General features: G+C 45.0%; 3 protein-coding genes across 4 annotated transcripts in view; 1 reads left to right on the top strand and 2 right to left on the bottom strand.

Annotated features, from left to right (window-relative positions):
• Window positions 1-64,779: 64,779 nt before the first annotated feature.
• On the bottom strand, window positions 64,780-74,368 carry LOC140723726 (uncharacterized). Of its 2 annotated transcripts, XM_073038274.1 has the most exons (3): window positions 74,179-74,368; window positions 73,424-73,590; window positions 64,780-67,985 (listed from the first exon to the last, which is right to left on the bottom strand). In XM_073038274.1, the coding sequence occupies exon 3, from the start codon at window positions 67,495-67,497 to the stop codon at window positions 65,536-65,538; it is 1,962 nt and encodes a 653-aa protein (XP_072894375.1). In that variant the 5' UTR covers window positions 67,498-67,985; window positions 73,424-73,590; window positions 74,179-74,368; the 3' UTR covers window positions 64,780-65,535. The 2 variants fall into 2 exon arrangements, with proteins under 2 accessions (XP_072894375.1, XP_072894376.1); XM_073038275.1 differs by lacking the exons at window positions 73,424-73,590; window positions 74,179-74,368 and adding an exon at window positions 69,721-69,739.
• A 13,558-nt stretch (window positions 74,369-87,926) lies between these two features.
• On the top strand, window positions 87,927-120,206 carry LOC140723723 (uncharacterized). Its single transcript, XM_073038271.1, has 2 exons — window positions 87,927-89,022; window positions 119,219-120,206. The coding sequence occupies exons 1-2, from the start codon at window positions 88,084-88,086 to the stop codon at window positions 120,002-120,004; spliced, it is 1,725 nt and encodes a 574-aa protein (XP_072894372.1). The 5' UTR covers window positions 87,927-88,083; the 3' UTR covers window positions 120,005-120,206.
• Window positions 120,207-134,498: 14,292 nt separating this feature from the next.
• LOC140723725 (NACHT, LRR and PYD domains-containing protein 12-like) overlaps window positions 134,499-144,179 on the bottom strand; it is an 18,156-nt gene continuing 8,475 nt past the window's right edge. Inside the window, exons 7-9 of the mRNA XM_073038273.1 lie at window positions 136,616-137,530; window positions 134,754-134,898; window positions 134,499-134,586 (exon numbers count right to left, since the gene is read on the bottom strand). Coding sequence (XP_072894374.1) covers window positions 134,499-134,586; window positions 134,754-134,898; window positions 136,616-137,530 — 1,148 coding nt within the window. The remainder of the gene's footprint in view (window positions 134,587-134,753; window positions 134,899-136,615; window positions 137,531-144,179) is intronic.

Below are 144,179 nucleotides of genomic sequence, written 5' to 3'. Positions count from 1 at the left end.
AGTGGTTGTAGACAGGTTATATTCTGCATGGAGGTTGGTCACCATTGGGGTGCCTTAGGGATCTGTTCTGCGACCTTTACTCTTCGTGATTTTTATAAATAACCTGGATGAGGAAGAAGATAGGTGAGTTAGTAAGTTTGCTGATGACACAAATGTTGGAGGTGTTGTGGATAGTGTGCAGGGCTGTCGGAGGTTACTGCGGAACATTAATAGGATGCAAAACAGGGCCGAGAAGTGGCAGATGGAGTTCAACCTAGATAAGTGTGAAGTGGTTCATTTTAGTAGGTCAAATATAATGGCAGAATATAGTATTAATGATACGACGTTTGGCAGTGTGGAGGATCAGAAGGATCTTGGGGCCGAGTCCATAGGACGCCCAAAACAGGTTGACTCTGTGGTTAAGAAGGCGTATGGAGAATTGGCCTTCATCAATCGTGGAATATAATTTAGAAGCCGAGCGAAATTATGCAGCTATATAGGACTCTGGTCAGATCGCACTAGGAGTGCTATGCTCAGTTTTGTTCACCTCACGACAGGAGGGATGTGGTAGACATAGAAAGGGTGCAGAGGAGATTTACAAGGACGTTGCCTGGATTGGGGAGCATGCCTTATGAAATAGGTTGAGTGAACTCGGCGTTTTCTCCTTAGTGCGAAGGAGGATGAGAGGTGACCTGATACAGGTGTACAAGATGATGAGACATTGATCGTGAGGTTAGTCACAGGCTCTAACTCTGTAATTCAATATTGTTCTCCTTGCATACAGTATGTACTGACAACATATTCCGCCGTAGACTTTCCCGTCGCCTTCGGATGTTTGATTTACTGGTCACTAAAGATCTTTTCTAAAAACGCTCAAAACACTGTATTTCTATCCCTACTTGAAAATCATCTGACAGCATTCACACCCCATCACCGTACAAAAATGCACACATTTATACCATATGTGAAGCGTAAGCGAACTGCAATATCCATGTGGCTCACCTGCTTGGAATGGAACTCTCATACTCCGCCACTCCTGAGCACCCGAACACCGACATGTTCGCAGGAAAACTATAGGAATTGTGGTATGTGGTGAGTGAGGGCTGTGTTGGGGTGGGTGAGGTGGATTTTCATTGTATATCGAAAGCCGCTTCTACAATGCCGGTAATCGACTGGCCCGTTTCAAGACAGCAGTAGTTTGTTTTTTTTATTTTCATCGGTTGCCTTGTGTGTCAGGGTATCGGTGTCCGGTTTTAGATAGTTCAAGTGTATGTGAACTGCACATGCAGAAGGCTGGACCTCTTTTTCTTTTTCCTCTAGGGTCTTCTCTCCAAGCTGAGCTCGCGAACAGTGCTGTAGAACCATTGGGACCGTGTGCCCACACGCACTCTTAGCAAGGTATATTTTGTGGAATGTTTAGATTTGCAGCCTGTGTAACTAGGGGACTTCGGTATTTGGTGGAATATTTAATTGTTTATAAACAATGAATAATATGCTTATTCGTAATCAATGACTTCTGTCTCACGCACCAAACCCCTGAGCTTGCTTCCACGTTAGATACCGTTAATTCTATAACGATTATATGCAGAAAATCTGAAAACATAAACACAAAATCCTTGCCAAAGCAGACTGCAACAGAGAATTTGTGATTGAGCGGCTGATATAGATTCTTAAGCGCAATGGGTTTTCACTTCCGTACCATCTGTCTACTGTTTGTGTAACTGATACAATCTTGCTGAGATTCTAACAGCTGCCGTGACCTCTCTCTTCACCCGCCGTGATCATTGGAATTATGATCATGAATTAATATGCTGCAGTGAGAATCGCAGTGAAAAGTCTGCCACCTACTCTACTGAATTGTGGAATCCATCACTCTCACTAAAACAGATTACTCTGGAAACAGCCTTCTACGTTACAAATAGGAAGGAATTGTCTCAATCATAAACGATTAGGGATTACATTTTATTTACTGAACCTCCCATTTAGTGTGAACACATACATAACCCCATTCTTCAGCTCCTCCCTGAATTTCCTCTGTGTCAGGCCATAGATACACGTGTTGGTGCAGGTACTGAGGAACTCCAACATATACCCAAGCTGCTGTAGGATGTAGACCGGTGAGCTGTAATATCTGTCTGTGTAGGTATAATTTACAGCCTGCCATTTCATTGTGTGTATGGCATTGGGTGTCCACAGTAAAATGAAATTGGCTGACAGAGCGAACAACAAAATCATTGACTTCCTCCTGTTCTCCACCTCTGGATCCTTCTTATTCACATTACTTTTGAGGAGGTCCCGGCGAACTCGATTAGCAGATAATATGTTTCGAACAGTTAAAGTATTAAGCAGCAGAATTAAGCAGATGGGTAGGACCGGAGTCACAATACCGTCAAGTACCTGGTAGGCTCTCCAGAAAGGTGATGTAAAATATTCAGGAGCGGCGTCGCATCGCCTTGGGTCCACGGCAAAGTAAAATGGAATAGCCCTCGCACAGCTTCCTGCACTCACTGCAGTCACCACCACAGTCGCTGTTCTTTCGGTGCAATATCGCTGCCGCAGGCTTTGCCAGCAGATCGCGACATAGCGATCGAATGTGAAAACAACCGTGAGCCAAACGGAACAGTCCGAAGTTGCGAGCCGCAGAACAAAAATCACAGAACAGACCGGTGTTACGAACAGGAAATCAGCGAACAAATAGATAAAATTAATTTGAAGCATTATGACAGCGATGAAAACGACGATTAGATCTGCTGCCGCCATGGCCATAAGGTAGCGAGTGATGCATTTAGAGAGACCACAGTTTCCGCGGAAAAGGATCATCATCGCCGTTAAATTAACTGAAATAAATGATAAACAAATCTGGGGTTACTTTCCAACGGACGGAGATTGATCACGTATAATAATATATAATTGACCGGTTGGGCGCATGCCTGGAGCTGACATTTTTTTTCCTGATTGCCCCTGCGTTCAGCGTAGATTCTAAAGTTTAATGAATTTGATGAATTACAAGTAACGTAAATTGAAATGTTTTTTTTTTTAAACACATTTCATATTATTTGAGATTGTTATATTGTTTAAATTAACTGACCTCAGTTGAGTCTCATTTACAAGAAATGTATTTAATACCTGTTTCTGGAAAACATCATGAAGGTGCAGGGTCTGGTGAGAGATCTCAGGGTAATGTGGAAGAAAGAGACATGTCAGCCAACCTTCATGGATATTCGCGGAAAGAGTGTTACATCACCGTTGTTAAAGCAAGTTGTTTCTCTTTGATTGCTATGTCCTGAAGAATGTAAATAGTGAAAGGGGTCATCTCGCGGGACGCGAGAAGCAGAAAGAGCAGGAAGAAGAAAATCAGAAGATCAGAGGAGCGTTCATGGGATTGATAAGTCAACGATAAATCAGTTAGAAATTAAAAGTAATACCCAACCATAAAGGTCGTTACACTCAATAATCTTTCAGATTACAAAACTGGAAAATGGAAACAAAGCACAAAGAACGGGTGATGAAGGTACTGAGACTAATCATATGCTGTAGGCGCCAAGGTACAAATCTCACACTGGCATGCACTGAGTCAGTTGTGGGGAAACGGCGGCAAACACTCATTAGAACACTAACCTGTTATAATTTTTAGACACATAAATATTTGAGAGACATAACTACGGAGATTTAAAAGAGAGAAGCAAATCGAATATAAATTTAGAGACAATTAATATACTACATCACAAGTGGTACTTCTCAAGGTCACACAGAAGAAATGTTCTTAATAGTTGTTTCACGAAAACATTGTTACGTAACTGACGGGAATGCGAATCTTTGGCAAAATATCATGCCAGTTTGTAAGTCGGCGTATATTTGCAAGTTGCCTGTGATTATGATGCAAAATAATGGACTTCGGGTCATTATTCTTCTCCGAGCACAACACATACATGCGTGAACACAGTTCAGTTATAGTCTCCCCAGACGGGAATGAGAAAAAAAAAGCATGAACTCTATTGAGAATGAGATTGGAAAAGATGGCAATAGTATTTAGTTTAATCAAGCGATGCGGTGCCAGGAATCGAGAGGCTGCATTCTCCCTGCCCCTTCAGCCAAACTTCAAGATATAATGAGCATAAACTTTCTGGAACTCCCCGAAATCAGAGTATAATCATCAGTTGGCAGGTTTCAAATGCCAAACCGCGAACTTCTCTGCACCGATTGGACCAGATTTCCTATAACAGGCGATATCGTCACTTTGAAATCTGATCGATTTATGCTTTCTGCTCAATCAAGTGTTCTCTGTATTCGGATAAAAAATACCATTATCTGATAACGTTTATAAGACTTAAATTAATGGAACGGCATTGAAAATTATTCCATTACGATTATATAAGTAGCATAGTTTTCTTCACAATTCACGGTTCTGAAATATTACAATAAAGTGAATATCTGACAAAAACATGCTACGAGCATTGATGTCGAATACTTAATACACGGGACGAGCCACGCAAAGAGCAACCAGGTTCGTTATTTTACCGGGGACCCCGACAGCCGCAAGTACAGGATAGTAAATTCGCACGATGATGAAAATTGCAGGATATCTCATTTTCTGTCTTTGACTGTGATCAGATGTTTGCCGTGTTCCAACGACGCAGGTTCTCTATTTGAATGAGTTGTTACACAAAGCAATGAACGCTCGTTAAGCCAATTTATATCCTCCTGAGGTTCTTCGCAAATGACTGAATGAACAATTGTTGTCGATATATTTTTTCATTGTGAGATTGAGTAAGAAATTTTAACTCTTCAAAAACGTTACAAAAATGCAATACTTGCTTCTGAAAAAAAAAACATATTGATATTACACTTCCCGTTTTGGGACAAAAAATTGAACTGTTTGAACAAATTATTCACCCCGATTATTTTATTTTTGAAGAAACCGCATTGCATTTAATTAACCAATAATTTGGACATTGGTGATATTAGATTAACGGAGGTTGTTCTGTTTAATATTGTAGGCTAATTGTCGGATAGGAATTCCTGGTGGTGGTTGTGGTGGGTGCTGGCTGTCGGCAGTTCTGCCGCCATTTCTGCTGTGGGTAATCAATATGATAACACAATTTGCACTTTTTGACCTTGTAAAAATAATCGCTTAAAAATGTATTTTATCGTGGTGTCTACTTCTTATCCGAATTGCATGTTATCACAGACGCTGCTGGATCATGTTATCATGGACGAAAATATACCTGTAGAAGTTCTATCTGACTTATGTAATTATTTGGTCTGCTATTCATCTCCCTTGATCTGTCCTAGGTAGCGTTAATCTTATTGTTTTCGAGTGTAAATGGTGTTTCCTAAATTTAGTAATTTCAGTTCTAATTTTTCTTTGTAAATTTTCCCCAGATAGCTTTCGAATAAAGGTATAATGCCAGAAGCATATGTTAATATTGGTAGCGAATGTATCTATTGCATTTCTTAAATGTTTACTATTGAGTGTTGTTTGGCAGATTTTCTTAAGACTTGAAGTAATTTATTTCGAAAGGACTAGTGTTACCAGACTTTGATCTATTTTCTTAAACTGCTTATGTCCCATATACTTCTGTATTCATCCACATTTATTGAGTACTGTTGCTCTGTTTAATATGTTATTAACTCTATATTATTGCACTATTTTTGTTTAATGTTCTATCCTTATCTAGTCCACAGTTAAACTTTATATCTTTTACAAATAATTCCACTAGTTGAATTAATTCCTTGCTCTGGGTACAATTGCAGATTTAAGTTAATACAGCATGACTATATTATGGTGTTGTATTGAAATGCACAAAGAAAGGTAGACGGCCACGAGGAGCAATTAGAGATTGTTCGGTATGGACTTCTGGTCATCCCTGAGTTGCGGCTGAAAAAAAAGCCAAGTTGGGACCTTAACATCATGGGTTATATTTTTTATCGAAAGGACAGACAGAAATGCAGAGGTGCGGGTAGTGTGCATGGAAAGAGATGGAATGACTTCATAGCGAGACGTGATATTGGAACAGAGAATGTTGAATCTTTATGCATATAATTACGAAACTGCAAGCGTTAAAAAAACATTATGGGAATCATATGTAGGCCTCCAAATAGTAGCCAAGATGGTGGGTTGAGATTACAAAAGGATCTGGAAAAGGCAAATATTAAACATATTGTCAAAATTGTAATGGGGGACTTTGTCATGCAAGGGAATTTGGAAAATGAGGTGTTGTCCTATTGCCAGTGGGGGAATTTGTTGAATGCCTACGAGATGGCTGTTTCGAGCAGCTTGTACTTGAAAGGATATCCTAGATGTGGTGTTGTGTAATGAAGCATATTTTATTAGAAAGCTTAATTTGAAGAAAAGTTAAGGAGGCAGTGATTATAATATGATTGAATTCATACTGCAGTTTGATAGGGAGATGCATAAGTTACTTGTATTAGCATCAAAATGGAATAAACTGAATTACTGAGGCATGAGCGTAGAGCTTAAGGAGCTGGGTAGCAAGAGGATTCTGGCGGCGATGAGGGAAAGTCTACCCAAGATTACGTATAGGTAATAACTCAGACCTTATTAGGTAGCTTAATCTTATTGAACCCCTCGAATAGAGTGATCATAACTTCATTCTGCAAATTGAGAGGGAGAAGCATAAGTCTCATAAATCAATATTGCAAAGGAACTGAGGGAGTTACAGAGGCATGAGATAGGAGCTAGTCCAGGTCGATTGTGTGACGATGCTGGCAAGGATGAAGGCATGCACAGAGGTCGCTGAAGTTTCTGGAAATAGTTCACAAGAAGCAGGATAGATACACAGTACAGTAGGAGAATTTTTCAACTGGCAAGATTAAGCAACAGTGGCTGTCAAGAAAAGATAAGGAATGCATAAATCGAAGGGAAATGCATATAAGGTTCGCACTAAATTGCGACAAATGTGGCAGATGGGGTTCAACCCAAATAACTGTCAGGTGGTTCATTCGTAATTCAAATACGTTGGCAGAATATAGTATTAATAGTAATACTTCTGGTGGATCAGAGGGATCCTGGGGTTCGAGTACATTGGGCCACAAAGCTGCTGCGCAGTTTGACTGTGTGGTGAATAAGACATATCGTGTCTTAGTCTTCATCAACCGTGGGACTGAGTTTAATTGCCGAGAGGTAATGTTACAGCCACATAGGACACTGGTCATACCCCACTTGGTGTACTGTACTCAGTTAAGGGCGCCTCATTACAGGGTGGAGGTGAAAACTATAGAAAGGGCGTAGAGGAGATTTACAAGGATGTTCCCACGATTGGGGTGCATGACTTATGAGAATTGGCTGAGTCAAATGGGCCTTTTCTCATTGGAGCAACGGAGGACGCGGGGGTCACCTGATAGAGGTGTATAACATGATGAGAGGCATTGATCGTGTGGATATTCAGAGGCTTTTCCCCAGGGCTGAAATGGCTAATACGAGATGGCACCGTTTTAAGGTGCTTGGAAGTAGATACAGAGGAGATGTCAAGGGTAAGTTTTTTTTTTACGTAGAGAGTGATGAGTGCGTGGAATGGGCTATCGTCGACAGTGCTGCAGACGGATTCGATAGGGTGTTGAAAGAGACTCCTGGATAGTGGTTTGAAAAGTGTTTTCTGCGTTAGGATTTTCGTTACTTATACTGAATATTGTACCCAAATTCCAAATAGAAACACGTCACCATGGACACAGTAGGAACAGACATAGTCGACCATGTTCATACAAACCTGATCTTGGCCTTTCTGACCACATCTTCACAATGTTAATTTAACCATACTAACCCCTGCTGAAAATACTGAAAACGGTCAATAGGACGATATCTGTACTGGTTAATGGGGCAATCGCTATGCTTCAGTATTATCCTGAATTGACTATTTGAACTATTTGTTCAAACGGATGGAACAAACCGGGAAGACACAGACGTCGACGGATATGCCTCATTTGTCGCTGGCTATATCAATGCTTGTGTAGACAACCACGAGTGAACTGTTGGTGCCTCATGAACAATCTTCTTATATCCCAATCCACTATCAATGCTAACAGGAAATTTGAAAAGGAAATGGATACCCGGGCAAGTAAAAAGGGCCAGAACATAGTAATTTGTACGATAGCATGGATAGATTGAAAAGTCTGTAGTTTAATGCTCGGAATAATATTGGTAAAAGAATGAAAATTGGAAAATGGATCAAGACATCGAAATATGATTTTGTGGCCGTAACAGAGGGAGGTTACTGGGGTTGTCTGCCTTACTGATCAGGGTCAACACACCTACTCTCAGAGGGGGCATTATGATGCCTCGGACACTCCGTTGATAATCTAAAGAATGGTGCAGTCACTCTGGTCGTATTTTACTACAATCACCCAACATACAGTGGGACATTAAGGAAAACCTAGTCAGGCAGATTAAGGAGAAGTGGAAAGGCAATAGGGTTTTTGACATGGGGGCCTTCAGCTTTCCTAATTAAAACTGGGCGTTCTGATTGATGGTGTCTTAGCTGGGGAGGAGTCTTGTAGCACATCCAGGCGAGTTTCTTAAATAATATATAGATAATCCAAGAAGAGGAGGGTCTGTACTGGATCTGGAATTAGTGAATGACTCTGGGATAGTGACTGGCCGTTCAGTGGGTGAGCAGTTAGGGAATAGTGGTCAGAGTACCTGACGTTCAAATATTTGTAAGATAGCTATATAATGTACATACCTTATGGTTGAGTATTAAATTAGAGCAGCACAAATTACGAGAGCATTGGGCAGGAAATAGGAAAAAGCAAACTCCCGGCCCATCCGCCCGGAGCCTTAATAGGTAAAGAGTTCCTTATGTTCTCACCTATGATCGCATTGATATACTCATTCAAAACATCATTTTCTGCATTTTTCTCCATTTTAAGGGGATCCCAACACATTACACATACTCTCCCTTCACTTCAGAGGAAAGAGATCTTCCAAAAAATCATTGTGATTTGTAATATATTCAAATATCCTTAATAATATCCAGATGGGTGGGACAGCAATTATGCAGTCAAACTTGGTGGTGTTGTGGTTAGGTTAGATGAATAGCAATGAAAACAGTGGACTTTGTAGGCGAATAGATGGCAGATGGAGTTTTATCCGGTAAAATTTTAATTGTTGCACCTTGGTCGGACAAATGTACAGTGCTCGCACACTGTTACGGCAAGAATTGAATTGGCTTTTTTACTTAAATTCTTCGAGTACATGAGGAGTAATAATCTTTACGATAAGTCTCCGTTCAAATGTGCAATGAGCAATTATAGTAATTTATAATAATTATGATGTAAAACAGCTTAGTTAATATAACATACAATTACTGTTGCGTCAGCATGAATTAATCAGTCTGATGGCCTGGTGGAAGAAGCTCTCCCGAAGCCTATTGGTCCTGGCCTTTAAGCTGTCGTACCGTTTCTAGGATGGTAGCAGCTGGAACAGTTTGTGGATGGGCTGACTCGGGTCTCCACTGATCCTTCGGGCGCTTTTTACACTCCTGTCTCTGTAAATATCCTGAAAATTGGGAAATTCACATTTACAAATGCGCTGGGTTGCACAAACGACTCTCTGCAGAGTCCTGAGGGAAGAACAGTTTCCATATCATGCAGTGATGCAGCCAGTCAGTCTCCTCTCAATTGTGTTCATATAGAAAGTTCTTTGAATTTGGAGCCCATACCAAACTTCTTCAAACGTCTGACGTGAAAGAGTCATTGGTGTGCTTTTCTCACCACGCCGCCGGTTAGTACGTCCACGTGAGATCCTCGGTGATGATTCTACCGAGGAACCTAAAGCTGTTCACCCTCTCATGCACAGATCCATTGGTGTCAATAGTGATTAGCCTGTCTCCATTTCCATTGTAGTCCACAACCAGCTCCTTTGATTTCGCGACGTTCAGGGAGAGCTTGTCTTTTTTTTTTTTTTGACACCACTGTGGCAGGGCCATGACTTCCTCTCTGTGGTCTGCCCCATTATTATTTGAGATTATCCCAATCAATGAAGTATTTAATGAAATTTAATTAACAGAATGGAGCGATGGGTGCCGGCACAATTTTGGATATAGTGAAAGAAATGGAGGGGACTTAGTACACAGCCCTGATGGGCAACTGTATTGAGGGTGAGAGCGGAAGAGGTAAGGGAGCGCACACTTACCACCTGCCGGAGATCTGACAGGAAGTCCTGGATCCAGCTACATAAGGCAGGGTAAAGGTCGACGTCTCTGAGCTTCTTGTCGAGAGCGGAGGGAATTATGGTGACTGTAGTCCAGGAACAGCATTCTCTCATAAGCATCCCTCGTCGTTGGGTAGCGCTGTAGCTATTGCGTCGTCTGTCGTTCAGTTGTGTTGGTAGCCGGATTGTAGGAGGGCCAGTGTGGTTGGTATCGTGCTGCAGATGTGATCCTTGACCAGCGTCTCAAAGCTATTTCAAAGCATATTGCCGCGAGTGCGACAGGACGCCAGTCTTTCAGACATGTTACTTTTCTCTTTTTAGGTACAGGAACAATGGTGGATATTTTGAAGTGGAGGGTATTCTCCACTGGGAGCGGGAGAGATTGAAACAGTCTCTAAACACAGGTGCCAGTTGTGCGGCGCACATCTTGGGGTGCCGTACTTAAAATCCTGAAGAGTGTTGATTAACACAGCGATCTTGGGGTCCATGCCATTAGTTGCCTTAAAGCGGCTGTGCAGTTACAGAGCGGCGACGAAGGGAAATGACATGCTTCAGTCTATTTGTCGAGGCACTGAGTTCAACTTTCTGTAAGTTATTATGAAACTTTATTAAACCCGAGTGTGGTCACATTCATTTACGGTCACCCCATTATAAAACGGATGTCCGGGATTTCGAGAGTGTGCAGAAGAGCTTTTGAGGATGCTACCAGAATTAGATCGTTTGTACTGAAACGAGAGGTTGGAAGCTGTTGTTTTTTATTTCCCGTTGGAGATATATTTATATGAGTTATAAATTTTACTCACAGAGAGTATTGCTTTTTCTCAAGGTTGAAATGTTGTGCACGAAAGGGCATGAAGTTAAGACGAGTAGGGATAATTTTAATGGAGATCTGAGTGGCCGGGTTTTTACAGGGAGGTTGTTAGGTGCCTGGACTGAGATCCACGCAAAACACTTAGCATATAGGTTATTTTCATTTTCTATTGGAGACTCTGCCGTTGGGCTACCGCAAGGAGCTGATGTATGTGTTTCTTTTCTTCCATTGGGTGTTAATAATCACTTTCTATCAATATCCAGATCTGTATATTTTGAATCAGTTTTTTTAGCAGCTACCTTACTCAAATATTATATACAAGGCATCTCACAAGAGATGCGTATGTGTATCTTGGAACGAAACTGACAATATTATTGTACTTTTTGGTTCGGGATTATAACCTAATGCAACATGAAATATATAGCATAAATAGAGAATGACTTGCAACATCTATTCCTCTGGACCTTAATACCTCTGCTTCGACCCCGGCAGTCCAATACAAATTAGAATGCCGTGCAACATTACCCAACATCTAATCCTTCAGGACTTTAAGACCCTTGCTTGGACCCCGGCAATTCTATTCAAATAAAATGAAATCAACCCATACAAAGAAATAGCTCAACCAGGCATATGTAGTTGAAGACGCTGAGCGACAATGTCAAACAATCGATGGCGCAGTATCGTGGCAGTGAGTAGACCAATGTGATACAGCCCGTCATTCCAATGCTGGAACACAGGAAGGCAGCACTGACGAGCAAAGCCAGCGCTCAGCCGAGCTCAGTCACGCTGTAGCGGTTCCGCGTCGTACTCCATGTCTGCACCAACAGGCAAGCTGGGATTATAAGCCTGGTTCACCCTTCATCTGAGGCTACACTGCTCCCATATTGACTGGCACGGTGGAGGTTTTAGGGGGCCTTCGGAACCTGCGTCAGGAGAAAGGGGAAAGGCTTTTTCAGTATCTTGTCCGGGTAGAGAGAAGGCTAAATTGTTTGAGGCGACGGGGGGTCATTTCGTGCATTGAGCAGAATCGGATAAGGATAGACCAGGTATCCCAGGGCGCCCCAAGGCACGATGTCATTGCTTTGAGTCTCCGGAAGACCAATAGAACGCGTTCCACCCCCCACCCCCATCCTTCGTTCAGTTGTACACAGAGGTGAGGGAGCAGGAGGAGGCACAGGAGTCAGAGGGCTCCGTTAGTACGATGTCGTCTTGTAGTGAAGTTACCAGGGCCAGCTCCAAGCCGGAGATAGTAAAAGGGGCCAAAGCAGGTGGGGTCCCTCCGCGTGAGGGGCTAGCAGAGAGGGACCCTCCCGAAGGGACGGACTGCACAACGGAGCGAAGTGTGTGCTATAACTGTGGGGAAGAGGTGCACTTCAGGCGGGAATGCTGACGGCAGGGAACCTCCCGGAGATCGAGCTCACGGGTGTCTCAAGTGGAAGAGGGGTCGGGAAACCTAGAGGAGACCCAGTGAGGAAAAGGCCTGGAGTTTCTGGGTAAACACGTTCCCAGCAATTTGCTACGGCATGCCCGAGAGGAAAAGACCCTATCACAGAAGGATTGGTGTGACCCAGTCTAGCGTCTTGATACGGATTGAGGGAAAAGAAGCAAAGGCCATACTCGACACTGGGTCGCAGGTCACGTTACTGTACCGATCGTTCTACGATCAGTATTTGCAGTATTTGCCCTTGACACCATTCAGCGCACTGGAAATTTGGGTATCAGCACTGGTGACGACTCGTCCGACGGTTACTTGTCAGTGCAGCTGGAGTTCTTTGAGTGTCTGCGGCCCATGAGCCCGTGGTGCTGGTTTGCCCGGACCCAGAGGAGACGGGGGGGGGGGGGGGTGTCAATTCTGGTGAGGAGACTGATGCATAGACTCCTTGGGGCCTGCAAGGAGAAGGAGAGTAAGGTATTTTTTGCGCACCTTGTGTTTCAAGCTGCTTTTAAGGAATTGTGTGGCCGTACTGAGCAGGATACGGAATATGAAAGAGGAACTCTGTGATGTGCGCAGTCGAAGCTCCGGACGCTATGACCCGGTAAAGTAGCGAGAGGAACCAGATTCTCCGGAGTGCCTGAGGGCGAAGCCCTTTTAGTGGACACCCCGGAAGATCTCGACGGGGAATGGAGATTCCCGGCTGAGGTGTTGGTGGGACCCGCGTTGCAGAAGCCCTCGGTGGTACAGGCACGCAGGATGGTAGTTATCGTCAGGATCACCACGAAAAGGGGCTTCACTTTTAAGCAAGGGATGCCCCTGGGGCATTTAATCCCGGTGACGGCAGCATTTGTGTAAGTTGAAGGGAGCTGGGATCATCACGGAGTCCCGAAGCCCTTTTGCGTCACCAATAGTCGTGGCCCGGAAGAAAAATCGGAAGATTCGCATGTGTGTGGACTATAGGACCCTGAACAGGCGCTGGCCTGTCTGAGTCGGGCGAACTGGTTTAGCGTGCTGGATTTGAGGAGTGGATTTTACCAGATCCCGATGAGTGAGGCCGATAAGGAGAAGACGGCAATCACATGCCCTCTGGGATTTTTTCAGTTCGAAAGGAATATCGGGCATATCGGGGCATATCGGGGAACCCCACCACCTTTCCGAAGGTCATGGAGAAGACCATGGGGGATATGAACTTACTTGAAGTACTGGTATACTTGCATGACCTGATAGTGTTTGGATCCACCTTGGAAAAGCGCGAAGCGGCGGTAATGAATGTACTAAACCGTCTGAAAAATAAAGGGTTAAAACGTTCTCTGGACAAGTCCCAGTTCTGCCAGACGTCTGCTAGCTATGTTGTATACATAATCTCACGGATTGGGGTAGCTACAGACCCGGCTAAGATAGAAGCCGTGACGACTGGCCGAGGCCTCAGTCGGTGAGCGATCTACGCTCCTTCTTGGGGTTCTGTGGATATTGCCGAAGATTCGTGAAGGGCTACGCCATGGTGAGTCATTCCTTGAACGCAGCTCCTGCGTGGCTACCCTCCTCTGGGACAGAAAGGGAAAGAGAGGAGAGGACAGAAATTTGGAGTGTATTTGAACGGGTCGGAGCCCTTCGGACAGAATTACAATGACGAATGTGACGAGACTTTTCAGTCGCTGATGTTGACTCTGGCCCCGGTGTTGGGTTTTGCAGACCACCGATTACTCTACGTGCTACACACAGATGCCAACCCTCAGGGGTTGGGAGCCGTCCGGTATCAGCATCAGGGCACCGGAATGAAGCCGGTAGCGTTTGTCAGAAGGATTTTGTCACCCTCCGAGAGGAACTATCCCACCCACATGTTGGAGTTTCTGGCGTTTAAATGGGCGGCGGTTGATAAGCTGAGTGACTATCTCTACGGGGCCAAGTCTGAGGTGCAGACGGAAGACGACAACCCACTAACCTACATCCTGACCTCGGTAAAACTGCACGCCACCGGTTATTGGTGAGTGGCCGCCCCGTCTGTATAAGATTTTAGCCTGAAGAACCAGCTGGGGAGCCGGAATGTCGATGCGGACGCTCTGTCCCGACCGAAGCATGAGGACCTGGAGAGGGACGACGAGTGGGAGAGCGGTCCTGCATCTGGGGTGAAAGCCACGTGTCACTTTGCTTTCATCGTACAGGCTGAGGAAAAGGAGAGGCCGGGTCGTGCAGTGGACCCATTCGGTGCGTCCATTGACGCCGTACCCTTGATTTATTGTGACATGACTGCTCTGAGAAGCCGCAGCTGCCAGAGTTAAGTCCTGGGGAAGTGGCAGATGCTCTGCGAGATGGCCCTGGCATTGTTACTATTTGGAAAGCAGTGGAGAAGGGAGACGTGGCCTGGGTGGAGAAGAAACAACACGGCTCAGTGTCTCTGTTACTGAGAGAATGGCCTCGGTTGAGGTTGAAGAACTACACGTCTTACCGGGTAACGTCACCCCCGGACCGCCCTCGGCGTGGGCAGCTGGTCCTGTCTGAGAACTGTCGGAGGATTGTGACGAAGTCGCTGCATGATGACTCTGGACACCTGGGGGTGGAGAAGACCTACGGGTTGCTCAAGGAACGGTTTTATTGCCCCAGAATGAAGTCGGGGGTCGACGAGTACTGCAAGTTCTGCATACGTTGCAAACGCCGGAAGACACTACCTGTGCAGCTGCTCCTTTGTCGCACTTGCAGAGTGCAGGGCCGTTGGATTTGGTGTGTATGAACCATTACAACAGGTATGCTCAAGCGTTCCCCACCAAGGATCAGAGAACGACTACAGCGGCAAGATGTATTTTGGGAGAAGTATTTCGTGCATTATGGCCTCCCCCGACGGATACATAATGATCAGGGACGGGACTTCGAGAGTAAGCTCATCTATGAGTTTCTGGATATGCTGGGAATTGAGAAATCGAGGACAACCCCGTATCATCCACAGGGCGACCCCCAGCCAGACAGGTTTAATCGGACCCTGCAAGAAATGCTCGGGACTCTGGAAATCAGAAAAAAAGAGTCAATGGAGTCAACAGATTGAACATCTGGATCACTGCTACAACTGTTTAAGCAATGACGACCTATTATCTGACGTTCGGGCGCGAGGCAAGGTTGCCCATTTACCTCTGTTTCGGGACGGACGCGGATGAAGTATCGCCGCAGTTTTACTTGAAGTATGTGTCTGATATGAAGAAGGAGCTGCAAAGGGCTTATGAGCTGGCTGGGGAGGCGGCCGCCAAACAGAATCGGGGAAATAAGAAGAGGTATGACCAGAAAGTGAAGTTCTCCCAGCTCCTGCTGGGAGACCGAGTCCTCGTAAGGAATCTGTGATTGCTTGGGAAGCACAAACCGGCTGATCGCAGCTCGTTCACGCCTATGTGGTGGAGCGTCAGTTACCGAATTTACCAGTATTCCGAGTGCGGCCCAGGATGGGTAAGGGCCCGTCAAGATTCTCCACCGGAATCGTTTGTTGCCTCTGGGGCAAAATGTACAAGTACAGCGGGAGCCCGAAGTGCCGGCTGAACCTCATACCAGGACTTTGCGTCCACGCAAGGCGGAGGAAGAGCCCACACCGGGAGCCCAGCCTCTGCAAGGGATACTGAATCGGAGGATGATTGGTACATGCCGCCGTTCGCTGATGCCGTCGTGGTGGTCCTTGCCCCACTGGGTTAGACGGGGTAGGAGGACGAGTGATGGGCTGTCGGGTGTACCACAGGGTGTTGGTGGGGAGGATGTGGGCCCGAGCACGAGATAGAGGGTTTCGAGGTGCAGAGGTGTTTGGGTGACCACTCGGAGCAGTGTTCGCTTCATAGTTTCCATGAGTCTTCAGTAGTGTCCGAGGTGGAGGAGTTAGAAGAGGGAATGCGCCGGTCTCAGTGAAGTAGCTGCCGCCCAGATTGGTTGGCCTATGTAGCCCCCGGGGAAAAGGGTGTGATCACCACTGTTTGGGGGAGTTATGTCACTGCTTTCTGCACTTGGGTGGGTCTTTGTGTTTTGCAGGAGGGTTGGAAAATTATCTGAGCGTCATGAGGGCATGACTACATTTGGTGGGGGGGGGGCGTGTTGGTAGGACTCTCAGTATGAGTAAGAGTGGTGTTAACTGTTCAGGCTAAGAAAATGGCTTCTCTGTATTGTTATAATGAATGGCTTTTCTGTAATGTTATTTAATGCTGTAATGGGTTTCGATGTCTGGTGTGTTTGGGTTATGACTACCGATAAGGGGGAAACTAATCAATGGAGAATTTTTATGCTATATTGTATGTCTAAGCTGATTGGAGGTCCCGGTCTTTATCGGGAGGAGAGCGAGGAGGACGGAACTGTGTGGAATAATCAATAAATATTGAGAACATGAAATGAACAGTCCTTGACAGTGAGTCCATAGGTTGAGGGAACAGTTCAATGATCGGGAGAGTGAAGTTTAGTTAACTAATACTCCTGAATTTGGTCGTGTGGGTCTTGAGAATCTTGCACCTTCTTCCTGATGGCAAATCGAGCAGAAAACTTGGCCGAGGTGGCTACAGTCCTTTGATTGTAATGGCATTCACATGCTGGACCTGAATAGACCCCTCAAATGATAACACCGAGAACCTAAAGGGGCTGTCACTCTCCAGTTCCAATCCCCGGATGAAGACTGGCTCACGGACCTCCCGTTCTCTCCTCCTGAAGTCAATAAACAGCTGCTTGATCTTTCTGACATTGAGTGAACAGCTGTTTTAGTACCACCAACCAGACAGAATGTAAGTATCCCTACGAGAAGCTGATTCGTCACCACCGCTGATCAGGTCTAAGACAGTGAATAGTAAACAAAGTTTGATCTGTTTATAATGACGGTGTTTGCCCATGGATAATAGACAGTTAAGAACTGATGGGGAGGTGTAGCAACTTCCTCAGTTGTGGAGGACGAAAACAGCAAATATTTTATTACGAAACAAAATAATCTAACAACACGAAAAATTAAAACAAAGTTCCCGAGTGAATGGGAAAAAAAGCTAAAAACAGCTTCAATTTCAAGTGATTAATTAACTAGAGATTTTGTTTTGTAAACAAATCTATTTGACATAAGACAATATTTTATGCAGGTATTAATAGTGCTGTGCAGTGCAGAGACGAGTCTACAAAATCAGTTATCCCTGAGGTTATCAAAGTTAATTTTAAAATAAAACATCGATTTGACGACGACTGTCAAAGCACCGTGGAATAATAAATTGGATCATATCGCATTGCATCTTCGGGGTATAATTTTACCAGCAGGGATGTTTTTCTTATTAAAATCCATTCCCTATGTGTCACGTCGTTGAGAGCCAAAGTTATAAATGTGACAATTGACTCACTGGTGAAATAATCATATTTATTCCATTTATTTATAGTGTTTAGTCTTCCAAAGTGTGAATTCTATCTGTCTAGATATGTGGGTTTACGGAATGCTGAAGAATATAATTACTTATCTGGAATATTTCCAACTTCAAACAGGATCCAGTGATGGTATATCTGTTATTTACATAGCAATCCATTCAATGTCAGCACATATGTCATCCCATTTTTCAGCTCCTCTCTGAACTTCCTCTGCGTCAGCCCATAGATGCAAGTATTGGTGCAGGTACTCAGACATATTAGCATAGCACCACATTCTTGAAAGATGTATATCGGTGTATTCAAATATTTGTCTGTGAAGGAATAATTCACCGCTTGCCAGTTCATAGAGTGTATGATATAGGGCATCCACAGTAAAACGAAATTACCTGACAGAGCGAACAGCAAAATAATCGACTTCCTCCGGCTCTCTACCTCAGGGTCTTTTTGATTTTCAGTGTTGCTCCGGAGTCCCTTACGGACTCTGTTTGCCGCTATAATGTGCCTCGCTGTTAAAGCGTTGAATAGAAGGATTAAACAAATTGGTAATAAGGGTGTTTTGATGCTTTCAAACAACTCGTAGGCCTCCCATGCTGATGAAGTGAAGTATTCAGGTATGGGGACGCAACGCCAAGGTACATTGTTAATTATTACATGAGGCTCTACGACAAAGTACAACGGGATACATATCACAAAACCCACAACTCCCACTGTTGCTGTAACTACGGTCGCCACTCTCTCTGTACAATATCGTTTCCGAAGATTTTGACAGCAAATCGCAATGTAGCGATCGAATGTGAAAGCAACTGTTAGCCAGACAGAGCAATCCAAGCTTGCAGCTTTAAGCACAAGCGTCAGAGCGCAAACCGGAGTAATGTGCAAGAAGTTGGCGAACGAGTACAGATTATTAATATTCTGCCCAACAACTGTAATGACAACCACAATGAGATCGGCCGCAGCCATTCCCACCAGGTAGCGAGTGATACATTTGGAGAGTCCACATTTTCCGCGGGACAGGATCACAATCGCCGTTAAATTCACTGCAATATAAAGAGAAAGCAGGGATGAACTTTAGAGAAATTTAAACAAATCCTTTCCACCAGATTGACAAATGAGAAAGATGCTGATTCCACTGCTCACACGCTAATACCCGTCTCGTCACCTGCTTCACCCGCATACTTGCGCTTAAGAAGACAGGATGTGAATAACTGACTTAACGAATGCTTCCTAACGTGGAGATGTAATGAACGGAAAGGAATCTGCCATGGTGGATTGGCCTGCCGAAAATATTGCAGACGTCTGAATAGAAATAGAGAAAATAGATGCAAAAAACCCCACAACTTTTCCTGAGAAAGATGGGGCAACAAATGGTTAATGTTTCAAGTCAATAAATCGTTCAGCAAAATTGGAAATGAAGTGAAACATGCTGTTTTTGTGTTGCAGCGGGATTGGGATGAGATAGAGAATAGAAATTGACCGTGTTCGCCACCGTGATTCCTACGGTGCAGTAACAGTAAGCGGTTGTGTCTGGTGTATACAATGGACTGTCAATTTGATCCTCTGAGCAAGTTGCTTTGATCTCAATAGGTTAAGATACTGTGAGCACAAAATTAAAAAAAAAGAGAGACTGCAAGAGCTGCCAACCCACCTGCTGTTCAGTTTGTGCTGATAGATAAACAAACAAAGGACGAGTTCAGTATTAGATGTGAACGGGCTGCAGTAGGACGGAGAGGTGCGGTACAGGCGGGAGTGCAAGATACCCGAAATTAGAGATTTGGTATTCATTCTTGAAGGCTGATGTATTTCTGGTGTAGAAGAGGTGTTGTCGTTCAGGTTTTTGCTCAGCTTCGTTCAAAAGGGTCAGGGCACCACAGACTGAGATTATCAGAAATGGAATGGGACCGAAAATAACACCGGAAAGGTTATTACTATCCAGCTTCCTCTCGAAACGCTCAACCAGTGTTCTTTGGTTACTACTCTGCAGCGAGTTGTCTCATTCTCCATCTGATCGCAATGACCCGTCATCTGTCCGTGACACTCACTCAGTCATGCCCTCCCGTCTGACAGGGGCAGATGATGCAGCTCTGTATTTGACAGTCCTTATATTCATCTAACAGTGCTCTCGCTCTCTAACTACAGTGCGCTTGATGTTATTAAATAAAATCAGAGTTACCCTCTCTCTCGAAAACACGATGAACACAATCCTTAGTAGCCTCACATACAGTCGGCGTGGTGTTTCCAAATGCGGATACAAAATAAACTTGCATCTCTGGGAAGCAAGTTTCTCGATTGACCAGTGCCGATGAAGAGATTACGATCCCAAACGCTATGACTGCTTTTCTTTTCACAGAAGCTGTGTACTCTGCTTTCTCCTCCTAAATCATTTGTTCCTTCAATTGTTCTCCCTCTTCAATGTGTTTGCATTCGCACTGTTCTGATTGTCCTTTATAAAGCCACGGAGTATCTCTGAACACTCTGATCACCCAACATGAGAACCAAGGTTGATTGGTCGCATTTTCCTGCTTGTGGAAGACTTCCACTCCAAACAACCTTTTTACTGCGGCTTTTCAATGAAGCGGAACGATCCTGTTTCGTGCCCAGCGCAGTCCTCATCTCAGTTGTTTCATCATAAACAGAGCAGAGACCCGGAATGTATCTGACCAATGGACACATCGACCGTGTGACCACATTGAGTTAGCTTGGAAGAAAAGTGCCAATGCCAGAGAAATTTAGTTCGCTTTTATGTAGTTGCCTGACAGCGATGAAATTCGTTGTGCTGTGAATGATATATCCTGTCCTCCGCAATTCACTGCAAATCAGTTTGGAAGAGCTACTGCGGCTCTCAATGAAGGATTTGTCCCTATAAGAACTATTGTTTCCATGTAAATGTGGACTTTGGCAGAGGAAATTCATCCCAATAATTCCACGATTTATTTAGCAATCGAACAAAGTAAATAAATAAACTAACACATAAATAAATGAATAAATAAATCGGCATTACCACCAACTAAAATGGTGAAATTGGTGACTAGACAGCAGCCAGGTCAGTTTGCTGTCAGGGTCACAAGCAACAGGAAGACGAAACCACTCAAATAACAGTCGATGTAGTGACCTACCCGGAATGCCGGCCGCTGCAAGGATCGGATAATAGATGCGAGCTACCTCGTAAATAGTTGCATATGCCATCTTCTGTAGGAGGCTGCGAACAGTTGGTCAAATTTGTTCCAACTGTCCTGCGTACTGGCAAAGTACTTATGCAGCTTTTATATAGCAGAACGGAGATCCACTGGGACAATCCGGGGAGCGACTCATTACTCCAATCAGACACAGCCCACTGAACAAACACAATTAACTGTTTTTGTTCGTTGTGCCATTGTGAAATACATGTTATTGCTCAATAAGAATGGGCAATTCTTTGTGAAACTTGTTCAATGTCCGGGTTGCAAGGTTTGTCCGAGACACGAGGTTTCTGTTGCTTGAATAAAGCTTTTCTGTTCATCAATGTTACTTGGAATTCGCCCCATGTGAAACTTAATCATTATAGCAGAGCAGCACGTGGACTTGTAAAAATGAGAGAACGGCTTTAAATTAGAATCTAATCGCTTCACGCGACGGACTCGCTTCACGGGCTATTTCATTTCTGAATGTCATCACCGCGGATGTTGTGTAATTTGGAAACATTAATGCACAAAACACAATAATAATCATTCAGAAACTTGACAATTACCAGATGCTTCACAGACAATTACTTCAAAAGAACAACACAAAGGATGTGTGGATTAGTACGAAAACGATCGCAGTGTACAAAAATACCAGAGAACAGGTGATTGAACGGGGGCCGGGACAGGGCCAACGGATTGATTTTTTTTTTTAACAGGTTTGATGAGGAGGCTTCAGTTCACCCTGTACAATCTATCCGGATCCTCAGCTCATGCCTCGTCCTCCGTCTCTCTCCAAGGACACCGCACAACCAAAGTCCTCAGACACATGGACTGTCAGAGCTAAACAGGTAGGGAGAGAGAACAGCAGGCTTCACCCAACCAAGGGGAATGGCATGGATGGCATCAGCCCAAGGACACGCGATGTGCGCGCTGCGCAGCTCGGTGCCGTCTTTCAATACATCTTTGATCAGAGCCTCAGTCTGGATAGGGTGCTTGTGCTATGGAAAACACTTTACCGAGTTGCAGAACCCAAGAATACATGTACTACCAGGCCCAGGGACTGCGGACCAGTGGCGCCGATTTTACATGTTATGAAATCATTAGAGAGACTGCCTCTGACACACCTCCAGATCATTACAAATCCATCAATGCACCGCTTACACTTTGCCTCCTAAACACATATTGGAATCGAGTACGCCATTATTTTTCTGCTTCAACGGGGTTACACCTATCTGGACGAGCTAGGCAGCACGATCAGAATCATGTTCGTTGATTTCTGCAGTGTTTTACCACCATACGGGCTGCATTTATCGGGAGTAAGCTCACGGAGATACAGGTGGATACTTCACCATTTTCCTGGATTACTGACTACCGGTCCAGGTGGCTACAGTATATTTAATTCCAGAGCTGAGTATCAGTTACTGTGTTACAGCACAGGGGCACTGCCCAGTCCACCTTCCGGTTCACCGTCTAAATCGGACTTCCAGATATAGCTTGAAGTACTGTTACCTGCAGATTCAGCCGTTGTGGATTGTATCAGATCGGATCCGGTAGCTGAATAAAGACGAGAGGCGGACAACTTTGCATAATGGGCCGAAGAACATGCTGCTCAATATCACGTAGAAAATAAAAGTTGGTGTTGGACACCCTGCATTCCCATCCCCTTCAAGGGAGCAGATGTGGAAATACTTCCGGACTTCTAGTGCCAGGGGGCTCAACTCGACAATTAACGGGACTAAAAAGACAGAACCGCTGTACGAGAATGGATAGGGGCAGAGCCGGCTGTATGTCCTGAGGAGGCTCCAGTCATTCAACGTCCGCAGTACTGCGCTGCAGATGCTCTGCGACTCAGTGCTGGCCAGTATCCTATTCCACGCTGCAGTGTGCTGTGGCGAAAGGGTAAGAGCAGCTGACGACAGGTGATTAAAAAAATCGTAAGGAAGATTGTTTCTGATAAGGGTATGGAACTGGTTTCTCTTGCGGTTGTGTTTGAGCCGTGGAATCTGCAGAAGCAACGGAACAATACGTACAATTACTCACAACCCCTCCCTGACATGCTTGACAAATAGAGGAGCACCTTTGGTAGCAGACTGGGTTCATCGAGCTGCACACTGAACGTCTCAGGAAATCCTTTCTCCATGTGGCTATACGAATCTATAATTCCTCCCTCTTAACTATGAAAGTTTCTGATTTCATTGCAGATCGGTAGTTTGCACAATTAATTTTTACTGTACATATTTTAAATTATATCTCTCTGACTGAGCGACCTTGCAACAATAATTAATTTCGGGATAAATTAAGTCTTATGTTATCTTGTCTTATTTAATCTTATGCTCATATTCTCTCTTATACTAACTAACTGCTGAATAGAAATGTATTCGTGTCACTGCTGTTATCCGAACGTCATGTATTAGATAATCCTGGACACTCTATTGAAGAGATGGTCATGTATATTTCAATCATCAGTCGATGTTTGAAATATTTGGGAAAAAAAATATGTATCGACGGTTTTACATATTCTACTGGAATAGACAAAAGAAAATTACCCTTTATGCCACTTTTTGCTCCCCTTTTATTTCTCTCCGTTAATAAAGCCACCTGCATCAGAAAGGTGAAGTTCTTTCTACGGATGCTGTTCGAATTTGCAACAATTTATGCTTTAATCCAAGAGAGGTTGTTCGCTGAAAGTGTGTGATTTAACAATTCTATTGAAGGGCGAGGATCATCAGGAGTGATCTCCACCTAAGAAATTTATGGCAAAGCGCCACTGAACTGAGACTCACCAATCTATGGCTTCCGGGATTTTGCGACAGGAGTGACCTGTACAAAAAGGATAGATTGCTCTTGAATCCCATATCCTGGCAGGGAGGTTCCCTAGGGCTACTGGGAGAGAGTTTAAACTAGAATTATTGAGGGGTGGGAACCGAACAGAAGAGACTGCGGAAGAGGTGGTTAGCTCACAAATAGAGAAAGCTTTGAGACAGTGTGTGAGGGAGGATACGCAGGTGAAAGAGAAGGGACGTGCTGTCACCGACGGTTTGAGACTTGTTTATTTTAACGCAAGAGTATCGTGAACAAAGCGGATGAGCTTAGAGCGTGGCTCAGTAATTGGAACTACGATGTGGTGGCCATTACAGAGTCTTCGCTGGCTCAGGAACAGGAATGCATACTTCAAATGCCAGGTTTTAGATGTTTCAGAAAAAATATTGAGGGATGAAAAAGTATGTGAGGGCGTGGGACTGTTGATCAGAGATAGCGTCACGGCTGCGGAAAAGGTGGACGTCATGGTGGGATTGTCTACGGAGTCTCTGTGGGTGAAGATTAGAAACAGGACGGGGTCAATAAATCTACTGTGTGTTTTTTTTTTATTATATAGGCCGGCCAATAGTAACAAAGACATTGAGGAGCAGATGGGGGAAACAGATCCTAGAAAGGTGGAATAATAACAGAGTTGTCGTGGTGGTAGATTTTTATTTCACAAATATCGATTGGCATCTCCCTAGAACAAGGATTTTAGATGTGGTGGAGTTTGTTAGGTGTGTTCAGGAAGGTGTCTTGACACAATATGCAGATAAGCCTACAAGAAAAGAGACTGTAATTGATTTGATATTGCGAAATGTACCTGGTCAGGTATCAGATCTCTCAGTGGGAGAGCATTTTGAAGATAATGATCATAATTCTATCTCCTTTACAATAGAATTGGAGAGAGATAGGAACAGATAAGTTAGAAAAGCGTTTAAGTGGAGTAAGAGGAATTATAAGGCTATCAGGCATGAACGTGGAAGCTTAAATTGGGAACAGATGTTCTCAGGGAAACACGGAAGCTACGTGGCAAATATTCAGGGGATATTTGTGTGGAGTTCTGCATAGGTACGTTCAAATGAGAGATGGAAGGAATGGCTGGTTACAGGAACTGTGGTGTACAAAGGCTGTAGTAAATCTAGTCAAAAAGAATAGAAAAGCTTACCAAAGGTTCAGAGAGCTAGGTAATGCTAGAGATCTAGAAGATTATAAGGCTAACAGGAAGGCGGTTAAGAAGGAAATAAGGAGAGACAGAAGGGGTCATGAGAAGGCCTTGGCGGGCAGGATTAAGGGAAACCCCAAGGCATTCTACAAGTATGTGAACAGCAAGAGGATACGACGTAAAGAGTAGGCCTTATCAAGTGTGACAGAGGTAAAGTGCGTGTGGAACCGGAGGAAATAGCAGAGTTACTTAATGAATACTTGCAAGCGGACTGAAAAGCTTGAGCATTTCGATATTAAGGAAGAGGATATCTGGAGTTTCTGGAATGCGTCAAGTTGGATAAGTCTCTGGGACCGGATGAGCTGTACCCCAGGTTACTCTGGAAGGCGAGGGATGAGATTGAATAGCCTCTGGCGATAATCCTTGCATTATCAATGCAGAGGTTCCGGTGGATTGGAGGGTTGCGGATGTTGTTCCGGTATTCAAGAAAGGGAGTAGAGAGAGCCAAGGAAATTATAGACCAGTGAGTTTTACTTCGGTGGTTGGTGAGTTGATGTAGAAGATCTCGAGTGGCAGGATTTATGAACATTTGGAGAGGTATAATATAATTAGGAATAGCCAGCATGGATTTGTCAAGGGCTGGTTGTGCCTTCCGAGCCGGATTGAATTTTTTGAAGATGTGAATAAACACATTGATTAAGAGCAGTAGATGTAGTGTGTACGGATTTCAGCGAGGCTTTTGATGAGGTACCCCATGCAAGGTTTATTGATAAAGTAAGGAACCATGGGATCCAAGGAGACATTGTTTTGTAGATCCGGAACTGGCTTGCCCACGGAAGGCAAAGAATGTATTTAGATGGGTCATATTCTGCATGGATTTCGGTGACTAGTGGTGATCCTTTGTGATCTGTTCTGGTACTCTTACCTTTCGTGATTTTCATAACTGACCTGGATGAGGAAGTGGAGGAATGTGTTCGTAAGTCTGCTGATGCCAAAAATGTTGGGGGTTTTGCGGATACTGTAGAGGGCTGTCAGAGGTTGCAAGGGACATTGATGGGATGCAAAACTGGGCAGTGAACTGGCAGTTGGAGTTCAACCCAGAAAAGTGTGAAGTGGTTCATTTTATTAGGTCAAATATGATGGCAGAATATGGTTTTAATGATAAGACTCTTGGCAATGTGGAGGATCAGAGGGATCTTACTGTCCGAGTCCATAGGACGCACAAAGCAGCTGCGCAGGTTGACTCTGTGGTTAAGAAGGCATACGGTGTATTGGCCTTCATCAATCTTGGAATTGAATTTAGGAGCCGAGAGGTAATTTTGGAGCTCCAGAGGACCCTATTCAAACCCCAGCTGGAGTAATGTGCTTAGTTCTGATCAGCTCACTACAGGAAGGATGCGGAAACTATAGAAAGGGTGAAGAGGATATTTACAAGGACGTTGCCTGAATTGGGGAGTATGCCTTATGAAAAGAGTTTGAGTGAACTCGGCCTTTTCTTCTTGAAGTGACGGAGGACGAGAGGTGACCAGGTAGAGGTGTATAAGATGATGAGAGGCATTGATTGTCTTGATAGTCAGAGGCTTTTTCCCAGGGCTGGAATGACTGCCACAAGGGGGAACAGGTTTCAGTAACTTGGTATTAGGTGCAGAGGAGATGTTTTACGCAGAGAGTGGTAAGTGCGTGGAATGGGTTGCTGGCAAAGGCGGTGGGGGAGGATATGATAGGGTCTTTGAAAAGACTTGTGGATAGATGCATGGGACTTACCCTAGTTATTTCGAAGGTAGGGTCATGTTTTTCTATTTGAGGCTACTGATTGCAGTAAATGTATCTGTGGCCTGCCCCGCTTTAGTGGGTTATTGAAGAATATATAGCTGGTCTTTTGTTGACATGAATTATGCTATTGAATGATTTGTGTTCACCTCAGATAGAACAGTCTGCCATGTAGTTCCTGCAGACTCTGCAGTCTCGATGCATTGAGATTGCAGTCTCAAACAGACATATGAAACAGGTGAGTTTAAATATACTGCAATCCCAATCTAAACGACTTGCCTATCTTCCCCTGAAGTACAGAATGTGCAAGAGAGTCATGCTCAAACTCTGTAACTTAATATACTTCTCATTGCATGCAGCATGTGCTGACAGCATATTCCGCCAAAGAGTTCCTCGTCGCCTTTGGATGTTCGAATATTGGGCACTAAAGAGAGTTAAAAAAACGCTCAATATTTCTATCCCTAATTGAAAATCAGGTGAAAACATTGACACCCAACCCATTACCATACGGAAATTCACACGATTATACCATATTCGTGGACATGAAACGCGTCGGCATAAGCGAACTGTAATGGCCATGCCGCTCACCCGCCTCAAAAACAAGAGGAACGGAACCCTCATACTTCACTACTCCTGAGCTCCCCAGCACAGACATATTCCCAGGAAAACTATAGGGTCTGTGGTCAGTGGCGGGGGAGGGCAGGTGTTGTAGCGTGGAGTTTCACTATATAGCGAAAGCCGCTTCTAAGGTGAAGGTAATCTACTGGTCCGTTTCATGTCTACAGTAGTTTTTTTATTCCCCCATCGGTTGCCTTGTGTGCCTCGGTACCGGTGTCCGGTTTCAGGTATTTCAAGGGTATGTAAACAGCACGTGTGGAAGGCTGGGCTTCTCTTTCTTTTGCCTCCAGGCTGTTCTCTCCAAGCTGAGTTCGTGAACAGGGCTGAAGAACCACCGGGACCGTGTGCCCACGTGCACTCTTAGCAAAGCATCTGTTTGTCGAATACTTCGATTTGCGGTCTGTGTAACTCGGGGACTTCGATATTTGATGGAATATTTCACTGTCTATAAACAAATTATTAATATGCTTATTCGTAATTAATATCTTCTATCTCACTCACCAAACCCCTGCGCTTGCTTTTAGGTTAGACACCGTTATTTCTATAACGATTATATAAAGAAAATCTGAAAACATAAACACAAAATCCTTGCCAACACAGACTGAAACAGCTAATTTGTGATTGAGCGGCTGTTACAGTTTCTTAAGCGTATTTGGTTTTCGCTTTCTTACAATTTGTCTACTGTATGTTTACTGTTTGTAAAACTGTAACAGTCTTGCTGAGATTCTAACAACGGTGTGGTCTATTTCTTCACCCCCAGTGATCATTGAAGTTATAATCATGAATTAATGTTTCTGCAGTGCGAATCGTAGTGAAAAGTCAGCCACCTACTTAAATACTTGCTGTGAATTTAACGCAGAGATTGATAGGTATTTGTAGCCAGACATCACAAGATATGGTGAGAAGGCGGGGGAGTGGGTCTAAATGGGAGAATGGATCATCTCATGATAAAATGGCGGAGCACACTCGATGGGCCGAATAGCCGACTTCTGCTATTTTGTCTTATTGTCTTATACTGTACTGAACCGTGGAATCCATCAATCTGATTAAAACTAATCAGTAAAACAGAATATTCTGTTTAAAAAAAAACATCCTCCTTCGTTTAAAATAAGAAGGAGTTATCTCAATCATCAATGATTGGGGTTTACATTTTATTTACTGAACCTCCCATTTAGTGTAAAGACATATTTAACCCATTGTTCAGCTTCTCACTAATTGTTAGTCCATAGATACACGTGTTGGTGCAGATACTGATGAACTCCAACATGTACCCAAGCTACTGTAGGATGTAGACTGGTGAGCTGTAATATCTGTCTGTCTGTGTAGGACTAATTTACAGCCTCCCATTTCACTGTGTGTATGACATTGGGTGTCCAAAGTAAAATGAAATTGGTTGATAGAGCGAACGACAAAATCATTGGCTTTCTTATTCTCATTACTCTTGAGGAGTTCCCGACGAACTCGATTAGCAGCTAACATGCTTCGAACAGTTAATGGATTAAGCAGCAGAATTAAGCAGATGGGTAAGACCGGAGGCACAATGCCGTCAAGTACCTGGTAGGCTCTCCAAAAAGGTGACGTAAAATGTTCAGCAGCTGCGACGCATCGCCATGGGTCCACGGCAAATTAGAATGGACCAGCCCTCGCACAGCTTCTTGCACTCACTGCCGTCACCACCACAGTCGCTATTCTTTCGGTGCAATATCAAGTCCGCAGGTTTTGCCAGCAGATGGCGACGTAGCGATCGAAAGTGAAAACAACTCTGAGCCAAACGGAACAGTCCGACATTGCAAGCCGTAGAAGAAGAATCACAAAACGGACCGGAGTTATGAACAGGAAATCAGAGAACAAATAGATAAAATTAATTTGAAGCATTATAACAGCGATGAAAACGACGACTGGATCAGCTGCGGCCACGGCCTGAAGGTAGCGAGTGATGTGAGACAAATGGAAACAAAGCACAAAGAACGGGTGACGAAGGTCATGAGCCGTATCTTATGCGATAGGCGCGAAAGTATTAATTTCACCATGGGATGCACAGTCAGTGGTGGGGAAATGGTGGCAGACACTGATTAGAGCACTAACCTATTCTACTTTTTATAGAAACATATAAGTAATTGAGAGACAAAACTACGGAGATTTAAAAGAGAGAAACAAGTTAGCTATAAATTAAGAAACAAAAAAAATGCACGTTGATTACTCTATCACAAGTGGCAGTTGTCAAGGCAGAACAGAAGAAATAATCTTAATAGTAGTTTCACGATAACTTTGTTACGTATCTGACGGGAATTCAGAATCTGAATCAGAATGAAGTAAATTATCACCAGCATGTGACGAGAATCTTTGGCAAAATGTCGTGGCAGTTTATAAGTCGCCGTACAGCTGCATGGTGCCTGTGGTGCATAATTCCTAAGAGTTACACAACACATTTATGTGTAAGTACAGTTCAATTATAGTCTCCCCAAACTGGAATGAGAGGAAACCATGAACACTATTTGCCGTGAGATTGGAAAAGCTTGCAATATAATTGAACTTAATTAACTGCTGCCAGGAATCGACGCATTCCCTTCTTCATGCCCCTTCGGCCAACCTTCAAGGAGATTGGGTATTTAAGTAACATAGTTTTTTTTCACAAATCAGTTTTCAAATATTACAACGGAGTGAATATCTGAACAAAACATACGATGAGCATACGAAGTCGAAAGATTAATACATGGGCCGAGCTACGCAAACATCAGCCAGGTTCATTACTTTTCAAGGGAAAGCGACAACCACAAGTACAGGGTAGTAAATTCAGAAGATGAGGAAAATTGCTGGATATCCCATTTTCTACCTGTAACTGTGACCAGTTTGCTAGCGTGTTCCAGCGACACAGGTTCTCTATTTGAAGGACTTCTTAAACAAAGGAACGAACGCTCTTTAAACCAATTAGTGTCCTCGAGATCACAACCCACTGAAATAACATCTGGTGTGGATATATTTGTCATTGTGACATTAAGTAAAACATTTTAACTCCTCAAGGGATGTTACAGTCTATTTAATACTAGGATATGTAAAAGAAATCAAGAGGACATTACACTTCCTATTTTGGGACAAAATGCTTGAACTATTTGAATAAATTATTCACTCCAATTGTTTTATTTTTGAACAAACCATATCACATTTAATCAAACAATATTTGGGACATTGCTGGTATTACATAAACGGAGATTATTCTGCTTAATATTGTAGGCTAATTGTGGGATAAATCTTCTTGGTGGCGGGTTGGTGTGGGTGGTCGACGGTGTGGGTGCAGATTGTTAGCAGTTATGCCACTGTTTCTGCTCTGGATATACGATATCACAATTTGCATATTTTGACAGGTGTCATCGCTGTAAAACATTGTATTTGATCGCGGTGTCTACTTCTTATACGAATAGTTTATGCTCGCAGACGGTGCTAGGTTAAGTTTCCATTGACGAAGACATATCTGTAGAAGTTTTTATCTGATTTGTGTACTCTTTTTTTGGTCTGTAATTTATCTTCATTTTCCTACCATTAATCTAAGTACATTCGACAGAAAACAGTGTTTTGAAAATTCAGCAATTTCGGTTCTAATTTTACCTTGAACATTTTTTCCCCAGATCGCTTTCAAATAAAGATATTATGCCAAAAGAATACATAAATATTGGTAGCGAATGTATTTCGTCGTGGCTCTTTCCTTCGAGGTGAAGAATGACGGACTTCGCTCCGTTGATCTATTCATGGGCTCTCAACCGGCTTACGAGTGCTATCTTGGTTTTGAAAGTAAGCAAGTGTTCACCGCTTTGGTGCCGGTTCTTGACAAGGAGCTTCCAGCCATCAGATTGCCTGCTCCCGTCACTCTCGCCCGATCGCTGAAAGACTTGAAGAAGTGGGCCACAGAGCGAGGACGCCTCAGCTTGTATTTGTTTAATGTGTACTTGATGTTGCACTCCAAGAAGCACACGATTTTCGAGCTGATGGATTTGTTGCAGCTTTTATCCGTCTTCACAGCCGTTGAGCTTGAAGTACCTTCGTCCGCCTGTTCCACTGTTGAGGTCTTGGTTGGATTGTTCTTTGTGAGGGAACTCACTCTCGACCTTACCGCCATGGGTGTCCCGATGAGGAGCATGGCTCCAGACGGCATCGCTTTCGGGATCTCAGGACCACACAAGTTTCTCCACCACGACAAAATGACAATCCACGGAGAATGTATTTATTGCCTTCTTTCAATGTTTACTCTTGAGCTCTGTTTGGCAGATTTTCTTAGGACTTGAAGTGATTTATTTCGAAAGGATGCCGTTACCAGTCTATTACCTATTTTCTTCCCTTATTAATGTACCAAATACATCTATATTCAACCAATGGTATTGAATACAATTGCTCTGCTTAATATTTTATTAACTCTATTCCACCTTTGTATTTGTTTAATATTCTGCCCTTATCAAGTCTACAGCTAAACTTTATATCTTCCGCAAATAGCTCCACTCGTTGAATTAACTGCTTGCTCTGGGTACAAATGTAGCATTTAATTGTGCCACTGACGCAAAATTCAAAGTGGTGAAGAACGGATGACTGTATTGTGGTACCGTATTGAGTTGCACGGAGCAAGGCAGATGAACACAAAGCACAATTCGAGATTGTTCGGTATGACGTTTTGGGCTACACTGAGTCGCGGCCGAAAGAAGGCCATACCTGGGACTTTAACTTCAAAGTTTGTACTTTGTATCGTAAGGACAGACACAAATATACAAGCAGACCGTATAGGTCTGATGAAAAGAGATGAAAATACTTCTTTAGTGGGGCGTGATATTGAGTCAGACAATTTCAAATCTTTGTGGGTATTGTTGAGAAACTGAAGCGCTAAAAACATAACATAATGGGCATCTTCATGGCCTCCCGGTAGTAGCCAAGTTGTGGGTTAAGATTGCAAAGTCAGCTAGAAAAGAAATGTAATAAAAGTATTGTCACAATGGTAATGGGGGACTTCAATCTGCAAGGGAATTGGGAAAGTTAGGTTTTATCTGACTGGCAGAAAGGGCGCTTTTTGAAAGCCTACGACCCGGCATTTTCGAGCAACTTGTCCTTGAACCTACTGAGGGAAGGGCGACCTGAGATTAGGATTGGGTATTAGGGATCTTATTAGGGAGCTCAATGTAAAACAAAACAATAAAAAAAAACACTAGGATCATAATGCGATTGAATTCATGAATTTCAGATGAAGAAGCGTAAATCTCCTACATCAATATCGCAATGGAATATAGAGGATTACAGAGACATGATAAAGGACTTTGTCCAGGTTGATTGTGTGACGATACTGACAAGGATGAAGGCATGCACAGTGGTGGCTGAAGTTTTTTTGGTAATATACAACACAGATTAAGAATTTCTCAGCAGCAGGATTAGGCAACAGTGGTTGACAAGAAAAGTTAAGGAGTGCAGAAATCCAAGGCAAAGGCATATAAGGTAGAGAAATGAGTGGCAATGTGGATCGTTGGGAATATTTTAAACTCTAGCAAAAGGTAACTACAAAAGCCATATGATGGGAAAAGATGACATATGAGGGGAAACTAGCCAATAATATGAAGTAGGAACCGGAAAATGTTTTTTTCTGTTATATAAAGAGTAAAAGTGTGAGATCTGATATTGGACAAGCCAGAAAATTGATACTGCTGAGGTAATAATTTGGGACAAAGAATGAGGAATTTAATGACTTGAATGGGGAATTTGCATCAGTCTTCACTGTGGAAGGCACCGTTAGTTTCAGGGAACTGGTTCCATTGATATTACAAAGGACATATTCCAAGGCAAACTCAAAGGTCTCAAGGTGGATAAGTCAGTTGTAACAGATCGACTTCATCCCAGAGTCCTGATAGAGGTTGCTGAAGAGATGGTGATTGCATTAGTCATGGTCTTTCAGGAATCACTTCATTCTGGCATGATCTAAGAGGACTGGACGATTGCAAAATTCACTACACACTTCAGGACGGGAGCATGGCACAAGGCGCAGGGAAGGAAATTGTTGGTCAGTTAGCTAAAGCTTAGTGGATGGGTAAGTGTTGGAGTCGCTTATTCAGAATGAGGTTTCGGGGCACTTGGAGACTCAATCCTAGGAGAGTGTAACGTGAAGCAGTTTCCACAGACAGCCGGGGAAGTGGATTTTGACTGACTCTGGTGGTGGGTCTTTCTTTTTGTTTGTGGGGAGAGGAAGACAGAAGGCGTGGAAAGAACCGGTCGTTGGATTCGATCCAATGGAGGACAGCGATTCCCTGCTCGAAGAAGCAGGTCTGGCAACTGAACCGGCTAAGTCAAAGTTATGGTAGTTTGGTGATGTTCTCGGGAGTGAGGAATATCAGACCTGGACAGAGCAGACCTCTCAGATACTGGATGAGTGGCTCTGCTCTGATAATCTGAAAATCCAGTGACTGGTAGAGAGTCAAAGCATGTCCGTGTGCTGAACAAGTGAGGTCCTGAAAGGCAGACAACTCTTTATCTACTTCCACAGCCTACCGAGAGGCGCTAGAGAGTGACGGTTCTCTGGCATAACAGGAAGGACAATGGAGTTTATGACTGGGAGTAGGAGCATGTTTTAGCGGATGGAGTGGAAAGTTTCTCCCTATAGTTCGGCAGGAGAGACGGCCGCTTTGTTTGCGGTGTAGATGGGCCATCCAAACGACTGAAGTGAATCAGTTAACGATAGACTTAGTGGTAAATGGCGCACAGTCACAGGTAATAATCGCCTTCGGCCCCATAGACGGGGATTTTACAGGAGTTCATGGCAGATTTTAGAGCTGAGGTATCTCGTTTGTTATTGGAGGGCGCTGTCACAAAGCATGACAAATCCTTTAAGGAGCTGACCCCACTGATTGGACGCACTAAATACGGGGCCGCTATCGAATGAGGTGCCTTGGAATTGGAAACGTCCGGTATAGTCTGTTCCATCTGTGGTGAGGAGAGACACTTCAGCCGGGAGTGTGTAGGACGTGGAAACAGTCGTAAGGTGAGCACACAGTTATTTAAATGGACGGGAAAGTCGTGAAATTTCGGATAGACCCAGTGAGGGAATGGCCTGGATTCTGGTGGAGTACATGTGACTTTTCGTGACTGCTTCGTAGAGCCAAACTGCGGACTACCCCTTCCGAACGATGGAATTTATGCCAACTTGTTAGGTTACAGTTCGTCGAGGCCCAAACTGCGGAAATTCTCAGCTGCAAAGTCAAACAAGGTGACAGTGATTGCTAAGAACACCTCGGAGAAGTACCCAGTTGTTCGGTAAGACAAGAAGCAATCTCCTGGAAATATAAATCTGAAAGCCAAGCCATTCAAATTCAATGACTCACCGGTTCCTGGAGGTTGGAAGAGAGGATTGAAAAGGAAAATGTTGAAGTTTTAGAGTGTTTTGTTTTATACTGACGGGTTTATATGGGCTGTCCCAAGAATACTCGCCACACCATCCGAGTGACAGTGCCAGAGAAAGGTCTCGGCGACTAGCAGCCGACTAGATAAATGAATATCGGCAGCATCTGCGGAAAATGGGATTATGGGACTATCACTGGGTCCAGCAGTCCCTCTGCGTTACTTGTTCTGGTCGTGAGGGCGAAGGATGGGATGGTACGACTGTATTTTCAGAATCGGACGGTAGACCAACGCACAAGTGTATCGTCAACCGGGAATTCACTGGCCTGTCTGAGTGGAGCGAAGGTGTTCAGTGTATTGTTTCTAAGGATTGGGTATTATCAGATATCCATGAGTGAGGCTGCCAAGGAGAGGACAGCATTCATATCTCGACTTGTTTAGTTTGAAAGTGTGCCGCAAGAGTATATCAAGTTGCCCGGATATTTTGCAGCGTGTCATCGGGAAAACTGCTGGAGACATTAACTTGCTTGGGGTATTGCTGTACCTAAATGATGTCATTGTGTTCGGGTCCACACTGGAAGAGCAAAGGCGAGGCTACTGAAAGCTGAAGTGTTAAAACGGTACACGCGTCAGTTCGACAAAAAGTATGTCCACTATATTTGACATATGGTTTCACGGGTTGGAGTTGTAACGGATCCCTCAACCGATCGAAATAGTGACCACATGACAAAGGCCCAAGAATGTGAGCACCCTACGCCAGTCCCATGGATTCTTCGTGTACTATCGGAGCTTCGTGAAAGACAACGCTAAAGTGAGTCAAATTTCGATGCCTCCCTCGGGAAAGAAAAAAAAAGAGGAGAACGGAAGGAGTAGATGGTAAATATTATCTTGACCTTTTGGATCCTTTTGGAACAAGATGGGATGCATAAGGTGAAGAGGTCGTTCAGTTGCTGAAGGAGCTGTTGCTAAAAGCTCCTGAGTTTATTTTTCTTTGCCGTATGTGTTACATACAGACGAAAGCAGTGAGGGCTTAGGGGGCGATCTGTATCAGCATCAGGACAAAGGCTGGAGACCAAGCACTTTCGTCAGCTAGAGTTTGCCATATACCGAATGAAACCACCTCACGGACAAATTGGAGTTCCTGGCATTGAAATGGTATGTGGTAGAGAAATTATCTGAGAATCTGTCTGCTGCCATGTTCCAGGTGAGGACGGGCAACAATATATTGTCACATCCTGATCTCGGCGAAAATCGATGCCACAGGCCAAGTTCGTTTGGCGGCGCTATCTGTCTATGATTTCATCCTGAAGTGACGTGCGCGGAACAGGAACATTGATATTGACGCATTGATCCAACTGGCGCATGAAGGGCTGGAAATGGACGGAGAGTGGGACAGTGTCCCTGCACTTGGAGCTAAAGCAGTCTGCCGGTTTTCCATCACCGGGATTCCGAGACAAGGTAAGGGAGAATCGATCGGTGGATTATTTGGGAGTATCTGGTTGTGCCATTCGGCATGCTTACTGCAACCTGACCGCTCTGAATACAAGGCGTTTGCCTGAGTTTTTCTAGGGTAAGTGGCCGCCGGTCAGCGAGATGACCCTTGTATCGGTACCGTTTCGTCAGCTCTTACGGAAAGGGATATGACCCAAGCTAGAAAGATGAAATACTCGGCCATATATCCACTGCTGAAAGAATGGCAGAAAATGGAGTTGAGGACCAGGCCACGTCGCCTACAGGCAAGCCTCGGCTTTCCCAGCTGGTCCTACCTGAGAAATCTCGGACGATCGTGCAGAAGTTAATTCATGGTGATTCAGGTCATTTGGGGTTTCACAAGACCTGTGGATTGGTCGAAGATCGGTTCTGCTGGCGCCGAATGAAGCCAGAGTTGGAGGCGTTTAGATCGTGCACTCGAAGCATTCGGGAGAGGAGGGACACTCCTTTATTACATTTCCAGAGTGTAGGGCCACTCGACTGGTTAGGTACTGATTTCCTCTCTATAGAACTTGATTCTAGGAAAACGGCGAATGTCTTGGTTGTTACTGATCTCTACACCAGATATGCTCAAGCCTTCTCTACAAAGAATCAAAGGGGCACCATCGTGGTCAAAAGGTTATGGATAAATTGTTTCCCTCACTATGGCCGTCCCAGACGGGGAATGGAATCTGAGATTATGCTCATACATGTGTCGCTGAGCATGCCAGGAGTCCAGAAGTCGAGGGCTACGCCTCATGGCACTCAAAGTCATCCCCAACCCGGGACGTCCAACCGGTCATTATTAGACATGCTCGGAAGCATGGCGATCAGGAAGAACAAATGAAATCAGCATATTGGAAATCTGGTCCACTGCAGTATTTCGGTTACTGTTGGAGATATGGGATTCCGAGGAATGTGGAACATGAAATGAGAGCAGGTATTGAATGTGAGGGGAAATAGATCCGAAGGAGATGTAAGGGTAAGCTTGCTCCTGACGGGTACCTGGAATCCGCTCCCTGCTATAGTGTTAGAAGCAAATACAATAGAGGCTCTTTGGAGACTTTTCGATAGATTCATGGATGTAAGGAAATCAGGGGATATTGACATTGACATTGAAAGTAGGAGGGAACAGCGTTTTGGTTTGTTTTGATTTTGATCATCACCAAGTCCTCATAAGGAATTTGGACCTACCTGGGACACATAAGTTGGCTGACCGTTGTGCGGCCATGCCTTATGTGGTGGAGAGTCAGATGACAAACCCACCAGTTTTCCGTGTGAAACCAAAGGATAGGTATGGGAATGCCAATGTTTTCCATCGGAATTGCCTTCTGCCTCTGGAAAAAAAGGTGCTGGTTAACCCAGAACATGACCTGGTGTTTACCCCTAGTGACAGGACTCTGCGCCAATATGGGGCGACAGCAGGTCCAACAGCAGGAAAGGTTCCGGCGGTCCTCACCCCAGAGAAGGATAATAATTAGGAGGATGAGGAGCTGAAGATTTTTGTATCTGCTGCATTTTGCAAACTTCCCATTGATTGAGTAAGAAACTCCCCGCCGTTCTCCCTCCGACAGGTGAAAGGGGGGGGGGGGGGCGCGGTTGAGGACAGCTATCTGTGGACAGCCTGGGTTGCGGGAGGGCAGGAGTGATAGGCCAGGGGAGGCCTGGCCGAGTACACTGGAGCATGAAGAGGTAGACGAGGGGGTACAGAGGTCTCACAGTATCAGAAGAAACTGGTCTGTGTAACACCGGGGAAACAGAGCGTTATCCATACCGTTTTAGGGAGCTATGTCAGTGCCTTTTACAGCTGGGCTGGACATTGTGTTTTGCAGGATGGGTTGACAAATTCTCAAAGTTATGAGGGTATGACTACATTTGGTAGGGCGAGAGTGTAACTACTTGGGAAAGGTTTCACTCCTAGCTTAATGGTTTCTCTGTAGCGCCGTGTTTGGCATATGACTAGAGATAACGGGTGTTTTGCAATGTGCACTGGCCAATAATGGGTGTGTTTTCCTTTCTTATGTCCAGGCGAGAAGTCTTGGCGGGCTGTAGTTCGGTGCAAGATGGAGAGAGAAGATGCCAGAACGGGGAAGAAGTAGACTGCAGGACGGAATGTACTTGGAATGAGGTCGGGAGTGCATGAGACACTTGGGAAATCTAGGGAGAACAAGTAGACTGGAAAGCAGTGAGCTCCAATGTGCACATCAGACTGTTTCAGGAAAACGGGTCTTTTTTTTTACTAAACCTGTAGTCCAACTAAGAATTATAAAGCTCAGTCGTTTTATTGCATATTTTGTACTGTTTGTTATTTTGTGGTACTGATTTGTCACAGGGGAACCTCACGAAGCACAACCCAAACAGATTTCTGAAGTGTGACCGGACCGGTGTAGATTAAGGCCGATAGTCGACCCTGAGGGTTCCACCACTTCTTGTGGAGAGAATATAAACTCAGTATATCACAGGAATGCGAAAACAACAGTTTTATATCTGTATATTGGAAAATCCATTACAGAGACAATCCCTAGAATTAAACAGAGCAGCTCAGTGACATTGCAGCATCGATCTATGATGACCAAGTCCATGGAACCGAGGAAAGGATAGATCAACAATAGTAATCATGAAATCGAGAAGTGGGTCTGAGAGTGTTCCGTGATAACAGTCGTTGTCATCTTCGATCGTCATTTTTTTTATTCGTTTTTGAGATTTTGCAATTTCTTCTCTATCCATACCACATTACATTTGGGATTTGACTTAAATTGTATCATGTTTATTTTTACCCGTTCTGTTGGAAGACACGTCAGCGTTGTGCCGTATTGACTATTCACTGTGCTGAACAGAGTATAAATTAATGTCTTTGGAGATTCATCAGCTGTGAGTTTCTTCAGCGAGATCGCGAGTAGCTGGAATACAGGCTGAACTCATACAACATGCTTGAAACATTTTACCGTGTGCAAAAGATATATTACATGATCATCGCCGTTATTGGTGTTCCTGGTAAGAAATTAGGGGAGCAAACATTTGATGTTTTGTGTGCGTGGTGTTGGTACTCCTTCAGTTATGTGATGCCGATGTATCAGTGAAGTTGTTGCTGACATTGTGATAAAAATCTGTGTTTAGTTAGTTTATACTAACTGCGGCTTAAAATAAGCCAGCAGTTGAAACAGATGTAGATTGAAAGATCGCGGAGATGAATTAATTTTATCGATTCATAGCAGACAGATTTGATATATCAATGCAAAATATTCTCAGAGCAAGCGATAAAACAACGCTTTCAGCACATTAACCGATTTCTTGCTGTTATTCCATATAAATGGCAGAACGTATTTTTAGTGCATTAGTGCAAGTTTGAAGAGGACGAGGGCAAAATTCTCGGTGAGATTTAGGAGAGAGCGGTCGGCACCACCTGTGTGTTGGACTCCCAATCATTGGGAGTTTTGAACATTTCCAATAAGGGTCAATGTGCGGTTTCGTGGAGCCGGATTTGTTCCCACACTCCATTATCTGTGAAGTGAAATGGGAGTGATGAGCCATCCCAGCGGTGTCCGCTGGACGTCAGCCATATTAAGGTTCATGCAAGGTTTCGCTCTTAACAATAACGATCGAAGTATTTAGAATAATGTTGCAGTATTTTGAAGCAACCACCAAAGAGGCAAATGTTTTAAAGAACCGATATTGTCTTTCCTTTGTAAATCGGATGGTTTAAGTTTGAACGTGCAAGTAGTTGCAAGTTCCACAGAAACGAAAATTGGAATGCTTTGAATGCATACCTTAACATAGTGTGAATGAACCCTAATCGAACACTTGCAGACTGGAAAGCAAGCGAGCAAATAGTGATCCCTGTGGGCGGGTGACAGACTGGCAATCGAGGAGCAGACGAAAGCATGCGAACTGTGGCATAACTTCGATATGAACTGAAAAAATTGTAAATCTGAAGTGGCGGAGGGAGCAGGATCCAGCTTATCTGTGCACTGAGACCCGCGGTACGGAGACATTAACTCTCTCATTCTTCTTCCTGTTCCTCCAGTGAATTTAATGGCAATTTTGATCTTGTCCCGGGGAAAGTGTGGCCTTTCCACCTGCACCACTTGCTACCTGGTGGCCATGGCAACGACGGATCTACTGACTATCATATTTGGCGTCCTATTGTGGCGGGTCAGTTATTATTACTTCCCCGGGACTTTCCTAGATATGACCCCCGCATGCAGCGCGATCTCTGCCCTGGCGACGACAGCCTCACATTGTTCTGTCTGGTTCACCGTCACTTTTACGTTGGATCGGTTTGTCGTCATCTGTTGCCAGAAGCGGAAAGCAAAGTATTGCACCGGGAAAACTGCGGCTGCAGTGCTGACAACAACCGGCTTACTACTTTGTTTTATTAATGTTCCCTACTTATTTATATATGATCCTGTGAAAGTGACCGATAATATACCTTGGGACTGTATCCGAAAGCCGAGCTACTATACCGATCCCGGGTGGGTGGGATTTAGATGGTTTTCCACCGTTCTAACGCCATTACTCCCGTTCATGTTAATTCTACTATTCAACTGTCTGACAGTGAGACACATTTTAGTGGCTAATCGTGTCCGTAATGGGCTAAGGGGTCAGAGCAAGGCGGACAACCGCACTGATCCGGAGATGGAGAGCAGGAGGAGGTCTGTGATCTTACTTCTCACCATCTCCGGGAGCTTCATCATCCTGTGGTCGGTTGATGTTGCCGAAGTCTTTTATAACACTGTTGTTGGATTGGGACAATCTAAAGACAACGATTCAGAACATGCACTTGAACACACTTCAGACATGCTGCTGATATTAAGTTGCTGCACAAACACTTTTATTTATGGGGTGACTCAGTCCAAATTCAGAACCCAGTTCACCAGCGCAATGAAATATCCGCTCATGTCAATTATTCAATTGATCAAAAGTAGAACAAAATGTCTAAGGCCTTCTTAGAGGCAGTCATAGTGTTTTCTATTTTGACACTGCAAAATATCCGATAAAGTACGAGGGAAGAATGATAAGTTCGTGACCTAAGTTAAAAGGAGATGAGTTATTAACGTCAAACTTTCTGCATTATCAGTCAAAGAGTTGAACTGCACGTGCATGTGACGAGAGTGTCTTGGAGCTGCAGGGGGTCCGCAGTAGGGTTGATTGATAAGTTCGTGGCCTAGGGTAGAAGGAGATGAGTTATACAACTGTCATTGTACGCACATCCAGCTCAACTCTTTTAGTGATGATGCAGAAAGTTTGAAGTTAATAGCTCATTCCCTTCTACCTTAGGCCACGAACTTATCAACACCCCATGTTGTGGACCACCTCTGGAGGTCCAAGACGCCGACTTCTACAAAAACGGGATCCGTAAGCTCCACGGCCGCTGGACTAAATGTGTAAGCGCAGGAAAATTAAGTGTTCTCGGTTTTCTAGAATTGACTCCTTCTACCCCAGGTCATGAACTTATCAATCATCCCTGGTAGCAGTGGCGAAAATAAAAATAGCATATCCCCGGAGTTACGCAACACCAGTGCGGATCCGTCGGCGCCCGCATCCGCGACCTCCCCCTGCAGCCAATTTATATTCAACTACCATTTCCTTTTCTTCATCATATTTCCGCTCTCGCCGCCGCCAGGTCTCTTTTCGATAATGATAATGATAGAGCGGGACCGGTTCTGAGGACGTTAAAGACCAAATTTCCAGAAATGTATCTCAATCATTACTTAACTCTTTTGCAACCATCTACACGAACTTACAGTAAACCTTGCTCGTCCTTCGCGTTAGATAGACCTGTTATGCAGAAATGTGTAACACTCGTGCATTTTGTTGTGCAAACATTGGTCCATGGAAAACCCCAATGCCTACCCTGCTTCAAGGAACAAACAGTGTAATCCCACTTCCTGCTTTCTAATAAATTGCTATCGGAGCAAACTACTTGCATCTCCTCAAAAGACACTCCATACAGTCTCATGATTATCAATATTTTTGTTTTCTTCTGTCAGGTAAAACTGGTAAAACATTACGTGTGGACATAGGCAAGCACGCTCATTTCTGAATTGCAGGCAACTCTCGGACTATTCTGGTTGGGTTCCACTTTCCGGCTTTCTATAGATTTAGATACATATTATCACGTCTGTCTGGTTCTCATGGATTGACTATGGAATGAAACCAGTTGTTGATATTAAAGATGGGAAAATATACAGTGTATTCTATTCGTCTACCAGACTCTTTCAATTTATTCTTTCAGCAGATTTCTGTTGTTTTTCACGTGCTGATTACAGAATATTCTGTGTGTTTCGTACGGTGATTCCGCTAGGTATGTTGTAAATGCATATTTATCATGTAAATTTATATCTGGACGGATATTATGCATTGTCCTATCTTTAATAATAGATGGATAACAGATATAATTCGAGGAATATGCCTTTACAACTTTATTACGATTGTATTTATAGTAATGGCTGTTATCTTTTTCATGAGCTTGTGATTTAATGCAAGGTTTTAGAGAATGATGTTCGTCACTTGGCTGTACCTGTTTAAGTCAACAGATTGAATTAAATTGCTGAAGGATCATGTGATGAGCAGTTGTTTTTTGTTTCTGTTGGCATTTTTGCATTTATCATCTTCAAATTGTTGGTCTTTTGTTATGGTGTATTTTTGAAGTTTTTTTTCTGTTAAACATCTATTCATGTATTGCCATCGTAAATCCTTCTGATGTTCTAAGCCATGCGTTCGACGCTTCCTTGTCAACATCTCCTCTGCTCAGATCGTGGGGGTGTCATCCATGGATGGTCATGCTCCTCCATTGGTTAGCTGTTCCTAGGGTAGTTATAATTTCTTCATGTTTCTGGGTTGTAATTTCATTTAATTTCAATGGTATGTACTTCTTACTAGAACAGCACGTACAAACCATATAAACATATTAACAATTGGAGCACGGAAACAGGACATCTTGGCCCTTCTAGTCCGTGCCAAACGCTTACTCTCAACTACTCCCAGCAACATGCAGTCAGCCCATAATCCTCCATTCCTTTCCTGCCCATAAACCTATTTTTTTAAATGACAAAAGTGAACCTGCCTCTACCACTTCTACTGGAAGCTCGTTCTACACAGCTACCACTCTCTGAGTAATGAAGGTACCCCTCGTGTTACCCCTACACGTTTGCCCCTTAACTCTCAACTCATGTCCTCTTGTTTGAATCTCCCCTACTCTCAATGGAAAAAAAGCCTATCCACGTCAAATCTATCTATCGCCCTCATAATTTTAAATAGCTCGATCAAGTACCCCTCAACCTTCTACGCTCCAAAGAATAAAGACCTAACTTGTTCAAACTTTGTCTTTAACGTAGGTGATGAAACCCAGGTAACATTCTAGTAAATCTCCTCTGTACTCTTTCCAATTTGTTGACATCTTTCCTATAATTCGGTGACCAGAACTGTAAACAATACTCCAAATTTGGCCTCACCAATGCCTTGTACAATTTTAAAATTACATCCCAACTGCGAAACTCAATGCTCTGATTTATAAAGGCCAGAATACCAAAAGCTTTCTTCACAAGCCTATCCACATGAGATTCCACCTTCAGTGATCTATGTACCATTATTCCTAGATCACTCTGTTCTACTGCATTCTTCAATGCCCTACAATTTACCATGTATGTCCTATTTTGATTATTCATACCAAAATGTAGCACCTTACACTTATCAGCATTAAACTCCATCTGCCGTCTTTCAGCCCACTCTTCTAACTGGCCTAAAACTTTCTGCAAGCTTTGAAAACTAGTTCACTATCAACAACGCCACTTATCTTAGTATCATCTGCATACTTACTAATCCAATTTACAACCCATCATCCAGATCATTAATGTATATGACAAACAACATTGGACACAGTACAGATCCCTGAGGCACACCACTGGTCACCGGCCTCCATCCTGACAAACAGTTATCCACCACTACTCTCTGGCATCTCCCATCCAGCCACTGTTGAATCCATTTTACAACTTCAATATTAATACTTAACGATTGAACCCTCCTAACTATCCTTCAATGTGGAACCTTGTCAAAGGCCTTACTGAAGTCCATATAGACAACAGACACTGCTTTACCCTTGTGAACTTTCCTAGTATCCTCTTCAAACAATTCAATAAGATTTGTCAAACATGACCTTCCACGCACAAATCCATGTTGACTGCTCATCATCATACCTTGTCAATTAAGATAGTTATATATACCTTCTCCAAGAATACTTTCGATTAATTTACCCACCACTGACTTCAAAATACAGGCCGATAATTGCTAGTTTACTCTTAGAACATTTTTCTTTAAACAATGGAACCACATGAGAAATACGCCAATCCTTCCGCACCACCCCGTTTCTAATGACATTTGAAATATTTCTGTCAGAGCCCCTGCTATTTCTACACTAACTTCCCGCAAGGTCATAGGGAATATCCTGTTAGGAACCAGAGACTTAACCACTTTTATATTGTTTAAAAGCTCTAGTACTCTTCTTCTTTAATCATCATAGTTTCCATAACTACCCTACTTGTTTCCCTTACCTTACACAATTCAATATCCTTCTCCTCAGTGAATACCGAAGAAAAGACGTCGTTCAAAATCTTCCCCATCTCTTTTGGGTCCACACATAGCAGTCCACTTTGATTCTCTAAGGGACCAGTTTTATCCCTCACTATCCTTTTGCTATTAATATAACTGTAGAAACCCTTTGGATTTATTTTCACCTTACTTGCTAAAGCAACCTGATAACTTCTTTTAGCATTTCTTATTTCCTTCTTAAGATTCTTCTTACATTCTTATTTTCCTTGAGCACATCATTTACTCCATGCTACCTATATTTATTGTAGATCTCCCACTTTTTCCGAACAAAGTTTCCAATATCCCTTGTAAACAATGGCCCTCTCAAACTTTTAACCTTTCCTTTCAACTTAACAGGAACATAAAGAATCTGTACCCTCAAAATTTCACCTTTAAATGACCTCCATTTCTCTATTACGTCCTCCCCATAAAATAAATTTTTCCAATCCACTCCTTCAAAATGCTTTCACATCTCCTCAAAGTTAACCTTTCTCCAATCAAAAATCTTAACCCTGTGTCCAGACCTACTCGATAATTATATTGAACCTAATGTCATTATGTTCACTGGACCCGAAGTTCTCCCCCACACATACCTACGTCTCTTGACCTATCTCATTCCCTAACAGGAGATTCAACACTGCCCCTTCTCTAGTCGGTACCTCTATGTATTGCTGCAAAAAACTATCCTGCGCACATTCTATAAATTCCAAACCATCCAGCCCTTTTACAGAATGTGCTTCCCAGTCTATGTGTGGAAAATTAAAATCACCCACAATCTCAACTCTGTGCTTACTACAAATATCTGCTATCTCCTGACAAATTTGCTCCTCCAATTCTCACTCCACATTAGGTTGTCAACAATACACCCTTATACGTGTTACTACACCTTTCCCATTCCTCAATTCCACCCAAATAGTCTCCCTAGATTATCCCTCTAATCTATCCCGCCAAAGCACCGCTTTAATATTTTCGCGGACGAGCAATGCAACACCTCCTCCTCTTGTCCCTCCAATTCTATCACACCTGAAGCAACGAAATCCAGGAATATGTAGTTGCCAATCACACCCTTCCTGCAACCATGTTTCCCTAATAGCTACAACATCATATTTCCAGGTATCACTCCATGCTCTAAGCTCGTCTACCTTTCTTACAGTGCTCCTAGTATTAAAATAGATTCATTTAAGTAACTCTGCACCTCTTCCTCTCTGTTTATCCCTAACGATGCAATCACCTTTATTATCTTTTTCTTCCATCTCCCCTACATCTACAGTCTGAGCCCTCCCCTTCTCTTTCACCTGCCTATCCTCCCTCACACACAGTCTATAGCTTTCTGTATTTGTGAACTAACCTCCTCTCCCCTAGTCTCTGCAAATTGATCCCCACACCCCAACCATTCTACAGCGTTTGTAGTTTAAGTCTCCCCAGTAGCCTAAGCAAATCTCCCCGCCAGGATATTAGTCCGCCTGGGATTCAAGTGTAGCCCGGCCTTTTTGTACAGGTCACACCTGCCCCAAAAGAGGTCCCAATGATCCAGAAACTTGAATCCCTGCCTCCTGCTCCAATCCCTCAGCACGCATTTATCCTCCACCCCATTCCATTCCTACACTCATTGTTGCGTGGTACAGGCAGTAATACCGAGATTACTACCTTTGCGGTCCTTCTTCCCAACTACCTTCCTAACTCCCTATATTCTCCGTTCAGGTCCTCTTCCCTTTTCCTACCTATGTCATTGGTACCTATATGTACCGCGACCTCTGGCTCTTCACCCTCCCTCTTCAGGATATCTTGGATACGATCAGAAACATCCCGAACCCTGGCACCAGGGAAGCAAACTACTATCCCAGTCTCCTGATCGCGTCCACAGAATCGCCTATCTGACCCCCTAACTATCGAGTCCCCTATTACTATTGCCTTCCTCTTCCTTTCCCTACCCTTCTGCGATACAGGCCCGGACTCTGTGCTGGAAGCACGGCCACTGTTGCTTCCCCCAGGTAGGCTGTCGCCACTCCAACAGGACTTAAACAGTATTTCTGATTGTCAAGGTGTACAGCCACTGGGGTACTCTCTAGTACCTGACTCTTCCCCCTCCCCCCTCCTAACCGTGACCCACCTGTCTGCCTCCCGTTGCCCCGGTGTGATAACCTTCCAGTAACTCCTCTCTCTCCCTGACCAGACGAAGGTCGTCGAGCTGCAGCTCCATTTCCCTCACACGGTCTCTTAGCTGCTGCAGCTCGGCGCATCTGGCACAGATGTGGACTTCCGGGAGGCGATGAGACTCCAGGACCTCCCACATCCGACACCGAGAACAACAAGCTGCCCTCACACTCATAATTCCCCCTTTCCTCAAATAACAGGAAAAACTGAAACCTAAACCTACCTTGCCTTGCCCGCTTCCGCCTAAGCCCGATGAGCTCAAGCCCTTAAGCCTTCACTCTGTTCCCGGCTCACTCCGGTGCCCGAAACGACGTTGCTCGCTATATAAGGCTGTGTCCTTTTTTAAATCTTCCCCGCTTCACTGCCCGACGTCACACGCCTGCGCAGTCCCGCCTTTCTTAACTCCGATGAGAATAAGAAAAATATCAAGATGGCTCACGCCGCACTCCCGTTCTGACCCTCCAACTTCCTTCTCCAAACCAAACTTCGAGTGTTGAATAATGTTTTCGTTGATTAACAAGAAAAACACGACCATAGGAGGTTTAATGTGAGGACAGAGGGAATGGCGTCTCTGAACACACTGTCTGAGGGTGTGTGGCTCCCTCAACATCTTCTTCTTTCTCACTCAGCAGTCGTCCAACCTATTCCATCTCCCCTTCTTCCTTACCCCATCACAGTTTCACCCCTCCAACTTCTCAGCACACCATCCTCTCTCAGCCTCTTTCTTCCATCCTCTCTTACACTGCCATCCCCACTCTCCAACTTCTTTCCCCTCTCAGCCACCTTTAGCAGAATCCCTTTTCCTCATAGCCCTCTGTCACTCACCTCACGCAACTTCCTCTTTCTCTCACGGCTCCCTTTCTGTCTACACCACACGCTCCATTCACTGACCTACGGCAGCCGCTAAGGGGGAGGGAGATGGAGTGTCCCGGGACTGTGTACGAGGGGGCCTCGATCCACTTTACAGCCCAATTGGATGAGACGACAATGTCCTGAGCGTTCAGCTCGTTGCAAGCTTCCCGGGAGGTGTCAGAGGGTTTTGCGGGACGGGTGGGATCCTGTTGCACATCCGGACCTTCAGTGGTCCAAGTGTGCACTCTCTCTACCTCTCCTGGCGAAGGAAATATGCTGATACCGCCTTGCGAGTCAACTGGGACATGATATCGAAGGGACGTGGAGATTGGAGTGAGGGGTGGAGATTTTCCACTCATATTTGTGTTGACGATCAACTGCTTCACAGTCAGTCACAGAGCTCATATCTATTAAAATAAAAATGATACGTGAAACAATATGGAATTCCACCCATAGGCTGAATTGTTACTACCAGTCCATGGTTTGTATTCTAAATCAACAAGCACTCACATGCACATGCACACAATCAATCGATGTAATCTCCGCGGGTGCTTAAACACAATATTTGCAAATGCAGCCCAGCCGCCGAAAGAGTGCTGCCTGGATCGTTGAATTCCACAGATGCTGGATGAATCTGTGAATTCGTAGAGCCGATTGTATTCAGATCCAGCTCAGGAACTCCATATGCAATTCCTGAAATGCGGAAGAGTTGGGTCTGGATGTGTGACAGTGGAAACCAGCGACAGAAACCATCACAATATTGCAAATTCACCTTCAGTTTCCATTAACAGCACCGATGCTGCCGCTTAACGGGAATTCCAAAGACTGAAATAAATGGATGGTAAATTTTCCCTATCCACAAGATGACTGGATAAACACTTCAGACAGAGTGTGTGACTTCTGCTCGTCATGAATTCAAAGCTCCGACAGAAACTCTCAGCTGATGAATTCAAAACGGCACTCATTTATACTAAGGAACAGTCTCCACAGATTCATTTATACCCCCCAGACTAACTTCCCTTCTGGTTCTTAGTTACAATTACTTCTCCAAGCATTTCAATTGAACAACACTGTCTCTAAGGTAAATATTGTGCTGATTGCAGTCGAATACATCAAAATTCTTGAGCATTACTTCAGCAGTGACTCTTTTGAATCAATTAATGTCAAAGCTCCAGGAGGTGACAAGTAGAAACACAGACAGCATGGTTACCCTGTGGGAAATGTTGTGATTACTTGAAATGACGAGGAGACGCAGACAATTCTTCGAGAAGTTTAAACCTTTATTTGCAAACAAAGGCTGAGGCAATCAATGAACTTGTCAGCGAAAGCCCACCGAGCTCCGGTGTACAGCATTCTTTATAGTAATTTCTTATCTCAGTTACATTTTCGGTTTCATCAGCATACCCAATCAATTTTTAATTGCATATCATCTATACATTAACTAATCAATCGCTCTTGCCTAGCTCTCGGTGCGCCAGCATTATTTCTCTACAGTTCGCATTGGGGCCTCATTCCTGGCCACGGTTGTTTCTCAGTCAGCCTCCCTTAACCTCCCTCACATTACATCTTCTGCTCGTAGCATCCTGTCCGCCACCGTTATCTCTTACTAAACAAAAGCTGAGTATAATACATGGAGTACATTTCAGCTAATTAGTGTTGCTAGCTAAACAGATGTTCTGTAATTGCCACAGTATGCAGCTAAGAGAGTACAAAGTATCTAGTTAAAACAATACATAGCAAAATGTGTCTAGTAAAATAATACATAGTAATATTCAGTACATAGGAGTGATTACATAGTGATTACATAGTATAGTAAATAGCCAGTACATAGTGATTATATTTCAGGTATATATAGTGATTATGCCAGGTATATTTCTCAATATAATCCCCCCTTTGAGACCCACAGGGTCTCACACAGAAAGAGAACACTAGAGGCCGTGCACAAAAGCCAAAATAAAGTCCAGCATTTTAATCCCAAATCTGGGTCATCTACAATTTCCGTACTCGGAGCTCAAAATGATCTCTCTCTGTTACCCTAGGCTGCTGAGCCAAAAACCTGTCCCTCCGTAGCTGAGACAGGGAAAAAGACTCAGATACCTTTACAGACTAGTGTCCACATCATTAACACCCTCCAGTCCATTTGATGCGTCGCGCAGACTGTAACAGTACATCATTGGTTTTTCTCCTCGTCTGGGGTCAGATGCAACAATTCCCAGGAGCATCAGGAATCGTTTTGCTGTCGCACGCACTATCAAAGTCTTGAGACATGGACGAACACAACACAGTATAAGTGCACAACATATCAGCACAATACCTGCAGTCATTGCCATTTTCGTCAGCCGCACACCCCATCCCCCTTTTTGTTGCTGTCGAATATCTGTCCTCATGTTCCATCTCTTCTCTACCTCCTTATTCTGAGTCTCAACGAAAATTACAGTGCAATGTTACTCAGATTTGGGCGCTACAGCCTCAGGTAATATGGCCTGCACGCCCTGTTTCTACTTTCCCCAGGTATCCCAGATCTGATCTTCTATGTCCCCTATCCAGAAAAATATTGGCTCTCTTGTCTTCTCGCACTATCAATTGAGCCCCTGCTCTTTCCACACTTAACCCATTTCTGGTGCATTCTAATTTTATATTCCAGTTTCAATAGAGCATCTCTGCCTAACAAATTAACCGGAGTTCCTTTAGATACTAGTACTGGCAAAAGAATTTCTTTATTTCCCATTCTCAAATGCACTGAAGCCATGCACTTTGTCAACTGTGTTTTCCCCGAGAACCCTAACTTCTTAATAAACTTTCATGACATGGGAAGGTGAAGGGCATACTGTGGCTCTACGCAAGTGTACGTGGCTCCAGTATCTATCAACATTGGTGTCAGTTGCCCTTCTAACATAACCTGGAACATAGGTTCCTCCTCTGCCTCCCTCGTTACCATTGGGTAATGTCCCTTCCCACTCGAGTTCTCGGGGCACCCCTAATATCTTGCATAGGGGTTCACAGGTCCGCTCGGACCCCCAGGAGCCGGCATGTGGCCAAACAGTGGCTCCCTTGCAATCGGCTCCTGCTGATACGAGACGGGCCATGGTTTAAATGGGCAGTCTCCCTTCATGTGTCCAGGCTGGCTGCATCCCCAGCACAATCTTTCTGCCTCTCTTTCCCCCTGTCTCCTCTCTAACGCTCTTTGCCCACAACTCCTCTGCCCCCCTCCTTGGGACTTCCAGTCCTGTCTGGGCTGTTGCTTAAATCTACTCTGTCCCTGATAGGGCATCTGTGGAAATGCTCCTCCGAAAATATTCATTAGTGGCATGGGGTTTTCTGGCCCTTGACTGACAGAATGACCGGTTCCTCCATCTAGTGGTGCTTCATTCACTTTAGTGGCTGTACTCACACTAGTGGTGGCTGGCAGCATCTTTGTGCTTTTTTCTTTTTCCTTCTTTTTCATTTCTTCAAGCTGCATTTGCAATAGCTTTCGCAGCACCTCTTCTTGCTGCTCAGCCAGCTTTCGTTTGTCTCTCCGATATTTCTCCACCACGTGGACTACGTAATCGCTGAATGCTCGTGGAGTCAGCGACGACAGCCCAACCACCTCCTCCAATTTAGACTTGACCGGTGGAGGCATTGCATCCAGAATGCTTTGTCGGAACAGTGAGTTCAGAAACAAGCTATTTTCCACCTCTTGCTCAGTCTCCAGTCTCCACTTTTTCAACTGGTTTTCTACAAAGGCTGCTGGGTTTTCAGTGTCTCCCAGTGGTTCCCCATTTAAGGCTTTGGGGTCCACTCTGGGTGGATAAAGCTTCCTGAGGGCCTGCCATACCCTCTGCCTCACTGGATCAAAATTGGCCCCATCAGTCTGTGGGCTGTCCACATTCTGTAAGCCAGCCATTTCCATCAGTTCTTTTAGCTTGGAAGTTTCCATCAAACTTATCAGCAGTACCTTCAAATCTCCCATAGCCAACAATCATCCCGTTGTTTCCTGCTCGAAGACTCTAATCCACTTTCCTGCCCCCTCGTGCAGACTAGGCAGAGTAGTTTCCTGCTCTTCCAGGTCTTGGGATCCCCAGGGGATATACTGTACTTGTCCTGATCCTTTTACCAGCAATGGCAGCATTTCCTTTTCCTCGTTCCATGTAATCAAGCTTCCTTCCTCACTTGGTTCTTCATCTATTTCTGGCCCTAATACTGCTGGTTGCCACTCATACCTTCCTGGGGTATACCTTCTTTCTTGCTCCTTCTCCACTCTAGTCCCCTCTTCCATCTCCAATATCTGCCTCTCCGTCCTCTCTCGTGCTTCCTCCAAATTCTCGTCTCCTACCTTCCTCCAACTTCCTCTCAACTCAGTCCGTTCTTGCCGTCTAGATGATCCCTGTTCTCTTCTAGTCTGTCTCTCTCTACAGTATAACCGATACTCCTCATAATCCCTCTTCTCTCTCTCAGCTGCTGTAGCCTTTCCACTTCTCTTACCATCTCCCTTCTTTCCTGTTCCAACCTCATCCTTTCTCCCTCTATCTCGTTGCTCAGCACCTCTCTCACCCTCTCATATTTCCTTCTTTCCTCCTCAGGGTTCCAGACCTCTACTTCCCCCCGGCAGGCTTACTGTTCCTGATATCATGGGGCACTGCTTGGGTGTTCCCTGCTCATAATAGGGAGGGGGTCTTTCTACTTCTTTCAGATCCGGGTGTGGAGCTGAAGCCGGGTTTCTGTTAGTTTTTTCCTCTCCCCCACCCGACTGTTTTTCCTGTTCCCTTGCGTCTTTTTCGTTTATTATCAATATCCTGCCAGTCTTTCTCAATCTCTCTCCCTCCATCCTAAAAAGTTTCAATACTTCCATCTCCCACTCTCTCCTTTCCTCCCTTTTCTTGGACATCGTTTCGTTTATGATTTTTAATTAGTGCTTCCATCTCTTCACACAAGCTTACATCGAATGTCCCTTCTTTTGGCCATTTCGTGCGCAGGTGTTTGGTTCTTTTTTCCCATTTCTCTGAAATTGCAATTATCTCACCTCTGCCTACCTGGAATTTCTTGCACAGTATGTTTACTGCTGTTCCTTTTTCTTCCGCCATGCTATTCTCTACTTCTCTTAGGTATTATTTCTTTTTTTAAAATCTCACAGTTCAAATACCTCCCCGATCCTATCTCCACGCCTGGCCCTACAGTTTATTCTACCAGTGTTCAAGCAAATTATCAAATTCTTCTTACCTTCTATTCCGTTCTGTCCAAGCAGCCCTCAACCTAAGGCAGTACTCACAGAAGTTTCTCTTCACTCTCCCTGCCCGTTCAGCCCGTTCAGTATCCACAGGGATTAACCAACACCACGTGGAATTTTCTTCACTCTCCCTGCCCGTTCAGCACTTCATTTCATACGAAGCGGTATCCACAGGGATTTTCTCTATTTTTCCTTTCCCTGCCCATTCAGCCCTTCGCTTTGTGCGAAGCGGTATCCACAGGGACTTACCAACTCCACGTGGAATTTTCTTTACTCAACTTTTTATTACCTTATTCGTACTTACCCCCACTGCAGTGTTCTCGATCAATCCTCTGAGCCTCCTGTCAAACCCCCAATTCTGCCAGATTCTTTGGATTGGAGAGACCCTTCGGCAGTTGCTGCACACCTCTGAGTCCCCGAGACCCCCAAAACCAACAGAATTTTAGTCCAAATTGTCGCAAAAAGTGCTCATCTTTTTTCTGGGTACACCCGTAATTCTGTTAGCTCTGTGAGTGCTCCCGAGGAACTGGGTAGCGGCCCCTACCCGTCGAATCTTTTTCGCGGGTCTCTTTCCGATCCTGTTCGTGACGCCAATTTTGTCGTGGTGACTTGAAATGACCACGAGACGCAGACAATTACTCGAGAAATTTAAACCTTTATTTGCAAACAAAGGCTGAGGCAATCAATGAACTTGTCACCGAAAGCCCACCGAGCTCCAGTGTACAGCATTTTTTATAATAATTTTATCTCAGTTACATTTTCGGTTTCATTAGCATACCCAATCAATTTTTAGTTGCATATCATCTAATCATTGATTAGCCATTTGGTTGTACTTTTGTAAGTAATCAGATTGAGTTCAACTGTTGCAGGATCCTGGAATGTGTTGGATTCTGTCTGGTTTCTCCTGGCATTTTCTGCATTTATTGCCTTGTTTGTTTGCATTGTATGTATTCCAACATCCGTAGATTTTCTCCTGTTTTTGATAAAAGCAAAAGCGGTGCCACATAATAGAGCAAGAAAATCGTGGTAAATTAGAGGACTGGAAAGCTTTTACACATCCAACAGAATAAAAAAAAAAAAACACACAGGAGAGACAAGGTGAAAAATTAAGGTAAGTGAGTCAATAATATCAAGTATCAAAAGTTGTTCAGATATATAAAGAGTAAAAGTGAGGCAACAGTTGATGTACCGCTGGAAGATGATGCTGGCCAGTTAGTAATAGAGCAAAGAAATAGCCAACGTATGTAATAAGCATTTTGTGTCCATCTTCACTGTGTAAGACACGAGCAGTATAAGACCGTAAGACGTAGGAGCAGAATTAGGCCAATCAGCCCATCAACTCTGCTGCACCATTCTATCATGGCTGATCGTGGTTCTCACTCAACCCCATGCACCTGCCTCCTCGGCAGATCCTATAATGCCCTGACTGATCAACAAGCTATTAGCATCTGCCTTAAATGTGCCCACAGACTTGACCCCTGCCGCCATCGGTGTCAGAGAATTTCTCAGATTAACTGCTCTCTGAATAAATAAGATCCTGCTTAACTACTCTAAAAGGTCGCTCCTCAGTTTTGAGTCTGTGTCCTCTTTTATGCTTACCCCCAATATACGAAAAGTCCGCTCCTCATCCACACTATCTAGACCTTCCCACATTCGATGGGTTCAGTGAGATTTAACACCCCACCCACCCGCATTTATTAAGCATAAGTCAGTGCAGGAGTACAGAGTACATCGGATCTCACTAATGTCGAGGAGGCCACACCAGGAAAACTGGAAACAGTAGATGACCCCAACAGTCAGAATGTTGAAAAGATGCCTCATATGGAAGGACTGTTTGGGACCCTGACGAGTGGTGAGGAGAGCAGTTAGAGACAGATCGAGCACTTCATCCACTTGCAGAATTGGCTTCCAGCCCACTACACCCCTCCTTATAGCCGTAAACCTGTCCCTTTGGTGGACCACACTGTCACTTTGTTGTGATATGCCACAATAACAGGACCCCCTGATTTGTGGACTACATTGTCACCAGGTGGCACTCTGCTGCAATAATACTGAGAGACAGAAACGTGACACTGTAGTCTGCTGAAATGTTTATTCAAGATTCAAGGTTGTTTAATTCCATTTCCAGCAGACAAGTGTAAATGAGATCGAAATAATTATTACTTCGTCTCCAATGCAATACAAAACACAATAGTAAAAATGTATATCCACAGCTTCTATACTGTGCACGCATTGATTGTATGTCCATAAAGTGACACTCGTATAGGATGCCTGCGAAGACAGGAATTTATGAAATAGAGGTGTTTGGCAGTATGGAAGGGTGGGCTAGTGGGTAGAGATATTCATCGGCCTTACTGCTTGGGAGAAGTAGCTGTCCCAGAGGCTGGTAGTTCTGGTGAGGATGTTGCACAGTCTACCCCCTGAAGGGAGTGGGACAAACAGTCCATGAGCGGGATGAGTGGAGGTAGATTATGAGAATCAGGTTGTTGCTTGATCTCGAGAGAGGGAATTTAGAAATTATCAATGAGATGCTTTGAGAACAGCTTGTAATTGTGCCCACTACTGAAAAATTAATTCTGTATTGGGTGTTGTGCAAAGAAGCAAATTTGTTTAGGGAGCTTATGGTAAAGGAAACATGTTAACGCAGTGATCACAACAGATTAGAATTCACCCTGCACTTTGAAATGGGAAAGGCTCAACAAGTCATCATTATTAGTGGAGTGAGGGGAACTGCGGAGGTTGGGAGAACACTATCAGGGATGATGGTAGAATAGCAATGGCTGGAGTTGCTCAAATTGACAGCCTCAGGGTTGAAGAGAAACACATCAGATTCCACCTGCGCAGCTTCAACCTGAAGGTACGAATATCGATTTCTCCGTCCAGTAAAAAAAATCACTGCCCATCGCCTCTCCTACTCTCCACTCTGGCCATGCACCTTTAAAGTTCTGTAAATGTGATGTCACCATTCATTACGAGAGGACTATTCATAAGGATACAATATTGAGACACTATCAGGCATTGGTTAAATCACGGGGACTCGTGAGCAGTGTAAGGACTCATTTCAAGAAAAATGTGCTGGAATTGGACAAAGAGTCTGGGGAGGCTCATAAAAATGATTCCGAGACTGACAGGGTTAACACATGAGGAGCATTAGATGTCTCTGGGACTGTATCCGATACCGTTCAGAACAAAAACTGAGGGAGGCTCTCGAATACTGAAAAGCTGAGATAGCGTGCAACAGAGATGATGGAAAGGAAAGGCAGGAGATGAGGCTTAATCACAGTCACTGCGATGAGTTACAGGGTTATAGAAGCGTGGTGCAGTCAAATCAGAAAGCAACAAATACTGTACTGAAAGTGTTGCATTTGAATGGACGAAATAAGAAATAAAATGGACGATCTTGAAATTCAGCTACAGGTTGTGTACGATGTGGCCATCTCTGAAACTTGGCTAAATGATGGCTACCGTTGAGAGCTGAACGCTCAAGGATATAAGGTGTATCGGAATGATAGGTTAGTAGGCGGGGTGGTGTAGCCTGTGTATAAGAAATTATGTTAAATCATTAGAAAGGGATGACATAGGATCGGAAGGTGTAGCGTTAGCGTCTCTATAGGTTGAGTTAAGAAATGGAAAGGGTAAAAGTATCCTAATGAAGTTGTATACAGGCCTCCAAACAGCAGCGGGATGTGGATTAAAAATTACAATAGGAGATAGAAAAGGTGTGTCAGAAGGGCAATGTCACGATAATCCTCATGTATTTTAACATGAAAGTGGATTGGGAAAACCAGGCCAATACTGGACCTGAAAAGAGAGAGTCTGTAGAATGTCTAAGGGATGGCTTTTTAGAACAGCTTTTTAGAACAGTTGAATCTACAAGGAGATCGGCTGTGCTGATTAGGTGTTGTGCAATGATCCTGAAGTGATAAGAGAGCTTAAGGTAAGGAACCATTAGGAAACAGTTATCACAATAGGATCGAGTTCACCTTGAAATTTGAGAAGGAGTAACAAACTATTTATGTGTCGGTATTTCAGTGGAATAAAGTAATGACAGCAGAGCAGCAAAGGCTGCAGTTTCCGTGAAAAAATGCGGTAAGTATAAGTCAGATATATTCGAAAAAAATACATTTTTGAATGGAAGACGGACTCTACTGTGGCTGACAAGGGAATTCAGAGCTAAAATAAAAGCAAAAGAGAGGGCAAATAAGTAAGGCAAATCTCGTGGAATATAGACGATTGGGAAGCTTCTAAAAACTTACAGATGCAAACTAAGAAGGTTTTTAGGAAGGAAACGATGAATTATTTAAGGAAGCCGGCGACTAATATCAAAGAAGATACCAAAACGTTCTTCCAACAATAGAATAATAGAGTTGAGGATAGGTATAAGACAAATCGAAAATGACACTGGAGATATTGTAATGAGAGTCGCAGAGATGACAGAGGAACCGAATGCGTATTTTGCATCAGTCTTCACAGTGGAAGTCATTTACAGTGTAACAGACCTGAAGGAGTGTGTGAGAAGTGAAGTTTGTGCAGTGAAAATTACGACTGAGAAGGTGCTCAGGAAGCTTAATGGTCTGACTGTGAATAAATCTCCTCGAACTGATAGAATGCACCATCGGGTTCTGAATGCAATAGCTGGAGAGATTGGGGAGGCATTAACAATGTTCGTTCAAGAATCGGTATATTCTGACATTGTACTTGAAAATTGCGAATATTATGCCACTATTTAAGAAGGGTGGAGACAGCAGAAAGGAATCTATAGACCTGTTAGCCTGACATTAGTGGTTGAGAAGTTGTTTGAACCGATTTTTAGGGATGAGATTACATTCCGGGGCATCATACAAGATAGGCTGAAGTCAGCACGGTTTCCTGAAGGGAAAATCCTGCCTGACTAACCTACTGCACTTTTTGGAGTAAATTACAAGCAAGGTAGACTAAGGAGATGTAGTAGATGTGGCGCACTTGGATTTTCAGAAGGTCTTTGACAAGGTTCCGCAAATGATTCTGCTTACCAAGATAAGGGCTCATAGAATTACAGGGGAGTTACTAGCATTAGGTGGTTGGCAGTAAACAAAGGGATACTATGCTGGCTGGCTACCGATTACCACTGCAATTCCACAGAGGTTGGTATTGGGACCCCTGCTTTTTACAATGTATATCAATAATTTGGACTATGAGATTATTGAATTTGTGGCTGAATCCGCTGATGATACAAAGGTGGAGGAGTGTGTCGTGTTGAGGAAACACAGAGCCTACAGAGAGACTTGGATAGTTTAATGGAATGGCAAAGAAGTGTCAACTTAAATAACATTTTGAAAATTGCATGGTGATGCACTTTAGTGGAAGAAATAAACAGGAAGGCTATTGTTTAGATAAGGAGAGTATTCAAAATGCAGAGATTCAAAGGGACTTGAAAGTCCTTATACAGGGTACCTTAAAGGTTAACCTCCAGATGCTGTTAACAACACTACCAATTCAGTGCATCTGCAAAACAATTGTCAGTGTTGGTACAAATGTAATGAATGCAGAGACTCCGACAGTTTAAGTAGTTGCACCAATGGAATTATTTACTTCTTATCGATGCAAACTTTGAGTTCACCTGGTTTATCACGTGACAGACTACAATCAGTTTTATGCTCACACAAAATGCTGGAGGAATTCATCAGCTCAGGTAGCATGAATCAAAATGAATAAACATTTGACGTTTCAAGATGGAATAAAACGAGGGAAGACGCCAAAATAAGAAAGTTGGGTGGAGCCGGGAAGAGCACAAACGGGAAGGTAGAAGCTGAAGTCAGATGCGTCGGATAGGGGGGTGATGTGTGGCTAGGGGTGATAATGGGACAACGTAAAGAGCTGGACAAGAAGGAATCTGATAGGATAGAGTGGATCACGAGAGCAAGGGAGGTAGCAGCGGACCGGAGGGCGGTGATAGGCAGGTGAAGAGAAGACTAGGGGGCCATGTGGTGAAATGAATAAGAGGGAAAGGGGAGAGGGAAAACACCGGAAAGCCGAGATGTCTCTGTTCATGTCATAAGATTGGAGGCTCCACAGAGGGAATATATATGCAGGTTACTCCTCCAACCTGAGGGTGCTAATGTGGCAGAAAAGGAGACAATGGGCCGACATTTCGGACTGGGAATGGGGATTGGAATTGAAATGGTTGGCCACTGGGAAATTCTGCTTTTTGTTGTTGGAGCTGAGGGACTCGACACAGTGTTAATTAACTTGAAGAAGGCATGTCTGTAGGAAACGTCGACAGTTTATTCATCTCCATAGATATTGGCTGAATCGTTCAGTTCTTTCAGCATGTTGTATGTGTTGTGATTATTGTGATTAACGGTTTTCATGCGTTCATTATCTTCGTAAGTCTGGATGCGGTATCACTTTAAGGCTCTTCAATATATTACAGGAGCATACAAACAACATAACCTTTTTTATATTTCTATTGGAAGATCGATAACTGAGACAATTTCCCAGAGCGGATCTATAATCGAGACAAAGTCTATGGAGTCTGGGAATGGACAAGATCAACAATAAGAATCATGAAACCGAGAGGTGAGACTGAGAGACTTTCACGGCAGCATTCACTGAATTCTCGATTCATCATTTATTCGTCTTTGGGATTTTTACCTGAATGAAATCATGCTTATTTTTACCCCAGCTGTTGGAAAACACGTCAGCCTTGTGTACAATTGAACACTTAGCGTGCTAGAGTGAGTATAAATGAATGATCGTGGAGATACATCAGCTCAGAGTTTCTTCAGCGAGACCGCGGGCAGCTCGAATACAGAGTGAATCACACACGGAATGCCTGAAACTACCTACAGTATGAGAAAGATATATTACTTGATCGTTGCCGTTATTGGTGTCCCTGGTAGGAACAGACGCGAACTAATATTTGCAGTACAATGTGCGCGGTTTTTGGACCCGTTCAGTCACCGACAGCCGTTGTGATGCCGGTGTATTAGTGAGTGTAGTGCAGTCATTGTGACAGAACTCTTGTGTTCGGTCAGAAGGTTCCTTGCATTTTAATCAGTAGACAAGGCTGAAAAGAAAAAAAAACAAACATTAACTGAAACAGATGTAGACTGGAAGATCGGGGAGATGGATATAGTTTGTGGACATGACAGGCAGCTTTGATTTATCAAGGTAAAACCGCTATCAGAGTAAACTCCAATTCTCCAGCGCGCTCGGCACCATCCAGGGCCACGGTGTTTTTTTTTTTTCCCCCGCACCAATAGTTCAAGATGCTTTAATTTAAAATTGAAAGTAATTGTGCTGTGTTTGAAAAAATGCTACAAGGTTGAGGAGAACGCGGAAAGCGAAACCCTGGTGAGATTCACTTGTGTGTTCAATCTCGGACCATCGGGAGTTTTGAAAATTCAAATCGTGTCGCTGTGCGTTTTCGTTTACAAGGGTTTGTTTCCACGCCTTATTATCGGTGAAGAGGGGTTTCGCCAACCAGAGGTGTCTGTTAGATACCTGACGGGGTAATGTACATGCAATACTCTGGTCGGGAAAAATAAACATCGAACCATTTAGAATGATGCTTCTGTAATTTGGAGCAGGTCAGGAAGAATGTGCAAAAAAAAAAGAAAATGGGAACTTCCTGATCTGATCCCATGAAGGAACCGCGTCCAAGTGTAGTTGCAGAATTTACAATCAGCGAACCCAGCTGGGCCGGCGAGGGCAGGTGACAAACGGGAGTCGAAAAGGAGATGGATGCCTGCGAACAGACATCCATCGTAAATGTGCTACGAACATTTACGAACTTTGAACATTGTAAATGGACAACCTCAGAGGCAGCGGGGCGTAGCGACATGCGATGAGCGCCAGGATATGAAGGAAGTGCCGAGGTATTCAAACTTTACACATCGGTCGTAAAGCTCCCTTGGCGATCAGTTGACAGTGCCTCATTCCCAAATCCTGCTCCTCTTGCAGTACCGAGTATGTAACCTTCCTCCCTGCTTGCGCACCATTGCGGAGTCTGCGAAGCACGATTTAAACCTTTTAAACCTCCAGTATTGAGCGCCCGCCAGGTTTGACTGTTCTCTCTTTACAGCTTATCTCTGTCCCACAGAGCGTGAGAGAGTAATTCATTGATTCCTTCTGCTGTCCCCACCCCCACCCCAAATGAATTTAGTGACGATTGTGATCCTGTCCCGGGGGAAGTGCGGCCTCTCCACCTGCACCACTCGCTACCTGGTGGCCGTGACAACGGTGGATCTATTGACCGTTGTCTTGGTGGTGATACTGTGGCCGCTCAGTTATTATTACTTCCCTGGGACTTACCTGGCCATCACCCCCGTATGCAGTGTGATTGCTGCCCTGACAGAGACAGCCACAGACTCCTCTGTCTGGTCAGCTGTCAGCTTTACCTTTGATCGGTTTGTCGTCATCTGTTGCCAGAGGTGGAGAGTAAAGTATTGCACCGGGAAAACTGCGTCTGTGTTTCTGATAACAACCAGTGTTCTGGTCTGTTTGAAACATGTGCCCTACTTCTTATATTGCAACCTGTGAAAGTGATTGACAATATACCTGGAGACTGCGTTCCAAAGACGGGATACTATACGGATCCCGGGTGGGTGGGATATGACTGTCTTACTACTGTTCTAACGTCATTACTCCTGTTCTTGTTAAAAAATACTCCTCAACAACCTGACAGTCAGACACATTTTGGTGACTAATGGCGTCCAAAAGGGTTGAAAGGTCAGTGCAAGGTGGAGAACCGCAGTGACCAGGAGATGGAGAGCAGGAGGAGGTCTGTGATCTTACTTCTCACCATCTCCAGAAGCTTCATCATCCTGTGGTCAGTGGATGTTGCCCAATTGTTTATAACACCATTGCTGGATTGGATCAGAATTATTAGAATGATTTGGAATACATTTCTTCAACAGACAGGATACATACCAATGATATTAAGTTGCTGCACAGACGTGATTATTTATGGTAACTCAGTCCAAGTTCAGAGAGCAGTTCGTCAGCGCAGTGAAATCTCCACTCACGACAATTATTCAACTAATTAACAAACAAAATATCTAACCTCTTCTCAGAGGCGGTTGCCGTGATTTCCATCTGGACACTGCAGAATGGACGGTCACCGAAGAACATGACAGCGGAGAGAATAAAACTGGTTTAGAGCCCGAGAGAGGACAACACAGGCAAACACACATTCACACCTTCAGCCCGCGACATCCACCTCCTATCTCACCTTACCTTTTCTGTTTATTTGCCCAGCATATTCCAGCCCTGTCACCGTCACAACCCTGTCATTAATGATAAAGCGGGAGAGCATCCAAGGGTATTTAAAACCTAATCAGCAAAATTGCATCTCATTTGTTACTTCAGTCTTTTGCGGCAGGATGAAATGAAAAAGAAAGTCACCAGTCTAAGGAGCTTACAGTAAATCTCGCACTTGTCCTTGGTATCAGATAAAGCTGTTGTGGAGAAATGATTAACACTACAGAACTCCTGGATTTGGTTCATAATTGTGCAAATTTCCATGGAACACCCAAATTCCTACTCCAGGGAGAAATGTCACCTTCCTTCCTGATTTTGAATGAATGATGCTTGCCACTTGATGGCGACTGTGTGAGCAATCAAATGGCATATTCTGCTTTAGAGCCTGAGAAAGGAACAACACTTCGTCTTGAATTTGTTACTCTTTCAAAGTGCATGTTTGTTATTTTTCTGTCAACCGCCTGGTCCTCTATTGACACAAGGAACCACTCAGCTTCTGAGAAGAGATCTCCAGTTTTGAGCCTGACCTCAGACGCTTCACATTGACACCTTGTCTGCTCAGATAGTGGATCTCACCCGTGGACGGTTATGCTCATCCATTGGTTAACTCAATCCTCTTTAGCAGAGTTTCCCAACCTACTTTAGCCCCAGTGCCGCGAGTCGAGAACAGTCCAGTACCCCCGTCACTAACTTATGCATCTGCAACAACGTCTGCTAGGGTGGTTAGGTCGGACGAGATCGCCAAGTGTCAGACGCATTGTGATGACGAATGCTCAAGGCCTGCAGTGCGATGCTTCTTCCTGTGTCCCAGCGCCACCACCTTTTTTGGAAGTGCCTGCTCTACTAATGGTCGGTCAGATCTGATGGCTTATCGCCCCACCAAGATTCTTTAATGTCCCCCTAGCGAGTGTTATTTGCTCCTAAAGCCATCTTAGGACATGTAACCACCCCAGAGGGAATAACTGCTCGATTGTGATCATTTCTTCATCTTTCTGGTCTGAGCTTTCATTTCAGTTCAGAATAGTACATGCTCGCAGCATGTTGAATCCTGTTTTCATTGATGAAAATACATCCTTAGAAGAGTTACAGTGAGTAGGACAGAGGGAATGGGACTCCCTCAACACTGTGTGTGCAGCTCTCTCAACATCTTTCTTGCTCCTCTCCATAGTGCACTCACTTTATCTTCCACTCCCTTTCTCCCTACCCTTCACCCTCCTCTCAATTCTCAGCACACCTTCCTCTCTGCTTCTCCTCCGTCTTCTCTCACTCTCCATTTCCTCCTCTCCCCTCTTATCCTAATACATCCTCTCCCACTTCCTCACCTCCCTCTCCTACTCCAGTCACCCCAACTTCCGCTCACTCTCACCTCTCTTCTCCCCTTTCTGTCTACAAACCACACCCCCACCCTGACACTGAATCTCAGCCCGTGCTCACTGCAGGATAGCAACCCGTCCCTTTCAATATGCGACAGTGACATCGACAAGATAAGTAGCCTTGGTGACATCGGAACATACTGGCGTTTGGAGTTGGATGAAGCAGAGGAGGGAGAGAAAGTGACAGAGAGATAGAGGAAGAGGGAGAAAGAGAGAAGGGGGAGGAAGAGATAGAGAAAGAGGGGAGGGAGGAGAGAACAGGCTGAGTGGTGGTTGTGAAAAAGAGGGAGAGAGAATCGAGAGACTAGGAGTGTTAGTGAGCAAGACTGAGGGGAGCTGGCAGGGAAGTGTTAGAGGCGAGAAACAGAGGGGAGAGAGATGGTGGCAACAACCAGTGAGGGGAGAGAATGGCGGGAAGAGTGAGATGGATGTGGGTAAGAAATAAACGGGGAGCAAGTGAGGGGCAGAAAGAGGCATGGGAGAGAATGACGGAAGAGAGAGATTGGAGGGAATATGGGAGGGAAGAGAGATGGGGAGTTAAACTGGGATAGAAACCAGGGATTGAGACAGGGGAGATATACGAGGGAAAGGGACATGTTGATCAGTGAGAGAGAAACTGACAGGGATCGAAAATTGCCACTCATTTTAAATGGAGACATATGGAAATTTCTAAAATTCTAAATCTTCCATGTAAATTCCTTTAGGATCAGTGAAGTGTCTCTATCTGAGTGTAGGTGGGTGACTGGGTACATTTTAGGTGGAGATAGAGAGGGATAGACACAGAATCATAGATCAGTCATGGCCATGTTGAATAAACATTATATCATAACACTTCCTCCTCATCTTTCTTATGAATTGATTTCCCTGTAGTCTGAGGGTGTACCCCTGGTCCTGGGCTATGTATTATGGGAAACATCCTCTCCATATCCTCTCTATCTTGGCTTTACAGTAGTCAGGAAACCCGCCCATAATTCTAAACTCCAGCGGGAACAGCACAGAGACATCAATACCATGAGCTGTAGTCTTGTTAAGCAGCTTCAGCTGCAGCACCTTGTTCAGAATCATCTGAAAATCCAAACAAACAACACCCACCACCTTCCTTATTTCACCAAAAAATTCCAAGAGATCTGGCTGGGAAGAGGAAAACCATGCTGTTTTGGTCGTACAGGGGAGGATTTAAAAGGACTGTCATGGAGCAGAATCACTGGCAGGGTCCAGCTGGCCAGAGCTGACTCTCTACTGTACACTAGGTGTGTTATAAATTCACTTAAGTACCAGAGACAGAGATTAAAATAAACTGATTTATTTGTTTCAGATTCAGAATATTAAACACCAGTCCCATTAAAGGTGAAAGAAGAAATTCCTCCCATGCCCAGTGACAAGGGTGCAGAACTGGGTGTGGTGAGCAGCAGCAATAATTGCAGAGTTCAGCACCAACAGTCACTCTCGAAATTGCATTCAGCAATGGTGATGGACAAATATCCAGCATGCAGCTTATTGAAACTTTCTCCCCAGTGTGAACCCGGTAGTGTGTCACATGTGTAACATGCTGCAATGTTTCACTGCTAATGTAATGGCCTCTCTGTAATGTTTCACTGCTGAGGTAATGGTTTCTCTGCAGCAGCAATGTTTAGGTTAAGACTAGAGATAACAGGGTTTTGGAGTGCGGGGCTATCCAATGAGAGAAACATTCTTTCTTGTGAGTCTGGAAGAGAGAATTTGTGGTCTTTCGCTAGGGAGAGATGAGAAGACGTGAATGGAGAGAGCGGGCTATTTTTATTTGTTTACTTTACTAACCCTATAATCAAAGTAAGAATTATAAAGCTCAATCGTTTAATCGCATATTGTGTACTGTTTGTAATTTTGGGGGACTGATTTGTAACAGGGGATACATCACACAGCATCCACCCAAACGAGATTTCACAAGTTTGGCCGGGCTGGGGGCTATCACCCCCTACATTAAGCTGCTAGCCGAAGCAAGAGTTACATACACCTAGATGACTGAGTGAATCGCTTCCCAAGGTCTGAGCAGGTGATCGGCCTCTACCCACTGTGAACTCGCTGGTGTCTCTGTAGTTGAGATGACCAAGTGAATCCCTTCCCACAGTCTGGGCAGGTGAATGGCTGCTCCCTGGTGTGAACTCGCTGATGTACCTTCAGTTGAGATGACTGAGTGAATCCCTTCCCACAGTCTGAGCAGGTGAATGGCCTCTCCCCAGTGTGAACTCTCTGATGTACCCTCAGTTGGGATGAGCAAGTGAATCCCTTCCCACAGTCTGAGCAGGTGAATGGCCTCTCCCCAGTGTGAACTCGCTGATGTACCCTCAGTTGGGATGAGCAAGTGAATCCCTTCCCACAGTCTGAGCAGGTGAACGGCTTCTCCCCAGTGTGAACTCTCTGATGTACCTTCAGTTGAGATGAGCAAGTGAATCCCTTCCCACAGTTTGAGCAGGTGAATGGCCTCTCCCCAGTGTGAACTCGCTGATGTACCTTCAGTTCAGATGACTGAGTGAATCCCTTCCCACAGTCTGAGCAGGTGAACGGCCTCTCGCCAGTGTGAGCTCTCTGATGTACCCTCAGTTGGGATGAGCAAGTGAATCCCTTCCCACAGTCTGAGCAGGTGAATGGCCTCTCACCAGTGTGAACTCGCTGATGTACCTTCAGTTGGGATGAGCAAGGGAATCCCTTCCCACAGTCCGAGCAGGTGAACGGCCTCTCCCCAGTGTGAACTCGCTGATGTATCTTCAGTTGAGATGAGCAGGGGAATCCCTTCCCACAGTCTGAGCAGGTGAACGGCAACTCCCTTGTGTGAACTCGTTGGTGAGCCATCAGGTAAGACGACCGAATGAATCCCTTCCCACAGTCTGAACAGGTGAATGGCCTCTCACCAGTGTGAACTTGCTGATGTGTCTTCAGGTTAGATGAGCAAATGAATCCCTTCCCACAGTCCGAGCAGGTGAAGGGCCGCTCCCCGGTGTGAACTCGCTGGTGTTTCATTAGGGAGGATGACTGAGTGAATCCTGTCCCACAGTATGAGCAGGTGAATGGCCTCTCTCCAGTGTGAACTCTCTGATGTACCTTCAGTTGAGATGACCGAGTGAATCCCTTCCCACAGTCTGAGCAGGAGAACGGCTTCTCCCCAGTGTGAACTAGATGGTGTACCATTAGGTCAGATGACCGAGTGAATCCCTTTCCACAGTCTGAGCAGGTGAACGGCTTCTCTCCAGTGTGAACTCGCTGATGTACCTTCAGGTTAGATGAGGAAGTGAATCCCCTCCCACAGTCTGAGCAGGTGAACGGCCTCTCCCCTGTGTGAACTCGCTGATGTACCGTCAGTTGCAATGAGCAAAGGAATCCCTTCCCACAGTCTGAGCAGATGAATGGCCTCTCCCCAGTGTGAACTCGCTGGTGTACCTTCAATTGAGACGACCGAGTGAATCCCTTCCCACAGTCAGAGCAGGTGAATGGTCTCTCCCCAGTGTGAACTCGCTGATGTACCATCAGTTGGGATGAGCAAGTGAATCCCTTCCCACAGTCTGAGCAGGTGAATGGTCTCTCCCCAGTGTGAACTCGCTGATGTACCTTCAGTTCAGATGACTGAGTGAATCCCTTCCCACAGTCTGAGCAGGTGAATGGCCTCTCTCCAGTGTGAACTCGCTGATGTATTTTCAGTTTAGATGAGCTAGTGAATCCCATCCCACAGTCTGAGCAGGTGAACGGCCGCTCACCAGTGTGAACTCGCTGATGTACCTTCAGTTGGGATGAGCAAGTGAATCCCTTCCCACAGTCTGAGCAGGTGAACGGCCTCTGCCCACTGTGAACTCGCTGGTGTACCTTCAGATGGGATGACTGAGTGAATCCCCTCCCACAGTCTGAGCAGGTGAACGGCCTCTCACCAGTGTAAACTCGGTGATGTACCTTCAGTTGGGATGACCGAGTGAATCCCTTCCCACAGTCCGAGCAGGTGAACAGCCTCTCCCCAGTGTGAACTCGCAGATGAGCCATTAGGTCAGATGGGCAAGTGAATCCCCTCCCACAGTCTGAGCAGGTGAAAGGCCTCTCCCCGGTGTGAACTCACTGGTGAGCCATTATGTCAGATGACCGAGTGGATTTTTCCCCACAAATTCAGCAGATGACCAGCCTCTGCCCAGTGTGAACTGACTGGTGTGTCCACAGGTGGGTAGACCGACTGGATCCTTTCTCTCACACAGAACAGGTGAATGGCCTTGTCCCAGTATGAACTTGCTGATGTACCTTCAGTTGAGACGACCAACTGAACCCATTCCCAGTCTGAGCAGGTGAATGGGTTCCCCCATGTAAAATAACAGGCGTAGAAGTCAGTCAGATGATCGAGTGAATCCCTCCCCACAGTCTGAACAGGAAGGAAGCTGAAGTGAATCCCTTGCTCCACTTCGTAAATATCTGGTCAGAGACAGCAAAACTGGCATGATCTGTTTGAGATTCCAGTCGACAAATTCCTCATCATTTTCAACCTGTAAAAAGATTTACTAAGTCCATCAATGGGTGTCGGACAACATTTCAGATGAGATCACTTGACTCGTCAAGGTGTGATATGGCTTCACAACGTTTCAGTGAAGTTCAACCCAAGTTGGAGACAGAAGTCATCTTCTAACTGGGCACAGTGCTGGTATCTAGAATGACCATCAAATTCTCTGATGCTCCTCCTGTCTCTATGAGAATGGGGCATTTCTAACATCTCCAATCTGTGACCTGGCTCATTATGACTCTCTCCATTGGTGTTATTCCCTGCTCCCACTGAGCTGCATGGGTGCCTGGCCCCACAGTAACTGAAACACTCTCACACAAATAGCCGGTACTCATTACAAGCACCCACCATTCTCTGTGTAAATAAACTAACCCCTTACATACTCTCGGTATCTATTTCCAAGCACCTTAAAACTATGCCCCTCATGTTAGCCACTTTAGACCTGGGGGGAAAAGCCTCTGGCGATACACACGATGAATGCCCCTCATCATCTTTTCAGCTAAAATATGCTCTAAACATAAACAAGGGAATCATACATTGCTTTGACGTTTTGTTAGAAGTATACAAAATTATTAGGGTACAGATAGGGTAAATGCAAGCAGCATTTTCCACTGAGGTTGGATGCGATGATAACCAGAGGATCATGGGTAAGTGGCGAAGGTGAAAATTTAACGGGAGCATGTGGAAAAGCTCTTTACTGAAATAGTTGTGAGAGTGCGGAATGAGATGTCAGCATGAGTGATGAATATGAGCTCAGTTTCACCATTTTAAAGAAGTTTGGATGGGAGCCTGGATGGTAGGGGAATGGAGGGCGATGGTCCCGGTGCAGGTAGTTGCATTAGACAGCTTAAATGCTTTTTCAGCATTGACTAGATGGGCCAAGTAGCCTGTTTCCATACTGAACTTCTGTATCTTTCTGTGACAGAGAAGCTAGACAAACTTGTTTGGAAGGGAAAAGGTAGGAGTGACAACGGTGCAGCAATGGCTGGAGTTTCTGGGAGCAATTCGGGAGCTGAGTGATCGATACATCCGAGGAAGTGAAAGCATTAGAAAGGCAGGAGGACACAACTGTGGCTAAAATGAGAAGCCAAAGCCAACATAAAAGCCAAAGAGAGGGCAAACAAAAGAGCAAAAACTATTGGGAAGCTTTTGGAAACCAACAAACGACAACTAGAAAAAGTCAGATGAGCTCAGTGCATGGAATCATGATATTGTAGTCATTAATGAGTCTTGGTAGCACCCAACAGTCTGAGGCATTTAGAGGAACAACATATCTAGGGCCTCAATATCTCTTAAAAACCCAGGTTCCCTGCACCAGTTACCATTCAACCTTTATTTTGGCAGGCACATACACGCTCTACATCCTCAAAATTTCACTTCTGAAGGCCTCCCACTTACCAAGTACTCCTTTTCCAGAAAACATCCTGTCCCAAACCACACTTGTCAGATCTTTTCTGATATCACAGAAATGACCTTTCTCCAATTGAGAATCTCAACCCGTGATCCAGACCTCTCTTTTTCCATATTTACTTTGAATCTCCTGGCATTATGATCACTAATTTCTGTCACCAGCTCTGGATCATTTCCTAACAGCTTCCTGCACACTTCTATGTCGGGAATCCTACCGACTGAGTAAGGGCACATTTGACAAACTCTACCCCATCTAGTCTTTTTACAGCATGGAAGTCACAGACAATATCTGGAAAGTTAAAATCACTTACTGAATCAACCGTTGTTTCTTGGCATGGCGTGCGATCTCTCTGGAAATTTGTTCCTCTAAATCCCTCAGACTGTTGGGTGCAACCAAGTCCCAAGAAGGGATACAATATCATAATTCCCTGTCCTGAGCTCATCTGGCTTTCCTACGATGCTTCTTGCATTGTGATATACACAGCTCAGCCCTTTCATCACACCATGTTCAACCATTTGATTGCTGACTCTATCTGAGGACTGAACAACATCTGACTGGTCTGAACAAACTCTCCCTCATTGGCTCAAAAACAAAGGAGCTGGTTGTGGAGGACAGGAGGAATGGAGGCAGACTAACCCCTATTGACGTCAATGGACCTGGGGTTAAGATGGTGAACAGCTTTAAGTTCCTCAACATAAACATCACCAAGGATCTCAAATGGTCTGTACATACCAGCTGTGTTTTTCACCTCAGATGGTTGAAGAAGTTTGGTATGGGCCCCAAATCCTAAGAGATTTCTACAGGGAGACAATTGAGAGCATCTTGACTGGCTGGATCACTGCCTGGTACGGGAACTGTACTTCCCTCAATCAGAGGAACCTGTAGAAAGTGGTACGGACAGCCCGGCACATTTGCAGATGTGAACTTCCCATGATTCATGGAAAAGAATAAAGTGAACTCGTGAAAAATATAATGAACTGATTGTGGTGTGGTTATTGATCCGGCGAATTGAAGTTTACACCATAAAAAGTTTCCCATGCGGATACATCACACCTTTGTGTGGCTACTCTCTTCTGTTGACTTCAAGAAATAGCACAGAACTGTGGACTTCGCTGAGCACGTCATGGAAACAAGCCTCCCCTCCATGGACTCGCTCTATACTTCCTGCTGCCTCAGTAAATCAGGCAACATAATGAAAGATTCCCAGAACTCCAGACCAGACATTCTCAATTCTCAACCACCCGTCGGGTCGAAGATAAATGAAAACACAAAAACAGAAAACGTACCACCAGGCCTAGGGACATTTTGCATTCTGCTGTTATAAGCAAACTGAATATTCCTCAGCATTATTCCTCAGGAATTCCTCAGCTTCCTTCTTGCATTAATAGGGATATATACCTCGAAACATTGGCTGCACTTCGGCAAGTTATAACAGTGGAATGGAGTGAATGAAAAAATGCCCGCCCACAATGAGAGGACGTGACACTGGATCTCACTCCCTTGTCTGAACGGAATAAAGATTAAACTGCACAACCACAAGAAAAACCCACATATGTAAGGTACCACACACATGATGTCAGACCCCGGTGTAGCAAACCCATGCATGACATCAGGCATGTGGAGGGGGGAGGGAAGGGGAGAGGATAGGATTTTTGGTTCTGTGGCTCTCTTCTAGGGAAGGTGGGACCTGTACAGAAGGTACCACAACAAGAGAGAAGGTTCTTTGGAAACTGAAGATCTGAAGGCAGATAAGTCACCTGGACCAGATGGTTTACACCCACAGTTCTGAAAGAGGTGGCTGGAGAGATTGTGGAGGCATTACTAATGATCCTTCAAGAATCACTAAATTCAGGAATGGTTCTGGAAGACTGGAACATTGCAAAAGTGACTCCACTCTTCAAGAAGTGAGAGAGCAGAAGAAAGGAAACTATAGGCCACTTAGTCTGACAGTGGTTTGAAAGATGTTGGAGTCGATTGTTAAGGATGTAAGTTCGGGGTACTTGGAGGCACAAGATAAAATAGGCCAGAGTCAGCATTGTTTCCTCAAGGGAAAATCTTGCCCGATGAACTTGGTGGAATACTTTGAGAAATAATAAGCAGGGTAGACAAATGACAATTGGTTGATATTGTGCACTTGGATTTTCAGACCTTTGACAAGGTGCCACATACGAGCTCTGAGCCTGGTTGGGTGGCGATGAGAAAGGAGCTGATCTTGGGTTTACATTGTTATGTGTGATGAGAAAACCATGGGGAGATGGGGTCCAGAGTTGGCCCCCCGTGAACTATGCTGCTAACGAGAGGGAGAGATAAAGAAGGGGAGAGGCACCATGCTGCACATGCTGATAATGAGAGAGACACAAGGATTTAAAATTATGGCTTTTTCGCTGATTGTTGACTTTACTCCCAAGGACTTTGCCTGCTTGAGTGAATCCTTGCTGACACAGCAGAGTGATGCCAGGTGCCTGCTGAGACAGGAGGGAGTGGCCAGTTTGATGGACATGATCAGCTGATGGATGGCTGGAACCCCGGCTGGGGAGATAAAAGACGAGTCTGCTGAGACACAGGCAGACACGCCACTGGACACTGAACGAGTGTTGTGCACCCACAGGAAGGTGGGGGCTTGGAGGATCGATTCGGGGGAATCGGTCCAAAGCTCACAGTGTGTGAAGGCAGGCCAGTGGGGGCTTGTGTGTGTGTCCATCCTCGCCTGGGTGACAAGTCCAGCACTGAAGAACGGTCTAGCCGGGAACGGAAGGGTCATAATCGATGACCACAACAGGTCAAAGGAACAAGAAGACAACGGAAGGTTTGCCTGCTGATTCCGCTCATCTCTCGTTCGCTCTCTCTCTCTCTCTCTCCAACGTCACAACAGCAACTACCTTAACCCAAACTGAACTGAACTGAACTCTGCATTATCCTAAAACTATTCATTTACCCCTTGACTACGATAGAACTCGGTTTTGATTCGTATTCCTACACTTCTACACTTATCATTGCTAACCTGTCGTATATATATATTTGCATTTTGGATACTGTATTACTTAGTTTACTAATAAACACCTTTAGTTACAGTACCACCAGACTCCAACGTATCATTCCATTTCTGCTGGTTTGGTTACCCGGTTACAGGTTACGTGACAACCTAAATCGAAGGTCGGTTGTGGGGGAAAGGGTCGGGATAGAGACAGACGTCTGGACAGTCTGGGCCTGGAATGCAGGATCAGTTGGTTGTGGTTCCCCAAGCTGTGAGAGAGGATGTTGGTGACATGAATCTGTTGATGTGTACGGGTGTGGGGTAAATGGTGGGAAAGTTGTGGGGCTACTGGCTGGTGGAGGGAGGTTGGGGATGTGGGATATCGGACACAGTGTGACCCGGGAGGATGGGTCCTAGGGCAGATCACGTTGTGAGCAAGGGAGGATCTGGTCCATTGCATCAGACAGCTTTCAGGAAGTAACAAATCTCTCTTTATATTAATCACTGTCTAATCTTGCTGCTACCATTGTGTTTGTCACAGAGCCCAGAGTCTGGGAACAGCTCGATGGTAGGAAGCAGATGGTGATGATGGGAGGCTGTTTATTGGAGTCAAGGCCCGTGCCGCGTGGAGCTCCCCAGGGTAACACCCATTGCTACTTGTCATCTGTGCTATTAATCTGGTTGAGAATGTACGGGGTATGGGTAGTGAGTTTGCAGCAAGTAATTGCAAACAATTACTTCTTTTTGCAAGATAGTAAATATAAACACCCCTCTTTCCCTCTCCACACTCAGAACCAACCAAAAGCTACTTCAGAAGATGCAAGCTCTTCAAATGAGCAAACACTGAGGGAATGTGTGTGAGTTTAAAGAGCTGTGCTACTGACAGAACATTAGCAGATCTGGAGTGATTGCAACTGGGTCTGATAGAGGCATAACTGGTATTTCTGGGCACATTCAGTCTCACTCCAATTATTCCCTACCTTCCTTTGTACTGTTCTGTGATGTCTAAAGGACCAGTATTTGAGTAAATGAGACTCACCAAACTTTCTCCTGACTGAATCAGTGGAAACTCTGACTGAGAAGGGTTTCTCTCCAGTTGGTTCTCTCAATCCTCGGGCTGATTCACGTGTTGCTGTTCCCTCATCTTCAGTCGTGGTTTGCTTCCTGTGGGCTTTTCTTCCAATCAATCTCTCACCGCAGGTGTAACTTTAACATGAGAGATAACGAACCATGTTAACAATACAAAGGAGAACAAAATATTTCTGCTCTCTGAAATCTAAACATTGAAGACAAATATAACAATCTCAGTGAACAAATCTGTCCCTGACACGTCACAAAACCTGATATGGGATAGGAAGGAGCCATCATTCAGTCATTGTAAGACATAAGATGTAGGGACAGAATTAGGTGATTCGATCCATCGAGTCTGCCCCACCACTCAACCATGGCTGAGATTTATTCCAACACCATATTCCTGCCTTCCTCCTGTAACCCTGAAGCTACTTAGCAATCATGAGTATATTAATCTCTGTCATAAATATACCCAAATGGCAGCCTCAACCACCATCTGTGGCAACAAATTCCACAAATCAGACATCTTTTGGCTGAAGAAATTTTTCTCATCTCAGTTTTAAAGGGAAGCATCTTTACTCTGACACCGTGCTGTCAATCGCAAACTTTCCATGTCCACTGTATCCAGGCTTTTCAGCATTCGGTAGGTTTACTTCACCATACATCCCTCCACTTCCCCCACCATCCCGCATCACCATCCATCCGCGGACGGTGGGCACACACCACGTGATCGTCCGTCACAAAGGGAAAGGCGGAGCAGATCTGCGGCGCACAGCCTCACGTGACCTGTTCGCGGGACGTCCGTTTCAATTCCGCGGAAATAGGCAGCCTGGGCTCCTGGTTTGGATCGCTCAATGCAGATTCAGTGAAGCCGACACATTTCTGACGAGCCCAGATAACTGGGTACTATATGAGAATTTGGCCCTCGGTTCGGAGCTCATGGCTAACATCGGATCTCCTCACTCGGGATCGGTCTCAGTACTCAACGATGGGAAAGTGATATCTTCGGCCCGCAGACAGTGATCCCGACCCCCGGCTCCCCACCCAGGAGGCGGGAACCCTTTGCCGATCCGGGAGCTGACGTACTTCAGCACTGTGGAAGCGAGCCTGTAGACTGTGAGCATGCGCGAAGTAATTGTTGCGTCATTAGGAGGGCGGGGCCTCGGACGCAGACGCCCAGATACTGCCCATCTGCGGTTAAATGGGAGGGGCAAACGATATCACGTGACCCGTGGGGTCTCACACCCCCAGAGAAAGATCCAGCTCCCCATCACTCTGTAAAGAAGCAAACTTGCCGTTCACATCGCCTCTCACCCTAAGTGTGTCAGACATTTCAACCCGCAGGAAAATTATATCGTCTGTTCACTGTATCTACTCCTCTCGTAATCTTATAAATGTCCATCCAGCCTCACCCCAGCCTGCGCCGCTCTGGAGAAAACAACACAAGTTTGTCCAACCTCTCGTTATAGCTCATGCCCTCTAATCCAGGCAATATCCTGGTAAACCTCTTCTGCACCCTCTCCAAAGCCCCGACATCCTTCCGAGAATGGGGGCGCCCAGAACTGTCAGAAAAACTCCAGATGTGGCCTAACTAGTTTTATAAAGCTGTGTCACGAACTGTAACGTTTGAGAAACGAACCAGCAGCAATAGAGTTCACACTGGAGTCTGGTTTTGATGTTAAACCATGTCTTTATTAGTATCTACTTACAGTAACAACGAAATAAAGGAAAGGTAACAGTGTTTTGTGTAAATATAACTCCCAAACTATCGAGCCTGAGGGAACAAAGCTCAGAGTCTTGTGATGGTAAAGTAGGAAAGTTCAGTAATCCACGGAATAAATGGTGGGAGAGAGATATTTGTGATCCAGGGTGAAACGTAGAGAAAAGGCCGTTACTTCAATATAACCGTCGACGAAGATCTTATCCTTTGAATCCGTCCACTTACGAGTTATCAGCGAAAGTGACCTATCACAGGAATACCGTCTACCCGGGGTTGCCACACAACATACCCAGGCAATGGTTATCACAAGCGGTCCGCCAAGATATTCCACAATCCATTCCTGTGGATTATACGAAGTGACAGCCACACACATTCGTTGTGGTTCCGTGTACCGATGATCAACCCACTCTTGTGGGCAGAGGAGATTTCCAAGCCTCAGCTGCGACTAACTGAAGCGATCAGCTTTTCCAGTCTCTCTCTCTCTCATTTTAGACTGACCGACTGCCTGTCTGCAGATCGCTCTCTCTCTCTTATGGTTAATCCATAGTTAGCGCTGTCAGCCTGTGACTGACGTCATAGTCCCGCCTCCTCACGCCGGCGCTCTTAAAGAAACAGTCACAGTACGACCGCAGGCTCGTAACAGCAGCAACACAACTTCCCGACTTTTGAACTCACTGCTTCAACTAATAAAGACAACCATGCCATTTGCCTTCTTAACCACCCGATCAATCTGTGCAGTCTCTTTCAGGGAGCGATGAACTTGGAGTCTGAGATCCCTCTGATCATCAGCACTGTTCAGGGGTTTGCATTTAACAGTGTACTGTCTCATACATTCGACTTACCGAGCTGCCAAGATGATCATCACTGATCAAATCTCACTGAGATTTCTCAGGTCCTGTTGAATTTATTGTCAAGTGCACAAGTACGGGAAGGTACAGGTACAGAGAAACATTGACTTGTGGCAGTATCACAGGCAAGTACATTCAGATAACACACGGAACACAGATTATACGATTCTCTGTCAGTAACAATCTATTATCTATAAACATGTCATTAACCGTATTTTATATACAGTACTTTCTGTCATGATCAATATTTAAATGTGCAATAACGGACTTGGAAATGTTGAATTTGGTCCATGTTTCCATTCCTCCTGTAATCCACAACCAGCTCCTTTGTTTTTGACACAATGAGGGAGAGGTTATTTTCTTGACACCACTGTGTCGGGGTGATGACTTCTTCTCTGTCGGCTGTCTCGTTATTATTTGAGATTAGGCCAGTCAGTGTAGTGTCGTCAGCAAATTTAATAAGCAGATTGGAGCTGTGGGTGACGACACAAGTCATGGATATACAGAGAGATAAAGGAGGGGGCAAGGAGACGCCCCTGTGGGGTATGTGTGCTGGGGGTCAGAGAGACAGAGGTGAGGGAGCCCACTCGCGCGATCTGACAGGAAGTCCAGGATCCAGCTACACAAGACACGGTGAAGGCCGAGGTCTCTGAGCTTCTTGTCGATACTTCTCGCCTTCGTATGGCTGCTACTCTGCCCATGACTGCAAGGAACGGCAGAGAACTTTGGAGAGCAGAGAACATCAGAGAAACAAGCCTCCCCTCCATGGACTCTTCCTACACTTCCCCTGCCTCGGAAAAGCAGGCCATGTACTCACAACCTGGACATTCTTGCTGCAAACCCGCTCCCCATCGGGGAAGAGATACAAAAGCTTTAAAGCGCGAAACACCCGGCTCAAGGTCGGCTTCCTGTCTGTGGTTATAAGCCAAATGAATGATAAAATGGACTCGACCTCACAATGTAACTCGACGTGACCCTGCACCATATGTCTATCTACACTGCACTTTCTCTGCAGCCATAATGCTTTGTTACAGTTATTGTCTTGTCGTATATCAACTCAATGTACTGTCGTAATGTACTGATCTGTGTGGCTGGTACGTCAGGCAAGCTATTCACTGTAGCTCAGTACGTGATAAGAATAAACAATATCCCCATTTTAATTGTGTGGAAATATTAGACAGACTGAGCTTCTGCTTTGGAAACTCAGAAGGAAACTTAACTGACTGTTGTAATTTCTGAGGAATGCAAATAAATGGAAAAGGCTTCAATCTCGCATTACGATCTGCGGTAACTGGGATCAGGTGACCGGTGGTGGGTCTCCCATATCAATATCAGAATCAGGTTTAATAGCACCAGCATATGTCATGAAATCTGTTGTCTCTGCAGCAGCAGGAGAACCTAATTCATAACAATAGATTTTAACAACTATGAATTACAATAATATACATATTAAATCGTTAAATTATATAAGTAGTGCAAAAATAAACATAAAAACTAAACTCTTTTAATTGTGTGGATATTCTGGAGCAAAGCTTAACTGAACTGTCCACATTGATGAGAAGCTCAGAAAAATAGTAAAGGCTAAATTCTCATATGAATGGGTCAGGCATCCAGAAATATTGGCTGCACTTTGGCAGGGAGAAACAGTGGAATAGACCATAAGACCATAAAATATTGGAGCAGAAGTTGGCCATTCGGCCCACCGAGTCTGCTCCGTCATTCAATGATGGCTGTTCCAATTCATCCTGTCATCTCCACTCCCCTGACTTGGTCCCATACCCTTTGATGCGCTGGCTAATCAAGAAGCTATCTATCTCTGCCTTAAATACACCCAATGACTTGGCTTCACAGCCACTCATGGCAACAAATTCCACAGATTTACCACCCACTGACTGAAGTAATTTAATCGCATCTCCATTCCAAAATGGGCGTCCTTCAGTTCTGAAGACATGCCCTCTTGTCCTAGCATCCCCTACCATTGGAAATTTACTTTGCCATATCTAATCTGTAATGGTCTTTTAACATTCAGAATGTTTCTATGAGGTCCCTATTATTCTCCTGAACTCCAGGGGACACAGCCCATGAGCTGTCAGACCCTCCTCATATGGTAAACCTTTCATTGCTGGAATAATTCTAGTGAATCTTCTCTAAACCCTCTACAATGCCAGTATATCATTTCTAAAATAAGGATCCCAAAACTGCACACAATAGTCTGTGTGATCTCACGAGTGCCTTACAGAGTCGCACCATCGCATCCTTGCTCTTAATTCAACCCATAGAGACTCTACACCTTCCAGTCATATGTCATCTCCTTCCAATGATTTAATATTGTACACAGGGCCACACCACTTCCTGTGCCTACCCACCTCTCTTTCAGATACACCGTACATCGTTGGACTTCCAGCTGCCAATGGCCGCCATTCTTTAGCCAAGTTTCACAGATAGCCACAGCGTCATGTTTGCCAATCTGTAGCTGGATTTCAAGATTGTTCATTTTATTCCTTATGCTGCGTGCATTCAAATACAACACTCTCAGTCCAGTATGTGCTGCTTTCTGTTTTAATCGCACAATGACTCTATTGCCCTGTAACTCATGCCACTGGTTTTGATTAAGCTTCATCTCCTGCCTGTTCTTTCTATAATCTCCGTTGCACACAATCTTTGATTTATTTCTGTTTTCCCCTTCCTCAGCCCAATCACTCCGGGTCCCATCTTTGTATACCTGTCTGGACACGCCCCTCTGCTGACTGCTCCTCCTCCTCCCTCAGTCACCTACTCCTGAGGTTCAATAACATTGCTGACTGAGTTTACCACCGTCAAATGCCAGGAGGGATATAATAATAATAATAATAATAATAATAATAATAAGAAGAAGAAGAAGAAGAAGAAGAAGAAGAAGAAGAAGAAGAAGAAGAAGAAGAAGAAGAAGAAGAAGAAGAAGAAGAAGAAGAAGAAGAAGAAGAAGAAGAAGAAGAAGAAGAAGAAAGTTTCTGGTGGCAGCCGTGTAAATAAAATGTGATCTAGCGTGTCCAATCCGTTAATAATCTTACCTGTTTCATTCAGATCCCCTCTCATCCTTCTAAGAATGCGAAGGAGACAGACAAACTGAGCCAAGTCACAGACTGATGAAGGGGAGGAATGATCCATTTTGATACAGAGAGGGAAGCAGAGAGTTTGATATTGTGCCTGACACCGGAACTGTAGCCAGTTAGAAGATGAAGTCTTGTTCCTCCAAATTGTTTTGAGCTGTGAAAGTGTTTTTTTATCAGAAGACACAATGGAGACTAAAATTATCTGAGTTGAAATGTTGTCCTTCTCCCAGTGACGTGCTTTGTAAACTTTCAACAGTGTAGAAAGATCAAGGGATTTGTGTATGGGAATCTCAAACGTTGTTTCCGCTGTATCTGTCAGTTCACCAGCGCTTGAATGTCGCCGATCCTTGAATGTGGGGCGGAGATACGGGAGAAGACAGCGCCCCACTCGCTGCAAGACAGCCCGATCACGTGTCCATGTTCGTGATCTGATTGGATACATTGCCACGACGTTGATAGCAGTGTGATGTCATTCACTGACGAAGTGTCTCGGCCCGAAAAGTTGACAGCTCGTTTCAACGGATGCTGAGTTCATCCGGCTTGTTTGTACGTGTTGATGTCATTCACTGGCACTCATTTTGGAAGGGATTCAATCGGCCATCGCAGATACACCAACAGCTTCGCACTGGGAAGTGACCGTTCACCTGCTCCGTGTGTGCAAAGAGACACATTCAGTTAACCCACCTTGTGATGCTCCGGTGAGTTCACAATAAATAGAGGCCACATTTCTGTCCGGAGTGAGCAAAGAGATTTACTCAATGATCCCAGCTACGGCAACACCAGCAACTTCACATCAGGGAGGAAGTTCTAATCAGCTCCGTGTTAAATGTTTAACCATCACGGTGACTGAAGGCAGCTGCAGGTTCATCAGGGACTGTTACTGTCAGATTCTGCAGTTCTTTCAGCTGCTCATCGCACCCAGGACTGAACCCTGGTCACTGAGCATTGGAAGAGTCTGTTCTGCTGATGTTAACCTTAAACTGGACTGATGTTTAATATTGTGGATCTGTGAAAGATAAACCAGTTCTGTTTCAAATCCCGTGTCTCAGGTACTGACTGTCTCTGCCAGACTCAGAATGTACACTAGAGAGGCCCATGTTTCTGTTCCATATCAGTATTTAGAAATATATCCCTGCCACTCCCCATTCAATCTCCCTGTGATTACCGTTTGCAGCTAGTCGCCACTCTAGGAGATTTCCCTTGAATTTCATAAAATCATAGAAATCTACAGCACATTACAGACGCTTTGGCCCACAATGTTGTGCCGACCATGTAACTTACTCTAATTCTGCCTGGAATTACCCTACCGCATAGCCACCTATTTTCCTAAGCTCCATGTACTTATCTAAGAGTCTCTTAAAAGACCCTATTCTATCCGCCTCTACAACCGTCGCCCGCAGTCCATTCCACACGCACACACACCACTCTTTGCTTTAAAAAACTTTGCTCTGACATCTCCTCTGCACGTACTTCCAAGCAGCTTAAACCTCTGCCCCTCGTGTTAGCCGTTTCAGCCCTGGGAAAAAGCCTCTGCCTATCCACACGACCAATGCCTCTCATCATCTTATACACCTGCATGAATTCCCTGCATGATTTTCCCCGGGCTGAATAAGACGATGAGCTCACTGTGGTTGTGACGTTCTTCAGGGCTCTGGACAAAGTTGGTTAAACTCCTTCTTCCCTGCTCTTTTCAACGTTTTGGGTCATTTTCACCAATTTTAAAGGACGGTGCCTCAGACAGCTGGGTTGTTGCAATTGTTACATACCAGGAGCAACAGATCACTAATGGAGTCTGGTTTCGATGTGAAAACCACTATCTTTATTAGTATCTACTCCAAATATAAAAGATTAAACAAAATAAACAGAAGTTAACAGTGTAATGCGTATATGTAGCTCCTAAACTATCAAGCTTGGGAAACAATGTTTAAAGTCTTAAGATGGTAAAGTAGAAAAGTTCAGTAATCCACGGAATAAGTGAGTGAAAGGAGAGATTTGTAAATCCACACGAACATGTAGAGAGAAGGCAATTACGAAGAATTCCACACACATTTTACGCTGGGTAAACGAAATAACAGTCGCCGAAGATCTTAGCCGTCGATTCGTTCCGAAATACACTTCAAAATATCACCAGGTGACAGTGACAGGAATATCGTCTTCAAGTGGTTACCACAGAACACCCCGATTCCAGGTAATGGCCAACAGAAGTGATAGCACGGGATACTCCAACAAATCCACACGTATGAATTATACGAAGTGACAGTCACACATACGTTGTGCACTGCGTGCTGATGATCAACCCAGTCTTTTGGGCATGGAAGAGTTCCAACTCGTAGCAGTGAGAAGCTGAAGTTCCAACAGCTGCTCTCTCTCTCTCTCTCTCTCTCTCTCTCTCTCTCTCTCTCTCTCTCTCTCTCTCTCTCTCTCTCTCTCTCGCTCTCTCTGACGTCACAGTCCCGCCTTACTCTGGCACTTAAAGCGACACTCAAGTAAACGAACCCGCGGTTTCGTAAAACAATGCACCTCTAAAGTCTGACAGCAGACTAGTGAATGAATCTTCGATGGAGCAGAGTCAGAAACCAGAGAGTTGCCAGCCTGAGCCAGGGCTTTGGGGCTCCGGAGAAGGATGCAGTCCAGAGTTTACGAGGAGGAGGAGGAGCAGGAATCAGACCAGCAGCATGCGGCTACAAAAGAAAGATCAGAAACATTTGGAAACTGGCTGACCGAAAAAGAAGGTGGTTAAGTTCTGCAAAATACTGGTGGAAATCAACAGATGAGGCAGCAAATATGGAGAGGAATAAACAGTCTACGTTTAGGCCGAGCCCCTTCAGTATGCCTAGACTGTGTACTCCGCTGCTTAGTTGCTGGCTGAACTGCAGAGCTCCTTCAGCATTTTGTGTGTGTACGTCTCTGTATTTCCAGTAACTGCAGAATCTCTCGTGTTTCACATCTGCATTTTACCTTGGCATGAGATACACGTTGATATTGAGTATATTGTATATGGGAGCCGCTTTCTGCGTTAAAACAGCTGCTGATTTTTCTATACACACGAAAAAAAATGAGGTATGGACATTGAACCAGTGCTTGCAGAAATGTTTAATGGCGTCGTGATTACCCATAAGGACTTGCGTCACAGTTTTTGGCCGGCGCTGATGCACCGATCGAATGAGCAGGCGTCAGGGCTGTTGACGTCACTGTGTACACGTATGCGCGCAGTACAGAAAAGGCCTTGGAAAATTTCAATGCAGGTGAGAGTTATTCTCCATTCTGCTAATTTAAACTCCAACTTCGGGACAATGCCCTTGAGGTGCGGCCATTATGGCCCGCAATCCCGGGACAGTCCTGTCTTTTGTTTCCCTCTCTGTCATCCCCACGATCCGTACACGGGCCCCGGGGAGCTTAGGGCTGATGAGGGAATGGGAGCCAATGCATCTCTCAGACAGAGCTGAGCTCCAGCTATCTGAATGCAAGGATTAGGAACTCGGAGAAAGGGAACTTTTTTTTTACATCAGCTGTGAGAAAGCCACCTTTGTTCTACCTCCAATCCTTAATAAGAGAAAATCCACAGATGTTGGAAATCCAAACAACAAACACAAAATGCCGGCGGAATTCATCATTAGTACACTTTTCGATGGTTGCTGCCTGGTCTGCTGAGTTCCTCCTGCATTTTGTGCGTGTGTTGCTTGTTCAAACTCCTCTTGTTCTGGACTTTTCTACCGGTGAGAAGATATTTTGTCCCATTCTCTCTGGGTACATAATGATATCAAACAAGTAGCTTTCACATCTGGAATGTGCCAGACTCCAATGAGACGGACTACATTGCCATCAATGAGTTCACCACCATCTGTCACCTGGGAGAGGATTCATGGGAAATATTTATGTACACTACAGAAACTGGTGATACATGTGTGCATTGTGATGATGCAAAAGTTGCTGGAGAATTTGCAAGTGAGAAGAAATGGCTTGATATTTGGAAATCTGACTTTTTAAAGCATATATGTCAAACTCAAGGCCCGTGAGATAATGTCTAATTACTATTAAAGCTGGCCCCAGTAATCGAAGAGCCTATGGCGTATGATATGGCTAATGCTGAGTTTATTCAGGTACTAGGTTTTCAGGGTTTTTAGTGTTTATTCGGCAGTCTTGCTTGGCAGTCTTCTTCATAAGAAACCGAATTTGTAAAGAAAAACACTTTGTAGTTATAGCAGAGGCTGAGACACATGAGAGCAGGCTGAAAAAACGGAGGCAACGAAAGCTGCGTTCACACGCGTCCGACTGATGCAGTATGAAGCTGCATTTTGCTCAATCCGGCCCGTGACCTAAAATGAGTTTGACACCCCTGTTTTAAAGCATCATTTAGCAAGCCAACCAGATATTGACAATATGCAAAGGCTTTGGTGAGAAAATCCTTCATTACCCATTCCAGGCCTGCTACATAGGTTGTGTGAGAGTGCAGATGAACTGGATCAAACCCAGAAGAGGTCAAATTTCCTATCGACAGTGATTTGCCAGCTGTGAAAATGAATTCCTCTCTATATTAAATTCACTGTGCGCATGTTGTCACTGGGTAAAAAAATGCACAGTACAAGGTTTATGTGCACAAGGGTCATTACAAATTAGAGGGGACATTGGTGGGAAGTTGGGGAGACCTCCAGTGTCCCTGATGCCCTCACCTACAAGATGTGCATCCAGCTGCAGCTTGTAACCCTGCACTTCAAGGAGCTGGAATTTGAAATGGGTGAATTCCAGATCATCCAGCAGTTGGAGGGGGTGATAGATATGACATGAAGATGGGTAAGTTACACTCAAGGTTCAGGACACAGGACACTGGGTGAGAGCCAGGAAGGGGAATGAGGTTAAATAGCAGAGTACTCTTGTTGATATCCCACACAACAACAGTAGACCACTTTATTGGGGGGAATTACCTGGCAAAGGAAAGTCAAATAGCTGATAGGGGATTCGTTAGTTAGTGGAACAGAACAACAGGGGATGAATATCCTAGTGGTAAGGCTTGCTGGTGGGGGGGGGAGAGGTGATGTGGTTACAATAAGCTGTAGAAGGTATGGGAGTCAGAATGACAGAACAGATAGTGGAGAGGGTGAATTGAGTTGACTTTATTACATACATACTTCATAAACATGAGGAAAATGCAATCGTATCAGCATGAATTAATCAGTCTGATGGCCTGGTGGAAGATGATGTCCCGGAGCCTGTTGGTCCTTTTGCTGTGGTACTGTTACCTCGATGGTCACAGCAGGAACAGTTTGTGGTGGTGGTGAATTTGGCCTGTTGTTCCCTGATATCCTTTGGGCCCTTTTTCCACACCTGTCTGTGTAAGTGTACTGAATTGTGGAAAGTAGATTGTGCAATGTATAATTTCCTTGTTTATATTTAGAGCCTTTTTTAGGTGTATAAAATGATGAGGGGTATTGAGCGTGTGGGTGGCCAGAAGATTTTTCTCCAGGGTTGAAATGGTTAACAGGAGGGGGCATAGTTTTAAGGTGCTTTGAAATAGTTACCGAGGGGATGTCATGGAGTAAGTTCTTTATACAGAGAGTGGTGGGTGGGTGGAATGCACTGCCAGTAGCAGTGGTCCAGGCAGGTACAATGGGGTCTTTTAACAGACTCTTAGATAGGTACATGGAACTTAGAAAATTAGAGGGCTATGCAGTTTCTACCTTATCATGCCCTGGAGATGTATCCACCCTAATCTGCCACAGAATAGCAAACAGCTCCTCTTCTTTAGTCTGTACAGGGTCCATGATTTTTTAAAAATCTAGGCAGTTACTAGAGTAAGTTACATTGTTAGCGAAACATTTTAGGCTGAATGGCATGGAATACGCTGTAGATTTCGATGTTCTATTTTGAACAGCAAAATAACTTCTCTTCTTTAAACTGTAGAGGGTCCACGATTTTAATGCCTCTTTTCCACACTCCCATAGACCCTGTGTCCATCTCCTGAGTAAATAGAGATGAAAAAATATTTAAGATCTCCCCCATATGCTTTGGTTCCACACGTGGATTGCCATTCCGGTCTTCCAGAGGACCCACTTAGTGCCTTGCAATCCTTTTGCTCTTAATCTATCACTAGAATCCCTGAGGATTATCCTTCATCTTTTCTGCGACAGCAACCTCATGCCATCTGTTAGTCATCCTGATTTATTTCTTATGTGTTCTCTTGCATTTCTTATACTCTGTAAGAACCTGCCTGCCTATCCCTGTTATGCAACTCCATTTTGTCCTTCACCAGGGTCTCAATATCTCTTAAAAACCAAGGTTCCCTACAGTTTCTACCTTTTCCTTTTATTCTGACAAGCACATACCCGCTTTGTACTATCAATATTTAGATTTGAAGGCCTCCCATTTACCAAGCACACCTTTTCCATAAAGCAGCCTGTCACAGTTGCCAGATCCTGGTGTCATAATTCCAGGTGTTGATCCATCCCTGAACACATCTACCTGTCCTACACTGCTCCTTGTATTGAAATATACAGGGGTCAGCATAGTCACTGCGCTATTCCTGACTTTGTCTGAGGACAGAACAACAACTGTCTCCAAAACCCCTCCACCCTCTGTTCCATTATTCAGGGCCCCTGCAACTTTAGTTTAACCCCCCCCCCCCCACCTACGCCCTCCTCCCACCATGCAGCTCTATCACCCATTTGACTTTCGTCACCCAAATCTATAAATAGGAGGTGCATACCAGGTGCAGGCAGATAAGAACAAATGGGGTACTTATGAAGTACAGGAAATTCAAGTGAACACTGATGAAAGAAGGCATGAGGTTGCCCCAGCAGACAAGGTGAAGGAGAATCCTCAGGGATTCTGCAGATAGGTTAAGAGCAAAAAGATTGCAAGGGAAAAAATTAAACCTCTGGTAGATCAGAATGGTAATCCACATGAGGTAACAAAATAGATCGGTGTGATTTTTTGCACATGTGCAGGAACCGGATATATAAGTATTTGGATAGTTGTGGATTGATTAAGGATAGACAGCATGGCTTTGTGCATGGTAGGTCATGTCGAACCAACCTTACAGAGTTTCCCGAGGAAGTTATCAGGAAATTGGATGAAGGCAAGGCAGTGGATGTTGTCTGCATGAACTTTGGCAAGGCACTTGGCAAAGTCTCATATGGGAGGTTGGTCAAGAAGGTTCAGTTACTCAGCATTCAAGATGAGACAGTAAATTGGATGAGACAGTTTCTTTGGGAGAAGCCAGAGTGTGGTAGCAGATGGTTGCCTCTCTGACTGGAAGCCTGTGACTATTGGTGTGCCAGAGGGATCAGTGATGGATCTGTTGTTGTTTGTCATCTGTATCAGTAATCTGGATGATAACATGTTTAGCTGGATCAGCAAATTTGTGGATGACACCAAGACTGGGGGTGTAGTGGACTGTGAGGAAGACTATCATGGTTTACAGTGTGAACTGGACCAGCTCGGAAAATGGCTTGAGAAATGGAAAATGGAATTTAATGCAGACAAGTGTGAGGTGTTGCACTTTGGTAGGACCTACCAGGGTAGGTCTTACACAGTGACTGGTCGGGCTCTGAGGAGTGTTGTAGAAGAAAGGAATCTAGAAATACAGGTTTTCTCTGAAAGTGGTGTCACAGTTCGATAGGGATGGAATGAAAGATTTTGGCACATTGGCCTTCGTGAACTGAAGTACTGCCTACTGGAGATAGATGTTATGTTGACTTTGTACAAGATATTGGTGATGCAGAATTTGGAGTATTTTGTGTAGTTTTAGACACCAACCTGCAGGAAAGATGTAAAAGAGTTTGAAGGAGTTCAGAGAAAATTCACAAGGATGTTGTCAGGTCTGGAGGACGGGTTATAAGGAGAAATTGAACAGGTCTGGGATTTATTCCTTGGAATGTAGAAGATTAAGGGGAAATTTTGATGGAGGTGTACCACAATTGTGAGGGCTATAGATGAGGTAAATGCAAGCTGGCTTTTACCACTAAGATGGGGTGGGACTACAACCAGAGGCCATGTGTTAAAAGTGAAAGGTGAAACTTTAAGGGCAATATGAGGGGAAACTTCTTCACACAGATGGTCATCCGGGTGTGGAATGAGCAGCCAGCACAAGTGGTGCATGCGAGCTCATTTTCAACATCTAAAAGGTTTGTATATGTACCTGGATGGTAGGGGTATGTGAGTAGACAATTTAAATAGTTCAACACAAACTAGATGGGCCAAAGGGCCTGCATTTGTGTTGTACTTTTCCATGACTGACAAGAACCTTAAATAATACTAACATTCACTTGAATTCCTTTTAACAGCTGTGCATACCAACCATACATCTGAGTAGGAGATATTTACATGGCATTAAAACTGGCAGTTTAAATTAACAGTACCGAAAGGAAAATCACAGCTGCATGTCAACAAAGCCTATTTGCATGAGAGTGTTTCAGTTACTGTGGGGCCAGGCACCCATGCAGCTCAATGGAACAGGGAATAATACCAATGGAGAGAGTCAAACTGATCCAAGTAACAGTTTGAAGATGGAAAAAATGCCCCCTTCATACAGAGACAGGAAGAGCATCAGAGAGTTTGATTTCAGATACCAGCACTGTGCCCAGTTAGAAGATAATTTCTCTCTCCAACTTGGGTTGTACCTCGCTGTAACAGTGTGATGACAGATTTAAGAAGTGGAGCAAGGGATTCACTCGATCATCTTTCCTGCTCAGACTGTGGGGAGGGATTCACTTGATCATCTGACTAACTGGCATGTCTGTCATTTTACACAGGGGATCCCATTCATCTGCTCAGAACGTGGGAATGAATTCAGTCTGTCATTTCAACTGAAGGTACATCAGCAAGTTCATACTGGGCAAGGCCATTCACCTGTTCTGTGTGTAAGAAAGCATTTAGTCTGTCATCCCACCTGTGGACACACCAGTCAGTTCACACTGGGCAGAGGCTGTTCATCTGAATTTGTGGGGAAGGATTCACTCGGTCATCTGACCTAATGGCTCACCAGCGAGTTCACACCGGGGAGCGGCCGTTCACCTGCTCGGACTGTGGGAAAGGATTCACTTACTCATCTAAGCTGAAGGTACATCAGCGAGTTCACACTGGAGAGAGGCCGTTCATCTGCTCGGACTGTGGGAAGGGATTCACTCAGTCATCCACCCTACAGAGTCACCAACGAGTTCACACTGGGGAGAAGCCATTCACCTGCTCAGACTGTGGGAAGGGATTCACTCAGTCATCCACCCTACAGAGTCATCAACGGGTTCACACTGGGGAGAAACCATTCACCTGCCCAGACTGTGGGAAGGGATTCACTTTATTATCTCACCTACAGAGACACCAATCAGTACACACTGGAAAGAGGCCATTCACTTGCTTAGTCTGTGGGAAGACATTCACTCAGTCATCCCACCTACAGAGTCACCAGCGAGTTCACACTGGGGAGAAGCCGTTCACCTGCTCAGACTGTGGGAAAAGATTCACTTGGTCATCTGATCTACTGAGACACCAGCGATTTCACACTGGGGAGAAGCCATTCACCTGCCCAGACTGTGGGAAAGGATTCACTTTATTGTCTCACCTACAGAGACACCAGTTAGTACACACTGGAAAGAGGCCGTTCACCTGCTCAGTCTGTGGGAAGGCATTTACTCAGTCATCCCACCTACAGAGTCACCAACGAGTTCACACCGGGGAGAGGCCATTCTCCTGCTCAGACTGTGGGAAGGGATTCACTCATTTATCCGAACTACAGAGTCACCAACGAGTTCACACTAGGGAGAAGCCGTACACCTGCTCAGACTGTGGAAAGCATTTCACTAGATCATCCACCCTATTGGCACACCAGTCAGTTCACACTGGGGAGTGGCCGTTCACCTGCTGTGAATGTGGGAAGGGATTCACTCGGTCATCTCATCTACTGAAACACCAGCGAGTTCACTCTGGGTAGCGGCCAATCACCTGCTCAAACATTGGAAAGAGATTCTCTCAGCCATCTCCACCAAATGAGCATCAGTGAATTCACATTGGGGAGAGGCTGTTCACCTGCTGTGAATGTGGGAAGGAATTCACTCAGTTATCTAACCTTGTGACACACTACTGGGTTCACACTGGGGAGAAAGTTTCAATAAGCTGCATGCTGGATATTTGTCCATCACCGTTGCTGAATGTAATTTCGAGAGTGACTGTCGGTGCTGAACTCTGCAATTATTGCTGCTGCTCACCACACCCAGTTCTGCACCCTGGTCACTGGGCACGGGAGGAGTTTCATATAACCATATAACAATTACAGCACAGAAACAGGCCATCTTGGCCCTTCTAATCCGTGCCGAACACTTACTCTCACCTAGTCCCACTGGCACACACTCAGCCCATAACCCTCCATTCCTATCCTGTTCATATACCTATCCAATTTTACTTTAAATGACAATACCAAACTTGTTTCTACCACTTCTACTGGAAGCTCGTTCCACACAGCTACCACTCTCTGAGTATAGAAATTCCCCCTCGTGTTACCCTTAAATTTTTGCCCCCTAACTCTCAACTCATGTACTTTTGTTTGAATCTCCCATGCTCTCAATGGCAATAGCTTATCCACGTCAACTCTTATCTATCCCCCTCATAATTTTAAATACCTCTATCAAGTTCAGCCTCAACCTTCTACGCTCCACAGAATAAAGACCTAACTTGTTCAACCTTTCCCTGTAACTTAGATGCTGAAACCCAGGTAACATTATAGTAAATCTTCTCTGTACTCTCTCTATTTTGTTGACATCTTTCCTATAATTCTGTGAACAGAACTGCACACAATACTCCAAATTCGGCCTTGCCGATGCCCTGTACAATTTTAACTTTGCATCCCAACTCCTATACCAATGCTCTGATTTATAAAGCCCAACATACCAAAAGCTTTCTTCACCACCCTATCCACATGAGATTCCACCTTCAGGGAACTATGCACCATTATTCCCAGATCACTCTATTCTACTGCATTCTTCAATCCCCTACCATTTACCTTGTATGTCCTATTTGGATTTTTCATTCCCAAAATGTAGCACTTCACACTTCTCAGCATTAAACTCCATCTGCCATCGTTCAGCCCACTCTTCTAACTGGCCTAGATCTCTCTGCAAGCTTTGAAAACCTACTTTATTATCCAGAACGCCACCTACCTTAGTATCATCTGCATACATACTAATCCAATTTACCACCCCATCATCCAGATCATTAATGTATATGACAAACAACATTGGACCCAATACAGATCCCTGAGGCACAGCACTAGTCACCGGCCTCCAACCTGACAAACAGTTATCCACCACTACTCTCTGGCATCTCCCATCCAGCCACTGTTGAACCCATTTTACTACTTCAATAATAATACCTAACAATTGAACCTTCTAAACTAACCTTCCATGTGGAACCTTGTCAAAGGCCTTACTCAAGTCCATATAGACAACATCAACTGCTTTACCCTCGTCAACTTTCCTCGTAACCTCTTCAAAAAATTCTATAAGATTTGTCAAACGTAACCTTCCATGCACAAATCCATGTTGACTGTTCCTAATTAGACCCTGTCTATCCAGATAATTATATATATATACCATATCTAAGAATACTTTTCATTAATTTACCCACCACTAACATCAAACTGACAGGCCTATAATTGCTAGGTTTACTCTTAGAACCCTTTTTAAACAACGGAACCACATGAGCGATACGCCAATCCTCCGACACCATCCCTATTTCTAATGACATTTGAAATATTTTTGTCCCCTGCTATTTCTACACTAACTTCCCTCAAGTTCCTAGGGAATATCCTGTCAGGACCCGGAGATGTATCCACTTATAGATTCCTTAAAAGCGCCAGTATTTCCTCCTCTTTAATCATCATAGTTGCCATAAATTCCCTACTTGTTCCCCTTACCTTACACAATTCAATATCTTTCTCCTTAGTGAATACCGAAGAAAAAAAATTGTTCAAAATCTCCCCCATCTCTTTTGGCTCCACACATAGCTGTCCACTCTGATTCTGTAAGGGACCAATTTTATCCCTCACTATCATTTTGCTATTAATATAACTGTAGAAACCCTTTGGATTTATTTTCACCTTACTTGCCAAAGCAACCTTGTATCTTCTTTTAGCTTTTCTAATTTTTTTCTTACATTCTTTATATTCCTCGAGCACTTTATTTACCCCATGCTGCCTATATTTATTGTAGATATCTCTCTTTTTCCTAACCAAGTTTCCGATATCCTGTAGCGGGGTGCTACGCGCAGCGCTGAAATTACGACACGGAGTCGATAATCTGCAGCCACAGAATAAGTTTATTTCAAAAACACAGTCTTGCTTTAAAGCCTGTCTCCCCCACTCGATACTTCGAGAGGCACGTAACTGAAACCCCTTGAGGCTATCTCCCTTTGTCTCTGGCTCTGGCTAATTGTCAGCCGGTTCGAGTGAGCTAGTAATTGGGTCACCACAATCCTTTAAAAACTATGGCTCTCTCAAATTTCTAACCTTTACTTTCAACCTAACAGGAACATAAAGATTCTGTACCCTTAAAATTTCACCTTTAAATGACCTCCATTTCTCTATTACATCCTTCCCATAAAACAAATTGTCCCAATCCATTCTTTCTAAATCCTTTAACATCTCCTGAAAGTAGGGCCTTTCTCCAATCAAAAATCTCAACCCTGGGTCCAGTCCTATCTTTCTCCATTATTATATTGAAACTAATGGCATTGTAGTCACTAGACCCGAAGTGCTCCCCAACATATACCTCTGTCACCAGGCCTATTTCATTCCCTAACAGAAGATCCAACACTTCCCCTTCTCTAGTCAGTACCTCTATGTATTGCTGCAAAAAACTATCCTGCACACATTTTACAAACCCTAAACCATCCATCCCTTTTACAGTATGGGCTTCCCAGTCTATGTGGAGAATTAAAATCTCCCACAATCACAACCCTGTGCTTACTACAAATGTCTGCTATCTCCTTGCAAATTTGTTCCTCCAATTCTGGCTCCCCATTAGGTGGTCTATAATACACCCTTATGTATTACTACACCTTTCCCATTCCTCAATTTCACCCAACTAGTCTCTCTAGATGAGCCCTCTAATCTATCCTGCCAGAGCACTGCTGTAGTATTTTCTCTGACAAGCAAAGCAACACCAGCCCCTCTTGTCCTTCTGATTCGATCACACCTGAAGCAACGAAATCCAGGAAAATTTACTTTTCAATCACACCCCTCCTGCAACCATGTTTCACTGATAGCAACAACATCATATTTCCAGGTATCAATCCATGCTCTAAGCTTATCCACCTTTCTTACAATGCCCCTAGCATTAAAATAAATGCATTAAAGAAATTCTCCACTTCTTCCTCTCTTTTTATCTCTAACAGTACAAAGAACTTTAGTCTTATTTTTCTTCCTTCTCCCATACATCTGTTCCTAATCTCTGGTTCCCCTCCACCCCCCCCCCCCCCCCCCAGTATCTAGCTTAAATCCACTGGAGCCTCTCTAGCAAACCTGCCTGCAAGAATATTTGTCCCCCTCCAGTTCAGATGTAAAACGTCCCACTGGAACAGGTCCCACCTTCACTGGAAAACTGCCCAATTATCTACAATTCTGAAGCCCTCCCTCCTGCACCATGTCTTCAGCCACGTGTTGATCTGCAGTATCTTACTATTTCTAAACCCACCTGCACTTGGCACTGGTAGCAATCCTGAGATTGCTATCCTGGAGGTCCTGTCCTTTAACTTAGCACCTAGCTCCCTAACTCACCTTTCAGGACCTCCTCACTCTTTCTACTCATGTCATTGGTCCCTACATAGACCACGACATCCAGCTGCTCTCCCACCCTCTTGAGAATACTGAGAATTTGATCCGAGATATCATGGACCCTGGCACCAGGAAGGCAACAGACCATCCGGGACTCTCGATCTCTTCCACAGAACCTCTTATCTGCCCCCCCCCCCCCTAACTATCGAATCCCCTATCACTACTGTTCTCCTCTTTTCCTTCCTTCCCTTCTGAGCTGAGGGTCCAGTCTCGGTGCCAGAGACACAATCACTGCAACTTGTCCCTGGTAGGTCATTGCCACCAACAGTATCCAAAACGGTATACTTGTTGCTAATGGGAACAGCCACAGGGGTGCTTTGCTCTTCCTGTCTATTCCCCTTCCCTCTCCTGATAGTCACCCAACTACCTGTCTGCTGACTCCTAGGGGTGACAATCTCCCTGAGACTCCTGTCTATTTCTGGATCTGCCTCCCAAATGATCCGAAGTTCATCCAGCTCCAGCTCCAGTTCCCTAACACGGTTTGTCAGGAGCTGCAGCTGGATGCACCTTTTGCAGACAACAGTGCTCGCCCTGACTTCCCACATACTGCAATCGGAGCACTCAACTGCCCTAACAGCTGCCTCCATTACCTACTCCTAAACTAATTAGATTAGTTAAAGGTCTTACCTCACTTGGAGTTAAGCTCGTTCTCAGCCTCTGCTCACTATTTAAATTCTCCCGCTGCCACACGGGCCGACGTTTTATGCGCTTGCGCAGTTGTGCCCCGTTCAAACCTCGCCAAAGCCTGACTGAGCCAAAGCCGTCCCACTCTGCCTCAGTCCACTCCGACGATGGCCACTGTATATGGCGGTCTTTCTTTTTAAAACTTTGGCGCGCTGCGTCACGCGCCTGTGCAGTCTTTGCCCCGATCAGTTAAAAAAAACAGCTTCTCTCTGAGCTTCTTTTACCTTTTCCCTCTCCGCCTCTTGCCGTGATTGAAATAACCATTGAAAACTTCCTCTCCTTTTTATACCTTTGGCGCGCTACGTTTCTTCTGCAGACTGAAGAAGCCGAGCTGACTGAAATTCTGTCTGCGATGTCCTTCGCCCCTCTAATCTCTGGGCTGAGGAAGAATGACATTGGTAGTTGACCTCCTTAATCTCGACTCATTTCCATATTATGGGTTATTTTCTCTCCTGAGAAAGCACTCCTGTCCTCTGAAGACTGAAAGCAGAATGGGAAACCATCAGTTGGATGTTCCAACGAAGCAGGGACAGAAACCAGAGGCAGGTCTGCACAGGGCAGAGTTTGGGGCTCCGAACGATGGTCGGGGTAAGTTCGTATGATGAGGAGAAGGGAATCATCAGCTGGGTGTGGCAACGAATGACAGAGTAGCAACATTTGGAAGCTGATTGACAGAGAAAATCTTTTGGTTGTCTGACTGATAACATAAACAATACCCGTGGTGAGGTGCTCCACTGGTTGAGGAAGATGTGTGTGTTGGGAATGGTTTTATCTATTCAGGGAGTTGTTCCTGCTTGTTATCCTGTAATATTATTAATGGCCTCCTAGCTTCCCCAGCGTTTTGTGTATGTGTTGCTTGGATATGTAGAGTCCACTGATTTTCTCCGTTTTTGATAAGAGCAAAAGCGGGGTTATATAATATAGCAAGAAAATAGTAGGAAGTCAGAGGATTGGAAAGCTTTGACATAACCAACAGAAGTCAACTAAAAACACACACAGGAGAGGCAAGATGGAAAATTGAGGTAAGTGAGCCAATAATATCAAGTATCAAAAGTTTTTCAGATATATAAAGAGTACAAGAGAGGCAAGAGTTGATATTGTACCACTGGAAGATGATGCTGGCGAGTTAGTAATAAAGGAAGGAACCAGCGGCCAAATGTAATAAGTATTTTGTGCCAATCTTCACTGTGTAAGACACTAGCAGTATAAGATCATAAGACATTGGAGCAGAATTAGGCCATTCAGCCCCATCGAGTCTGCTCCAGCGTTCTATCATGGCTGGTCCCGGTTCTCACTCAACCCCATGCACCTTCCTCCTCGACATATCCTGCAATGCCCTGAGTGATCAACAAACTATTAGCTTCTGCCTTAAATGTACTCACAGACTTGGCCCCCACCGCCGTCTGTGTCAGAGAATTCCACAGCTTCACCGCTCTCGGACTAATTAAAATCCTCCTTAACTGCTCTAAAAGGTCGCTCCTCAGTTTTGAGGCTGTGCCCTCTGTTATGGCTACCCCCACCATACAAACTGTCCTCTCCTCATCCACCCTATCTAGAGCTTTCCGCATTCGGTAGGTTTCAGTGAGATTTACCCCCCACCACCTGCATTTATTAAACATAGGTCAGTGCAGGAGTACAGGCCCAAGGCTGGCAAACGCTCCTCATATCTTAACCCCTTCATTCCCGGAAACATCTTCTTGAACATCCTCTGGCCTCTCTCCAACGACAACACTCCTTTTCTGAGATTTGGGTCCCACATCCTCTAAGTGCAGCCTAAGAAGTGTCTTCTAAAATATCTACATTATCTCCTTGTTTATATATTCTGATTCACTTTAAATAAATGCCAGAATTGCATTTGCCTTCTTTTCCACAGGCTCAACCTGTAAATTAACCTTCTGGGAGTCTCGCCCGAGGACTCATATTTCCCGCTGTACTTCTGATGTTTGGAACTTCTCCCCAATCAGATAATAGTTCACTATTGTTCCTTTTACCAAAATGCATTATCATACATTTCCTAATATTGTATTCTATCTGCCACTTTTTTGCCCGGTCTTCAAATTTGTCTGTGTCCTGCTGCAATCGTATTGCTTCCTCAGCCGGACCAACACCTCCACCTATCTTTGAATCATCCGTAAACCTTGCCACAAAGCCATCAGTTCCATTATCCAACTCATTGACAAGCAATGTGAATAGTACCGGACCGAATACTGACCCTTGTAGACCACAAGTCACTGCTAGCCAAACAGAAAAGGCTCCTTTTATTCCCACCTGCTGCCTCTTGGCTGTTAGCCATTCCTCTATCCATGCCAGTATTTCTTCTGATTTTCATCCTGTTAAGCATTCTCATGTGTGACACCTTCTCAGAAGCCTTCTGAAAGTTTAATTAAATTATATCCACTGCCGCTCGTTTCTCCATCCTGCTTATGACTTCCTCGAAGAACTCTAACAGGCAAGATTGCCCTGTACAGAAGCTATGCTGGCATTGACTTTTTTTCTCATTAGTCTCCTGGTACCTCAAAACCTCATCTGTCATAATAGACTCAAACGCTTTCCCAGCCACTGAGGTTAGGCTAACTGGACTATAATTTGTTTTAATTGCCTGGTGTTGAATTTTAAAAGATGGCCAATTATCTAACTTCCTTCTCACTTTTGCTTCCTTATATGCACTTTTCTTGGCTTTTATGCAGTCCATAACTTCCTTTGTCAGCCACGGTAGCCTAGCCCCGCTGTTAGAGAACTGCTTCTGCAGGACATAACTATCCTGTACATTATGAACTATTCTCAGAAATGGGGAATTCTCACCTGGGGAATCACCTCTCCCATGCTCTGTAATTCCCTTTATTCCATTGCGATACTACGCATGTGACCTATGATTCTCCCTCACAAATTGCAGTAGGAATTCAATCATTTTATGATCCCTACCTTCTATTGGTTCCTTTACATTAACGTCCCGAATAAGATCTGAGTTGTTACACAACACCAGAACTGAGATAGCAGTTCCCCGATTAGGCTCAACCATCAGCTGCTCTAAAAAATCTATTTCGTAAGCATTCACTCTCTTGCGATTGGACACAAATCTGTCTTTCCCAATTTTCCTGCAGATTGAGTTCACCCACTACAATTGTGTCATTAAATTTATTACATAAATGCCAAACATTCAGAAGTATCTGGGGCAGAATTGAGGATAAATGCTTCTACCAAGGAGAGAAGGTGTTTTTGAAGCTGAAAGGTTTTTATTAATAATTACTGGGTTCAGGACTGTAAGGATGGAATTTGCTATCATCAGGCACAGAAATGTCTAAGAAGGATTTTGATATTTGAAACGGATGCTTCCCAGAATAACTGATGCCAAGATGAAGGAAATCATTTTTGTTGGTCCACAAATCAAGCAGCTCATCACTGACAGCCAACTTGAAGAATTTCTAGTGGGACCAGAGAAAATAACATGCAAGGCATTGAAGGAAGTTTTTGAAATTTTTTCTCGGTATCAACAGAGCACCAAATTTCATGCAGCTGGTTGAAAGTATGCGTCAAACATATAAAACCACAAAATGCAACATGTCACTAAAGATTCATTTTCTGCATTCATATTTAGACTTCTTCCCTGCAAATCTTGGTGCTGTTAGTGACGAGCATGGTGAAAGGTTTCACTAAGTTGTTGTGGTCATGGAGAAAAGATACAAGGGCAACTGAATCCAGCAATGCTGCAATTTATTATTGGACACTTAAGCGAGCAACCTCAGATACTGAGTACAAAGGAAAAATCATTAACAAAATATTTTTAACTTAGTTGAGCTATTGCAAAGCATTAGCACCATTATGCAATTAAACACATTATATTCAATAAAAGTTAATTTGTCGTTTTTCCCAAATTCCTACGTGATACAAGTAGTCTGAAATTCTATTTGTGTTAATCTTCAAGCAGTCTATCATAAACAAAAAAAAATTGAAGAAGCAACACTTTTGAAAAAGATTGTTGTCCAGTGAAATTACAGGACAGTTAGTCTGACCTCAGTGGTCAGGAAGATGTTCGAGTGTATTAAGGGTGAGTATTTTGGGTACTGTAATTGGGGAGGCATGATGAAGTAGGACAAAGTTAGCAGGATTCCTTTACAGGAAATAGTGCCTCATAAATACCTTGGAATATTTTGAGGAAATAACAGGCAAGATAGATAAAGCAGAGGCAATGGATGTTGTTTGCTTTGATTTTCAGATGATTTTAACAAGGTACACCATGCAAGGCTGATTGAGAAAGTAAGGAGGCATGGAATCCAAGAGGACATTGCTTTGTGGATCCAGAACTGGCTTGCCACAGAAGGCAATGAGTGGTTGTAGACGGGTCATATTCTGAATGGAGGTCGGTGACCAGTGGTGTGCCTCAGTGATTTGTTCTGGGACTCCTACTCTTCGTGATTTTTATAAATGACCTGGATGAGGAAGCGGAGGGATTACTAAGTTTGCTGATGACACAAATGTTGGGTGCGTTGTGGATAGTGTGGAGGGCTGTCAGAGGTTACAGCAGGATATTGATAGAATGCAAAACTGGGCTGAGAATTGGCAGATGGAGTTCAACCCAGACAAGTGTGAGGTGGTTCATTTTAGTAGGTCAAATATGATGGCAGAATATAGCATTGATGGTATGACTCTTGGCAGTGTGGATGATTGGAGGGATTTTGAGGTCCGAGAGCATAGGATGTGGAAACCATAGAACGGGTGCAGATGGGATATAGAAGAATGTTGCCTGGATTGGGCAGCATGCCTTATGAGAGAAGGTTCAGTGAACTCGGCCTTTTCTCCTTGGAGTGACGGAGGATGAGAGGTGACCTGATAGAGGTGTATATCATGATGAGAGGCATCGATCTTGTGGTGAGTCAGAGGCTTTTTCCCAGGGCTGAAATGGTTAACACGAGAGGGCACAGTTTTAAGGTGCTTGGAAGTAGGTACAGAGGAGATATCAGGGGTAAGTTTTTTATGCAGAGAGTAGTGAGTGCATGGAATGGGCAGCCAGCGACGGTGGTCGAGGCAGAAATGATAGGGTCTTTTAAGAGTCTCCTGGATAGGTATATGGAGATTAGAAATTTAGAGGATTCTTGGTAAGCCTAGGTAGTTCTAGGGTAAGGGCATTTTCTGCATAGCTTTGTGGGCAGAAGTGCCTGTATTTTGTTGCAGGTTTTCGATGTTTCTAAGGTGCCGCACGTGAGGCTGCTTACTAAGATCACAGCTCATGGAATTACAGTAAAGATACTTGTATGGATCGAAGAGTGGCTGACTGACAAGGGAGAAAGAGTCAGAGAATCTGCAATTCTGTATTGCTGTTGGTAACTAATAGTGTTCCGTAGGGGGTCGGTATTGAGACCGGACCTTTTCATGTTATATCTGAATGATATGGATGACGGATTTGATACCTTGGAGACTGCTGCACCCTTGGCTTTATCACAGGCCAGAGAAGTCGTGTCAGAGCTTTGGAATGTGCAAAATATTATTCCTTTGTTTAAAAAGAGAAGTGGAGATAACTCTGAAAATTATAGTTTAGTGAGTCTTACGTTTGTGTGCAAACTATTGGAAAAGATTGTTAGAGAGATAATTTAAGAGAAATTGGAGACGGGAATTGAAATAGTCATTATTGCTTTCAGAGGAGCAGCTCTTGTCTCAGAAGCCGTGTTGTATTTTGTGAGGGTATGACAAAGCACATTGATAAAGGTAGAGACGCTGATATGGGAAAATGGATTTTAATAAAACATTTGATAGGTTTCACCGAAGTCACCGACAGCAAAAGTCATCTAGCAGGATCCTTGCCTCGCCCTGCCTCTGCCTGGAGCTTTGCCTTGCCTTGCCTCGCCTTGCCTGTGTCTGAGTTTCGCCCTGTTTGCAACTGTACGTCCGTGTCCGCGTCTTCGATCGGCAGGTCCGGCCATTTTGCCGCTACTTAGCGTTGGGAACTGTCTCATCGTGTCCGCATTCTGTGTGATGACTCCCGGCCCTACGTCCTGTACCCAAGGAGGGGTCCCGGCTCGGTGTTCCATGTTCCTATCCTCCCTCGACCCAGGCTCAGTGTTCTGCGTTCCTGTCTCTCCCTCGACTAAGGCTCTGGTGTTCCAAGTATCAAGTCCTGGCTCTGGCGTTCCAAGGATCAAGTCCTGGCTCTGTCGTTCCAAGGATCAAGTCCTGGCTCTGGTGTTCCAAGTATCAAATCCTGGCTCTGGCGTTCCAAGGATCAAGTCCCGGCTCTGGCGTTCCAAGGATCAAGTCCTGGCTCTGGTGTTCCAAGGATCAAGTCCTGGCTCAGGCGTTCCAAGTATCAAGTCCTGGCTCTGTCGTTCCAAGGATCAAGTCCTGGCTCTGGTGTTCCAAGGATCAAGTCCTGGCTCTGGCGTTCCAAGAATCAAGTCCTGGCTCTGGTGTTCCAAGGATCAAGTCCTGGCTCAGGCGTTCCAAGTATCAAGTCCTGGCTCTGTCGTTCCAAGGATCAAGTCCTGGCTCTAGTGTTCCAAGGATCAAGTCCTGGCTCAGGCGTTCCAAGTATCAAGTCCTGGCTCTGTCGTTCCAAGGATCAAGTCCTGGCTCAGGCGTTTCAAGTATCAAGTCCTGGCTCTGGCGTTTGAAGTATCAAGTCCTGGCTCTGGCGTTCCAAGGATCAAGTCCTGGCTCTGTCGTTCCAAGGATCAAGTCCTGGCTCTGGCGTTTCAAGTATCAAGTCCTGGCTCTGGCGTTCCAAGGATCAAGTCCTGGCTCTGGTGTTCCAAGGATCAAGTCCTGGCTCAAGCGTTCCAAGTATCAAGTCCTGGCTCTGTCGTTCCAAGGATCAAGTCCTGGCTCTGGCGTTTCAAGTATCAAGTCCTGGCTCTGGCGTTCCAAGGATCAAGTCCTGGCTCTGGCATTCCAAGGATCAAGTCCTGGCTCTGTCGTTCCAAGAATCAAGTCCTGGCTCTGGCGTTCCAAGGATCAAGTCCTGACTCTGGCGTTCCAAGGATCAAGTCCTGGCTCTGGCGTTCCAAGGATCAAGTCCTGACTCTGGCGTTTCAAGTATCAAGTCCTGGCTCTGGCGCTCCAAGGATCAAGTCCTGGCTCTGGCGTTCCAAGGATCAAGTCCTGGCTCTGTCGTTCCAAGGATCAAGTCCTGGCTCTGGCGTTCCAAGTATCAAGTCCTGGCTCTGGCGTTCCAAGGATCAAGTCCTGGCTCTGTCGTTCCAAGGATCAAGTCCTGGCTCTGTCGTTCCAAGGATCAAGTCCTGGCTCTGGCGTCCCAAGGATCAAGTCCTGGCTCTGGCGTTCCAAGGATCAAGTCCTGGCTCTGGCGTTCCAAGGATCAAGTCCTGACTCTGGCGTTTCAAGTATCAAGTCCTGGCTCTGGCGCTCCAAGGATCAAGTCCTGGCTCTGGCGTTTCAAGTATCAAGTCCTGGCTCTGGCGTTCCAAGGATCAAGTCCTGGCTCTGGCGTTCCAAGGATCAAGTCCTGGCTCTGGCGTTTCAAGTATCAAGTCCTGGCTCTGGCGTTCCAAGGATCAAGTCCTGGCTCTGGCGTTCCAAGGATCAAGTCCTGGCCCTGGCGTTTCAAGTATCAAGTCCTAGCTCTGTCGCTCCAAGGATCAAGTCCTGGCTCTGGCGTTTCAAGTATCAAGTCCTGGCTCTGGCGTTCCAAGGATCAAGTCCTGGCTCTGGCGTTCCAAGGATCAAGTCCTGACTCTGGCGTTCCAAGGATCAAGTCCTGGCTCTGGCGTTCCAAGGATCAAGTCCTGACTCTGGCGTTCCAAGGATCAAGTCCTGGCTCTGGCGTTTCAAGTATCAAGTCCTGGCTCTGGCGTTCCAAGGATCAAGTCCTGGCTCTGGCGTTCCAAATATCAAGTCCCGGCTCAGGCGCTCCAAGAATCAAGTCCTGGCTCTTACCCCCGAGCTCCTAGTCCTAACCCCAGACGCTGAGTCCCAGCCTAGTCCCAGGCCTGAGTCCTCGGCCATAACGCCTATTCCCGCTTCCTCTTTGCTCTCCTTGATTTCTCTCCGTTCTATCCTTGCGTCATGGCTCTCCTTGTAAATAGTAATAAACTCTATTTAGTTAACCTTACGAAACGTGTTTGTGTCCTGCATTTGGGTCCTCCTCCAGCAGCCTTGCCGCTCCACGTTTTGACATGATTGTTAGCAGTCTCGTGGAACAGAGGGATGTTAGCGTCCACATCCACAGATTCTGCAATGATTCTTCATGCTTTGACAGGCAGTTTAAGAAGACGAATTGGGTGTCAGCTGCATTAGGTAGGGGATTGAGTTCAGGAGCCACGAGGTCATGTGGCAACATCCTTGTAAATCTCCTCTGCACCCTTTCTATAGTTTCCACATCCTTCCTGCAGTGAGGTGACCAGAACTGAGCAGAGTACTCCAAGTAGGGTCTGAGCAGGGTCCTTTATAGCTGTAATATTATCTCTTGGCTCTTGAACCCAATCCCACAGTTGATGAAGGCCAATGCACGGTATGCATTCTTAACCACACATCCAACTTGCATAGAAGCTTTGAGTGTCCAATGCACTCGTCCCCAAGATCCCTCTGATCCTCCACGCTGCCAAAAGTGTTACTATTAATCCTATATTCTGCCATCATATTTGACCTGCGAAAGTCAACCACCTCACACTTATCTTCGTTGAACTCCATCTGCCATCACTCAGCCCAGTTTTGCATCCTATTGATGTCCTGATGTAACCTCTGACAGCCCTCCACACTATCCACAACACGTCCAACCTTTGTGTCATCAGAAAACTTACTAACCCATACCTCCCCTTCCTCATCCAGGTCTTTCATAAAAATCATGAAGAGAAGGGATCCCAGAACAGATCCCTGAGGTACACTACCGGTCACCAACCTCCATTCAGAATATGACCCGTCTACAACCACACTTTGCAAGCCAAATCTCGATCCACAAAGCAATGTCCCCTTGGATCCCATGCCTCCTCACTTTCTCAATAAGTCTTGCATGGGGTTCCTTATCAAACGATTTTCTAAAATCCATATACACTACAGCTATGGCTCTACCTTCATCGGTGTGTTTATTCACATCCTCAAAACATACAATCAGGCTCGTAAGGCACGACCTGCCTTTGACAAAGCCATTGTGACTATTCATTATCATATTCTACCCCCTGAAACGGTCATAAATCCTGCCTCACAGGATATTCTCCATCAACTTACCAACCACTGAAGTAAGACTCACTGGTCTATAATTTCCTGTGCTATCTTAGCTCCCTTTTTTGGAATAAGGAAACAACATCTGCAAACCTGCAATCCTCTGGAACCTCTCCCATCCCCATTGATGATGCAGAGATCATTGCCAGAGGCGCAACAATCTCCTCCCTCGCTTCCCACAGTAACCTGGGGTGTATCTTGTCTGGTTCCAGTGACTTAATTAACTTGATGCTTTTGAAAAGCTCCAGCACATCCTCTTTCTTAACGTCTATATGCTCAAGCTTTTCAGTCCGCTGTAAGTCATCCCTCCAGTCGCCAAGGTCCTTTTCCGTAGTGAGTACTGAAACAGGTTTGAGTGGTGTCACAGTTTTTCAGGACGGTGCCTGGGGTTTGTGGTGTTTCAGTGTGTCAGGACCCTCCCAGGGTGTGTGTGGTCTCACAGTATATCAGGATCCTTCCAGGGGTGTCTGAAGTCTCATAGTGCGTTAGTCCCCTTCCAGGGGTCCGTGGGGTCTCTCGGTGTGTCAAGACACTACCAGGGGAATGTGGGTCTCACTGTCTCTCAGGAAACTTCGGTGTGTGTAGGGTCTCACAGTTTATCAGGACATGGCGGGGTGTGGGATCTCACAGTGTGGAACAGTGTCAAATATTACAAGTAGAAGACAGAGATTGAAGCAGAGGGCAAAGGGGTTTAGAGGGATCTGAGGAAGAGATTTTTCATTCAGAGGGTAGTTGAAATCCGGATCACACTGCCTGAGGTGGTGGTGGAGGCAGGTCCCTTCACAACATTAACGAAGTGGATGAGCATTGAAACTGCCGAAATACAGTCGGCTATGAACCAAGTGCTGATAAATGGGACCAGTGTAGACAGTGAGTGGATGGTCACAACAGGGATGGCCGGCCAAAAGTCTGTTTCCGTGCTGTGTGATCCGTCACTCTGGACATGCTAAATTAACGATAGTGGCACTGCAAGGCATTGATTTCAAAACTCCACACCCCTCCCCAACCGGCATCCCTTTGTCTCCACTGCGAATATCTGTTTCCGTTAAGATAACATACAAATTGGTCACTTCTACTGAACAACTGGCAATTGATGAAGTTCCTGTGTCTTCTTCCATTAATGTTGCTTCCTTACAGCAAAACTAACCCTCTCACTGTGTCAGAATCAGTGACTAAATCCGGCCCCAAACACTGTGCTTTCATCCCTGCACATTGTAACTTGAACCATCTCACTGAGGGTCTGATGGAGACACAACTCCTGCCCTCTGCACATGCGATCACATTTCCCCTGCTTCTGACATTTCAAATGCCCTCAGAATGGTTTTCTGATTCAGTCTGAAGGTGATGGTACATTCGGCCCGTCGTCAGACCTGACAAACCATGTCTTCCCACAGCTGGTCCCGCCTGTTGGTGTGTCCTCTTTCCTCCACCTCCGGGGAAGCTGCATCTCCACACAAACTCCTCACTTCAGTCGACAGTCTGTACCCGTGACACAGGAAATCACATCTCTGTCACTCTCCTGATACCGTGTCTGACCTGCTCACCTCCGGGTATCCTCCCTCAACAAGCTTCCTCCTCAGTCACCGTCTGTGAGATTATATATATAAAAAAAGCAATTAAAACCATCTATCAGGCAGCTCCTGTACCCCTCCACCCCAGACGATGGCTCGCTGGTTAAAACTCTCTTTCCTCAGCCCCAAATATGCCAGCAGATCCGAATCCACTGTAGGGACATTTACATCTCACAAGCGGCTGTACAAACCCGTGTTTTTCTCTGATGCAAGGTCACTGACACCCCTCCCCTTTCCCATTCTGCACTCGCAGCCCATGACGGTGACAGCTGTTCCCAGACTCTGGGGCTTTGTAACAAACACAATGTCAACATCAAGATTAGACAATAATTAATTTAAAGAGAGTATTGTTGCTTCCTGAAAGGATACCCGAGCGTCCAATACAACGGAGCAGATCCTCCCCTGTTTACAACTGTATTTGACCCGGGTCACGGAACCGGAGATCCCTACAGACCTCCTACAGTACCGGAGGCCGGAGGGACAACGGAGAGGTAAATCACAAACACGACGAAGTCTGCAGATGCTGGAAATACAGAGCAACACAAACAAAATGCTGGCGGAACTCAGCAGGCCGGGCAGAATCTATCTTAAAGAGTCAACAGTTGACGTTTCCCGTTGAGACCCTTCTTCAGGACTGAGAAGGAAGGGGAAACGTATCGGAATATAAACGGGGCGGGTGAGGAAGGGGTAACTATGGTTCACATTGTCAGGGTGTTAAGTTTACCAGGAGACAGACACAAATCGAGACAAACACCACGCTGCCCACTCCACCAACAACACGGCACGGCCGGACACATAACAGGGGACTTTACATCAGACAACACTGGATTCAGTGATGAAACCCGTGACTAAAGTTGTAGGCCCACTGAAATCATCAGAAACGTGAATTAAAGTGTTTTTATATGTGAGCGCTCTCCCACAGGTGACGTCAGACCCCCCCCCACGCGCCTGACGTCACACATGGGCTCCACACGCCTGGAACTGCCCTCGCGTGAGCAGTGTCTTACGTCACCCACGAGATGGAGAGCTCGAGTTTTATCGGTTTAACGGCTGGGCTACTAACCACGTGACCATCCCCTCCCCCACCGCTGTCAACGGAGGATTCTGGAGCTGTGCTATTCCTATTGGTGCGAGGCGATGTCAATCACTGGTTAAACCAAGTCTCGGAGGCGGACAAGCGGAGTGGGCGTTACCACCGCTCCGTTCGTCTCCCGCTGAAGCGCCGACCGCCTCATCAGAGCTGAGAAAACCTCAAAGTAAATGGCCGCTTTCTGATTTATTTCCATTTCCCTCCGAGGGAAGCTGGGGCGTTTGTGAAGCGTCTCTTGCGGCCGAAGACTGATGTATCGCTGAGAGGTAGGAGGAGACCGTTCGGCCCGTCGTTTTAATGCCGGTTCCCCGTGGTGAGGTTTGGGGAGGGGTATTTTATTGAAAGGATGAAGATGGTGAGAGACGGGTCGGACAGGATGTTTGTCCCGGTGGGGACAGGAGGGGCTCATCTGTGGAAATGTCTGAGACCACGGTGGTGTCGAGCAGAGGGATTCATCACATTGGGGGGCAAACACTGGAAGACTGTTGCCCTGCAAGCGGGGCCAGTGGTCCGGCAAAGTGACAATTATTTGAGATTTGTTGAGACTGTACCTGGAATATGGTGTAAAATCCCGCTCCCCATAATCACACGGGTTATACAGACCAATCCCTCTGGACTGAGAGTGGACGGGAAATAGTCAGAGAAAATAGGTGAGGGGTGGGGATGGGGCAAGAGCTGGGGAGTAAGAGGTGGATCCAGGTGAGGGGGGAAGTGGGGTTGGAAATAGTGACGGGGTGGGAGGTGAGTGTTTGGGGCAACACGGGGCTGCAGAAGATGTAAATTAATTCCATAGACCAGGGGTGTCAAACTCATTTTAAGTCACGGGCCGGATTGAGCAAAATTCAGCTTCATGCGAGCCGGATCAGTCGGATGCGTGCGAACGCAGCTTTCGTTGCCTCCGTTTTCTCAGCCTGGTCTCATGTATCTCAGTCTCTGCTATAACCACAAAGTGTTTCACTTTACAAATTCCGTTTCTTATGAAGAAGACTGCCGAATAAACACTAAAAACCCTGAAAACCTGGTACCTGAATAAACTCAGCATTAGCCATATCATACGCCATAGGCGCTTCGATTACTGGGGCCAGCTTTAATAGTAATTAGATATTATCTCGCTGGCCAAAGATAATTCCACCGCGGGCCTTGAGTTTGACATATATGCCATAGAGGACTTACAAAGAGGTTAGAGAGTATTTGTTATCGAGAGTGCAATGAAGATTCACCAGACTGATCCCTGGAGTGGTGGGGTCTGTAAATCCCCACCACAGAGGGCGGTGAAGACTCAGTGATCGTCCTCACATAAAACAGAGGCCGGCAGATGTGTGGAGACCGAAGGGATCGAGGAAATGAGGATCGTGCAGAAACATGTGGCTGATATGGGAGAGCAGCCATCATCTTGTTGATGGTTAGAGGGGCTGAATGGCCACAGATAGAAAAGAGCAGACAGATCGAATAGACCTGCGGGGTAATCTCAATACACAGAGGCAGTGAGTACCTGGATTAAGCTGATCAGTGTTTGCATCGTTGGTTATCTAGCTCGGGTTCAGTATCCTCACCGTGTTTGGAAATTCCCATTCACTGTCGTCTGTCTGTGAGCAGCTGGAAGTTAAAGAAACACTCAAGATGCTGGAGACGTGAAATCACATCAGAAATTGTTTGAAGCCATTCCGACACAGGGTGTTGGAGCTGAAACACTAACTTTGTTCGTCTCCACAGATGTTCTTCATCCATTGAGTGTTTCTTGTATTTGCAGGTTTTTTTTTAGAACGTTTCATTGGAATAATTTAAATCTCCTGCGAAATTGGACTGGTATAGGACGAACAATGTAATTCATTCTCTTACAGCAGAGAATCAGGGCTTTCAGCCCATCTGGTCTTTGCCATTCTCTGCCTGAGCCCAGCCATGTGCACCCAGAATCTAGATGTCAATACCTCTCTCATCCATGTACCCAGACAAACTTCTCCTCAATGCTGAAATTGAACCTGCATCCATGTTCGCATCACCTTCTGAGTGAAGTAAAAATCACAACGAACAGGGTTGTTGGAAAAGATCGGTTCAGAACACTCCTGTGTACCGGCTTCCAGAGAGAATACGCTTCTCACTCTACCAGCACCCTCTGCCTCTGTGGTCAGGTCATTTCAGTATCCACAAAGCCAAGTTCTCCTGGACCTCTGTTTCCTGCCACCCTGACCCGGACTAATTTGGGGAAAGTTATCAAAATTCTCACTAAAATCCAGTTTGTTCTTCTGCATGAATTTCAATAAATACTCCTGAATACCTGAAGTGCGGTGAGCAGTGAAAAGATAAGCACAGAATATATCGAAAAGTGAAAAAGACCAAAAAAATGAAGTTCCATTTGGACAAATAAATTGAAAAACGTGTGTGTGTGTGTGTGTGTGTGTGTGTGTGTGTGTGTGTGTGTGTGTGTGTGTGTGTGTGTGTGTGTGTGTGTGTGTGTGTGTGTGTGTGTGTGTGTGTGTGTGTGTGTGTGTGTGTGTGTGTGAGAGAGAGAGAGAGAGAGAGAGAGAGATCCTGTGAACGTATGTATTTTTGTGAGGGAGAAATTGACAGAAACATAGATGGAAGATAGAAAAATAGATAGATGGACAGAAGCACAGATAGACAGAGATATTTCCCCATTGCAGGAAAATTCACTGCTGTAACATGACAGAAAAAAAGAGATCGGTGTGGACAGAAACACCGGCATTGGACATCGTAGACCTCACTACACACATCGATGCTGTGAAACTCCATGGACAAGGTGGAGTGAACTGCCCGCTTACATGAGCAGAATATGTTGATTGCAGAGGGTCATTGTCTGGAAGGGCGGGACAAGAGGAACTGTATCGCTATTGCTCCACTGCCTTTTCTTACCAGATTACTCCCTCTCCAGCCCGTTACCTTTCATACTCACCGGGCTTCATCTGTCACTTTCCCCTCCCCATGATATTTTATTCTGGCGCCTTCCCCGTAACTTTCCAGAACTGAAGAAAGGTCTCGGCCCGATATGTCCACTGTTGATTAATTTCATAAATGCTGCTCGACCTGCTGAGTACCTCCAGCAATTTCTGTGTGTGTTTCTTTGGATTTCCAGCATCTACAGAAATCCACGTGTTTAGGATATTGAAATGTACATACCTTTTGAAAATTGGAAATGGATGGAGACACATGGATGAGTGAATCCATAAGACCATCAGATATAGGAGCAGAAGTAGGCCATTTGTCCCTTCGAGTCTGCTCCACCATTCAATAGTGAGCTGATCCAATTCTTCCAGTCATCTCCACTCCCCAGCCATCACCCCATACCCTTCAATGCCCTGGCTAATCAAGAACCTATCTATCTCTGCCTCAAATAAACCCAATGACTTGCCCTCCACGGCTGCTCGTAGCAACAAATTCCACAGATTCACCACCCTCTGACTAGAGTGATTTTTCCGCATCTCAGTTCTAAATGGATGTTCTTAAATTCTGAAGTCGTGCCCTCTTGTCCAAGAATCCCCTACCATGGGAAATTAATAAATCCCCTACCATGCAGATGATACTAAGGTAGGTGGTGTTGTGGATAATGAAGTAGGTTTTCAAAGCTTGCAGAGAGATTTAGGCCAGTTAGAAGAGTCGGCTGAATGATGACAGATGGAGTTTAATGCTAATAATTGTGAGGTGTTATATTTTGGTAGGAATAATCCAAATAGGACATACATTGTAAATGGTAGGGCATTGAGGAATGCAGTGGAACAGAGAGATCTAGGAATAATGGTGCATAGTTCCCTGAAGGTGGAATCTCATCTGGACAGGGGGGTGAGGAAAGCTTTTGGTATGCGGCCTTTATAAATCACAGCATTGAGTATAGGAGTTGTGATGTAATGTTAAAATTGTATAAGGCATTGGTAAGGCCGAATTTGGAGTATTGTGTACAGTTCTGGTCACCGATTATAGGAAAGATGTCAACAAAATAGAGAGAGTACAGAGAAGATTTACTAGAATGTTACCTGGGTTTCGGCACCTAAGTTACAGGGAAAGGTTGATCAAGTTACGTCTTTATTCTTTGGACTGTAGAAGGTTGAGGGGGACTTGATAGAGGTATTTAAAATTATGACGGGAATAGATCGGGTTGACATGGGTAGGCCTTTTCCATTGAGAGTACGGGAGAGTTGGGGGCAAAAATTTAAGGTTAACACTAGGGGAATTTCTTTACTCAGAGAGTGGTAGCTGTGTGGAACGAGCTTCCAGTAGAAGTGGTAGAGGCAGGTTCGGTATTGTCATTTAAAGTAAAATTGGATAGGTATATGGACAGGAAAGGAATGGAGGGTTATGTGCTGCGTGCGGGCCAGTGGGACTAGGTGAGAGTAAGCGTTTAGCATGGACTAGAAGGGCCAAGATGGCCTGTTTCTGTGCTGTAATTGTTATATGGTTATATGGTTATGGTTATTAACTTTACCATATCTAATCTGTTCAGGCCTTTTAACATTCAAAGTGTTAGTATAAATCCCCCTCATTCTCCTGAACTCCAGGGAATACAGCCCAAGTGTTGCCAGATATTCCTCATACGGTAACCCTCTCATTCCTGGAATAACTCTCCTGAATCTTCTCTGAACCCTCTCCAATGTCAGTATATCGTTTCTAAAATAAGGATCACAAAACCGCACACAGTACTCCAAGTGTGGTCTCCGGAGTGCCTTATAGAGCCTCAACATCAAATCCCTGCTCTTATATCCTATACGTTGAGTAATGAATGCCAACATTGCATTTGCTTTCTTCGCCACTGACTCAACCTGGAAGTTAACTTTAAGGGTATCCTGCACAAGGACTCCCAATTCCATTTGCCTCTCTGCATTTTGAAGGATCTCCCCATCTAAATAATACTCTGCCCGTTTATTTCTTCCACCAAGGTGCATGACCATCCATTTTCCAACTTTATATTTCATTTGCCATTTCTTTGCCCGTTCCCCGAAATTATCTGAGTCTCTCTGCAGTCTTTCTGTTTCCTAAACACTACCCGCTCCTCCACCTATCTTTGTATCATCGGCAATTTTAGCCACAAATCCATTAATGCTGTAGTCCAAATCATAGACATATATCGTAAAAAGTAGCGATCCCAAAACTGACCCCTGTGGAACTCCACTGGTAACTGGCAGCCAGACAGAATACGATACATTTATTCCCACTCTCTGTTTTCTGCTGACCTAGCAATGTTCAACCACGGTAGTAACTTCCTGTAATTCCATGACCTCTTATCCTGCTAAGCAGCCCCATGTGCGGCACCTTGTCAAAGGATTTCTGAAAATCCAAGTACACTATATCTATTTCATGTCTTTTGTCCACCTGGCTTTTAATTTCCTTTAAAATTTGCAGTAGGTTTCTCAGGCAGGGTTTTCCTTTCAGGAATCCATGCTGGCTTTGGCATCTCTTTGGCTTTGGCATGTGTCTCAGGTACTCCGTAATCTCATCCCTAAAAATCGATTCCAACAACTTCCCAAACCACTGATGTCAGGAATCCATGCTGGCTTTGGCATCTCTTGTCATGTGTCTCAGGTACTCCGTAATCTCATCCCTAAAAATCGCTTCCAACAACTTCCCAACCACTTTTGCCGGGCTAACAGGACTATAGCTTCCTTTCTTCTTCCTCCCTCCCTTCTTAAATTGCGGGTAACATTTGCAATTTACCAGTCATCTGGTACAATGCCAGAATCTGTCGTTTGCTGAAAGATCATCGTCAAGGCCTCTGCAGTCTCTCCAATTACTTCCTTCAGAACCCTAGGGTGCATTCCATCAGGTCCAGGAGATTTATCCACACTCAGACCATTATCTTCCTAAGCACCTCCTCAGTCATAATTGTCACTTCCCTGATACTCTTGAATGTCTGATATACTACAGACATCTTCCACTGTGAAGACTGATGCAAACTACTCATTCAGTTCCACTGCCATCTCTGCATTTCTCATTACAATATCTCCAGCATCATTCTGTATTGGTCCTATATCTACCCTTGACTCTCTTTTACATTTTGTATACTTAAAAAAGCTTTTAATATCCTCTTGGATATTAGTCCCATGCTTACTCGCATCATTCATCAGTTCCTTCTGAATGACCTTCCTAGATTTCTTCTGCAAGTTTTTAAAAGCCTGCAATCCTCTATCTTCCCATTAGCTCTGGCTTCCTTGTACACCGTCTTTTGCTTTTGCTTTGGCTCTGAATTCACTTGTTAGCCTTGCTCTTTTCAATGTTTTGGGTGATTTTCACTAATTTCAAAGGACTGTGCCTCAGACAGCTGGGCTGTTGCAATGCATCTCTAAAGTCTGACAGCAGAGTAAGGAGTGAATCTTCGATGGAGCAGAGTCAGAAACCAAAGAGTTGCCAGCCTGAGTCAGGGCTTTGGGGCTCCAGAAAGAGATGGGGCCTGGAGTTTACAAGGAGGAGGAAGATGAGGAATCAGACCAACAGGATGTCGTTACAAATGAAAGATCAGAAACATTTGGAAACTGGTTGATCGAAAAAAAGGTGGTTTATTTCTGCAAAATACTGGTGGAAATCAACAGATCAGGAAGCAAATGTGGAGAGGAATAAATAGACAACATTTAGGCCGAACCCCTTCAGCATGTCTGGACTGTGTACTCCTCTGCTTAACTGCTGCATGCATTGCAGAGTTCCTCCTGCATTTTATGTGTATGTGTCTACATTTCCAGCAACAGCAGAATCTCTTGTGTTTCATATCTGCATTTTTAAGAATATTCTACTTTGGCATTAAACGCGCAGAAAGTTTGCTGATATTAATTGTATTCATTATGGGGGCTGCTTTCTGTGTTAAAAGAGCTGCTGAGTTTTCTATACACCAAAAAATTGATATGGACATGTAACTGGTGCCTGCAGAAACCTTTAATGGCACCTTGATTACCCAGAAAGCGCTGCATTTGAAAAATTCGGCATCTTTGACGCCTGCGCTGAAGCCCGATTGAATGCGCAGGCGTCAAAGATGCCGATGTGCCCGAATGTTGCGCATGCGCAGTTCACAAAAGGCCTCGGAAACTCGGCGCAGGTAAGAACGATTTTCTGGGTCAGCCTTTACAATACCGACTGAGGGACAATTGCAGTGAGTCCAGTCACTCGACCCTCAATCCCGGCACAGTCCTGCTCTCGTCCCTCTTTCTCAGCCCCACGATCCTTATTCGGGCCCCGGGGAGCTTCCGGCTGATGAGGGAATGGGAACCGATGTGTCTCTCAGACAGAGCTGAGCTCCAGCTATCTAAATGTAAGGATTGGGAACTCGGAGATAGGGCACAACAATCTTTTACATCAGCTGTTGAGAAAATCACATTTGTTTTAACTCCAATCCCAAACAGGAGAAAATCTGCAGATGCTGGAAATCCAAGCAACACACACAAACTGCCGGCGGAACTCAGCATTAGTACTCTTTTCCATAGATGCTGCCTGGCCTGCTGAGTTCCTCCAGTATTTTGTCTGTGTTGCTTTGTTCCACCTCCTCCTGGTCTGAACTTTTCTGCCCGTGAGAACATGTTTTGATTCATTCTCTCTGGGAAGGTAATTATATCAAACAGCTTTTTGCCCTGGGCAACGATTAGCTTTCACATCACAAATGTGCCAGATGTCTCCAATGAGACAGACTACTGCCCTTCCCTTCAGATTCATTGGCATTGCCATCAATGAGTTCACCTAGGGGAGGGTTCGGGGAAATATTTATGTACAATACAGAAACTGGTATTATCTGTGTCTATTGTGGAGATGCAAAAGTTGCTGGAGAATTTACAAGTGGGAAAAAGTGGAGTGATACTTGGATATGTGACTTTTTGAAGTGTAATTTAGCAAGAAAACCACATATGGACAAAGTGCAAAAGCTCTGGTGAGAAAATCCTTCATTACCCGTTACAGGCCTGTTACATAGGTTGTGTGAGAGTGCAGGTGAACTTGATCAGACCCAGAGGAGATCAAAGTTCCTATCGACAGTGATTTGCTATCTGTTAAAATGAATACCTCTCTATATAAAATTCACTGTGCACATGTTGACACTGGATTAAAAAAATGCACAATACAGGCTTCATGTGCACACTGGTCATTAGAAATTAGAGGGGACATTGGTGGGAAGATGGGGCGACCTCCATTGTCCCTGTTGCCCTCACCTACAAGATGTGCATCCAGATGCAGCTTGTAACCCTGCACTTAAGGAGTTGGAGCTGGAAATGGATGAATTCCGGATCATCCAAGGAGTTGGAGGAGGTGATAGATATGATATGAAGAGAGGTGAGTTACACCCAAGGTGCAGGACACAGGAAACTGGGTGAGAGTCAGGAAGGGGAATGAGGTTAAACAGCCCTCACAGAGTACTCTTGTGGTCAACCCCACAACAACAGGTAGACCACTTTAGAAACTGGTTGGGGGGGTGGATTACCTGGCAGAGGTCATTCAAGGGGTTGATAGAGGATTTGTTAGTTAGGGGAACAGAACAAGAGGGGACTAATACCTTTGTGGTAAGGCTTACTACAGCTAGTGTCGGGGGAGGGGGGGCTGATGTGGTTAAAATAAGTTGTAAGGGGAATGGGAGCCAGAATGAGAGCACAGATAGTGGAAAGGGTGAATTGAATTGAATTTATTACATACATCCTTCATATACATGAGGAGTAGAAATCTGTTGGTTATGTCTCCATCTAAATGTGCAATGTGTAATTTGTAGTAATTCATAATAAATAGTTTGCACTTAGGACAGTCAATATAACATAGAAATCAATTAATCAGTCTGATGGGCTGGTGGAAGATGATGTCCTGGAGCCTGTTGGTCCTTTTGCTGTGGTACTGTTTCCTGGATGGTAGCAGCAGGAACAGTTTGTGGTTGTGGTGAATTGGGTCCCCAGTATCCTTTGGGCCCTTCTTCCTCAGTACAGCTGTTCACCCTCTCAACAGCAAAGGGATTTACCCTGTCTCCATTCCTTCTGTAATCCACAACCAGCTCTTTAGTTTATATGACATTGAGGGAGAGGTTGTTTTCTTGACACCAGACAGATGTTGTTCAGACCTGTTAATTTGTAACAGCTTCCCAATATTTTTTGCTCTATTATTTACCCTCTCTTTAGCTTTTATGTTGGGTTTGGCTTCTCATTTCAGCCATGGTTGTGTCCTCCTGCCATTCTAATGCTTCACTGGGATGTATCTACCGTGCACCTCCCGAATTGTTCCCGGAAACTCCAGCCATTGCTGCTCCATCGACATTCCTACCAGTTTCCCCTTCCAATCAATTTTGTCCAGCTTCTCTGTCATAGAAACCTGGAGAAGTTCAGTGCAGAAACAGACCATTTGTCCATCTAGACAATGCTGAAAACATTTAGGCTGTCTGATGCAATGACCTGCACTGGGATGATAGCACTCCATACCCCTACCATCCAGCTGCCTATCCAAACTTCACTTAAATGGTGAAATCGAGCTCACATGCACCAGTGCTGGCATCTCATTCCACACTCTCACAGTCGATTCAGTGAAGAGCTTTCCCACATGTTCCCATTAAATTTTCACCTTCCTCACTTACCCATGACCTCTGGTTGTCATCCCACCCAACCTCAGTGGAAAAAACCTGCTGCATTTACCCTATCTGTACCTTCATAATTTTGCATACTTCCAACAAATCCTCAAAACAATGTATAGTTTCCTTGTTTATGCTTAGAGCCTTGTTTAGGTGCATAAGATGATGAGGGGCATTGATCATGTGGATAGTCAGAGGCTTTTCCCAGGGCTGAAATGGCTAACAGGAGGGGGCATAATTTTAAGGCGCTTGGAAATAGATACCGAGGGAAAGTCAGGGGTAAGTTTTTGCATAGAGAGTGGTGTGTGGGTGGAATGCACTGCCAGCAGCGGTGGTCGAGGCAGATACAGTAGGGTCTTTAAACAGCCTCTTAGACAGGTACATGGAGCTTAGAAAATAGAGGGCTCTGCGCTAGGGAAACTCTAGGCAGTTTCTAGAGTAAGTTGCATGGTTGGCACAACATTGTGGGCTGAATGGTTTGGAATATGCTGTGGATTTCAATGTTCTATGTTGAACAGTGAAATAACTTTGGCTATCCTACAACCCTCTGATAACCACCCTCCCCCAACCCCACGTTCACTAAGGATGATTTGGTTATCTCTGCTAGGGGCCCGACAATTTCTGCACTTGCCTCCTGTAGGGTCCGAGGGAGCACCATGTCATGTCCTTTTCCACACTCCCATAGACCCTGTGTCCATCTCCTGAGTAAATAGAGATGAAAACATATTTAAGATCTCCCCATCTGGTTTGGTTCCATACGTGGATTGCCATTCTGGTCTTCCAGAGGATCAACTTTGTGCCTTGCAATCCTTTTGCTCTTAATCTATCTCTGGAATCCCTGAGGATTATCCTTCACCTTTTTTGCAATAGCAACCTCATGTCTTCTTTTAGCCATCCTGATTTATATCTTATTTGTTCTCTGGCATTTTTTATACTCGATAAGAACCTACCTGCCTATCCCTGTTATACAACTCCATTTTGTGCTTCACCAGGATCTCAATATTTCTTGAAATCCAAGGTTCCCTACAGTTTCTATCGTTACCTTTTATTCTGAGAAGCACATACCCACTTTGCACTTCCAAAATTTCACTTTGAAGGCCTGCCATTTACCAAGCACACCTTTGCCATAAAGGAGCCTGTCCCAGTCCACAGTTGCCAGATCCTAGTGTCATAATTCCAGGTGTTGATCCATGCCCTGAACACATCTGCCTTTCCTATCATGCTCCTTGCATTGAGATATACAGGGTTCAGCATATTCACTGCACCATGCTCAATGTTTTTCATTCCTGACCTTGTCTGAGGTCTGAACAACACCTGTCTCCACAACACCTCCACTATCTGTTCTGTTATTCAGGCATCCATTCCCCCTGAGATGTTAGTTTAACCCCCCCCTTACCCCCACCCCCCACCATGCAGCTCTATCACCCCTTTGGCTTTCATCTCCCAGATCAATAAAAAGGAGGTGCATACAGGCAGATAGGAACAAATGGGCTACTTATGAGATACAGGAAATTCAAGTGAACACTGATGAAAGAAGGCATGAGGCTGCCCCAGCAGACAAGGTGAAGGAGAATCCTCAGGGATTCTGCAGATATGTTAAGTGCAAAAAGATTGCAAGGAACAAAATTAATCCTCTGCAGGATCAGAATGGTAATCCATATGAGGAGACAAAGTAGATGGGGGAGATTTTTTCTACATTCGTATTTACTCAGGAGGTGGACACAGAGTCTGCAGAAGTGAGGCAAAGCAGCATCAACTTCATGGACACTGTACAGATTACAGAGGTGGAGGTGTTTGCTGTCCTAAGGCAAATTACCATGGGTAAATCCCCAGGGCCTAACAAGTTGTTCCCCGGGAATCGGCGGAAGATAAGTGCAGAAATTGTTGGGGCCCAAGCACAGATATTTAAATTGTCCTTAGTAACCGGTGAGGCACTGGAGAATTGGAGGACAACCAATGTTGTTCCGCTGTTCAAGAAAGGCTCTGAAAATAAACTAAGAAATTGTACATTGGTGAGCTTGACATCAGTAGGGAGAAAGTTATTGGAACGTATGTGCAGGAACCGGATACATAAGTATTTGGATAGATGTGGACTGATTAAGGATAGAGAGCATGTCTTTGTGCATGGTAGGTCATGTCTAACCAATAATAGAGTTTCTTGTTGAAGTTATCAGGAAAGTGGATGAAGGCAAGGCAGTGGATGTCGTCTACATGGACTTTAGCAAGGCTCTTGACAAAGTCTCACATTGGAGGTTAGTCAAGAAGTTTCAGACATTCAGCATTCAAGATGAGATAGTAAATTGGATCAGACACTGTCTTTGGGAGAAGCTAGAGTGTGGTAGCAGATGGTTGCCTATCTGAATGGAGGCCTGTGACTAGTGGTGTGCCAGAGGGATCAGTGCTGGATCTGTTGTTGTTAGTCATCTATATCAGTAATCTGGATGTTAACATGGTCAGCTGGATCAGCAAATTTGTGGATGAAACCAAGATTGGGGTGTAGTGGACAGCGAGGAAGACTATCATGGCTTACAGTGTGATCTGGACCAGGTGGAAAGATGGTTTGAGAAATGGAAAATGGAATTTAATGAAGACAAGTGCGAGAAGTTGCACTTTGGTAGGACCTACCGGGGTAGGTCTTAGACAGTGACTGGTTGGGCATGGAGGAGTGTTGTAGAGGAAAGGAATCTGGGAATACAGGTCTATATCTCACTGAAAGTGGTGTCACAGTTTGATAGGGACGGAATGAAAGATTTTTGTCACATTGGCCTTCATAAACCAAAGTACTGAGTACAGCAGATGGATGTCATGTTGGCTTTGTACAAGACATCGGTGAGACCTAATTTGGAGTATTGTGTGCAGTTTTGGTCTCCAATCTACAGGAAAGATGTAAAAGAGGTTGAAAGAGTTCAGAGAAAATTCACAAGGATGTTGCCAGGTCTGGAGGACTTGGGTTGTAAGAAGAGATTGAACAGGTCAGTACTTTATTCCTTGGAAGGTCGAAGATTAAGGGGAGATTTGATGGAGTTTTACCACAATTATGAGGGTAAAAGGCAGGTTAAATTCAAGCTGGCTTTTTCCACTGAGATGGGGTGGGACTAAAACCAGAGGCCATTGGTTAAGGGTGAAAGGTGAAAGATTAAGGGGGACATGAGGGGAAACTTCTTCACGCAGACTGTCATGCCGGTGAGGAATGAACAAACAGCCCAACAGGTGCATGCGAGCTCATTTTCAACATCTAAGAGGTTTGTGTAGGTACTTGGATGGTAGGTGTACGTGAGTAGACAGTTTAAATAGTTCAACACCTAGATGGGCCAAAGGGCCTGTTTCTGTGTTGTACTTTTCCATGTCTATGACAAGAACCTTAAATAATAATAACATTCACTTGAATTCCTTTTAACAGCTGTGCAGACCAACCATACATCTGAGTAGGAGATACTTACATGGTGTTAAAACTGTGGCACTTTAAATTAACAGTACATAAAAGAAAATCCCAGCTGTACATCAACAAAGGGTATTTGCGTAAGAGTATTTCAGTTACTGTGGGGCCAGGCACCCATACAGCTCAGTGGGAGCAGGGAATAATACCAGTGGAGAGAGTCAACTGAGCCAGGTCACAGATTGGAGACGGCAGAAATGCCCCGTTCTTACAGAGACAGGAAGAGCATCAGGGAATTTGATGGTCATTCCAGATACCAGCACTGTGCCCAGTCAGAAGATGATTTCTCTCTCCAACTTGGGTTGAACCTCACTGTAACAGATCACACGTTAGCAACTGAAGTGATCTCATCTGTAATGTTGTCTTTCATCCATTGATGGGATTTTGTAAATCTTTTTACAGGTTAGAAATTTGAAGGAATTCGTCTACGGGAATCTCAAACACAACACGCCAGTTTTGCTGTCTCTGTCCAGATATTTAAGAAGTGGAGCAAGGGATTCATTCTACCAGCCTTCCTGCTCAGATTGTGGGCAGGGATTCACTCTGTCATCTGACCGACTGGCATGCACGTCATTTTACACGGGAGAGGAGGTTCACCTGCTCAGACAGTGGGAATGGACTCAGTCGGTCGTTTCAACTGAAGGTACATCAGCGAGTTCACACTGGGACAAAGCTATTTCACCTGTTCTGTGTGTGAGAAGGTATTCAGTCGGTCTTCTCACCTGTGGACACACCAGTCAGTTCACACTGGCCAGAGGCTGGTCATCTGCTGAATTTGTGGGGAAGGATTAACTCGATCATCTGTCCTAATGACTCACCAGCGAGTTCACACTGGGAAGAGGCTGTTCACCTGCTCAGACTGTGGGAAGGGATTCATGTTCTCATCTAAACTGAAGATACATCAGCGAGTTCACACTGGAGAGAGGCCATTCACCTGCTCAGACTGTGGGAAGGGATTCACTCAGTCATCTGGACTAGTGATACACCTCCGAGTTCACACTGGAGAGAGACCGTTCACCTGCTCAGACTGTGGGAAGAGATTTACTGGGTCATTTGATCTGCAGGTACACCAGCGAGTTCACACGGGGGAGAGACCGTTCACCTGTTCTGACTGTGGGAAGGGATTCCATGGATCATCCGACCTTCATAGACACCAGCGATTTCACACTGGGGAGAAGCCGATCACTTGCCCAGTCTGTGGGATAGGATTCACTTTATTATCTGGCCTACGGAGACACCAATCAGTTCACACTGGGGAGAGGCCGTTCACCTGCTCAGTCTGTGGGAAGACATTCAGTCAGTCATTTGACCTACAAAGTCACCAACGAGTTCACACTGGTGAGAGGCCATTCACCTGCTCAGACTGTGGGAAGACATTCACTCAGTCATCCCACCTACAGAGACACCAGCGAGTTCACACTGGGGAGAGGCCATTTACCTGCTCAGATTGTGGGAAGACATTCACTCAATCATCCCACCTACAGAGTCACCAGAGAGTTCACACTGGGGAGAGGCCGTTCACCTGTAGTAAATGTGGGAAGGGATTCACTCAGTTATCTAACCTTGTGACACACTACCGGGTTCACACTGGGAGAAAATTTCAATAACCTGCATGCTGGATATTTGTCCATCACCATTGCTGAATGCAATTTTGAGAGTGACTGTCGGTGCTGAACTCTGCAATTATTGCTGCTGCTCACCACACCCAGTTCTGCACCCTGGTCACTGGGCATGGGAGGAGTTTCTTCTGCTGTACATTCACCTTTAATGGGACTGGATCTGAGACAAATAAATTAGTTCTATTTTGAACTTTGTCATCGGTACTTAGTGAATTTATAACACACCTAGTGTACAGTAGAGCGTCAACTCAGGCCAGCTGATCCTGCCAATGATTCAGTTCCATGACGGTCCATTTAAATCCTCCCCTGTTGTTCATCTCTCGATCTCCCTGTGGTGATCGGCTCCAAACAGTCACCACTCTGTGGGTGAAGAGGTTTCCCTCGAATTTCCTGCAGACTGGAGAAGTCGAGTTGACTGCAGTTCTGTCTGAGATTAACTACCAATGACATTCTCCATCAGCCCAGAGATTAGAGGGCTGAAGGAGAATGTCATTGGTAGTTAATCTCCTTATTCACAGCTCATTTCCACATTATGGGTCATTTTCCGTGCTTCTAAAGGGTTATTTGAAAACACACTGTCCTCTAAAGACTGAAAGCAGAATGGGAAACCGTCAGTTGGATGTGCAACGCAGCAGAGTTAGAAACCAGAGGTGGGTCTGCACAGGGCATAGTTTGGGGCTCTGGACGATGGTCGGGGTAAAAACTTATGATGAGGAGAAGGGAATCAGCAGCGGGACGTGGCTACTACAGAGTGGAAACATTTGGAAGCTGATTGACAGAGAAAATCTTCTGTTTGTCTGACTCATGACACAAGCAATACCTGTGGTGAGGTGCTCCACTGGTTGAGGAACATGTGTATGTTGGGAATGGTTTTATCGATTGAAGGAGCTGTTCCTGCTTGTTTATCCTGTAATATTTTATCCGGGTGGTTATTATGGACTGTCCTATCTGAAATAATGTATTGATTATCGTATAATTTGTAAAATTTTGACTCTAAAACTGGATCAGGCTTGAATTTATGGTGCCTTTATGAAGTGATGGAGAATCTTAAAGCAAGATTTTGTTGAATGTTATTTGCCAAGATTGAGTTAAACTGCTGCAGGATCCTGGAATGTGTTGGATTGTGTCTGGATTCTCTTGGCATTTTCTGCACTTACTACCTTGTTTGTACTTTATGTATTGTTGATATTTTTGTGTTAACCAGCTTTTCCTGTAATTCCCTCGGTTTCTGGGTAGTGGTCTCTAACTCTGAGTGGGGTACTCGATGTTTCTTTGTCAACACCTTGTCTGCTCAGATCACTGGGATGGCTTCCATGAGGGACATACTGATTACACTGGTTAACGTTCTTCCCCAGAGTGATAATTCATTTTTCTGAGGTGGCCTCTCATTTCAGTTTGCTGCTCTGTACTTCATATCATAATTACATATAATACCATCATAAGACCAAAAGAATAGCAGCAGAATTGGGTCCACTGTCCGATCGAGTCTGCTCGGCCATTTCAATTATGGCTGATCTTTTTTTGTCTCCTCTTCAACCCCAGTTCCCAGCCATCTCCCAGTAATCTTTGATGCCATGTCAAATCAAGAATCTAACAATCTCTGCCTTAAATATACCCAACGACGTGGCTTCTGCAGCTGCATGAGGCAACAAATTCCACCGATTTACCACCTGCTGGCTAAAGAAATTTCTCTGCATCACTGTTTTGAATGGACTCCCCTCTATCCTGATGCTGTGCCATCTTCCTAACTGGAAGACCATAATCTGTGTGGATTGGTGATAATATCTCCTCGCTGACGATCAACACTGGCACTCCTCAGGGGTGTGCTTTTAGCCCACTGCACTATTCTCCGTATGCACTTGACTGTGTCTAGGCATAGCTCAAATAACATCTACTGATTTTCTGACGATACAACCATTGTTGGTAGAATCTCAGATGGTGATGCGAGGGCGCACAGGAGTGAGATATGCCAACTAGTGGAGTGGTGTCACAGTCAAAACCTAGCACTCTACATCAGTAAGACGCAAGAGCTGATTGTGAACCTGAGGAAGGGTAAGACGAAGAAACGCATACCAATTCTCACAGAGAGATCAGAAGTGGAGAGAGTTAGCAATTAATTTTTCCCTCGAATGATAACCTCTACATGCGAAACTAATGCTGATTTGCTCATCATTCACTGTTATTGTTGCAAAATATTTCCCTACACTCCAGCTGGAAAATTGGCTGAAATTTCTAATTGTGGAAAACACTCCCTCGTATTCCAGGTATCACTCCAGAAATGATTTGCTTTCTGAATGGGCCATTCGCATTGAGTGCAGCGGTACTCTCAACAGTGGCAGGAAGAGAACCACCCACCATGTGGGAATCTGATCCAAGTTCTTAGCGGCACGGGGATGAATGAGAAAGATTCAAATGTGTTGGCAATTCAACATAACACTTTTTTTTTTCCGGTTCGGTGAGGTTTTATTACTGTCCTGGTCAAAGCCCGACTAAAATGTTTTATAATCACAGACGCTTTATCGGCCTGTGGTGCTGTAGGCCTTTGATCTTGTCTCCATCTGTTTGCATTCGGATCTGATGCTCCTGCTCTTTGAGACAGTGATTATAACTTTCTATACATTTACTGATATTTTATCAACATTCCTGAAGCTGAAGTGGTCTGAATTGGTAAAGTGTGACAGCTTCTGTGTTATTTTGAGGTGCACCACCGGTCGTGAGATGATGTGTTATTACAGTGTGTTTCTCGTTCGTATAAAATCCACCCCTATTAGGAGCAAAAAATCAGACGTGATACTTGTTTGTGTTTATTTTTGGGGTGAATTAGAAATTCTGATTAGAGTTGATTTGCTTCCCTCCACATTTTCTCCGACAACGGAATCTCTGAAAACACTTACGGTGTGAATTATTTCTGAATGATTCATTCATCCGTGCATCTCCCATCCATTTCAAATTTTCAAATATATATTTTAAATATAACTAATTCAGCAGATGCTGGAAACCAGATGCGACAGGCAGACACACACACACACACACACACACAACGCTGGAGGAAGTCAGCAGAGCGGGCAGCATTTATGGAAATGGATAAACGGTTGACGTATCGGGCTGAGACCTTTTTCAGGTCTGGAGAGTAAGGGGGGAGACGGCAGAATAAAATGGCATGAGGAGGGGAAAGGTGATAGAGGAAACCAGGTGAAAGGCGAAGGGCTAGAGCGGAAGGAATCTGTTAAGAGAGGACAGTGGAGTACAGGAAAAACAGAAGCAGTTAGGAAGTGATAGGCAGGTGAAAATAGGCATGACCCCAGAGAGGTGAACAGAAGAAGATGGGAGGGGGAGGGATTTTTTTTATTGTCATTCATAACACCAGGTTGGAGACTCCCTAGATGGAAAATATGTTGTCGCTCCCCCGTCTTGAGACAAGCCTCACCACGGCACAAGACGAAGCACTGGACTGACAATGTCGGATCGGAAATGGGAATCAGAATTAAAATGTTGGGATGCTGGGAAGCGCCGCTTTTCACGCTGCAGCGATGGTGCTCGACGAAATGAGGTCCAGTTTATCACTGGTCTCACCAATGTAGAGAAGGCCGAACCAAGGGCACCAGACACAACAGACGACCACAGCAGATTCACAGGTGAAATGTTGCCTTACCTGGAGGGAACGCGTTTCAGCCTGGACTAATGGTGAGAGAGGAGATGAATGTGTGGTTGTAGCACTTTGGGGCTTGCAGGGATAAGTGCCGTGAGGGTGTTAGGTGTGGAGGGCTGAATGAAACGGGATTATGGAGGGAGTTATCCCTGCAGAAAGCGGAGAGATGGGTTGGGAGGTAGTGATATCTTTGTTGGTAGCATCGCTTTAAAAGTGGGATCAGCCTGTAGGCGCTCACCAGGTCTTCCGCCACCTTAACAGTGATGCAGTTGCTCTTACCTACCACGCCATGACGTTTCACACCCAAAACTCATAGTTTGTAAATTCAGCCATTTCCAAAGAGATCGTAGAAAAAAATTTATCTTTACCTCACCATCACCGCCACACAACCGCTCTCCACTTCCCACAGAGATCACTTCCTCCGTTATTCCGTTTCCATTCCGAACCTCACTATTCATCTCCCTCCAGGCGCTTATCCCTGCAAGAGGCCACAGTGCTACATGCCCATCCACCTCCTACCTCAGCACCAGTCTTTGTCCCCAAACAGCCCTTCAGTTGAGGCAACAATCTACCTACGAATCCACTGGGGTAGTCTGTGTGTCCAATGTTCCCAAGGCAGCTTTCTCTACATTGGCGAGACCCATCATTCATCGGGGACCATTTCGTCGAGCAGCTCAGCTCCATCGACCAAAAACAGATCTTACCCCAGGCAAAACCTTCGATTCCTATTCCTGTTCCTGTTCCGCAGATTTCTCTTCTTCCATGATGAGACCACCCGCAGGGTGGAGGAGCAACAACCTACAGTCTATGTTGTCTGGGTAGCCTCAATCCTGATGGCATGAATTTCCATTCTCCTTCCCGTGGAAAGAATGATCACCCTTCCCCGTTTTATTCTATTCCTCAATCTGGCCTTTTACCTCTTCTCACCTGCTTATCACTTCCTCGTCGGTTCTCTCCAGCTTCCCTTTCTCCTATGGTCCATTCTCCAGTCCAGTCAGGTTCCTTCCTCTCCATCCCTTTAGTTTTCCCGTCCACCAGGCTTGACCTATCACCGTCCAGCTTCCCTTCTCCTCCTCTGTTACCTTTTTATTCTGGCATCTCACCACTTAGTTTCCGGTCCTGAAGAAGGGTCTCGGCCCGGCACTTCGGCTGTATATTCACTCCCATAGATGCCGCCTGACCTGCGGAGTTCCTCTGGCAGTTGGTTTGTGTCGCTTTTAGTACTTTTGTTGTGAGTTATCGTGACGGAGAGTGCGAGTCAAATGTGTTATTTCCATGTTTTTGAGCCATTGATGCCTCACTGCCTTTCAATAATGAAGTTGAGTTAAAAACAGTGTGACCCATAATGTTGAGGTTATGAATGACTCTGAAAACCTGTACTCAGATAAGGTGCTTTGACGGCCAGGAATTTTCCATCCTTTCAGCTACAGGCATGTGGAGCGAGTTACTCTCAGAAATATCAAGCTGTCATTGCTCTCACGACGTGATTTTTCAGATGGTCATTAGCCTGATGGTACATGAGTAGATTTTTAAGTCTACAAATTTATTTGTCAGTTTCATGGCTCCGATTTGTGATTATCCCATTGACGGGTTGTATGTTATTAGTACGTTTATTAGGTTGTGGTGCGTTATAACATTGAAACTTTCAATGTGCTTGAACAGCAGCATTTTTTGTTATTCAGTGTGTTCTATACTTGCTTTGTACGTTTCTGGGGCTAACATTTGGGATTATGTTTGTGGTTGTAGTCTACTCTATGTGATGCATCCGAGAGGTTACCGAGTGTAATGGGATGAGGTTGGTAAGGATCCTTAGGGAAGGGTGAGGGACATGAAGTGTTGAAACTAGAGAGTTGTGTCCGTCCATCCAGGGCGAACTTGGAGCGACACGGATAATCAATGGACAACATTCCGACTGCCTTCCTGAAAACAGAAGCGAAGGTCGCTGGTTTAATAGGCCATCAGTGTCGAATCCTTTTCAAAATGAGTGACAGAGGAGAATGTAGCATCTCCTTCAGCTGTTCACTGAGCTCAGTCTGACTGACGAGGTTAAGAGCTCAGATGATGCAGCATGCAGCACAGTTCATTGAAAAATGAAGGAATATGCAAACAACGTGGGACGTCCACTGTATGAAACATCCTGTTCCAGATAGTCATCACCCCAGACCATGCCCATACAGGATGAAATCTGCCGAGACACCCAGCAGTAAAACCAAGGGTTTTTGGAGGTTTTCGGGGTCGCTGTAATTTTGACTACTACTTGGAGCCCGGAGTCTGCCTTGGGCTCGACTGACCACTAAATGGTTCGTGATGGTGAAAGCATTGAGCACAACAACAAGGAATGGGGTCACAGTTGAAAAGACAGAACGAAGAACACACATTACTGTCCAAAACAGTGACACAAGTAATTCTCAACTCTGCATGCAAAGGCATGTTAAAGGAACGAGATACACACATATATATATATATAGGACCGTGAAGAACTTTAAGCGATTCAGTGAAGGCGCAAAGGTCATAATCACATCCGCTGTTCTCCCGGTACAATACTTAGCGTTTAGATCCTGGAAGCAAATGGCCACAAATCGATCAAAGGTGAAGGCGACGGTGAACCAAACAGAGCAATCTGTGGCGGCCTGCAATAAGAAGACGTGGGTTCTACACACGCGGACGTAATACAGGAAGGAAAAGTCATCCGGAAAAGCCTTCGGAATTTTCATCAATATAACGTCCAGGAAAACGACCGCTAGGTCAGCCGCTGACATGGCCATCAGATAGCGGGTGACTGTTTTCGAGAGTCCGCACTTTCCCCGTGATAGTATGACAATTGTCAACACGTTCACTGTGAAAAGCTGAGGTACAGAAATTATATATCAAACTGAGAGCCTGTATGTAGCAATGTCTGTTTTATTGCCACAATATATCAGCCTCTATCATGATGTTTGGCAGCGCTTTCTCTGCACCTCCCTCTCCTTGTATAGAAAACCTGTAACTAACCTCCCGCCGTATTTTCCCACTCATTTTTGTCATTTCCATCCTGGGAAAAAGACACAAGTGGTTGAGTCTATCTATGCCTCTTACGATCGCGCATAAGTTTATCAAGTCACCTCTCATCCTCCAAAGAGCTGAGCCCAGACTCGCTCCAGAGCTTACCAATCCAGAACGAATCGATTTTTGATTCGCAGCAGCAACATATCCAACCAGATCCACATCTCTTTTTTCCGCCACTGTGTCAACGAATAAACAATTTTAAGAATTTAAACTTTCTTTCAAATACCCATGCAGTGCCCATGAAAAGTATTCGCCCCCTTGGATGTTTTGGTTTTATTGCGCAGCATTGTATCACAGTGGATTTAATTTGAATTTTATTTTTAACCTGATAAACCGGAAAATATCAAAGTGAAAACAAATCTCGAAAACGTGATCTAAATTAATTACAGATATAGAACGTGAGCGTGACTGGGGTAGAAGAAAGAGTGTGTGGGAAGGCGAGAGGGGGAGATAGAGGTAGGTAGAGAGAGTGACAGAGGGGGAGAGGGAGACGGAGAGAGAGAGACTGGGTAGAAAGCGAGTGTGGAGAGAGGGAGATTTGGGGTTAGAAAGAATGGAGATAGAAATAACCTTGGAGTGAGGTACGAGAGAGCAATGTGGAGAGAGATAGAGTGACTGGAGGGGACAGTGGATAATAGAGGTAGGAGAGAGAGACAATGTGTAGAGATAGAGGCAGGGTGATGAGAGCGCTTTCGAATGACAGAAAAGATCGGAAGCTGGGGGAGACCGAGACGGATGGGGTAGAGAAAGAGACCAGGCCTGGGCAGAGAGACGTGGGAGAGAAAGACTGCGCGGACGTGGTAAATCTTGGATGAGGGTGTGTAGGGAAGAGTGAGTCAAATCCGTGAAAGATGTACCGTGAGGGTCTGGAGGGCTTTCTGGGACTGCAGTGCCACCATTGTAAAGTGCTGCCGAATCATCCAACCTGCCTGGTTGACTCCTTCCCTTGACCCGACTCCTGCCAAACCGCATCGGCGTTCTCCCTCCCTCGGAACCTTCTTCGCCACCTCCCTGTCTCTCTCTGATCTCCAACCTCCCTCCTTGTGGACGACATTTCCGAATATAACGTTTCCAGTGTTGGATGTTGCTTTGGTTTTGTGAAATTGCAGACCTCTGCGTTTTCCACTTGAGAATATCGTCTTCTCACCAACACTCCTTGGAACGATAACCCGGCTGCACAAGTCAGATGGGTGTAAACGGATGACCCACAAATCAAGAAAACAACATTATGACCTAATTCTATTGTTCTACGGTTTCACACGCTTCCCTGCTAATGGATCTAAAGGCAAGCCTTTTACTTGTACATCAGAGTTCCACACGTGGACACTGCATGATATACAAGTTGCGCCAATTAAAGTCTGGTACCGCACTTCACTTTGAGATATCTCTGACAAATTGCTGTAGTCCAGCAGGATCCCGACAAAACGGGATTGAAACGATGGAGTAACTATGTCTCAGAGGCACCTTCGAGTTTGCCACCCGTTGGGTGAACAACTTTGTGCCTCTTGATCCTGGCCCATCTCCGGGCAGAAAGGATGGGATCGGCGGAACCAAGTAGGAAAGACAGCAGTATTACGTGAAGTATTGTGTGAAATAAGGAAGTCCGGATCCGGATCCTAGTCGCACCCGAGATGTTGTCCGATAAGTAAACAAAACCAATAGATAAAAATCAGACTGCAAGAGGTGAACAGAACGAAATTTCGTTCGTGCCTCTGCTTGCGACTGACTGCCTTTCCTTTGCAGGACCAGGTCAGTAGATTGAAGAAGGATGGGAAGTAGCAACAGTGACGTTGATCAGGAATGTGGGGAGAGTCTTCTCTGTGAAGGTAAAGAAGAAAACGAGAAAGAAGCACCCGAAGGTTGAACGAGTAACAAAATCCCTGGAAGTTCCACTGGTGCCGCTAATCTCCCTCCTGATAGGGTCTGGTTGGAAAGTGGATATACTGTACTAGATATGTGATTCCTTTTACTAGTGGCTTGTGTGGTTGGACATAAGGACGGTGGTCCGATTGGGGTCTTTTTAGTTAAAGAAAATCAAATAATTTAAACAAGAAACTGAGAGTGGAGACGGAGATCCTACGTGGGATTATGATTTTATAAAACAGTAATGTGTTTTGATTTATGCACTTTGTTTGTGCGTAGTTCACCAGAGGATGTTTTCCTTGCTTTTATAAGTGTTTGTCTGTTGTGTGTGCTGCTGTACCCTACACTCTGGGTCGAAGAAACGTTGTCTCGTTTGTCGGTGTGCATGTGTGTAGTTAAACGACAGGAAACTTGACTTCAGTTGAATAAGTGCTGGAGGTATAAGTGACACCAACCTCCGGAACAACAACAACAAAACTAGACTGACTGACCAAACGATGTCCAAACAAAAGAAAGGGGAGGCCTCTCAATGTTTATATCCTCACCTAGACAGCCTGAGCTCAGGCCCGAATCAGGTCTGGACAAAGTTTTAATGTTAGCAGAAGCTATACAACAAAATCAAACATCCCGAACCCGCCTGATAACGCTCAGGCAAACGAAGCAGAGGGGCAGGAGGGTGACAAATGGCAAGTCAAAGAACTATCCAAGGAAAGATGAGGCCATTTTTAGGGCCGCTTCTGAACCATCGAGGGGTCTCAAAAAGGTACATGACTTTAATTTGCGCATTAGAACAGGAAATGGGGAGAAATAAAGAGAAGCGAATTCAGAAGTCGATCCTGTTGCATCATATCCAAATATATATATATATGATTGGCATCACCACGGTAATTGGACTATAGATCCCGTCTGAAGGTCGGGCTATGGGACAAATTTGTGAAATTTATAAGCCCTTGACTGGAAATGTTCGGATGTTCTGAAATGTGGTCTGTGGAACCCACTGAGCCTGCAGTACAAAGCGCGTTTCAATTTTGCAGAGGAATAGAGGTGAAAACGATAATAACGTTAGCATGGGCACGTGGGTAAAGGGACAAGCTCGGCTGCCGTTGTGGGCTAGTCCGTCAGGATGTTGATTTTGGAGAGGGAACCAGGTGCAGGCAAACAGCAGGAGACAATATAAGTGACGTTATTTCCCGTTTCCCTGACGCATGATGGAATAGACTTGCAGAACAACTCGGCGCTGCCATACACGGAATTGAAAATACACCTGGACTAAGATGTTAACCAACGACAGCTTATCCTGACATGCAGACCTCTGATGTATTTACATTGCACCTTAAGTGTAATCCTTAAGTATCACTAGAAACATTATTTATAATAAAGCGTCGAGTTAGTAGTAACTGGCGCGAGGTGCATAAATCTATTGTGCGTTCGTGTCAACTCTTACTTCTGTCAACCCCGGCCGAGGAGAATCACCAGTGTTGTGTACCGCTGATCGGTTGCAGGACAGACAGCAGTGAGACGGAACTGGAAATGCAACAGAGTGAGTAATGTTCCGTTAGAAAGCGGTGCAACATAATTTAAAGCAATTTTAATTCGGATTTCCAGTATCATTCTTTTATTTTTCAATCATCGGTAAACCTTCCAGATAGAGCTCAGTTCGTTCGAGAGAGAAACAAAACAAATAACTTTTTCCTGTTGCTCTGGAAGTTCATTAAGTTTCAGCGAGCATTTATCATCAATATCAATATATATTCCTGAATGAGACTTATTTTGTTCTGTAGGGGACCGGACGTGTGGTCAGAGAGAAACAGAGAATAGATGGCGAAGGAAAGAAACAGATTGTCACGAGGCTTGGGATGTGAACAGAGATAAAGGCGTGGGAGATATGCAGGGACAACGAGGGAGCAGGTCGGAGATGGAGATGGAGTTAAAATAAAAGAAAAAATTACACGCTCTGTTTCAGCCCGATCATCTTCCCTCACGATGAAACTCACTGGTCTGCAATGAGATTAAATTTTGTTCAGAACTGGACGTGGGGGAAGGAGTAAGCGAGGACAACGTGAGAGATATTGGGAGTAAAACACCGTGAGTATCACTAAAAAGAATGAATCAGAAACAACGGAGAGAATGGAGAAAAGGAGAGGATTTTTCCTAACTGGACTAACCCGGAGTAAAACGCTGTCAGATGTAATGGACATTATTAAAATAAAACTGGCGTGACCTGACTATAGACCCTTCATCGGGGTTAATTACAGTTAAGGTTACCATTACATATTACATGTTTGATGAAGGACACATTTCACCCGTACGGGGTAAATAGCGAGTGAAATATATCATCACAAAATGCATGCGTATTTCCGAGTGCTCAGTTGTTACCCGTGGTTCTGCAGACCGTATCGGCAAGTGGATAGATTATGAAGGAAACATGGTGTTTGACAAAACACCTGCAGAAATCAGCAAGTCGCTCTATGATTTAAGGAATTTGGTTAACAGTTTCAGTGGGTATTGCACCGCGTTCTTCAGCTCCTCTCTGAGCTTGCTCTAAGTAAATACATGTGTTGGTGCAGGAGCTGAGGACCTGCAGCATCGTCGCCGTGGAGTCTGCGATATAAATCAGATCTGCGTCCGTGTAACGAGGGGTGTTTGCAATCAGTACGTAGATATCTAAAAACCACCAGTGTTAACCACAGAAATATAAAACTACCGGTTATACTGAACAGTAAAACGACGGATTTCATTCGGTTCTCCATTTCCGGGTCCTTGGCATTCTTTCCGTCGCTGCCGCCCCGGAGCCCCATCCGGACTTTATTGGCGGAGAAAATCCGTCTAACCGTCAGAGCATTGAACAATCAAATCAGAATAAACGGGAGACAAGGAATGAAAATGCGGTGAATCATCTGAGTGCGACCCACGAAGGTGACGTAAAGAAGCTCGCTTTGGTCAAACAGCCATAGGAAACTCCGTTAACTAGCATCAACGGATCTAATGTAAAGTAGAAAGGGATACATTCCAAACAGCCCAGAACACTCACCGTGCCTATGACTATAACAACCGTTCGTTCGATGCAATATTTTGTTTTCAACTGTTCACAACAAATGACCACAAAACTGTCATTGGTGAAGGCGACTGTCAGCCAGACAGAGATTCAGGTGCTTGCTCAAAGGAAGCAACGGACGACCTTGCAAACGGGAGTTCGATGGAGGAAGGAAGACCAGAAGTATTTCATAACAGTCCACTTCAGCAGAGGGTCAGAGATAACGTCCAGGAGATCGGCCGCTGCCATTCCCAGCAGGTAGCGAGTGATACATTTGGAGAGACCGCGCTTACCTCGGGACAAGATAGCAATCGCCACCCGGTTAACTGCAAAATAGAAGAAAAGAAACAGAGAAATTACTGACTAGTCAGGGAAACGGAGCAGCAGTGTGATAGAATTAGATTAGATTTTGTGGGGGGTTTTTCTGGCTCACAGCGTAGAATCCCCAGTACATAAGAAGCCACTGACAGTGTACATTATCGGCGTGGAAGAGAACTTGCGCGAATTTTGTAATAGCGTTAAATCAAAATGAATTCGTAAGCCGACGAGAGGAGAGCTGCTTAAATTCTTCCTCAGGCGCAGTAAAGGATGGACTTTCAATACAGCATCACTGGCTCTGAACAGCACAGGAATGAAATTAAATCCACACCTGCAGTTCCCTCTACTCACATTTCGGAAATAAATGAGCTATTCGCTCTGTTCCATAACCAAGCCGCGCAATTCACAGACGATTTATACGGACGTAACAGAAGGACGGCTGGTTCCCACAGATGTAGTATAGTCCGTGTCCTCCTGTGCAGACATTTCGATTCACAATTATTCCATGATATCCAATCAGGAGAGAGGAATTCAGTCAAAGGCAGCATCTCGGCTCCATTAGACCCGCTTCCAAAGCAATGGGAGTAATATTGTCAGCGCGTTCCGCCCACGGCAGAAATACGGGGACTCGGCATGTGACTGTGGAAGCACGTAGCTAGAGAAACACTTCAGAATATTAGAATTAACTATCAGTTTCTGCCGTTTGCAGGTGTGACAGCGACTTACCGGAAATTCCAACGACTGAAATAACAGGGTAGTAAATGTCTTCTATCCGCCACATTACTGTAGATCCCACTTGAGTGACGCAGTGAACGCTATTGTTCTGAATTCCACAGCTCGGCAAGACACTCTGGGCTGAATACAGCAACAAGCTATGATTTATACAGGGGATCCATCTGCAGTGATGGAGTCCCACCTTTGATACTGCTATTGAACAAACAAATGACATCACCGGTGTCTCAGGTCCAAATGCTGTCGGCATGTAACACAAACACATTAATACCATTGGCATTAGCTCACTTAGATCCTTCTGCGTAATTTTACCAAAATGTGCAACGAGACCAGTAAGTGAGCAGTCAGCGGCTCTATTTACAACTTTTCCACAGTTGTATTGTCAGCGGTCACGACTGTTCCCATTTTCCAACCTGAAACTTTCACTGTGGCTCTCTTCCCGCAAGCATTCCGGAATGGATATTTCCAGCATTTTCGGCACTTTTCAGTCACGCCTGCTGTTTCTTCTGCAAGTAGAACCGGTTTCCCCTCAGTGTGGACGTGATCCAGGGACACATGAAAACCTTCCCAGTTTCCTTCTGCAGACTGTCAATTAACGTCATTGATTTTTAAAAAAATATATATTCAGCAGATCCACTTTGGTCGGTCAGACACCAAAACCACCCCAACTCATCCCACTATGTGCCACCAGATATGAAATATACTCGCTGTACAGACAAGCTGTGTAGTTCTTCATCAGCCCTGGACCACATCAGTGTTTACCTCATTTTGATCAGCTTCCCAGTATAATGTTTATTTCCAATAACATGAAGCTCAGAGCTATCCACGGTTCCGTTCATCTCTTAAACCATCTTCCCACATCTGTTGTGTGTGTGTGTGTGCGCGCGCCTGTGTGTGTGTTTGTGTGTGTGTGTGTATGCGCGCGTGCATAAATGTCCCTATTACATTTCTTCAATTATATATGAATTTAATTTCCTGCCCTTGCTGTGGACTTTTAAACCTTAGTGACGGACAAAGCCGCTGTTGAATCCACCTGAGAGACAGTTAGATTCAGAAATATTGTGGAGTTCAATGAGCTGTAGGAAGACAATTGGCTGATAAGGCTGCCACTCGCTGTTCTGTGGGTTATGAGCGCAACCACCAACACGTTTGTCTCTGGGAAATACTGGCATGATTTAACAGAATATATTCTGCCATGTACGGAATCCGCTCCGTATACTGACGTTTTCAACTCCTGCTCTGTCCTTAAGATATCCATGTCGTTAGCATTCCCCTCGCAGTGTCATGGTAGAAAGAAATGCAGGACCGCCAAATAAGCCCAGCTCTCTCTCTCTGCGCCCCCCCCCCCGCTCCCTTTCTTTGTGGAGTGTAATGAGGGGGTGAGTTACCAAGGAAGGAGATGAGATCCTGGGCACCCAGGGTGCGGGGGGCAGCAGAAACCTCAAATAAAACTGATCCGAAACAAAGACAGGACGTTACAGTGGTTTATTGATTTCATCGACAAATGTAAATTAAACAATTTGTGAGCTGCTGCCGTGCGGGAATAAATAAGTTGCTCCCGACTCACTCACAGTCACACACAATTAACTGACCGGCAACAACCAGTGCCAGTTTGAATAATCAGTCCCGTTTCTCACTGTCACTCTGCATCACAGAACTGATGATTATCAAATCACACTTCAGGGCCGTGTCCCAGATCACCGCAGATCCAGGGTCATTTCTGAACCTTTGCGAATTGCTTCTGGAGTGCGGAAAGATAAGGGCGGGAGTTAAAGGGAAGGGGGGGAAATCGGCCAAATTGTCTCCATCCTGCGGACGGGTATGTTCACACATTCAGACGCTTACAGGTACACTCTCAGTCCGGGTCTGGACTCCTGTAGAGACTCCAGTTCATTCTCCCCAGTCCCACTGAAATTATTCACCGCCAGCCTGAAACGGATGGAAAAATAAAGATGAAAAAAAAAACAGATTATATAACCGTGTCAGTAACAGGGTACTGGGGTTAATGTTTCAACAGTAATCACAGACAAACATCACCAGAAAACCCGCGGATCTGCTGAAATTTTATCACATTGAACATTAACACAGACACTCACATGATCTGCTCCAGACTCGGGTGGGTCAGTATGAGCCGGCGGAGAGTGGGGACAGACTGGTCTGTGAGCGGGTTCCATCCCAGGTCCAGCTCCATCAGTGATCGGTTTGTACTGAGAGCGGAGGCGAGATCCTCAGCACCAGAATCTGTAAGTTCGACATGGTTCAGACTGGAAATGAGAGAGAGATTGAGGGTGAAGGACACAGAGAGACAGGGGACGGTACAAATTCCCAGAATTTACCAGTAACACAATTACTGATCACATTAATGTTCAGTGTCTGTAAATACAATCTCCCACAGTCTGGTACTTACTTCAGTGTCTGTATTTTACACTCCGGGTTTCTCAGAGCAGCAGACACCAGTTTCACTCCTGAATCTCCCAGGTCATTCCGCCCAAGACTAAACAGAAACAGACAAAATTAATGAACAAAGTGATTCAAACCATGGGTCTGAAGGAATTTCTCTCACTCGGTTATTTCAGGAAACATTAAACCCTTCAGTAAATCACTGATCGGCGTTTCCATCACTGTCAATGTCCCTCACTGACCAGTTACAGGGGAATCACTGAACGTCAGTAATTTAGTCTGTCGGTGTGACCCTGTAAACTCCTCATATTCTAACTCATTGCGCGATGGTTAGAAAAGTGTTCCTGACCTGTGAGTGGATCGGAAGGGAGAGGGTTGAAGGGGAGAAAGTCCCACAGTGAGGAAGATTTGTGAATAGAGAAATGTCGGTGGGAAATGACGCCATCTGAGGAAAAGGATGGAAAGATGGGACCTGAAGGAGGAAGGGGGATGGGAAAGAAAGATCCCACAGGAGGAACGGGGATGTGAAAGAGAGATCCCACAGGACGAAGCGGGATGGAGAAGAGAGATCACACAGCAGGAACGGAGTTGGGGAAGAGACATCTCACAGGAGGAAGGGGGATCGCATTTGTCGCAATTCTTCACAATCATATTCACTATAGTTTTACCCAAATCCCTTTACATTGAAACAACACAATGGAACAGTTTCACAGTTCAGAGTGAGAGAAAAATTAAGTTACCTCAATACCTGGAACTTGTGCAGCCAGGGTCCCAGCCACTGGATTCCTTCACACAAAATGTGGCAGTACGACAGGTCGAGACGTTTTATTGTATCACAGAGTCTGACAACATGAGACAGGACCGCGCAGTCAACCGGGATCAGTGTCATTCCACTGAATGAAAGTTCTTCCACAGATCCCAGTGCGGTCTGAGCCAGTTCACGATTCTGAGACTCAAACAGGTAGTGAAATGTGTTCAGGAGCCTCCTTTTACCAGCTTCACTCGTCGTGTTTTCACTCTGGCGTTTAACCTCCTCCTTCACCCAGTCAATCACCCGACAGGTTGTTTCATGAGGAAATGGACCCAGAAACTCCTCCAGGCCCCGAGCTGTCATTGGGGAGGAGAGACCAGCAACAAAACGGAGGAATACCTCAAATCGCCCATCGGTCGTGTTATGGACTTCAGTGAGGAATTTCAGGATATCCTCGGGATGTAGAGTCAGGAACTGTGCGACTGCAGCTACAAACTCTTGGATGGTGAGGTGTGGGAATGTGTACACCACGCTCTGGGCAGAATCCTCTCTCCCCAAAAGCTCCATCAGGAACCCAGACAGGAACTGGGAAGGCTGCAGATCGTACTTGATCAAATCTCCATCTGTAAACACAGTTTTCTTATCGGACACTCCTCTGAAGGCCATCTGACCAACCCTGAGTAACACATCACGGGGGTTCTCAATCTCACGGCTGTGGTTTTTCAGGATGCTGTAAATATAGTAGGAATACAGTTGGGTGATGGTCCTGGGAATTCGCTGGGAATTCTCTTTGTGTGAAGAAAGGACCCAGTGCAAGAGCGAGGATCCAGCAGTAGGAGGGGTTGTAGCTCATGGCGTACAGGATTTCGTTCTCCTTCACGTGTTTGAAAACAGCTGCTGCCACCGTCTGATCTTCAAAATGCTTCATGAAATATTCCTTCCGTTCCTCATCAACAAATCCCAGGATTTCTGCCCAGACCCTGATATCTGCCTTTTCCAATAAATGTAACGCAGTGGGGCGGGTGGTCACCAGCACTGAACACCCTGGGAGCAGTTTGCCCTGGATTAAACTGTACACAATGTCCGACACTGCACACCAGCACTCGGGATCTGGGCACTGGTGCTTAGGTTCTGTATCTCTCCAACTGTCTGCAAAATAGATTCTGTGTTTGAATTCATCCAAACCATCGAATATGAACAACAATCCCTGTGGGTTCTTCCAGACATCTCTCAGGAAATTCCCAAAGTAAGGATACTGATCCAGAATCAGTTCCCTCAGGTTTGTTCTGCAGTTAATGGAGTTTAAATCCCGGAATTTGAAACTAAAGACAAACTGGAATTGTTGGAATATTTTCCCCGTGGCCCAGTCATAAACAATCTTTTGTACCATTGTTGTTTTCCCAATCCCCGCGACTCCGGCCACTGCTGCTGATCTCCCAGATTTGGATTTACTTCGGGAAAAGCTGCTCTGGAATAACTGATCAGTCTGGATTTTTTCCATCTCTCCGTGGAGATGTTTCTCTCTCCAACGCTCGTGGTCTCTGCCTCTTGCCAGCAGTTCATGTTCAACCAGTCTCCGATCTCGAACAGCAGAAATGACGATGAGCTCAGCGTATCGAACAACCAGCTGGAAAACCTTCACCTTCTCCCTCATCAGGAACGTGTTGACTCTCAGTGTTTCAGTTTGTGCCCGCAGAGTATCCATGTGTTTCTGTTGAACATCTTCAATGGGAACAGACAGCGTTCAAACTGTTAGATGTCTCAACTCAGAACTCAGTATTTAAGGACACAAGAGTTAGCCCAAAGCTATTGCATTAATTGAATTAATCAATGAATGTCCGTACAGTAAAGTAAATTTGCTTGCCTGGTCTGGATAAACACATGGTCATCATATTTTCATATTAACTGTGCTGTGAAGATGAGTCTTTCCCTGGTAGTTTACTGACCCCAGACTGTCCCGTACTGGATACCCTCTCACTACAGCCACAGATATCACTGTTCATGCGGAAGAAACTTTTAATCCCCATTGTTGATGAGGTGTGTGTGGAGATAGAGAAAAGGGAAGTTGGCATTCTGTCAAAGGAACAGGTCGGGGAATCACAGCTCCCCCCCCTCCCCTCTCAACATCACTGATTCAAAACGCAAAGAAGTATATTCGTTGATCAGCACCTGCTCTGTGGCTGGGTAGCTGGGGGAGAAAATGTCAATGACTTGTTCTGGAGATTGAGACAGTCAGCATTTTGACACAAACCACAGACAATCCACCCACCCCCCACTTCCATCATCACAGATGCTGCTCAGCTCACTGAGTTCCTTCAGAAAATGGTTCGAGACAGCAGATCTGCAGTACCGTGTCTCTTAAAGAGTCTGTGTTGTAAATACTCAACAGATCCAAGATTAAATATACACGAGTGTAAAGGAGAAGGAAATAATTGTTATTCCGGATCTGGTGAAGCACAAACTCAGATAGTGTATGCAAAGGAAAACTCGGTATTTTTTTTCAATCGTTCTGGTGGTGGGGTGCGGTTGTTAGTTGTGGATGTGTTGATCTGTCTTACTGCTTGAGGAAAGTAACTGATTTTGAGTCTGGTGGTCCTGCTGTGGATGCTACGTAGCTTCCTCCCTCACGGGGCGGGGCAAGCAGCCCGTAGGCAGGATAGGTGGGATCCTTCCTAACGCTGCTGGCCCTTGTCCGGAGCCTTTCTGTATATACGTCCCTGATGGGAGGTGGGATGGGGGTGCCGGTGATATGTTTGGGCAGTTTTGACTACCCGTTGTAGAGCCTTCCAGTTGGCCACAGTTATGCAGCATGTTGGCCTGTCCTCTGCAGCACAGCTGTAGAAGGACGCGAGTGTAGATGTGAGTACAGGTCAGACAACGTCTGTGAAAACGGGAGATACCACTGGTCTATGGCTTTAAATACAAGTTTGAAAACCATGTTATTTACAGGTCGGGAGTTAAAGAGAGCAGAGACCGAGGAACTTTGGTAGCAGCCAGCATGAAGTCTCATTGCACTGTGATGTTTAAGCATTCTTCCCATTTAGGTAATAGTCCACCCTATTGTTTCTCTTGCCAAAATGCATTACCATTCATTCCCCAACATTGTAGTCCATCTGCCACAATTGGCCTACTCTTCCAATTTGTCGAAGTTTTGCTGCAATCGCATTGCTTCTTCAGCACCACCCACCCCTTCGCCGATCTTCGTATCATCAACAAATGCGGTCAGTAAAGGAGCCCAGCAGAAAGCAGCTGATTGGGCAACCAACGTCAAGTGACCTTGGAAAAACTCATACCAATAAATAGAGGGGTAGCTCAAGTGGAGCGGCCAGTAAAGGAGTGGAACTTTGCGGCTTTGACTTGGGGAGCAGCCTTGTTGAGGAAAGGTCCTTGTGAGGAAAGAGCGAGTCTTTGGCGAGGAAGCTGAGGGAGGAGACTACTCCACAGTTGGTGAGGGGGAGAGGTGGTGAAGAGATGACAGGTAGACTGATTCAGTGTGATGCTTGCCTGATATGGGAGGTCAGGGACACTGATGGTGCTTCCGGCTGCTACAACTGTGAAAAGTGTGTCCAGGTTCAGCTCCTGAAGGACCGTGTTGGGGCACCGGAGAGGCAACTGGATGACCTCAGGTTCATCCGGGAAAAACGGGAGTTTTCTGGATAGTACCTACAGTGAAATCGTTACACCGAAGATAACAGAGGAGAGAACGGGGGTGACAATGAGGAAGAGATGGAAGCTTGAAGTACAGGAGACCCCGGGGGATGGGCCTCTTGAAAACATGTTCACCCTCTTGGAAGCTTGGGACAGAAGACACTGTCAGTCTGAGAGGTGAACGGGTCTGCGAGTCAAAAATTGGCACTGAAGCAAAGCCAAAGAGACAGACGACTGGCAGAGCTGTGGGTTTTAGATTCTTAGACCACTGGGATCGGTTTTGGGGTAAGGATGAATTGAACAAAAGGGACGGGTTGCACCTTAGCAGTCGGGGGACCAGCATTCTGGCCGGCAGGTTTGCCACTGCAACACGGGTGTGTTTAAACTAATAAGTGTGGGGAGGAGACGAACTGGAAATAGAAGGATGGAGTTAAAGGGAAAGACTGAATAAGAAAAGTTAAGAAAGACATCAGAATTTATGGGGCAGAAAGCTCCGGAAGGGATCGGAGAGTATGGCCAAGTACAATAGGACCAATGAGACAAGCTAGGGGAATAATGGATTAAAAGTATTATATATGAATGAGCTTGAAGCTCAGTTGGAAATTGGCAAGTATGATGTTGTAGGAATAACAGAGACATGGCTGCAAGAGGACCAGGGCTGGGAAATGAATATTCAAGGATACACATCCTATCGAAAGGACAGACAGGTGGGCAGACGGGGTGGGGTGGCTCTACTGGTGAGGAATGAAATACAGTCCCTTGCAAGGGGTGACATACATTTAGGAGATGCAGAGTCAGTATGGATAGAACTGAGAAATTGTAAGGGCAAAAAGACCCTAATGGGAGTTATCTACAGACCCCCAAATAGTAGCCTGGCTATAGGGTGCAAGTTGAATAAAGATCTAAAATTAGCATGTTGCAAAGGTAATGCTACAGTTGTAATGGGGGATTTCAACGTGCAGGTAGACTGGGAAAATCAGACTGATACTGGACCCCAAGAAAGGGAGTTTGTGGAGTGCCTCCGAGATGGATTCTCAGAGCAGCTTGTGCTGGAGCCTACCAGGGAGAAGGCAATTCTGGATCTAGTGTTGTGTCATGAACCGGATTTGATAAGGGAACTTGAGGTAAAGCAGCCATTACGAGGTAGTGACAATAATATGTTGAGTTTTAACCTACAATTTGAGAGGGAGAAGGGAAAATCGGAAGTGTCAGTATTACAGTTGAACAAAGGGGACTATGGAGCCATGAGGGAGGAGCTAGTCAAAGTTGACTGAAAGGATATCCTCGCAGGGATGACAGTGGAACAACAATGGCAGGTATTTCTGGGAATAATTCAGAAGGTGCAGGATCGGTTCATTCCAAAGAGTAAGAAGGATTCTAACGGGAGTAGAGAGCGACCGTGGATAGCAAGGGAAGTCAAGGAGAGTATAAAACGTAAGAGAGAAGAAGTATAACATAGCAAAGATGAGCGGGAAGCCAGAGGACTGGGAACATTTAAAGAACAATAGAAGATTACTAAAAAAGGCAATATGCGGAGTATATAAAGGAGGATAGTAAAAGCTTCTTTAGGTACGTGAAGAGGAAAAAGCTATTTAAGATCAAAGTTGGGCCCTTGAAGGCAGAAACAGGTGAATTTACTATGAGGAGCGAGGAAATGGCAGACGAGTTGAACAGGTACTTTGGATCTGTCTTCACTAGGGAAGACACAGGCGATCTCCCAGATATAATAGTGGCCAGAGGACATAGGATAATGGAGGGACTGAACGAAATTCACATTAGGCAGAAAAAGGTGTTGGGTAGACTGATGGGACTGAAGGCTGATAAATCCCCAGGGCCTTATGGTCTGCATCCCAGGGTACTTAAGGAGGTGGGTCTAGAAATCGTGGACGCATTGGTAATCATTTTCCAAAGTTCTATAGATTCAGGATCGGTTCCTGAGAATTGGAGGATAGCTAATGTTATCCCGCTTTTTAAGAATGAAGGGAAAGAGAAAACAGGGAATTATAGACCAGTTAGCCTGACATCAGTGGTAGGGAAGATGCTGGAGTCAATTATAAAAGATGAAATAACGGCATATTTGGATAGCAGTAACAGGATCGGTCCGAGTCAGCATGTATTTACGAAGGGGATATCATGCTTGACTAATCTTCAGAAATTCTTTGAGGATCTAACTATGAAAATGGACAAGAAAGAGCCAGTGGATGTAGTGTACCTGGACTTATAGAAAGCCTTTGATAAGGTCCCATATAGGAGATTAGTGGGCAAAATTAGAACACATGGTATTGGGGGTAGGGTACTCACATGGATAGAAAATTGGTTGGCAGTCAGGAAACAAAGAGTAGGGATTAATGGGTACTTTTCAGAATGGCAGACAGTGACTCGTCGGGTATCGCAAGGCTCGGTGCTGGGACCGCAGCTATTTACAACATACATTAATGATTTAGATGAAGGGATTAAAAGTAACATTGGCAAATTTGCAGATGACACAAAGCTGGGTGGTAGTGTAAAATATGAGGAGGATAGACTCCAACGATTCAATCACTTAGGTTAGGCTACCTGGCCTGTAATTCCACAAACAAGAGAAAATCTGCAGATGCTGGAAATCCAAGCAACACACAGAAAATGTTGGAGGAGCTCAGCAGGCCAGACAGCAGCTATGGAACAGCTGACGTTTTGGGCCGAGATCCTTCGGCAGGACTGGAGACAAAAAGCTGAGGAGTAGATTCGAAAGGTGGAGGGGGGAGAGAGAAATGACAGGTGATCGGTGAAACTTGGAGGGGAGGGGATGAAGCAAAGTGTATGAAGTTGATTCTTGATAGAGACGGAAGGCCATGGAAGCAAGAAAAAGGTGGGAGGGTCACCAGAGGGAGGCGATGGACAGGCAAGGGGATAGCATGTGAGATGTACGAGGGCATGGGGAACGGTGAAGGGGGAGAGGAAGCCTTTCTGGAAACTTAAGAAATCGATATTCATGCCATCAGGTTGGACGCTGCTCAGACGGAGCGTAAGGTGTTGTTCCTCCAACCCGAGTGTGGCCTTATCCTGACGGTGCAGGATGCCATGGACTGACGTATCCGAATGGGAAGAGGAAATAAAATGGGTGGCCACTGGGATCACGCTTGTTCTGGCGGACACAGTGCAGACGCTCGGCGAAACCGTTCGCCACTCTATGTCCGGTCTCATCGACAGACAACAGACCATACTGAGATCAACTACGCCTCCCTCTTTTGCTCTCTCCACCCACTATTTTCCTTTCTTCCATTCCTTCTGTCTCTTTTACTAACCAACTTCCTAGCTCTTTGCTCATCCCTCCCCCTCCAAATTTCACCTATCGCCTGGCATTTCTCTCTCCCCTCCCACCCCGCTCTCCACCTTTCAAATCGACTCCTCAGCGTTTTATCTCCAGTCCCACTGAATGTTCTCAGCCCGAAACGTTGACTGTACTTTCTCCATAGATGTGCTGAGTTTCTCCATCATTTTCTGTGTGATAGCCTATAATTTATTTCTTTTGTCTTCATCCCTTCTTTATGCTTCTTTTTGTTACCTATTGTTAGATTTTAGAACCTTCCAAATCAACTAGCTTTTCTCTCACTTCTGCTACATTATATTGCGTTTCCTATTCTATTATGCAGACCCTAGCTGCATCCTAAGGGATCATTTACAATAGTCTCCCTGATAAGATCTGATCTCAGAGTGTCAGGGACATGCAGGGTATCACAGAGTGCCGGGAACCTATTAGGGACGTGTGGGGTTTCACAGTGTCTCAGGACACTGCCAGGGATGTGTAGGGTCTCACAGGGTACTGGGAACCTGTCAAGCTGTGTGGAGACTCACAGTGCATCAGGACCTTGCCAAGGTTGTGTGGTGTCTAACGGCGTGTCTGGACCCTGTCAGGGGTGTGTGGGGTGTCATAGTGTGTCAGGGCCCTGTCAGGGGTGTGAGGGGCTTCACAATGTGTCTGGACCCTGTCAGTGGTGTGTGGTGCCTCACAGTGTGTTGGGGCCCTGTCTAGGGTGTGTGGGGTCCCACAGTGTGTCCAGAACCTGTCAGGAGAGTGTGGTGTCTCACAGTGTGTCAGGACGCATGTCAGAGTTGTGTGGGGCCCCACAATGTGTCCGGACCCTGTCAAGGGTATGATCGGTCTGACAGTGTGTCAGGAACCAGTCAGGTCTGTGTGGGGTCTCACAGTGTGTCAGAAATCTGCCAGGGGTGTGTGGGGTCTCTGTGTCGGAACACTGTCAGGGGTGTGTGGGGTCTCACAGCATGACAGGATCCTGTCAGAAGTGCATGGGTCTCTCTATGTATCAGGAACTTGCTGGGTGTCTGTGTGGTCTCACTGTGTGTCAGTACCCTGCCAAGGGTTTGTGAAGTCTCACAGTGTCTCAGGACCCTGTCAGGGGTGTGCGGTGTCCCACGGTGTGTCAGGAACCTGTCAGGTGTTTGTGGGGTCTCACAGTATGTCAGGATCCTGTCATTAGTGGGTGGGGATTCACAGTGTGTCAGGACCCCGTCAGGGGTGTGTGCGGTCCCACAGTATATCCGGAACCTGTCAGGGTTGTCTGATGTCTGGCTGTGTGTCAGGACCTGCCAGCGATGAGTGTGGTCTCACAGTGTGTCAGGACCCTGTCCGCGATGTGTGGGGTCTCACAGAGTTTCTGGACCCTGCCAGCGATCTGTGTGGTCTCACAATGTGAGAAGACTGTACCAGTGGTGTGTAGGGTCT

The sequence above is a fragment of the Hemitrygon akajei genome, unplaced genomic scaffold, assembly GCF_048418815.1.
Source record: "Hemitrygon akajei unplaced genomic scaffold, sHemAka1.3 Scf000130, whole genome shotgun sequence".
NCBI classification, from domain to species: Eukaryota; Metazoa; Chordata; class Chondrichthyes; order Myliobatiformes; family Dasyatidae; genus Hemitrygon; species Hemitrygon akajei.
This window is presented reverse-complemented; position numbering and strand designations above follow the sequence as displayed.

Bases quoted from the DNA above. Each gene is read 5' to 3' on its own strand.
- LOC140723723 (XM_073038271.1), top strand. From the start codon at position 88,084: ATGGCTCACCAGCGAGTTCACACCGGGGAGCGGCCGTTCACCTGCTCG. The intron at 89,023-119,218 runs GTTCACTCTGGG...ATGACTCACCAG, and splicing joins ATCTACTGAAACACCAGCGA to CGAGTTCACACTGGGAAGAG.
- LOC140723726 (XM_073038274.1), bottom strand. From the start codon at position 67,497: ATGGCTCATCTGCGAGTTCACACTGGGGAGAGGCTGTTCACCTGCTCG.